The sequence below is a fragment of the Labrus bergylta genome, chromosome 8 (assembly GCF_963930695.1).
Source record: "Labrus bergylta chromosome 8, fLabBer1.1, whole genome shotgun sequence".
NCBI lineage: Eukaryota > Metazoa > Chordata > Actinopteri > Labriformes > Labridae > Labrus > Labrus bergylta.
Window position 1 is genome coordinate 4,774,849 of NC_089202.1, and position 144,179 is coordinate 4,919,027.

At 39.0% G+C, this 144,179-nt stretch overlaps 2 protein-coding genes and 1 long non-coding RNA gene across 4 annotated transcripts; 1 reads left to right on the plus strand and 2 right to left on the minus strand.

The window, feature by feature from the left end:
- Window positions 1–9,763: 9,763 nt before the first annotated feature.
- ulk4 (unc-51 like kinase 4) lies at window positions 9,764–84,523 on the plus strand. The gene is made up of 37 exons (XM_065957747.1): window positions 9,764–9,818; window positions 10,730–10,870; window positions 11,231–11,330; window positions 11,782–11,921; window positions 12,009–12,171; window positions 12,802–12,903; window positions 13,253–13,336; window positions 13,513–13,588; window positions 13,941–14,090; window positions 14,404–14,738; window positions 15,905–15,974; window positions 16,953–17,019; window positions 17,299–17,391; window positions 17,732–17,792; window positions 17,928–18,139; window positions 19,461–19,507; window positions 19,640–19,718; window positions 25,405–25,512; window positions 29,472–29,555; window positions 38,184–38,345; window positions 38,704–38,889; window positions 40,525–40,652; window positions 48,225–48,358; window positions 48,682–48,803; window positions 49,093–49,149; window positions 49,732–49,783; window positions 49,918–50,012; window positions 52,858–52,921; window positions 53,547–53,748; window positions 55,722–55,814; window positions 60,025–60,073; window positions 62,429–62,519; window positions 69,156–69,322; window positions 72,258–72,359; window positions 74,214–74,408; window positions 80,202–80,290; window positions 84,135–84,523. The coding sequence occupies exons 2-37, from the start codon at window positions 10,733–10,735 to the stop codon at window positions 84,205–84,207; spliced, it is 4,170 nt and encodes a 1,389-aa protein (XP_065813819.1). The 5' UTR covers window positions 9,764–9,818; window positions 10,730–10,732; the 3' UTR covers window positions 84,208–84,523.
- Window positions 84,524–84,960: 437 nt separating this feature from the next.
- ctnnb1 (catenin (cadherin-associated protein), beta 1) lies at window positions 84,961–97,959 on the minus strand. 2 transcript variants are annotated; one of them, XM_020633899.3, is made up of 17 exons: window positions 97,799–97,959; window positions 91,755–91,805; window positions 90,916–91,140; window positions 90,543–90,796; window positions 90,224–90,462; window positions 89,707–89,908; window positions 89,450–89,594; window positions 89,102–89,205; window positions 88,806–88,940; window positions 88,514–88,717; window positions 88,046–88,204; window positions 87,715–87,834; window positions 87,458–87,608; window positions 87,170–87,291; window positions 86,982–87,042; window positions 86,059–86,309; window positions 84,961–85,763 (listed from the first exon to the last, which is right to left on the minus strand). In XM_020633899.3, exons 2-16 carry the CDS (start codon window positions 91,765–91,767, stop codon window positions 86,095–86,097), a joined length of 2,349 nt encoding a protein of 782 aa, XP_020489555.1. In that variant the 5' UTR covers window positions 91,768–91,805; window positions 97,799–97,959; the 3' UTR covers window positions 84,961–85,763; window positions 86,059–86,094. The 2 variants fall into 2 exon arrangements, with proteins under 2 accessions (XP_020489555.1, XP_065813820.1); XM_065957748.1 differs by lacking the exon at window positions 86,059–86,309.
- Window positions 97,960–98,084: 125 nt separating this feature from the next.
- On the minus strand, window positions 98,085–112,944 carry LOC136179901 (uncharacterized). The gene is made up of 2 exons (XR_010666825.1): window positions 112,154–112,944; window positions 98,085–101,526 (listed from the first exon to the last, which is right to left on the minus strand). It is a non-coding gene; the product is annotated as an uncharacterized lncRNA (long non-coding RNA).
- Window positions 112,945–144,179: the final 31,235 nt, after the last annotated feature.

A 144,179-nucleotide genomic window follows, 5' to 3' on the forward strand; every position in this document is an offset into this window, starting at 1 on the left:
CATGAGGGGAAAATTCTGGTTCACACTCTGTTTTTGAGAGACATGCTTCAAACACACATAAGCCCAAAATACACACATGCCTAAACAGGACCTGTGGATGAGCATTCAGAGTGAGCAGACCGCTTCACAGGGAGCACTCCTGAGCTGTTGTGGATTATATTTGCCTTGCTCAAGGGCACTTCTGCAGTACTTGGGAAGTGGCACCTCCCCAGCAACCACACCAATTTGTATACTTTGGTAAATGGTAAATGGAGTGCAGCTTGTATAGCGACATATTTTTATTCTTCTGACTATCAAAGCACTGCAAGTCACACCTACCCATACAAACCTATTTACACACTGATGGCAGACGTTTGACATGTAAAGTGACCATCAGGAGTAAAAAAAATCTACCGCTGACGAATGAGCAGGAGCAACTTGGGGTTAAGTGTCTTGAAAAAGGACACATCAGACATGTGGCTGAAGGAGCTTGGTATCGTACCCCCCGACCTTCCAGTTGAGAGACTTTAGTTGTGACTGGACTTTAACCAGCAACCTTCGGTTCCCAGCCCAATGTTTTCCCACAAACACGTTCCAATATGTCTTACTGATCATCAAACACATGATTTAATTCATAAGGTTACTCTCAGGTGCCGATGTCACTCAAGCCCAAGTGAAGAGTAATATTTGTAGACACACTCATGTATGACGGCTGGCTGGTTTAGATACAGAATGTTTAAGCATCAACTTTACATGACTTAACTATTCAATATGTTCAATATGATTTCACTGAGGAGTTGTATGTTTGTCTGCAATATGTCTTTGTAAACTCCTGTCTATGTAATTGGATGTTTCTTTCAAATAGCACTGTAATTTAAGATTATTCCATTATTGATTCATTTTCAGATGTATTATTTAATGAATGGTTTATTTTACTATAAAAAGTGACTCTTTAACATGGCTGTAAAATTGAATATATTTATTTAGGGGTCACAGAGAGTGAGTTAACACCTAATCCCACACACTGTCATCATGGTTGCACTTCACATTCTGTTCATCTACTTTCTTAATTCTTTATTTCTCTTGTATTTACCTTCATTCATCTTTCTTTTCCTCGCCAGCCACCTTTTTAGACACATTTAGTCATTACCCAGTGGCTTGTGGGAAGTAGAATTGAGGTCATTCAGTTTCCATTATTTTGGAATTTGTAATGCCCAAACACTGTTGCTAATGACAACAAGCTATACTGTCCCTGCAGACACATGACAGGCTGACGTTGGTCAGAACCTGGATCCTTTGAAGCACTTCACAGTCAGTGCCCTGAATGAATGATGCAGTTATAACTGCAGTAATGCTGACCATGCGGTACTGTGTTGCCAAATTAAAGTTAAAAAGTACACGGATCAACAGTAAAATGATCTAACATGTTTAGGCCACAACAGTCCCACCCTGTACTGTACTTCAGCAGGGCTCACAATAACAGGGCTGGGCTGAGTTTGAAAGGATGTGGAGCATTTCAAAAGAGTGATCAAGAACACAATATAGCAGCAGTTGACAGTCGTTTTAGAACGTTGCAGATTTACTGATGAGTTTAACTACATCCTCTTCCTGCTGATACACAAAATACTCTTAAAAGTCCCCATGAAGCGGACCTGTGACAGTATCCAACTGCTGTGTCATAAAGTGTTTCCAAATGTAATGGGATAGAACCAACCACAAGACAGAAGGCGGGACAAGATGTTGGGATGAAGCTGATTAGATCCTCAGCTTCAACAAAGCTTTTTCATTGGTCAAAAAAGTAAACGACACTGAGCGCAGGATGAACCATCAGACATTTGAAACATTTAACAGGAAGTGTTCTACCGTTATGTAAAAACACTCAGATAATCCTGTTTGAAATATATTTGTCAGAAAAAAAGGAATATTTAAAATGGAAAATATATTTATCATTTCATGACGTCTTTAAAGACAAGTAAAAAAAAAGAGACAGGAATCATGATCTAGAAACATTTAAATAATGCACAGTGCCATCAAAACAACAAAAACTGCAGTCAGCTAAGGATATCATTTTTTTTATATATTTAGACAAAATTGTGAGTTGAAAACATCTAATGAATCAAATGAATTGTCTTAAGCTTAGCGAAGGTACACATCAGCCTCTTTAAGGACTTCCTCTTTCTGGTGGAAGTAGTCTCTGAACCAGGAAATGTGTTCCCTCTTCTGTTGGACCCAATTGTTTTTATTGAGTCCCCCAAAACACCAGTTAAGAGACAATATGTAAGAATGTCTACCCTCCCACAGATGATTTCTCAATGCATTCTGTTAATAAGTCACTCCCAACTCCCCTGCTTTAAGCTGTAACAAGCTGGACATTACAACACAGCCCACAGAGATTCATTCTCAGTCACAAAGGGAGAGTTGCACCATCTTTCAGCAACCACTCTCAAAACTCTGTCAGTACAAGCTCAGCACACTCTTTTAGTGTTCTTGACTGTTTTCACACCTTTGGATTATAATACCTGCCAACCCTCTTTTGAAGAGGCATAATAAAAATACAAATCAAGGAATTTAGGGTTCTCAAACATCAGCCTTTTCTGCTGTTCCAGTTCTGCTGTTCCAGCCAGTCAAAACTTCACTTACTCATGTGCCTCCTTCTAGCAGCTGATTTGAGAGTTTTGACCTTGCTAGAGGGGATTTCCTTACTTTCAACAGTTCATAATTAAAGGGCCATTTGACTCGGGAGTATTTCTCGTTTCATGCACTTTATTGAGTGTGTCTCTGTGTCCTGGCTAATGGAGCGGTGGCAGTCATACTGATAGAAGCGTTCACTGGTCATCTGATGAGAAGGAGGGTGTACTTAGACTGACTCAACTGGAGCTTGAACAAAGGAAACGCTGTACAGTTCACAGTTTCCTCTAAACGTTCTTTGAGACACTTCACACACTGAGGAATCTCAACCCAACTTCAGGACATACGTTATATAGAAAACTCACTTCTGTCTGGATACAGGTCAGCGCTTTAGTGATAGATGGCTGCCAATCCATGGTAACATGTAACTGCTTAGTTATTAGATACTAAGATATGCTGGCTGTAAAATATGTCCAAAGTGCTCTCAATAATGTCACCAAGGAGGGGACCACCACTGCTTTAAAATAGCCAATTAAAAATGTAATTAAAAAGGTAGAGTCAACATGAGCCTGCAGAAACGGCTTCATTAACCATTAAATAAAAGCACAAAGGTTGAGGCACTGTTTGATTAAATCATCTAAGAGGATTAAGTCTAAGTTTTTATTCCTCTTCTGAACCTATTCTATGTGAAATTCAAACTTCAAACTACATTTTTCAGATCAGGGCAGGTGGTCTACACACCATCCTGTTAATCATCAATTTCAATCAATGAGCCTGAGACTTTATACCACAGTCAGACTGTATAAAACATGGATGTATAATCTAAGTGACGTCAACCACTGTTTTCTCCAGCAGAGTTTTGAAGCCCCACGATGTCGTTTGCCATATCGGAATACCTCAAACTAACTTTCTGTCCATCTTGAAACAATAAATATGTTTATTTCTGCAGTCAAAGTTGGAATTTTAAAATGGGTATAACTGAGACTTGCGAGGCTTTTGCAGCCAGCCTCAAGCGGACACTTGAGGGACTGCAGTTTTTTTGTACGTAACATTAGATTCCTTTTTCAACACTGGAGGTTATTGCTTGTATATTTATATGTTTTGAACTCAAAACTTTTATTTTCCTGCATTTTTATACATTTTTATCCAGCAAGCAGCTGCAGTGTAAAGTACAGTAAGGGGTACAGAGTGAGGTAGATCGATCACTTACTAGCTCATTGGTATTAAATGCTGATCATATGGGCAGAAAATATATTAGCCTAATAGACCCTGTACTTTAAGCCCTGCATGTTTAGTTGGTAGCAAAGGTTGACAGAGGTTGTAAATCTGTTTGTGTCCTTTGGTCTGATTTTACAGCAGCAGTTATCTGTACATTGTTCAGAACTGTTTTTTTCCCTTTTGTAAGATCACCATGTAAGAAGGGAAAGGGGTCCTTTAAAAAGTTAAATATGAATAGGTATTTGGCGCCTATGGCACGCCATCGACGTTTTCATTTTCAAATAAGATGTCCTCTCTCATGCCTGCACATATGATAGTTTCATTTATTCAAAATCTGGGTCTTTTTTTTATTAAGTTGTTGTGGGGCTGACAATATGCCACATCACTTAAGCATCAACTAATGGACTGATCTATGTTTGTGGACCTATTGAAGCAAGGCACCATGGGAAGAGACAAAATGTAAACAAAGGGAAGTTTAAGAATAAACTTTGCATCATCTTATGAGACATCTACTGTATACTGGTGTGTCTCGACAAATTGCTCAAGTGAAAAGGAAGTAGACAAAGAACAGACTTTGAGGAGAAAATTGGCTACCACCTCCCTCCTCATTCATGTCAAAGCCTCTCACTCTGAACTCGGACAAATGTATGTCACTTCAAGAGTCTTGCGGAGAGGAAGTAAAGTTGAGATGAGGAGAAGGAAGCAGGATTTGAAATACCAATAAGTCACATGATCAGTCAAAGGAAGTTGAGACATCATTTCTGAAATCCTCTAACTTTCTTTACGTTGTGTCAGAGTTGAACAGCTCATGGCAGAAGAGTTCTGTCCTGACTGAAACGCACGATGTACTTTGTTCTTCAAGAGCAAAGAGAGGTGATGGGTGTGACAGTGCAGCTAGCTTAAACTGTTGTTAGCTGACAGACAAAAGGATCATGGAGGAAGGGAAAGATACAATGACAGAGGGAGATATAGAGGAATGTATAGGTAAAGTAGCAGTAATGTTATGAAAGGCAGCAGATTACAACTAAGAAAATAGTTATGTACACCGTTATTGTTCTTAAAGACAAAACAACCAAAAACAAAGTAGAGAGCTTAAACTATGCTTTAAAAAGCCGTACAAGGCATGAGGCTGTTGGCTAATCCTCAAGGTTGGCACAACAGAAAAAGTCTTGCTAAATCTCTCAGCCTTCAGCTCTGTTGCTTTTATAACAATGTGCAGCCTGGTAAGGGCAAACCGGTACAGTGTGAGACCTGAGGCAAAGTTTGGGGGATTTGACTTCATCCTGATCCATTTCAAAACAGGAGGTGCCAGAAAGAGGAGCTTGAGTATCTGATATCCAGTAAAAAAAAAAACAGGAACAACTGTAGTGCTTTAAGTGAACTGACTGCTACATGTGAGCTCAAGCTATCTGGCATTGATTGTAAAATAATGACATTAAAGCTCATCATACTTCTCACCCTGAAGGGTTAGGGTCACACATTATGTCACTCAGACAGCTGCATCACTTGACTTTAATAGTGAAATATAATTCTGTCACCTAAAATAGCCCATCTTGTGTGCACATCTAAAACCTTTTGATTCATTGCAATAAGATATCTAATGTAGGCTAATTAACAGTACCATATGCATGCATTTATTTATACCACATGGTATGCTATGTCATGCCCCACCAGTTATGATTTCACCAATTTTTCAACACAAATACATTTAAAGGAATGTTAACTGCGGTTTTGGAAAGACACTAAAGGCTAAAACAAATATTCAAGATTTTATTGAAAACATTTCTTCCGCTACTATAATAAAAAATGCATCAGCAGTGACAATTTTGACGACTGTTTCTAAGTTATTTCCGGACAAACTGGAGGTGCTATATATCAGAATGGCATTTCTGGTGTGCAAACTGCAGTCATGCCTTTGAAAAATGGAAAACCATGAAACAAATTGTGGTGAAATCGTATCGTGAACCCAGCATTGTGGTAAGTATGGTGAGTGGAGTGAATCATTAAATCAGTATAACTCTCAGTGAAACTCAGCAAACCGTAAATCTATGAAGTTACTCAACGATTCTTGTCGTTCAAAGACATAACTACCAATAACTGCTCCTATCATTTTACAAAGTCTGTCTGCTGAAATACTAGAACTTGCCGTACTCACTGTTGCCAATTGAGTCTCTTTTGTTCTTTAGATAAAGCCATTAAATGACACATTGTTCATACCTTAAGAATAAGACTTGATTTGGCATATTAAAGTTCTGACATCACACATTTCCACCTATAATAACTGATTTACCTGCTACAAGGTAGGCCTGGTGATATAAGCACGAGTGTGTGTGTGTGTTTGTGTGTGTTGGTCAGAGGGGTTAGATAAGTACAAACACCCCCCACATCCCATCTGTCATTCACTTTATCTGATATGTGAGCTCTCTGTTGAGGTCCAGCTTCTGTGTGATCATTCTCAGAAGTGTGTGTGCTCGCAGTGAGACGGTACACAGAGCCGTCGCTGATCATGTGCTGTTAGTTGGCAGAACCAAGTGGAACCTTTTTTAGCCTCTCAGGGCAGCCTGAGAAATCTAGTCTTCCTCAGCAGATTAGAAAAAGTCAAATCAAAATCACTGACCCCAGGCTACAGCTTTCAACCTGAAGTTATGATATGATGTTGTAGCCTCTTCAACTACAAATCCACTTCTCAGACAAGATAAATGAGGCTAATTATCTCAATTTCCTTATTTGAGATTGGTTTGAAAAGTGAAATCATACATGATCTTTTTAAAGAAGGGAACTTGCGGTATGCTAATGGATTGAACTATTTTCCTGAACTTTGCAGTTTAACAAAATAGCCTTGCAGAGATGTGCAATAGCCTACACCAAGCGATGTACAAGGGACGCATGCATGATGATTTTGCTTGTTTTACTGTGCTTGTAATCTCGACGGCATTGGAAATGAGGGAAACCTCAGTGTCTTTACAGAGAATAAATAAAGGTTTGAAATGAAATTAAACTTATTGGGTTCACAATACAATTCTATCACAGTTTTTTAGGCTGCTGTTTTCAAACTGTTGTGACATGACATTGAAGTCAACTTGAATTGGAAAGCAAAGTTCTTCAATTGAATTACTTTTTACTCTGACTTATACATTGGTTTTCCAACATATTAAAATGATCAATCTATATCCATGTAGACTGACCAGAGGAGAAATAATACACATGTAACTGGGCATTAATGACACAGTTAGAGGTGACTGTGGTGATCAGTCAGGCTGCTTATCTGTGGGGACTTTAGACCCTTTTAATGAGAGGAGGCAGATTTAATGTGAGAGGATTAGGTCTACCTAAACCTGAAATCAATCTTATTAAAACGTGCCCACAAACTCTCCAGACTGCACATTTGTCACTTCTGAGTCAGGCAAAGTGTGGCAAGAAAATAGACAAACATCAGACTATAGTCTTCTCAGAGATACACAACAAGACAAATATGAGTTTCCCTAAAGATTAGTGTAGAAAACATTTAATGTGAGTTTCAATAAACGTAATAAAGCAAGATGCACCTGCTTCAGTCATCAAAACTCATATCATATATTTACAACATCAAACTCAAACACTTACCGTTTAAGTAGAAAACTCCAACTTCCATTAAGGCGAAATAATTCCGTGTTTCTTTGTGGCGACTTGCTACACGCTATAAAACAGTGAATCCAGTGCGACAATGTAGTCGAGATCAAATGCTCCGGTGCTGCTTTAAAAGTTTGTGCCTCTTACATTCAACCTGCACGAAAAGGTTTCACAGGCCAACTTGTTGCCTTTAGAGATGGTTAAACTGAACCTCAACTTTATCTTAACCCCAGCTAACTCTTACACTCTAAACATGCGGAGAGCAGCACTACAGGAAACACAATCTGATGGGGGAGCAGATTGTCCCACAACACCGGTATCGGAATATCAAGTAAAGATTTGGCGAAAAAACAAGTCAAGTGAATGGAAGACTACAGAAAACGTGATTCTGAGCTGAGGCGAAACAGTTCCTGATAAAAAATTAAAAAAAAACCTTCAGCTGTTTTTGGCTTCCTTTGCAAGAGTGAGCGAATCGCTTGATGGAAACAATGCTGTGGAGCTGAATCAAACTCTTTGGTCAAACTACAAAAACATGAACCTACATCCGGTACGCGTGACTTCAAAATAAATTATAATACTGCGTTAAAAAAAGTTTATTTATTTTTTGTTCAAGAAGACAACTATTTGTTGCGCTTTAAAGGGTAGTTTGAATGTCCTACTTTCCTTGGTGGTGCATGGAAAGAGTAATAGTGAAGAAATAGAAGACAGATAGAAATATGACACGGCAGTGTTATGCTGAGACTGTTGGCCTTTAGATAAAATTCTACTCAAGAACATTTCTTATTTATTATTGCTGTGTTATAATCTCAAGGTGCCAATAGATCTTGTGCACAGTTAGGCTACTTAACTTGTTAATATCATTGGTAACTTATTTTGGAATTTGGACTAGACTATAGATGCAGTTTGGTAGCCTAAGTCACCATGAAAATAAGATAAGCAGACAATCAAAAAATGTATAAATAAAAGTGTCCACCATTTCACTTTATCTTAAAAAAAACAAGAAAAAGTGAGGTTTTCTGTCCTAGCACACAGATCGGAACAGGGGACATTCGAGGTATTCAGAGCCTTACAATATAGGGCTCTGGAGGTATAAGGAAGGGCTTTGCTGGTCAGCTGTTTTAAGATGAAAGGAGTACAGAAATTAATCTTCTAAATTATGTTTCATAAATCCATTCCTATTGTTTATTGATTGAGCAATCTAATTGTAGTCGAAAACCATGACACAAAGTAGGCTGCACAAAATAGTTGGATCACAAGACATTTAACCATGTTATCCAAAATGCCCACTTTTCTAAATGATATATTTTTTTCTGAAATTTAATTTACATTTAGTTGCTTTTATTTTGTAGAACATAACGCTCTCACGGAAATGGTACTCTTTGCATTTTTTGTCGGATTTGCATACAGTTTAGAAAGTTAATTTCATCCATAGACTGTAAAATATAAAGATTTTATCATTTGAAGTTTAATGTTTTGCGACATTTTAGACTGTCCTCCGTAGTCTATTCTTTCTCCATTAACTGCTCACTCTTGCCCCATTTCTCCATGCATGTTGTTTTTCTTAAGATGTAACCACATTATTTGGAGAAGTTTTCCTTCTATAATTCAACAAAAATAAATTTTTGATTAGATACGTATGATAAATGGATTGTTCATGATGAAAAAAAATAACTTTCAAAATAACAACATTATGAAATATTTTGTAACCCTTCTAAAAGGGTCTTACAGGGGCTTTCATGTGTGACAACCCAAAACAATTATCGAAATGTAACACTTTAAAGTAGTTGTAACAACTAATAACCACAAATAAATGACGTCATTGTGTGTGTGTGTGTGTGTGTGTGTGTGTGTGTGGGTGTGTGTGTGTGTGTGTGTGTGTGTGTGTGTGTGTGTGTGTGTGTGTGTGTGTGGCTAGTATGAGACGGCTTTTAATTTTTTGAACAATCAAGCATCAATTTAAGAGCTTTTTAAACTGGATAAAAAAAAAGGGATTTAATTTTTTTTTTTAAATGGAAATTACATTTTTGTGATTACTAATAATCTTGATAACGACCGTTTACATGTGCTCATCAGTGTGCCTTCTGTTGTATAGTCTTGTGTCCTAGCAACGCCGGCCGGAACATACCATTTGGAGAAAGTTAGGTAAAGGCAGAGACTCGTAAAAGTTTTGGAATAAAAACCAAAAAACATGAATTGCGCGTACATAACAAAATATATATTTTAAAAAATAGCTAAATCGTATTTCACTCAAATGATTTTAGTGAGTAGACCCAAGTTGATTTTCTTTATTCTCATGAAATTCCGACTTCCCTCTTCCAGTTGGAATGATCTGGCCCAGTACTCTTCCGCCAACAAACAGCGGCTCGTTGAAGTGAAGTTCTGAGGTAATTAATACGAAGAAATGCAAAAATATTACAAACTTTTGTGGCCGTGTTTGTAAAAACATGTAGTTTTCATGAATTGACTTGACTTTTTAGCAGTTGCAGTAACCTTCTGTCGTTCACGTAAACAAACTGCTTTATGAAGACGGTAACGTTAGCGGTTACCAGACCAAACGAGGAGCACTTTCGACAAAACACTTGAGACGATAGAAGATTTAAGTTAACTCAAAATGTTTTCTCTGTGGAAAGCCAGCGCATTTTCTATGTTCTCAGTCAATGTAACTACACAGTAGTTGTGCAAAAGTGCAAGCGTCTGCTAAAGTTGAGTTTCGTCCATGTAAGAGCTCAAACATTTTTCAGTATTTATTTTCAAGTGTATGTGTTTTAGCATTTGTGAAATCAATTCACGACAAGCTTTTCAAAACATGTTGTTCCTGTGTTATGACGCAAGTGTTGGTTAGTCAGTAACCATCCCAATATGGGATACAAAATCTGCAGGATGTAAGTGTTATGAGATGCAGTCTGTAATTATTTAATGCCATTATATAAAATTAAAGGTTTTTGGAAACAACAATATAAGATATTGCACAAACACTAACTTTCCATTTTCATCTGAAACTGTTGGAAAGGGTGTGCAATGAATGGAAATGTGACTTTTGTAGGGCACCCTTGATTCCTGTACAGTCATAGACTTGACGATACATTTGTTTTTAATGTCAAAGTATATCAGTGCTTGTTTATTCTAAAGCTAAGGTGATGATACAAATAGTATTATTCGGCTTTGGGTCTAATCATTTTCTGCTTCTTTTCCCCTATGATGTCACATACTACTCCACCTCTCCCTTTCATACATTTTGCTTATTGATTATTATTTAATGAATAATAACTTTTGGCCTCTTGTGTCCATTCCACAGTAGATGGAGAACTTCATCCTGTATGAGGAACTTGGGACGGGCAGTAGCTCCGTGGTCTATAAAGGAAGAAGAAAGGGCGATCTGAACTATGTAGCCATCCTCTGCACGGACAAAGCCAAGAGACCAGAGATCACTAACCATGTAGGACAGTGCTTAAAAAATTATAAACATATCAAGACAAGACATACTTAACATTTTTACCACATCTTAAAATAATGTAGGTGTTGAAAGTGGCCTGTTATTTCTAATTAATAGTAGTTAAATAACTACTAAGAGTTATATTGACCTGTTATACCTCCTATGCTGTTAACAGGGAAATAATCTATTTTCATTACAAAGTTATCCTTTGACATTAGACTTATGTGCCCCCCCCCCCCCCACACACACACATTCTATGAAAGTAATCTATTCAAAGTACATATAAAAGACTACTGGATTTGTCTTTTTATATTTAGTACCTGCTGTACCCACTAAATTGTGTCTTGTTTTGTTCTCTGTAAGGTACGTCTCAGTCTTGATCTGAAACATCCGAACATAGTGTCCTTCTATGAGTGGTATGAGACAAGTAACCACCTCTGGTTGGTAGTGGAGCTCTGCACAGGTCAGTTATTATTTCCGGCACTTCTAATATCAGTCAGAAACCATTAATGGAAATTATTTTGTGCTGTTTTTTTAGCCATTAACTGATGTGGAACCTGAAATGAGAAATGCATTTTTAAGCAACCTAGAACTGAATGACATCACAAATAGTTAATACTGTTACATTTTATTACAACAGATTAATGAAATTTGTTAATTTCACTTTGCACTCAGAACCTTAACAACCCAGCAGCAACTAAGTTTTAATAAATTAAGTGGTTTTAAGCTAATCTCATGCAAGGACACCCTCCTTGTCAAGTTTTCTGAGCCTAAGTTAGCGTCAAAATACCTTAAATAATTTAAAACAATGTGACAAGTTTCACGTTTTCTCTCTCATGCTCGCTCTGTTGTGTCAATCATTTCCTCATAAATGCTGATCTCTCTTTTCTCTGTTTGTCCCATTTCTCTATCAGGTGGTTCCCTGGAGTCAGTCATAATTAAAGATGAATGTCTTTCAGAAGATGTGGTGAGGAGGTTTGGATGGGACTTGGTTCAAGGACTGAAATACATCCATGAGCTAGGAATCATTTTCTCTGATTTGAATCCTGCCAAGGTTTGTGTCTTAATTCCTGTTGATACAAAACTACCTGTATAACAAAGAATATCATGTGATACAATGCTCTCCTATTGTTTCCCATAGATCCTATTGGACGGCAGTGGTATTCTGAAGTTAGGTAACTTCTGTCTGTCCAAGGGGGAAGGGCAGACACGGGAGGATTTATATGCCATGCTCTCTACTTTTGAGTGTGAAGAAGATCAAGATACCAAAGACAACTTTGACGACATGCAGAAAAGACTACAAGGTCAGATTACTACTTTATTCTGTTGGTTTGTTTGGAATTGTTGGCTGACAGTGAAGCTTAACCAAGCCAGTATAACGTGCGGTGCAATCTGTGAAGGGTTCAGTTGAATTGAGACACAGCCTACTGCTGCTGACATGTTGTTTAGCATTACATCTTTAGTTTCAATGAAGACAGAAACTGGAAAGGTCATTTATTCACATGACTGAAACATCTCAGCTAAGACAAAAACATCAGTAGTGAATATACAATCCCATCATGAACTGATGTGTCAGTGAAATGATGTCACTGAAGAGGTGCGCTTGTTTTGTGCGCCTTTAAAGCAGCAACCTTCTGTGTGGTTGTGTTTGCCACGAGATATTTTAGGTTACATCCAAAACAACTCTTAGTTTGATGACTTCATGAGGACAGACAGCAAAAGATGGAGGGGATACATTTGCTGACATGGTTGTTATATCAAAATAATTTAACACATTTTGGAGAAAGTGAATCGTGGAAACTAAGTGAAGAAGTAAATAAGTAATTTCAATCATTCATTAAATATTACCTTTTACAGTGTAATGTATACGGACCAAGGATAAGAACGCTTATTATTTTTCTAATTCCAATACATGTATGTGTTTATATTTCCAGGTTCTCCAGTTTATAGCCCTCCAGAGGTTTTGCAGGGATCAGAAACTACTAGGAGCTCTGATCTGTGGGCTCTGGGTTGCATACTCTATTACATGTACACTGGTACCTACTGTACACACACACACACACACACACACACACACACACACACACACACACACACTGGACATACTGACATTAAGAGAGAGGAGCACAGACCTTCTACTTTAAGAAGGGAAGAATAATTATGGGCAGGTGAAAGACAATTACAAAAGCGATAAGGACAGGATATGCAGTATGCGAAACGAGAACTGTGAGAAGGTCTAAATAACAACGTGAGACCAGCCAACAAATATTAAATACATGAATACCAATCTGACTGTGGGATCAGGGGAGGACATGACACATTCAAATATAACATGTGCAGTATATTGTAGTTTTTTGTGAACCTAAACATGTGTCTGTATTTCAGGTAAACCTCCTTTCTATGCTGATAGCTACACTGAACTTACCAAGATGGTTTTACTTCAGGAACCACCACCTCCCAGACCGACAGGTAATACACACACTCGCTCACATTCATGCATAAACCCACATGCTTTCACAAAGACACACAGTTTGTGATGTTACAAATGAATCTTCAAAGTTGTTTGGTAGTTTGTTGAGGACAGCTCTACCTCGCTCAAGTCGTCATTTTTGGCTTATTTATAACTTCTGTTTTGTTTTCTGCAGTGTTTTCATCCAGTCCTCCAAGTGAAGATTTCCAGAACCTTCTAAAACGCTTGCTCAACAAAAACCCAGATAAGAGGTCATGATCATGGAGACAGACGTGATGACACACACAGACACACAAACAGAATTAACAAGTCTTTTCTACTGCCACTGTAACAACTACCAGTAAACCATGTGACAGGTCTCAAGTCTTATGGTACTTTACAATTTAGTATGATAATGACAAGATAAAAAGTCCATATTATCAATTATTGAGGGCATATTGGAGCTTGATTTCTCTTGAAGTAGATTACTGTCTGAACACCGCACAGACAGTGACATTTTCTGGACTTTAATGTAGAATGTGATTTCAGATTGCTACTTCCTTTGGCATGTCAACCATAGTGTCATTTTATTGTGTTCTTATTTGTTTTTTTGTTGTTGTTTAGGATGGTCTGGCCAGAGCTGTTAGAGCATCCTTTCTGGACAGAATTACTAATGGAAGAAGAGCAGTATGTTGAAGATGAGGAGGATGTGGATGAAGAAGGGGATCAGGAGGAAAATAATGGCTTTGAGGGTGGTGGTTCTGTTAGCTTGAGGTGTGTTCATGATTATTTGTCTTTAATTTACAGTTCCTAAGGCCTATGAGTCTTTTGTTTTAGCCATTTTATGTTACATAATGACTCCGCAAGAGTCATAATGTACACATTATTTATAGATATACAGTATACAGTACGTACTTGGTGTTGTAAGTGTTGGTTAAGTCCAGTCCAGCCTCTTCTAGTCCGCTGGGTGTAGCCTTTATTTGTACAACAAACAGCATGCAGAGTTGCCAAAAAGTTTCTTGGTGCAGTTGATTCCCTTACAGCGGAATAACTTGTGTTATTGTTTGTTTTTACAATATCTTCACAGACAAACAAGGATCCCTGAACCTATCCCTCCAGGAGAGGCAGAAAAGCTTCCTAACAGCTGCTCCACCATTCCCCTGCCAACCCATAGGGTCACCAAGAAATTAATTTTGTCACAGACAACATCAACAATGAATGGACCATCAGACAGAAAGACTGATCTCCAACACTCTGAAAGACACACAACCCGTGGGACCTCAAGGAACAGCCAGGGCACAGGTGATGAGGCGGGAAAGGAGACAGAAGGAAGAGGGGAGGTTAAGACAGAAGATAACCCCAAGCTATCTGCGGGCCACTTGATGTTCCACACCCAGAAAGCCAATAAGTCATTCACACTAGGTAACACATTACCTGATGTCTGTGTTTGGTAATCATGTGTGAATGTTTTACACAGAGTGGAATATCAGAAAACTTTATACTAGTAGTTTGTTAAATGTCCTTTGAACAGTTGACCATGTGTGTGCGAGATACAGGTTAATATAAAAAGTGTTGATTGGACATTATTCACTTTTTTGCTGTATTTATGGGCTGTTATCACCAGCATAGCTTTGAGAGAGGCTGTTTCCAAGCAGCAGCACCACAAATGTCCTAATATGGTTGCAAGGACAAGCAGGATCAACAAAGGTCTCCTGCACAAACAAGGAGTATCTTATACGGTGTTTTTTTCTTTTTTACAATAACAGCTTTATATACAGTGCAGTGATCTCGTTTGAATGATAAGACACATGTTTTTTTCACATTCATATCTTTCCCAGTTTGGTATATTTGCTCCATCTTACACGTGTGTGTCCTCTAGTGAGAGACATGCAGATCTGTGAAAAATTTTAAGTAAAAAGTGATAACTTGACCCCAACAGAGAGGGGATCTGTTTGGAGAGCATTTTACTGGAATGGCTTGGTCCACTTCTCCCCTCAGAGGAAGGGTAACTGCGAGTTTGTTAAATTGTTAAATTGTTGCTAAATTGTTTGAATTTTAAATAGTCTCTCCTGGTCATCATTAACCCCATATAAGGGAATATCTTTTTAAATGGTAAATGGACTTTACTTATAGTCTTCCAACTACTTAAAGTGCTTTTACACCACATATCACACCCACCCATTCACACACTGATGGTAGTGCTGATTGCTGTGTAGTATCATCCATCAGAAGTAACTAATGCCATTCATACACCACCACTGAAGCAGCGGGAGCAATTTGGGGTTAAGGACACATCGGAGATGTTGCCCAGCTGGGGATTGAACCCTTGACCTTCTGCTTGAGAGGCGATGACTCTACCGACTGAGCCACAGCCACCCACAAACACTTTAAGAAATGTTTGTCATCCCTGCAGTAGAGTTCCTCAACTTTTAGAATAAGTGCTAAGGCACAATAAAGCAGTTCTGGCTGCACATGGCTTTGAACTCTTTACTAAGATTTTAAGACAATTTTCCTTCACCTTTTTACCTGTCAGCAAGTGTCATGATCCATCCTCAAAAATATGTTATTGTATGTTCTTTCTTCTGCAGATAATGTATCAGAACTCAGACCAAAAAGTGGAGTGGATGAGGACAACACTGAGGCCATATTTCTGCTCAGGTATTCAGTCCAGTGTATTTGCTTTCTGTACACGTCTCTGAAGCTAGACTTTGTAAGAGTTGTCACCTTTTTCCTCCAAATGCCCTTCTTGATGGCCAGTAAGATATTTCAGTATTTCAAAAACACTTAAAGTTTGACTTAATACCAACACCACAAACACACTTACAAATACTCTTCCCTAAAGTCTACAGTAAAATACAGAAGAGATAAGAAGAGTATAAAAAATCTATTTCAAGAGTGTCCTGGCCAAGAAAGGCAGCAACACAGGTGAAGTTTCCGACAAACAACTAGCAGCCATACTTACAGCCATACATAACATAAGCCACATGAACACAAGTCATAAAAGAAGTAAAACAATGAATATTCGTCAAGATCGACTACAATCATAAATAAATCAAGCAGAACATCTTCAGGTGGATGTATTTGCCTCTATTTCATTCAACATCCACTAAAAAGCACCCAGTGAGGCCAGCTCATTAAGAAGCAGCTCTTTTTGGGAGCAGCAAACTTAAACGCCTTTTTTCCCAGTTCAGTTCTGACTTTTGGAGCAGACACTAGGATAGGATCCTGAGACCATAGATTAGAAGTTCCACTTATCTTCTGACTGATGTAGGTGAGGATTGCTGTACACCTTAAAAAGATTTGTAAATAAGAATACGCCAGTGTTTAAGAACCTCAAAGCCTTATGATACACAGTGTCCAGAGAACATTTTAGTAGAGGGATGCATGTATAAGACTTCCCCATAGTCCTGTACGGACCATAGACTGTAAAGTACGGACATAAAAGTGATACAGTAGCAACATTAAATATCATTTTAGAATATGTACAAGGCTTCCATCGTATTTGCACACTGAACCTTTGCCTATACGCTGTTCCTCCAAATAAGCTACGTCATTGTCGGTCTTGTTCACATAATAACAATAATAGTTAAATGCAACTAGCAATATATTTTGATGTTGTCTTCTTTGTTTTTTAAGCTCCCGTGCCAACTTGAGTAGAAGCTGCAGTGTCTCAGGCTCTCCGAACTCGACCCCTGCACCTCAGGTCACTGCCATCATTTATTCTTGAATCTGTAAAAGAAGACCACAGCAGAGAGGAGTGATTCATGCTAATGAAATATATGAGTTACTGGTCACTTGTGACCAAAACAAATTTACTACTGCTGATTGTGTGTCCTACTTAAGACTAAAATATTTTCACTTTAAAGTCTAACTTTAAAGGCATGTTGCTCTCTGCTTCCCTCTGCTGGAGAATAAGTAAATGCTTCTCTGCTGCTGACGTTGACTCTTCTGATCCTTATCTTTTTCTTTCCCATCTTCTTAGGCCAATACTGGGACTGACATCACATCCCAGGTGAAAGCTCTTCTCCATACTGACTCTGATCTCACTGTCACCCCAATAATGGACAACCCAAAGGTACAGACATCCAGTATTGACTGAGGCTATATCAGATTACAAGGTGTTTTATGACATTAAAATGCATATATATGACATTTACACCTTTTCAGTAGTAAGAGCATTGTGAGAAGCCTTTCTTGTTTCATTTTTAGTATAACCTCCTTACACAATACAATTGTAAAAGCTTAACAGTACCAAACGAGAAAGCTTTATTTGTACATGTATGTGTGTAATTTTCATTGTAATAAAAACGATTACTTGATAACATGAAGCAGGGACATAACTACATTGAACCTGATATGAAGACGAGAGAGCTTATACTGAGGCTCATTGTGTGACTTCTTTTTCTTCTTTCCAGATTCTTAAGAGTCCTCCAGTGCGATTTGATCCCAAAACCCTTTGTGTACCGGCACATTCAGGTGTGATAAATGAGTTTTTTCTTGAGTCAATAACAAATGAGATTTTCAATTTGATGAGGAAGTGCAGAGGTTCTAGGGAGTGTATAGTCATAGGCCCCCGTCTGTTTTATAGCTGTCTTTATTCCTCCCTTCCAGTTGAGAAGCTGCAGTCTCTAAGTGATGAAGAGTGGACTGTCTTCCTCCTGCAGCTCTGCTCATCCCTTGAAGACCAGAATCTTTCTGCTCCTGCCTCCACTCCTCCTCCCCCATCCTCCACAGCCACTCGCTCCAGACTCAACCTGCTGTGCTACCTTTGCTGTGTGGCTGGGCATAAAGTTGTTGCCAACAGGCTGATTAACTCAACATTGGTAAGAAAATGTCTATTCACTTTAAATTAAGGCTGTCACATTTGTATTGTGATTAATCTCTAAAATGCAATAGTAAATCGTGAATAATCAAAATGTTGATCCCGTTTGAAATTCCATTACTTTGCCTTTTAAAATGTATCATGATTAGGCTTTTCATATGAATGTTTTTACTCTCTTAATATGAGTGTACTTTACTTGCTGTTTGAATTCAACCCTGAACCTTCTGGTAAATCGAAGGTGACAATATTGACTTAACTAAGTAAAAAGGAACTCATAACAGATCAATAACTAAATGGAAACAGCTAAAAGGAATGGTAGGAAAGTGAAATGTTTGATGTCATGAAGTGGATATTACTTTTGACTCGTCAGCTAAGCTGTCTAGAAGTTTTTTTTAAAGTGAAATGAGACATTCAAATATGCAGCAGTGTTGTGTTGTGTTTTCCATCACTGTGACCACAGGGAGACACTGCAGAGGCTTATCCATGGTGCACCTAAAGGGACAAAAGAGCAGGCAATAAAAAAAAAAAAAATCATTTCAGACCTTAATTGCATTTAACTAGTTACTGCTGATAGCCTTACTTAAAATCCCTATCGTGATAATTATGCACAATCAATGGATTTGGTCAACAAATACATTTTAAAGTTTGAGGGAATATTTTTAACGTCATCACTACCTGGGAGTGTAGCTGTCACTGTTCTATGCATAGTATATACTTCCTTAATTTTTGTGTAAACTATAAAAAAATAAATGACTGTTTATTGTGTTTGAATGTCATTTTTCTTCCTGTATGACGTTTGTTTTAACATAAAGTATTTGAGAGGGTTTGCGCACCCCATGTACAGAGGCTGTAGTCCTCAAAGCGGGCAGCCCGGGTTCGAATTCGACCTGTTGCTGCTTTCTCTTCTAACTCTATCCATTGTCTTGTCTCTCCATTAAAGGCCCAACAATCTAAAAAGAAAGAAAGTATTTGAGAATATGAATGAATTTTAGCAAAAATTTGAAATTGTGTTTTATGTTTACGCTAAAAAAACGACCTTTAAGACATATAAGTATTGATTTAATGTTGTGTAATAATACTTTGTCCATCATCCTACTGTGTCCTATTCACCCTCAGCCCTTCAGCATGATGAAGTGTTTTAATCAAGTGTTTTATTCAGAGTAAATTTGAGTAAGCTTATGTATTGTCATAAAGACTCTAGTACCCTTGTTTTGCAGTCACATATACTGTAGTAATTTTCTTACAGATGAGTTTGTTAATCTTGTAGACTTTCTTCTTTCTCTCTGTATTTGTCCCTCTTAACTCATCTCTCTGTTACGCAGCTTCCAGTACTGACCCATCAGTTACGACAAGCTCCAAACTGGGACATGTAAGTACATGGTGTTTATATACTTTCTATAAACCAGGAAGCATTATTGTATGCATTTAAAGTTTAGGATTGAAAATATACTGAACATTTTTTTTTTTGTTTAATTAAATGTGTCTTTTTTTTTTTTTACAGGAAGAGCAAGGTTCTCAGATTGATGGGTCTGCTCGCTCTGCATTGTACCCAACTTGGAGAGGAAAGTCCTGTCTCTGAGGTCTGAAACAAACACGAACAAACACACATACTACATACACATTCAGTGCTATTATTTCACTCTATTTTGTTCACTGCAAGCTCCCATTTAGTGTGGAATTTCCTCAGTCTGGACTTAAGCATATCTCTGAGTATAAAAAGAAATGAACTTTGTTTTTAACTCCAAAAAGAGGTAAATTGTAAGGTCCATATTATAGGCAAACGACATGTCAAGCGTTATGCATTCTGTAACCTTAATAAACTTTTGAAGAACCTTTAACTCGCAGTACAAGTTTGCACCACGAGGTGGCAGTAAATACGAGCACAAGCCCAAGACATGCTTAGAACAAGGAAAAAATGCACACTAAGGCATTAGTACACACAAATCCAGTGTGTAATACTACACATAGAGTGAATAGTTGCTTAAGCTTAAAATGCTAAATGTTAGGTTGTTATCCCTGCTGTTTGGAGAAATGTCACCAACATGTTTCCATAGATAACGCCATTCTCACTCTACCGGTACTAGTAATACCAGTAGTTTACCAGTAGGTGGCATTAAAAACCTACAATACAACTCTTTCACAAGAGACTGTCTCTCTCTCTTTCTCTCTCTCTCTCTATCTGTTTCTCTCTCTTTCCCATATCCACACTGTCCTCCCTCTGGTAGAATGAGTTTTAATAGTGTTCTGTTTGTAGTCATAAACTGTCTACTAATAGAGAGGCACCATTATGGGAGCTTTATTTGAAAACAATTGTATGGTAATCAGTATGGAGAGACATAAGAGTTTTTGATCTTGTCTATATTATGCCATGAAACACAACTCTAATGATTATAAAGTTAAGAGAGAATATTCCATTGACGGTAGTTGCAGTTTGTTACTGCTGAAGTTTAGATGGGACACATTAGAAAACCTTCTAGAGCCATCTTGCACGCTTGCTCTGCTTCACTCATTAACTTGCGTCACCAGCACCTTAAAAAAAATATGTCTTTCAGATTATTTTTCATTTAATGTATTTTTTATTTTGACCTCCCTGTGGAACAATGAGCTGATATTTGCCAGGAGAAGGACCATGTTGATGTTAGGGACAGAAATGGTGCTAGATGACAGCAGCAGTCAAGAAAAACTGGAGCTTTTTAATAATTATATTAACATAACTAAATTAAAAAAGGACCAAAAAAATAATTTTCTCATCAATGATGACTGTACATGTTTGATCAGGTCTACAGGAAGAGGAGGAGGACTATGTCTCGCTTAGTTGAAAAGGTTTAGCTGTTTTCAACCACATGAAGAGTTCTAGTACATGTCATGAGTATGCTAATATGACAACAGAAAGTGGTTGGTATGCATATATAATATATAATATACAGTATATACAATATGTTTGCCGATTGTTTAGAAAAACTACTTATATGTTTGTCATTTTTCATTTAAAGCTCAAACCTTTTTTTATTTTAAAGTTTATTATCTTCATGAATTTAACATTTTTGCAGCACTGCAGTTTTGGGCTGCATCAGCTTTGGCTTGGTGTACCTGTTATACTGGCTACAATTGCATTTTGAAAATACAGCTGTAATAGAATAATCATCTGTAAAGTAATAGGACAGGCTTATTTACACACAAATGTCCTGGAGACACAAAAGTTCAGACACCTGACTGCCCCGCCTCAAACACACACAGTTTTAGACAGAGGGTTGAACTTATTCAACATAAAAGCAGTTTTGGACATAAGATCTGAAGCTTCTCTAACTTAAGTGTTCCTTTAACCTTAAACAGAAACACACATTATTTTGACTGTCTCTCTCTTTCCTCCACCTTCTCTCTACTCTCCGTTGTTTCTCTTTCTGTTCGTTCACAACCATTTATTCTGAATGAAATCCGCTCTCGCTACAGGGGTTCCGACTTCACATCCGCTGCCATTCCTGGTTTGTTCTTTTCTTCTCTTCCAACACTTGTTCTGACACCTTACAGCTACTGAGTCGTCACGGCGATTTACAAAATGGCCGACAGTGGCATGGCAGTGGTTTTTCAGGGTGCTTGTTGTAAAAGACAAATGGCGGAACATTTTTTTCCGCTACAATCCTTAACATTTCTGCTGCTACCGTAGGATGACAAATTGTTAAGAAAAGGACAAAGCTGTTCGGTTGTGCCAGTGTGTCTTTGTGTTTCAGTTTGTGTCCATGGCCGCTTGTGTCTATCTATAGACTCAGCAGGGGTTCTCTCTTCTTGTGTTTTTAAGTGTACAGAGGCTTTTTCAGACGTGTTCATGTGTCACTCAGCAGGGATCCTGCGTATGAAGTTGTGTGTGTGTCTGTGCTGTTCTTGAGTGTTGATTGCGAGTGTGTGCGTGGACATGCAGATGACCATAAAACAACAGATACTTGTGTGTGTTTTTTCTCAGCAGGGGTTCTCCTGCTGCTGTCCTGCTGATTGGAGTTTCAGGGCTGGGCTTAGTTACCATGGTTACTGCTATATGCTTCCATCAAACCCCCCCCCCCCCCCCCCAAAAAAAAAAAATTGCACACACACGCACAAACACTCCTGTCTGTCTCTGTCACTGTCCCTTTCTCTTTCTTAAGTCCGTCTGTCTTTGTCCTTAACTCACTCTTTGTCCTGTCTTCAATAGAATTAAGAGAATACCATTTTATGGGTTAGTGTCACTAACATACACTTTGTGCTTTCAAAAGCAACTCAATATCATTTTCCCCTTCACTTATCTTCCCTTATAAAGTTTTCTGTGGCTTTACAGCGGTTTAGCCGGTAAAGCCTCTACTGTGTGGGACGTTTCATGACGTCTAATGCATTCTGAAGGCTCACAGCCATCTTTAGGAACACACATTCAGAGGGCATTAGCTCCAAGAAAGGAAGACACTATACTTGAAGAATTTGTGACTACCTCTTATAGGGAAAGGATTAGAGCTGAAGCAATCTGGTTTGGGGAAAATGTGAAAATTTGGTTTTAAAAAGAATCTAAACATGTAATACAGTTTGCATTCATTGTCTCATGGTCAAACAGAACGTATAGCAGTAGTATTTTCTCAGGAAGGTTTCTCAAAGCCTCCTTTGTTTTGTGTTTAGCATCTCTTAAATTAGTGTTTAACTGAATTACAAAATTGTTTAAAAAAAATACATAGATACATAGATTTGCTTAGAATATTTGAGCAGTGCATTTGTTGTCGTCTTATACTTTTTAATATCCAGATATCACATCTACCATGACATTTAAATCTATTTTATAAAATGATCTCGGGACTCCTTTGGAAGAAGACAATTTTTCTTCTGTCGTCTTTAGAAAATAGGTGGAGAGCTGGGTACCTGAAAATATATGTGTTACCTCTGACTGCAATTTTACCATACTGCTTTGTACACCCGTCTCTTCTCTCATCTTTGCAAAGACAAGACTTGTTTAAGCTTTGAGTCATTCTTTAAAGTAACTTTAAGACCCAGAACCTGTAGTTTGTATCCTTTCATTATTCATCCGGCTTTCCCAAGGGTTGTCATACAGTCACAACTCATGAGCACTATGTGTACGTGTCATACTAGTGTGTGTGTGTGTGTGTGTGCGTGTGTGTGCGTGTGTGTGCGTGCGTGTGCGCGTGTGTGCGCGTGTGCGTGCGTGCGTGCGTAAAGCCCTTTGTGTTGTGTTGGGACATTGTCTTATTCCCTGTGCCACTAGTGTTGTTTATGGTTAATGAAGTGCATATGTTTATGTTTACTTGTGTGCATTCATTTGCATTTCTTGATCTGAGAGAATGTTGAAGCTGGGACAATTAATATGTGTGTGTGTGTGTGTGTGTGTGTGTGTGTGTGTGTGTGTGTGTGTGTGTGTGTGTGTGTGTGTGTGTGTGTGTGTGTGTGTGTGTGTGTGTGTGTGTGTGTGTGTGTGTGTGTGTGTGTGTGTGTGTGTGTGTGTGTGTGTGTGTGGGGGGGGTCTTTTTGACTCTGGCTCAGTGCACAGGGCTTCCTTTCAGCAACCTCTGTGTATGGGAGCAGCTGCATGATCAACTCCAACAGGGAGAGGGAGAGAAGAATGCAGATTACAATTTTAGAAAGAAGCAAAAAAACTAAAAGCGATATTTACGACTCTTACATTATTTTTATGAAAAAGTACACTCAGTAAAAGGTGAATGTCAACATATTGGCCTCTTGTGTGCCTCAAAGTGTACTGACGATGCTCAGAGCTGCTCAGAGCTGCTCAGGATTCCAGTGGCTAACTGGTACCTCACCATGCTCATCTATGCCTCAGGTTACTCCATGGTTGTTGGGCAAAAATAACCATAAGGAATAAGTCCTCTTCAAAAAGGAAACTTAAGAGAAAGCATAACTAACATACTGTTACCACATCTCACTACACAATGAGAAAGAGAGAGAGAGCAGGTGAGAGAGACAGAGACAGGAGAGATATGTGATATACATACACAAAAGCAGAAAGAGTGAAGACAGGTCGAGAGAAAGGACAATAAGGGAAAGAGTGAGAACAGAGAGATGAAAAAAAAAAAGGTGATGAGGGAGAGATGGAGTAGAGAGGCAGAACTTGCATCAGATCATAGAAAGGAGAAGCTGGCAGTAATGCTAATGCCAGGAAGCAGCCAGCCAGGAAGCCTGAGTCTGCATATACTTAACTGTGTGTGTTTGTGTATATGACTGAGGTGATTATTTCTTGAAGTGTTTGCACGAGTTGTTGTACCTTTACACGGGCATAGTTTTTTAAATGCTCAGAATACACCTGTGTGTTTTAAAGTATAAAGGTGTGTACCATGTTTTTGTTTTGTGTGTGTTTGCATTATGGTGGCATTCAATTAGATTTTTGTTGTAGATGCCCATTCCATTTTTTTTCTGTTATTTCTTATTTACCTTTAAACCCTTTTTTTATCATTTGTTTTTATTTTCTCAACATCTTTTCTGCTTTGTTCAAACAAACATAGAAGAAAACATTCTGAATAAGAACCAGTCACAGACTTTGTTTCAAATATTTAAGGCTTAAACCTTAATCATGCAGTCAGACAATGGTCCTTTTGGTTAAACATGTTCTGCAACTCATTCCACTTGTAGGGAGCAAGGATGTGGAAGGCCGTCATCCCAATTTTCTTTTAATATAATAATCATAGAATAACCTTTGATTTTTACAGACAGGAAAGACCATTAAGCTTTTTCTTATGGTACACACTTGTGAGTACAATATTTTCTTCTATAATAAAAGGCAAAGCACAAACATAAACTTATTTTAATATAAGCTAGAGTGAGTGGTATGAGAGTACATTCTTTCTGGTTGACATATATTCACAACCACATATTTATAAGGATTGTTTATACGACTGTATCATAATTTGACAAAAGATGAAGTTGTCCTACTTTATGAGATTTTAACATTTCAATTGGTTAAATGTTATTGACAGCTTCTTGGAGAGCTGTTGATGAAGAGCTTGTAAATTATCTTATCATACAATTTGAGGTCAATCGAGCAGGCTAGTTTAAATTGGTTTATAGAATTTTGTGATTATATTTCATTTTAATTCAAAGATTCAAAATAAAAATAAAAAACAATATTGTCTTCCACATAGTGACAGAAAATGACCTTAGGTTTACCAACCATTTCTGGTAAAATAAAGACATCCACACCTATTAGACTCACATTTAATCGTAACATCGTACCAAACAACAGAAGTGGCTGTCTTGATGAATCCTTCTCCCTTTCTCCTCTCGTTCCAGGCTGTGTCCACATTAACAGAGCTTCTGAGAGAGAACCTGAGAAACAGTAAAGTAAAGCAGTTTCTGCTGCCACCACTGGGGGAGTTCCTTTATCTCATCACTTCTCAGGTACAGTATGCATAACTGAAGCCAGTAGCAAGGAAGAGATAGTAAGGGCTACTGCGGTTAAGTGATCCAAAATAATCATATAATTCATTCCAGACACAAAGTTTCACACTGTATATGATCTGGTTTGCATTTATTTTAAAAACAGTGATGGCAGTAGGTCTGTAGAGTATTTTCCTCCTCTCCTACAGTTTAAGTGGTAGTACAAAAGAAGGGATGGTCTGAGACATGTGATAAAGGTTTCCTATCCTAATTCTTATATTTCTGATAATTTGATTATTACAAGTCTTTGACCTCTGAATGATGTGAGACCCAAAAACGGATTCAGTATTCAGATTTGAATGGATACAAAACCAGAACTACCACTGCTATTGTTGTGAACATATGAACCAACAATCATTTCAAGGTCTCCACATTTCGTTATGTATGAATGTCCTTTAAGGTCACACAATTTTAATGAGCAATATAAAATACATATATTTTTTGTTATTTTCAAATATGTTTCAGTTATTTATTAGCTCAGTCGACTTGTTTTTATTATTCTATTTAGGGTTTTGAATTTAGCATTTTGCTTTGAAGATTGGGTTTGTGTGTTTGGATGAAGATTTCTGAAACAAAAACAAAACAGCCTCTTAAAAATGTATTGACTGCATGCTGTTCCTGTTGTATTTTTCAGCTATGAAATGTAAGGTTGTGGAGCTATTTCTTCTGGAGAAAAAGACTTATATTGGGACCTAAATGTTACTTTAAATGTACACCTACTTGTTTCTCCGGCACAATTTGTCTTTCTGTTTTACTTCTTATTAAAAAAGCACAGCCCTCCCTCTAGTGCTCCTTCAGAAGCTCAGTCGCTCAAACTTATGGACACACAATGCTAGTTTAAGGACTCTAATCAACATACTGCCGAACAGAAAACTTAGGCAGCTGTTTAATTACGTGCATAATGTGCAGACACCGTGCATCAGTCACAGTATAGAAACGTCACTCCCCCTCCTATTGGCTCGAGCTGAATCCTTAGGAGAATATCCCGCAGCGTTCTCACATCAGTTCACTAGGACTTTCTGTGGAAAAAATACTATAGGGGTCTGGCCTGAGAAACTCCGGGTGAAGTCATATACAGCTCCTCCTGGAAATATCCGGAGCTTTTCAGAAGATTTCTGCAAACTGTGAAAGCCCTAATAGACTGTTGCTCATTTTGTGTTTGCTTTGCGAAATGATGTGCAAACACCACTTAATATTAACTTTCCCATTCATTGTATTCATTTAGTACCTTACACCTCAGAACTCTTAGAAAGCCCTGAAGGGAAAGCTTTTTAAATGTGGAAGGTCATAATGAAAACAACTTTCTCTACACTAACTCTGAAGTGAGTAAAGTGGAATGACTGCTTTCTTTAGTGGTTATGAGTCAAAATGAAGAGAGAAAGATCAAATGTTTTCTTATTACTTCGGTGAGAAAGATCATACCAGAGTGAAAAGAACAAAACTGAGTGCCCTGCCATTAGGTAATGGAGTTTAAATTTACATGCTGACTAAATTGAATTGAAAGCGAATTGACCCCCAGACCTGAAAATTACAAGAGAGAGAGAGAGAGAGAGTGGAAGGGCCCTCGTTTGACTCCATTAGAAAAGGTGATCCCAATTTATTTCTGGTTAACCTCAATCTAGCCGGCCGAGTAGATTAAGTGTAAGATTTGTATTTACATGACTGATGGATAACCTTCAAAAATCAATCACCTTGCCTGATTACACGTAATACTCTCCTGAAGCCATGGAAAATCTCATCATTGCCTGGAGAAGCTCTTAATAAATTGACTTTTCAGCTCTTGCAAGAGAGAGTTCTTTTCCTCTGAGGCCAGAGAGTGCTTACCAAAAAATAACACGATAATTAACTGATTCTTTCTCCTCCCTCAGAAGTCAGGGGTAGCTAATTTAACAGCACAAGGGTCAATATTTGTCAGTAACAGTAAAACAAATACACAAAGCTTTATTAAATATTTTAAATGTCTTTCTTTCTTTAACAGTTTAGCATGCCTCTCATAACCTTTTAAAGAACCGCAGGAGTAGATTTGGTTTTAATTTTACGGAGGTTTCATGAAGACAAAGTGTAGTCTCAAACAGTAGCCTATTATACAGTTTGAAGACCATAAAGAAGTTCTGGCCTCTCCTTTCTTTCCTTACTACATAGAAATCACAGGGTATGTTTTTATTCAGAGGGCTCATCAAACTAACAGTTTGCTCTCAGGTTTATCTAAAAAGTCTGAATAATATTATAACTTTACAGGAAGCTGTAAATGAAGCACAGAAGAGCTCACTTTGCTTGTGTTGTAATGTCCCTGTTCCTGCTGTTATTTTGAGAATATATTTTGAAATGGGCTTTCACTTGTTTGTAGTCATTATAGCAGACATTCTCTGCCTCACTCTTTAATATATAGCTATATATAGCTATATATATAATCTTTACACACATTGGCTGCTATAATAAAGACATTTATATCAAATTTTCCTTCAAACTGTTTTTTCATGTAAAGAAATAGTAAGGACAAGTTTGATATTGGTAGGACTGTGAATGTCCTCCTGTTTGATGTAGTTATTTGATTGTTGCTGAGTCTTCTAAACTCCCCCCTCTGGACAGACAAGTTTACTCAAGGGTGGGTTTCCTGTTCAGTGTCTCTAGTTAGGTACATATAACTAGCACCAATACAAACACCACGGTAACACAATGCTTTATAGGACCTCTAACTATGGTTTTAAATGTTGAAATGAAAAGTGAACTGACTATTAAATATGACATAGTTGGGTACAGTGAAGATGTTTTCTAAAATAGTTGATGACTACAGAAAACATCACTACATTCCCAGAGGCATCATGCAGCTCATGTTGTTGAAACCCTTCATCCATCAACATCACTGGTAGTTAAAAATGTAATTTCAAGCAGTTCTAATGAAAAGCCTGAGCACAAAGTGTGATTTCCTTCTGTCTAAATCAGGTGGAATCACTTTGTCCGTTTAATTGCAGGAGAAACTGTTTTTCAAAATGTGGAAAAGCCATTTAAGTGTCCCCTGATAAAATCATCTGCTCTGCTGCTCTCTTCTTCTGCAGCACCAGTCAATGACAACGATTAGCTGCAGCCTCCAGAGCTGACTTTATGCTCAAGGTTAGCTGTAGCCTAGAGCCTCAAAAAGTAGCAGTAGAATTGGTTAGTGTTTCAACGAAATGAAATCAAATATTAATTGAAATAATTTGACTTTTGTGGACTGTAAGGCTGTGCTTGTGTAACAGTGTGTACTGTATCAAGTCGTAACAATAAGTTCACATGTTTATTATAATCAAAGGAGTAACTGAACTGTCAAAAATACAAGTTACTGACGCCTTTTGTAAACAACCATTTAAGTAACTTCAAATATCTGTCAATTCAAGCAATCACCTTTGTCTTTGGGAAATATTGATGGACAGTTTCAACATTTTTTAAACATTCTTGGACATTCATTCAACTTGGATTAAAAGAGAATGTGTTATCTTCTTATTGCTGAGAGATTTATTAACGAGGTGAATTTATAACAATGCTTGTTCATCTCCTTTTTGCAACCTTTGATTCCATTGAGAAGTGTGATACACATGAAATGAGAAACTCAAACTAATAAATTAAACAGAAATACTATTTAATATATATTTGAATTGATAAAACAAACAGTTGATTTTAGTTTGTTTTGAAATCATGTTCATACATCGGCATGGTAACCAAGTAATGAAGATGTCATGGCTCCTTATTGCCCTTCTCCTTCTTCACTTGGCCCTTTCTTGCCCTTTTCCTCACTGCTCCCTTCATGTATCTCCTCCACCTTATCTCTTTGCCTTCCTCTTCCTCCTGCTCTGCTCTTCATCTGCCCCTACCCCCCCAATATGTACCCCCCCCCTTTCTCTTCTCACCCCTATCTCCCTTTCTTTGCTATGTCTCTCTATCAGGAGGAGAAGAGAGGCTCCCCAGAGGGACTATGGTTCGTTCCCGCTGCCGCCTACACTGGCTTAATGAGGAGCCTGCGGGAAGGGGTGAGTGTCTCTGTGTATGTCTGCGTGTGTCTGTTTTTGTGTCTGTGCCTGTGTAGCTGTGACTAAGTCTCTCTTACTGTGTGTGCTTGCAAGTGTGTGTGTATGTGTGTGCCTGCAAGTTAGTGTGTGTATGTGTGTGTGTGTGGCAGGGGATCCCTGTGAACAGTAATGATGAGGCAGCTATGGGGGCCTAAAGCGTTGTTTTGCCAGCTGCAAGTCAAGGGCATGCAGAGCAGCCACACACATGCATGCACACACACTTTTTACCTGCATCAAACACAACCCTTTACTGCTCAGCAGCCTGACCTCAGCAGCAATTAGGACCCTCCAGACACGAGCGTACAGTAGATGGAGCACAAATACAAGCAAAAATATGAATATCGCTCTTCTTTCTGCTGGCTTTCTCACTTTGTTTGTTTCCTCTCTGTATTTATAATTAATTACACGTCCCTTATCACCAAAAATATATGACATGACCATGGAGGGTTCAAATGTGAACAAAAATGACAAACGTCATTTTTGTCAATTATCTACTGGTGATTAGAAATGGACTGGGTCTCAGTAAGATACGCTGTTTTCTCCGTTATTCACTGGAGACATTGTACCGGGCTGACATAGCAGGGTTTGAAATTGGGTCCACTTTTTGAACCAAAAATGAGCTTGTTACTGCATCCAGTTGAGCCAGTGCCCACATATCCCATGATAAACAATAATTATAGTGTTCTTTGTAGTTGCCCCTTTTTTTTAGCTGCTAAATATGCACAATTTTGGGCGGTGAGACTGAAATATAAAGTGAAGAAGAAGTGGGAGCGAAGCACATGGGTGGATGCTGTTTTGTCTCCCACAGTTAGAGGGGGTCTCACTGTGGTTCAGAATGAATATAGATGAAACTCTGGCCTGCACTTGTCAGCTAGTACCTACTGTTGCTTCATTACCACTGGGAGTGTAAGGAGGTGGGGGCAGATGAACAGAGGAGGGGTGTGTGTGACAGGAGCATGGTGAGGGGTTGTGGGGAGGAGAGGGGAGGTTGACTTATTTATCATTATTGAGCTGTGAGAGTAGGCTGACTGAAGCACACACACACACACATACACAGCCTTAGGGACCAGACACTCATTGCCAGACCCTGCCTCCCTCTCTTTCCAACTCTCCTTCTCACCCTCCTCTTTCCCTTCTCTCCCCTCTATCGCTCTCTCTTTGACTAGCTGTTTTTCCTGTGGATGAACGAGTGGATTTGCTATTTTATTACTGAGCTGTCTATATCGTCTAACTTTGTCTCATGGGCATTACACTTCCTGGAGTTAACAAAGCGGTCGCACAGCAAGCTGTACTTCCAAACCAGCCTTACGACTGTACTAGTAAAATTTAAAATATAATTTCTAATAAAGTAATTTAAAAAATGTAGCTAATATTTTTGTAGACATAAAGAAAATAAATCTTGTCCAAGCCAGTTTTAGGGCTTGGTAGCCTTTTTCACAATCCGTTTGCCATCAAATCAGTGCTATCATTGGATTTTCTGCTAGAAAAAGTTTTGAGATTGAAGTAGATGGTACAGTGTTTCTATTGAATACACTATGAATGAATGAATGAAACCTTTATTGCCCCTAGGGGAATTTGTCTTGTGTCACTTCAACTAGTAGAGGTTTTCAGCCTGCAACTTGGCTGATAATGCTGGCTAATGCTAATCTGAAGTTTATCATTCTAGTACCAAGCTTGTCTGTCACCACAACTTAAGCACTTGACCTCCAGCTAGTTACTTTATCACCAAACTCCAGCAACACCCTTTAACAAGGGTGTACAAATGAATTTCACTGTGCCACTTTTTGCTATGAGCGTGCCTTCACTCATTATACATGAACAGCTGTGATAAGCTTCTCGAAGGGCAACTAATATTCTGCTTCCAACACACCCGTTATTGAGATTTTTTCACTGGTTGACTACTCCACTTCTTCTCAAAACAAATTACACACTCTTGCATTGATACATTGTCCAAGCAGATACAGGTTCATCATGTTATTTTAGCCCATCACAGATATCTCTGTCAGTATACTAACTACTCTGTGAGACAGACAGACATTCTGTTTGACTACCTATCTGTCTATCTGTCTGAGAGTGAAAGGGGCAAAGAAATTACATCTATTGTCATAATGAGAATTATTTTGAAAATGATGTCAAATTGTATGACAAATAGCCCAAGCCTCAAGGCTGTGTGTACTGACAGTCCCATTTAGAAGTAACACCCTAATGTGTTCTGTTATACAACGCTCTATTAATGTTCATCTTTGTTTGTTTAACAAAAGCAAAACAATGTCACGATAGTGTACGTCAACAAAATTAAAGCAAGCCAAAATAAAATACTTGTCGTATATAAAGTTGACACCTAGCAAAGCAGAGCGCCTCATGTGCTTTTTTTATCACTTGAAGTACTTGTGCATGGATAAAAAGAAGACCGTACCTACTCTCCTAAATATGACGACATAAAGGGGGAAGTCCATGAAGAATTGTGCAGCATTCAACACATCTAAACATTCACCAATACTAGTGCTTATAGCCACACTTTCAGTGCAAGAATTGTAATGTTCAGAGAGTTGATGCTAACTGACACACAGGTTTAAGAGATATCAGACGTAAACTCACCAGTGATAATAGACTGTAAATATTATGGTGATGAAGGGAAAGTCTATAAATAGATTATAATCAGGGGTTAAACATGTCAAAAGAGTTTAATTCCGGATGATGTCCTGTCCAAGCCCAGCTCATCAGATGCAAAATTGTGTAAGTGTGCTTTGCACTATAATAGTATATTACTAACAACATATCATATTTGAAATTGACATTAAGAGGGAGAAGATAGTGCTTGTGATGCTCAATTCATTGTGCTACCAGCAACCATAGGCTGTTAACTTCAGTTCACTGCAACAGACACAAACACTTGTTGTACTGTTAGCTTAACCTGACAAATTGTTTATTTCTTTGATAATGAAATTATGAAAAATTAGTAGAATTTTGATCCTTTAATCTAATAAAATATCAATCTTTTCTATTCTTGGTTAATTCTTTCAGTGGCGTCTCCAATATGTAGTCATGCCTTTGTTATGTAGTGTTTTCTGGAGAGGACGATTGTCTTCCAATGTGCTATATGTAAATGCAGTGCCACACACTGTTTGTTGCATGACAGCATTGAGATAGAGCGCCAAGACCCTGTCTAATGCGCTCCAGGCAGTGTGTTTTTGATGTGTTTCCTGACCCCCTGGATCACCCCAGCCCCCTCCGCTGCTGTTGAGAGTTTTCCTGATTTACAAGTAAAGCACTAGAGAGGAATAGAGATCATTGTGCTCGACGTAGGGGTCGACTTGGGGCTGTGCAGAGCCAAAGAGTGCATGGTGGTTTTACCACTGGAGAGGGGGATAGTGGGGGATGGCAGGGAGTGACAGAGAGGAAGAGAGAGAATGATCAGTGTGCTGGGAGGGGGGAGAGAATATGGCAGGGAGTCAGATATGGAAAGAGAGAGTTGTACTTGGAGAGGGGGATTGGATGGCATGTAGTGAAAGGCAGGTTTCCAGGCCAAACTCAAGCTGCAGGAAATTATTTATGAGCCTGAACAAGATGATGCTTCTGCTGCCTATGATGAAAAATCTGTGTGTGTGTGTGTGTGTGTGTGTGTGTGTGTGTGTGTGTGTGTGTGTGTGTGTGTGTGTGTGTGTGTGTGTGTGTGTGTGTGTGTGTGTGTGTGTGTGTGTGTGTGTGAGTGTGTGAGTGTGTGAGTGTGTGTGTGAGTGGGTGTGAACAGTATTACAGTGATAGAAGCCAGGGGGCAGAAGGCAGAAATCCCCCTTTCACACACACACACACACACACACACACATTCAGGCACACGGTAGTGGTGAACCTATTAATGATTTATCACTATCTTCCACAAAGGAGAGGAGAACAGAGGGGACTCTACAAGATGGTCATGGGGTCTTACCCTTGTGTCTCTAACATACCGTGACCCCTCCATGTGCATGTAGACACAAACACATAACAAATACTCATGCCCAGTGTGCAATCCAAAATGACTGTGATTTATTAATTTTAACTTTTACCTGTACACTGCACCTCTACTTGTTGCTCTTTTCTGCTGCTTTATTCACGTGTCTCTTTCTTTATGTCCCACTGTCTGTCTGTTAACCAGTTAATTAGACAGTCCGTCTCTCTCTCTTTGAGTCTGTCTGTTAGTGGTCTTAGATGTGCTGTGTGAGGCTGATAGATGGTGTCTGTGTATCTGCCATAAGGGCTCATTCAAAACCAGGTGCACTGGCTTCTAAAGGACTTTAATTACAGAGGGAAACCACATCAGACATGTGAACACATGCATTTGTGCACACACAGGCACTCACACAAATCCTGCTTCAAGATCAAGTGATGTAGTTTTTTGTGATGTGCCTTTTTTTCTGTTTGAGACTCAGAGGCCAGGTGCAGACATGTTTGGATATAAAACTAATCTACTGATCAACACTTGAAGACAGGATTTTATTGTTCCATATCTTCACAGCCTTGTGACTCTTTCATCTGAAAGCTGAGGTTTTTCCAACTCTTTTTAGCGAGGAGCTCAGAGGGCATAAATTTGATCTGTCAGCCTTCTCCTAAAGAAAAAAGAAGATTTTCAATTTTTTTCCACTTTGTCCTGTTGACGCTTGAGAAAACAAATTAAGAAAATCCTGTTAAAACTGGAAAACATCAGTAGGATGAAATCAAGAAAACTAGGTGCTGTTTTTTTCCCACAGCAAATACCAATTTAGAATCCAGATTATCAAAACAAGGTTTTTGGTCTTAAGGTTCCTACCCAGAAGCATGAAGTAAGGATGTATGAGAGAGGGTATATCATTTAATTAGATCTACAAAAATCTAGAAGGCTAAACCTTTCGCTCAAAATCTACCAGATGTTAGTCCCTGAATCCTTGGATTCATAATTATGTCTTAATTTGGTCTAATTGGTTGACCAACTCTCAGCTCCCAAACATTATTGTATTGTGATAATGTTTTTTTTTTAAACTTATATTCTTAGTTTTTAATTGTGTCATGTTAAGTTACATATCTTTGATCATTTACTTTTAGATCTGAACATTTTTTTGTGTGTTAAGATAAAACAGTTTTGGATTTTATTTTAGCATAATTATCCTATCCTATATATTTGGTTTATCATTTCAAAATGAAAGGTTGAAGTGCAACACAGATTATAATATAGTAATTGTGTTTCTTGGATGAACTTTCTTTTTCTCATATTGGCTGAAATTGTAAGAAGAGCATACTTTTTCCTATCCCTGACGCCTCCATTTTTCTGTTATCGTCACAATGATTGACTCTATATCCTGAGCTACTTGTTTCTCACTACATGTAAGGAAATCTCCCTCACCCATCTCTCTCTCTCTCTCTCTCTCTCTCTCTCTCTCTCTCTCTCTCTCTCTCTCTCTGTCTTTCTTTAATTCTTGCCCTCTTTTGCTTTCTCTGTGTAGTCCCTGGCAGGGCTACAGTCTATTAAACACACAGACAGTGGGTGCTCCCCCGTGGGCTCATTAGTGAGCTGGCCCACACAGCATGGGGAATGCTGGAACAGACCACTCTACTGATTCCCAGAGGGGTGCCGGAGGATTCATTACGTTGTCTTGCTACGTTGTCCCTTGGTGTTGAATGCACAATAAGATGTCTTATATTGGATTAATAGATAAGCTATTCAAGCAGTTAGGATTTGAATGCCCATATGGCATTGAATATAAAGTGTGCTTGATTTTAAAATAAAATGTTAAATAGCCAGGAATCATACAAAGCCTGGCCATTGATGCATTGTAAAATGTCAGAGATAAAGTACATTAATGTTTTAATTAGAGAATCGAGATTTTCTCAATTCATAGGTTTGCTTTGGTTTTGACATACTAAGATGTTTGTTAGAACAGTAGGGACATTATGCTGTTAGTACACTGGGAGCATTTTAAGATAGATAGGATCTCTGTAAATTCTATAGTGATATATATATATATATATATATATATATACAGTACTGTGCAAAAGTTTTAGGCAGGTGTGAAAAAATGCTGTAAACTAAGAATGCTTTCAAAAATATAAATAATGATTGTTTATTTTTATCAATTTACAAAATGCAAAGTGAGCGAGGAGGCTTAAAACTGGGTGAGGAACAGCCAAACTCTGCTACCAAGGTGAGGTTGTGGAAGACAGTTTCATGTCAGGTCATACACTATGGCAAGACTGAGCACAGCAACAAGACACAAGGTAGTTATACTGCATCAGCAAGGTCTCTCCCAGACAAATATTTCAAAGCAGACTGGTGTTTCAGGATGTGCTGTTCAAGCTCTTTTGAAAAAGCACAAAGAAACGGGCAGCGTTGAGGATCGTAGACGCAGTGGTCGGCCAAGGAAACTTTGTGCAGCAGATGAAAAACACATCAAGCTTATTTCCCTTCGAAATCGGAAGGTGTCCAGCAGTGCCATCAGCTCTGAACTGGCAGAAACCAGTGGGACCCAGGCACACCCATCTACTGTCCGGAGAAGTCTAGCCAGAAGTGGTCTTCATGGAAGAGTTGCCGCCAAAAAGCCATACCTCCGACATGGAAACAAGGCCAAGCGACTCAACTATGCACAAAAACATAAGAACTGGGGTGCAGAAAAATGGCAGCAGGTGCTCTGGACCCACAGAGCCCTGATTTCAACATCATCGAGTGTGTCTGGGATTACATGAAGAGACAGAAGGATTTGAGGAAGCCTACATCCACAGAAGATCTGTGGTTAGTTCTCCAAAATGTTTGGAACAACCTACCAGCCAAGTTCCTTCAAAAATGGTGTGCAAGTGTACCTAGAAGAATTGATGCTGTCTTGAAGGCAAAGGGTGGTCACACCAAATATTGATTTGATTTAGATTTATCTTCTGTTCATTCACTGCATTTTGTAAATTGATGAAAATAAACTATTAACACTTCCATTTTTTAAAGCATTATTAGTTTACAGCATTTTTTCATACCTGCCTAAAACTTTTTCACAGTACTGTGTGTGTGTGTGTGTGTGTGTGTGTGTGTGTGTGTGTGTGTGTGTGTGTGTGTGTGTGTGTGTGTGTGTGTGTGTGTGTGTGTGTGTGTGTGTGTGTGTGTGTGTGTGTGTATATATATATATCCAGTAACATAATCTACATCTACTGTTAGGATACTGCAATAGTGTTGGAGACCTTGAGGAGCAGGATCATATGGCACTTCAGAATCGATCTATATTTAGTTTAAACTGTACTTTTTACTGTGCCCACAAATGAACAGAAGAAAACCTTATCACCTAAAACTTTCTAAACATCTTGGTCCATTATCAATGACATGTGACAAACAATAGTTAAGTAAGTGAATCATTTTATTTCATGTTGACTGCACCACCTCTAGAATGAGCATTATAAATGGTCTCTGAAAAATTAATGTTTCAGCTGTTACTATGAACCGTCACCACAAAATACAGTTAACTCCATCTATGAAAGTCTCCATTGTATCTTGTATCAGGGGATAGTAGAGTCTGCGTGATGTAACACAGTGAAACACAATAATAACCTGACAGAGGCAATCACTTCTCTTCTACTTCCTGTCTTTCTCCACAATGACTTTCCTAGAAAAAACTCATTTCCTCAGCCGCAGAGATTTCATTAGCCAGGCCCTATTGTCTGAACTAAATAACTATTCACTCTGGCAAAGGTGTGGGTACATACAGTATACACACAAACACTTGCACACAAGCACACACATACAGGCTTACCCTCTCTCTCATTTTGTATTGAGGGGATGTTGAGAGCTGATCTAATTGTCAGGTTGTGATTGTGTTGGCTCTTTGTTCATTTCTGCCTTGTGGTTTGTGACATTTTCAGTAATCGAGTTCTAAGTGTGAAACTTGACAATGAACCAGGAAATGTGTTGCACAAAATAGCATTATATTTTATATAGAGCACTTTGATATGTTTTACTTTAAGGATGCATGTGCACATACACACTCAAGTACAACATCTAATGTTTGCTATATTTGTGCACATAAAAAAGATATCCAACCCTTGGTGGTTTTAATGTTACTTATTTGTACTGGTCCTGTGGATTAGTATAAGAGGCTTTTCAGCAAATACTGTAGAAAGACCTTGTAGTCCTGTGGTCTGTGTGATCTATTTGCATGGTTATTACAATGAAGGTCCTTTGGGTCAATGTCTAGGTGTTGGCATTAAGGATTTAAAGCTGGCAGGTTTTTCACACTTCCATGGTCTACAATAATCCTAAAGGACAATTCTTCAATGAACACTTGCCTAAGGTCTCAGAGGAACAGGATAATCACATGTCGCATCATTTGAACATATCCTATGCAAATAATTTTATGTTGTGAAATGTAATGTTTTTATTTGTTGGGTTGTACCAATTTTTACTTTTTAACCGGTGAACTCCTCAATTTTTGTAACACTTGTTTCTTATTTTTCAGTGGAGAGAAATCTTGGCTTTTGAAAAGTTTTATGACTCGTTTTCAATATCAACTAAAATCAACCATAGTTAAAAATTCAAAATGTTTTCACCTGGTTGGTTATTTTCTAAATGGATCTGTTCTAAAGTGTTGAGTGTGTGTCTTACAGGATGACTCCATAGTTCATCACATGGCTGCTAAAGCCATAGAGAACATCTCCGCCTCCATCTCTGGCCCCTCCCACCCCCTGGTTACCCCAGAGATAGGCTCCGCCCTCTGGTACCTGTTTACTCACTCCACTGTGGAGGCTGTCAGAGTCACTGCCATTTCTGTAAGTTAGCATGCATGCAGACACACGTTCACACACAGTCATGTGTACAAGTAAATCATGTGCATACCATCTCAATGTGGTCTAAAAAGCCAAACAGATATCTAGCATGCTTAGGCTGGCAAAACTATGGTGGTTAACTGTAGAACATATTATTATATAATAGCTATATAAGCTACGTGTACATTTTTTTGAAAGAACCCCAAATTTATTGTCATCTATGGTTTGAATTTACAAATGCATTAGTAGATCATTTGTAACTCCATGATATATTCCCTAGGACAGTCACTTTCTCCTTTTGTTAAGGCACTAATTTAAAATCAAGGGCAAATGCAACATATTTTTCTGTTTATGTCTCCAGTCTCTTTCTAGGCTAACCCGGGTGGTCCCAGCAGTCTTCTTGGCAGTGATTGACACATGTGGCCCTGCAGCTATTTTGGAGGGTGTAGGTGGAGCAGGGGCCAGGGTGCAGCAACATCTTCTCACTGCTATGGCTAGTGCCCTCCTAACCTCACGCATCCATACGCACCGTGTCACACAGAGCAAGGTAAGTGTATAGTGATGTGCAAAAGAATTTCATATTATCTTGAAAAATGTTAACACAAAAATATACAGAATTCATATTGCACCAGGAAAAAAACATTGTTGAAATGTTATATTTTATTCAAATTGCAACAGAGCAATTCCACTGAAGGTCTGGGTGTTTATATAAACACTGGGAAGAGATGAATTTTGGAGAGTTTGATTAGTAAAATCCACTTATGGTGAGGTTTATACACAGTCACCAAGAGATGAATACACAATGACATGAAGAACAAGTGAAACTAGCTCTATTTTCTTAAAAAAACGTTATTTTGTGCTTCCTCTCTCTTTGTGTCTCTCACGTTTTTTCTCTCTTTCGCTCTTTCTTTCTTCCATACAGTTCATGAACTAATGCTGAACTGTGCATGAACTAATTTGTCAGGAATTATTACTTAATTTTTCATAAGACATTGAGTGTGCATGCAACGTGCTAATCTTGGTAATGCAGAGGAGGCTAAAATTGATTTGAAGGTTTTTAAGTTGGAGCCTGGCATTGGTAATTGACTCTGAACTGAATTTATTTGCATTGAGCATTTCCAATTTAACAGCAGAATACAAACTTAGTACTTCAACTCTGTTCTAATTATACACTGATATGCATTCACCTCCCTCCTCCCCCCCCCCACACTCTCTCCCCTGGCACAAAGACAGACAGTCCAAGAGTTTGTTTGCACAGAACTCTGTCTGTTTGTGTGTATGTGTGTGTGTATGTTTGTGCGCATGCATCTGAGAGTGAGTGTGTGTGTGCATGAAAATACGCTAATTTGTAGAGTGTGTCAGTATCTGGGCTAATTGGCTGAATGAATGTGCTGCAGCCTTCTACTTTCAGCAAAGCATTATGGGTAGTGGGGAGGGACTTATCAGCTAGACACACACTACTGGGCTTTGAAATTAATTAACTTTCTCTGTCTCCCCATACACACTCAAGCATGCACATTATTTCACATTAAGTCACACACACACACAGCCAGCGTGTGTATGGTGTTGGTGATAATGATAATGGTAATGAATGTTGGCCAGTCATAATTTTTCCAAACCGTTGCTTCTGCTGAGTTTATACTGAGTGAATGAACTGTATGTCTAAAGTAGCTGTGGGCATACAAGTTTGTTTTGGGTGTGTGTGTGTGTGTGTGTGTGTGTGTGTGTGTGTGTGTGTGTGTGTGTGTGTGTGTGTGTGTGTGTGTGTGTGTGTGTGTGTGTGTGTGTGTGTGTGTGTGTGTGTGTGTGTTATGTGATAATGTGAAGTCTGAGCTGATTAACTTTAAGCCAGTTTGTTGTCGCAGTGACAGAAAATTATTTTTTTTCCTGGACACCTTAGGCCATATGTTAAACTGAATAATTTCATATTCATTTGAATACATTACATGGATATACTGCTGTAATATCTTTTGATGAGATAAACTTTGAACATAGCGCTGTATGTGGTAGACAAACATTTTCTCTCTTCGTGCTACTTATCAAGCTGCTACTTAGTAGTGGTAAAGTCTGTTCCACATAGCTGGCTTGTATTTAAATCGTGAAACATTCTTTACAACAGCAGACACACTCACACCCAGTGAGGATCTTTTACTTTATTCATGTGTGTCTTTGTGTCTTGTAGGAGTTGTTGTTGAAGGTGCTACGCTGTCTAGAGAGTCCATCGACGATAACGAGAGCCAAAACACTCCTCCTGCTACTGCTACTAATAAAGGACAACACACACATACTGCAGTACTGCTGTCAACACAGGTAAATACTCATTCACACCAACACACACAGGGTGTACACAGGGCTGCACATGCACTCACACACACAGACAAGGGGTGCGTTCGAATTGTCCCTCCTATCTCCTTTCACTATCCACTTTACCTTAACCCCGGGGAAACGTCATGAGGTTAAGGAAAGATGTTAGGAGAATTCATAAAGGACTTAGGGAAAGGCGATCTCGTTGCTCTGACAATCCGACCACATTTCCACTAGGCCACGTCATTAAATGCGACGGGCTGGCGGAGGTTAATGACGTGGGTCTGCCGTGTTGAAACTACAATGTTCAGAAAATGGACTACAAAAAACGCATCTAAAAAACTTTCCCCTGTGCTTTCTTACCAGTGAAATAATCCTAATTACCACAAGGATTGAAATAAAAGCAATATAGACTACCAGGCTACAAGTAAGAAAAGTGAAACCATCACCTTCCTGTCCACTCAGAAATCAACATCAAAATAAATATGATTGTATGAAATTAATTGTTACATTTATGCAAGACAAGAATGTACAACTGAAGAAATGCACAAAACATTCTGAATTGAATGAAATATGTTGAATAAAACATCATCTGGCTCAAAATGTCTCTGATCCCTTTTTACCTGAAAGACAGGGTGATGTTTTCTATGGTGATTATAATCTGATTATATGGCTTTGCATAATATCTCAAGAACCTTAATCAAGGCAAGGGTTTCAGCATCTGTGACTGAAGGAAAGTTTAACGTTATTTATGATATTGCTTACAGCGGCCAAAACACTCAAAGTGGATAAACAACGAATGCAAACTGAGCATAGGCTGCAATAAAAGTTAAACTCACTTTGATCATTTCACGACATCAGCATAACGTTCATAGTTCGCCGACGGGTTAAAGATAGTTGAAAGTTGTTCAAGGCATATTATTGCAATGGTAACTTTCATGATCTCCCTTTTCGGTCATCGTTAATGTTCGTGAAAGGTTGGATGCGCGAGTCGCTTTAAATGTTGCGGCCGCAAGGAATTGTGGGGCGTCATATCTCATTTCCTTTGGTAAAGGATGGTCCAGTGTATCCTATGCTAAAGGAGGTTATAAAGGAAGCACTGACCCACCTTTCCTTAACTTTTAGAGAATTCGAACGGCTCTGATCATGGCCGCCGCTTAAATGCTTCCGGGGTTAAGGTAAAGTGGATAGTGAAAGGAGATAGGAGGGACAATTCGAACTCACCCAAGGCCTCTCTCTCACTGACATCTTCTTTTATCATCCTGTAAGACATAATATGCAAGATGTCACCCAGCCAGCACTAGAAAGTTGGCCACATTTAGTAACTTCCTTGTCTGAATGTGGATACATGGAAATTGACCATCTCTTAGGTCCAGTGGTCATTTTGTCACCATGTTTTCTTTGGAGGAAGCTTCAAGTCTCAAGTGTTATATCAGTTTGTTAATTAAAGAGCTTAGTATGTGACAGTGCATTAATTTGCTCAATCAAATGTAATACTCCAATACTGTGATAAAATACTGTTACTGGAAAAAACAAAAAAAAGTACAGTGATATTGATCTGAGGTCATATGGTACCTGATGAGGTCGTCCATCTCTACTTATAACTCTACTCAGTCTGTTGGGTTGCGGGCGAATTAGTTTCTGTTGATTCTCGTGTTCTCCTACCCTGTTACACCAAACCATCAAGGATGCTGTAGTGTGTGTGGGTGGAATAAAACAAAATATGTATGTAACTACAGTTCTATGAATCCTGGTCTAGCTATACCAACAAAGTCACGTGTGATCCCTGATGACCCAGACTGGACTATATCTTCCGGTGTCATCAGAGGATCCGTTCCACAATCTTCTTGCGAGACGCGACGATTACGAGTGACCAGAAGCTCTGGCGATCATCCAGGATTCATAGAACCGTAGTTACATGCGTAACTTATGTTCTATTTCATCCTTCCTGACACCCCTCTCAGGGCTGCCTGATATGCCTGGTTGATCACATCCACAATCCAGTAGGACAACCGCTGCTTGAAGAGAGCACAACCTCTCTTAGGACCACCATGACAGACAAATAATTGGTCTGTTGGTCTGAGGGTCGAACCTTCCACCAACAGTAATGGCTGATCATGGTTTGACCTTGACAGAACCTTAGGCACAAATGGGGTCTTTGGCCACAATGTGACCTATGAGTCATCTGGGCTCCACTTCAGACATGGAGGATCTACAGATCTTCCATACAGCTCCCCCACTAGCTTCGCTGTAGTAATGGCGAGGAGGAAGCTGGTGCTCAATTGGTTTGTGGTGGAAGAAGTCTCATAGTTCCCCTTCCAAAAGAGGGAAACCAACATGTGGCACCCAACAGTGCTGTTTTCTACCCAAACTTGTCCAGAGGAAATGGCAGCTACATAAACCCTCAGGGTAGAGAGGGAACGGCCAGAATCTAAGAGGGATTGCAAGAACTCGAAGATGGATGGCACATAGCAGTGCTCAGTGTCCACATTCCTGGCTAAACACCAGGCCGAAAAGCTGACACCTGTTCTCATACTGAATGCGGGTGGATGGCGCCCTGGCGTTTGACACATTCCTGCAAACAGATCAAGCAATCTATCAGCAGTGGAATCGGGCCCTGCAGTCGCCCATCTGGGACAGGAAGTCAGTCCTGTCTGGGAGGCGGCATTGCTGTGACAAAGTCGGCACAGCAGTGGAAACCACGTCCTCCCCGGCCAAAAGGGGGCCACCAGGAGCAGCCTGGTGTACTAGTTTTTGATACCCATCCCTAGCTGAAAAAGTTGATGGCATGGTACAACATCTGTCCGTTTCAGAGCTTTTCATTTTTACAAGGTAGATTGTTGCTCGCTCCAATACTTCATTGCACAGTATTCAATTAAACCTGAAAACACTGTTTAAATGTAAAAATGATTTGTGCCTTACAGTTTCAGGTTGTTTCTGAGTTACAGGAAATACACAGGTGCCCTCTATACTGTACTTCCACCTAGCGGCTAATCATATCTGAGCTTGCTTATACTATCCCGAAGCTCTGTTTACTCCTGTTCACACTAAAATGCAAGACTGGTTTGTTAAGATGTATAAACACTGGAGAGGATTTTGGAAAAGCTCTTATTTTAGGTTTGCAAAATCAGCATCTTGATTTTCACATGTAACTGACATAGTATCCAAATGTTGTACAGTAAACCAAAACATTTGGCCAAACTTGTCTTTGTAGTCTTTGTAGGGTGTTTCAAAGCATATATTTCACATTCTTTTATAGCACTCAGAGACCGTTTCCCTTTCAACTCATTAGCTGTTATTTAAAGCTGACTCTTGAAGGGAGACTTCCTTCACAAAAATGCTGCACTGAAGGCACTTGTACTCTGTATAACCTTTGTGTTAACTAGCACAGCAGCCCAGGGAATGATAATATAAACGTATGCACCCTGGACATTTAGTTCAGATTATGCTGCTCTATGTTGTAACTTTACTGGAACTTCAAGTGGTTCATTAGCTGGTTGTCCTGAGTTTCACCCCAGACAAACTTGAATTGCATCTGTGAATGTGCATAGCCCACATGCTCAGTTGCATATGCATGATGTATATACATATGAACACAACCAGTTCCCCTGGTAATTTATAGCCAGTTGGTAATTCAGTTGAAAAAGATGCCCTAGATTACTGACATATGGATCCAAACGCTGTTCATTTCACTCTATCTCTCACTGTTTCTCCCTCTCATTCTCTCTCTCTCAGTCTGAGCACTGTTTATTTTATATCGTTGTTAGGCATTATACATGTGAGCTGCCACATTACATTTTTAATAAAAGAGTAAGGACAAGTAAATTACATACAGACTAAGTGACACAACCAAACACCTGCAATTTGTTTCAACATTTTATCTACCAAAAAAATAAAGTGCTAGCCTGAAGATATGTCTTTATGACCTGTTATGGACAGAAGCAGAAAAACTTTAATTGACATCTGCTGGGAGCTCTTATGGCAACAGAAATAATTTCACATTTTGCCAAGATTTTTATTTTGATGAACATGATTAAATTAGCTGTGTTCTTGATTTAACCTACATTAGTAATACATAACAGTAATAAGGTTATACTGAATATCTGAAAGTATCTTTATAGATTTCATTTTGCATTATAAATTGATAAACTCGTATATCTTACAATTCCATGCACAAAGGAGATAAAGAGGGGTTTGCTGTAAATAATTTAAACAAATTGGTTATTCATTTTTTCAGGAAATCTTATAAAAATAAAATAAAAAAAGTTATTTTTTTATATTTTATGTGGCATTTTTTCCCTCATTGGATAGGATGGTTTAGAGAGCCAGGAAATATTTGGAGGAGAGAGTGGGAGATGACATTAATCAAACAGTAGCCCTTTTTTCAGGCCGCCATCACGTCTCTGTACATTCATATTGATTGAAGGCAAAATGTCACGTCCTGCATCTCCCTCTATCCCATTTTTCAAGCCCTGCACAGTTTGGCAGATGGCTGTTCATCATGAGTCTGATTTTGCCTAAGATTTCTGCCTCTAGAGGGAAGTTTTTTCCTTCCACTGTAACTACTCCTGATGGATTAATGTAGAGTCTTTGTAGATAACAATGAGTAAGCTCTTTTAGCTGCTTTTTGTAAAGTCTCTTGAGATAGAATTGATAATGAATTGACGCTATACAAATAAATATTGATAGATTGAAATATCGCGGCTTGAAACGGCAGTCTGTATAGGGTTGTGGTCAGGGTCAGGAGCGGAAACTGCGACTAATGAGGTTGGGGCGCCTGCTGTACCACCTGAGCTACAGTGAGCAAAAAATCATTTGAATCTAAAAGTTTTTAATAAGCATTAAGTACTGTGTGTCTGTCATATACTGGTGAATGTCTGCATCACTTTCTTCTGCATTATCTGCCTAAAAACAAAACCATGAAGAACTACTACTGAAGTGAAACCCTGTGTCATTCTTGATGATCTCGTGTTATACTGTATTTGTGTTCTAATATTTAGATATAAGAATTACTCCATTCCTGAAAGTCTCAAAACATCCTCATTTTTTACATGAAACTAAAACAGATACAAGTTATTTTTGCTTCTCTTTTTCTTTGCCTATCCATCTCTGTCTCTATTTACACACACACACTCTGTTCTCAGACTTGCTCTCCCTCTTTTCACTGTGTTAGAGCTGTCAGAGATGACCTGCCTGTCTCTCTCCCACCGAGCACTCGGCATGATTCAACCACACACACACACACACACACACAGACAGAAACACGTCTTTCCCTCAGTCCTGCTCTCACCTAGGCACGTTGTGTTTAATTAGCTCCTCAGTGGCATGAAAATATGTGTGTTAGCGGGTGTGTGTTTTTGTCAGTATAGGGGATAACTTTCACGGGCCTCAGTGAGGAAGTGTTAAAATTGCCATTGGGAGTGGAGTGTGATGGCTTTCAACATACGCAGACACACGCAGAGCTGGCCACTTGTAGGTCAGTTGTGTGTGAGTGCTTTGTGAGTGTCCCACTGTGAGTGACAGAGAGGTGGCAAGTTTGTCTCTCTTTATTTAGCAATCAGGAACAAAATAGCTGCAAGACTAACAGAAGAACACACAGGCAGAAGTCTAGCAAGAAGACAAATGAGCAGACAGACAGAGCGAAAGGCAGGCAAAGAAAGACATAAATGTTTAAAAAAAGATATACTTATAGGCATTTTGTATTGGAAAAACATTGCTTTGTTTCCAGGGCTAGTGAAGTCAAAAGACAATGTTGACTTTGTTTTGTTGAAAACTGTTTTATGTTTAAAGCAAATGAAAGGGTCACTCCAACAACCCATTCATTTCTAAAACATACTACCTTGTCTTGATTGATAGGGTCAAAAACATACACCGGTTTATTATTGCTTTTCAAAGTCTATTGATGTTAAAGTTTCATTTACATAAGACATTGTGTACAGAATGATTCAAGCAATAAACACTGTAAGAGCTCATGGGATAATAATAATGTCTGGCAGTTGGTGGGATTGAAAGCTGGTCCATTGGTCAACCTCTCTGGTCTCTGTATTCTTATTTTCTTGTGTTCGTAAATTGAAAGCGCCCACCTAAAATACAAGGTTGTGGAGATGCCTATGGGAGGGCCAAAGATGGCACCAGCGGAGCACCGGCTCCTGATGGAGAAACTGCAACTCTGATTACCCTTTAACGGTCTATCACTATCTTCAGATTTCTCACTGTTGATGACCAGATGCCAAAACACACTTTGTCACGTTACATTCATCCCCCAGCTGTTACTCTTGTTTGCACTATTCGAGATAACTTAAGCAGTAAGCACACTTTTATTTGTATAACGCTAATTCATAACAAATGTTTTCTCCAGACACTGTACAAAAAGACCTTACTCATTGTTTTTATATTATTAAAGAGCAGGTAAAAAGACCTTACTCATTGTTTTTATATTATTAAAGAGCAGGTAAAAAGACCTTACTCATTGTTTTTATATTATTAAAGAGCAGGTAAAAAGACCTTACTCATTGCTATATTACAAAGACCCAACGTTAATCCATCACAGTACTAATGAACATTCAGCAGGGTATGGACTGGAGTTTCTTGCAAGATGTGCTGGTTGAACTTGATAGCTTTTAAAATATTCATGCAGCGGACCTTCAAGGAACTTGTGACCATGGTCTCAACATTTTAATGTTTTGCTGCCTTATCAGTTGAAATCCCTTTTTCCTCCATATTTTTTTTCTCAACTACAAGTTGTTATCATTAGTTTCAGTGTTAAATGTTGATCCAATAGTATTTCTTTTGTAATTTAAATACATCTACAATAACAAGAAGGTCATACTGGATTCATGGTTTTAGCAAAACTTGACTTTGCTCTTCACTATATTTACAACAGTACATAAAGTACAATTTTAGTTTTCTTTAATGCAATGAATCCCTAATAAAGTAACACCCGAGTGCACAATTCCATGTAACTGTAAACTCTACAAGCTCATCTTTTATGCAGCTTTATAAGGAGAACATGCTGCATTAGTAATCCTCCACTGCCTCTGCACCACTGCCACTCTTAAGCTTAGAATCAATATTTGTTAACTAATATGACCTCTCAGAATCTCTCTGCATGTGTCTGAATACTTATTAATGTGTGTGTGTTTGTGTGTGTGTGTGTGTGTGTGTGTTTGTGTGTGTGTGTGTTACACATGTGGGGCTGTTTATGTGTCAGTTATATCAGTTAGCAGGGTAACCTTTCTGCTCCGCACTGAATTTGTGAACAACATTTTATTGATTACTGTTCAATACAAGAAGTCTGACGGGAAAAATGTTGTTCAAACTTAGAGCTGCTCAATCTGTTTATCTCATCCCTTTTTATGCATCCCGTTAAAATTGTACAGCTCATTGAGGAAAATCATCTTATTAATAGTTCTTGCATCATTTCATCATGTAGTCATTGAGTTGCAAATGTGAGCAGTAGAAATGATCCTAAAACACTACAAGCAGTCAACAGGAAACAACACCATGCATCCTTAATGTATGAATGTACAATTACTGTGAACAAATGTTGTGAAACGCAATACATGTCTTTCTTTCCAGACTTGTAATGTACCTTGAGAGAGACCTGCGTAAAGCCACACCCCTCAGAGAGAACCATGGTCAATCCGGATATCTTTCTCAGTGTCTGGATTTACTGACTGTATATCTGATAAGCTCTGCACCACTAATACTGGGTAAATACAGATAAACACACACACACACACACACACACACACACACACACATACACACACACCTCAACGCTGTCATTCTCATCTGTAACAACATTTGAGATTCTATTTGCATATTTCTGATTCTGTACAAACATGAATGGAATATCAAATTTTAAAAAATTATGTGTTTCTGTAAAATATGGTGAAAATACAATTCTTGTTGTTTTTGCATTTGAACAGTTTCTAGGTGTAATGAAATGTATATTTATGTTACAGAGGGTTACTCCATAGCACATACTCTCATCCCTTCTTTGTGTCCCCTTGTCTCATATGCTCTCCTCTAGAGGACGTCTTGTGTGCATTACAAGGTGTGATTGGGAGGAGACACCCATCCACAGCTCAGAGTAGACAGCTTAAACACACTCTGCCAACAATGTCTGTTGTGCTTGAACTTGTTTCATCACAGGTACGTTTATTGATTTTATTGTCCTGCAAGGTTATTCACAATGTGTGTAAACCTGCTAATATAAACAGGATATGTAATGTTGTTAGGTTAGGTTTGACCTTAGTGTAGGTCCGGGTACCCGTCTGGACAACTGTCTCGACGCTGTGACACTGTTTGTCATTTAAGTGTGTGTATAACATTTTTGCCGGAGAAAGAATTCCACGTGTGTTAAAGCTCTTAATCTTTTTCATCACTTTCTGTGTCCTCATCACCTCTCCTTCTATTTGACTGACTCTCTGTCTCTTCACAGGTCTTTAGAGCTCAAATTGTATCTGAAGATTTTCTTGCTAAAACTGGATCGCTCCTGGTATGTGTTCAGTTATTACAGTCATGTTCTTCAACATTTAAAATAGCTTAATTATTTTGTTTGACAAGGACACTCAGTGCTTTGACAGAAACATTACAGAGGATCATTAGAAGAAGATTGTTTATTTATTTAATCAGTATTATCTCAACATTTCTGACAACGTGTTGTAGAGTTGCATATCCAGTGGTACCAGAATTCAAAGCAGCTGCCTGGATTCACATATTCTTCTATATTCTTGTTTATAATATATTATTTATTTTTTACTTTTCCTCCCATTCCTTGAACATTGGCTGTCAATGGTGGGGGGGTCATGTGTTGATAATGATAGTGTACTGTATGTTTGACCGCTTTTAATGCCAAAAACCAGTAAATGTATTTTAAAAAAGACATGTTTAATTGTATAGTCTTATCTGAAAAACTAACCGAAAAGACTATACCGATGTCTTTCTCACGCCTTTAAATGAAGGCAGAGAGATATACATGATAGAGATATCCATTCAAAAAATCATAAAAACACACAGTGGTCATGACATGTCTGAAAAATTATAAGTAAATGTGTCTTTTTCATCCTTTCTCACACAGAATTACATCACCTCTATTGAGTCAAATGAAATTAATCTGACCATTGCTTTAGGTACGTTACTTCTTACAAAGATTTTATTTGAGCAGAGATTTGTTTAAACATGTTGAATAAAACAGTACAGTATCAAAACAATAACAGTATTACAGATTGTTGTAATAGTTGTTTGATTCTTGATTCCCTGTTAGGTGCAGCAGTATGTGAGGAGTTGATCAGGACTTCTCTGTCCATAGTTGAAGTCCTGAGTCAGCACCATGCTCTCATCACTCCACAGCACAATGTCGTAAGTGTGCATACAAATTATTATGTTACCGACTTCCTGTCTGTCTTACTGTGCGTCCGTCTAATACAGAACTATCCCAATGTATGTTTGTGTCTGTTTAAGTCTCTTACTGACTGACTGATGGATGGACTGCTATTTCCACTTTGCTCTTTCCATCATATGTATTTGTTTTATATTCAGTGTTTGTCTTCCAGTCTGCTAAACTTGTCTATTAGTGGTCCGAGGACAGAGGGTGAACTTGAGCGCTATTAGGAAAGACACTAATCAACTATTGGACCAACAAAGACTCATCTGGTTGTTGTGTGTGTGTCTCTGTGTCTCTATGTGTACGTGTTCGTACCAGGAGGATGGTGAGATTGTGTTTAATGACTATTGACATACGGGAGTGAAGAGCAGCAGGAAGCAGACAGGACAGAGGGAGAAAAAAGAAGAGAAATGAGGAATAGCAGAGAGGAGCAAAGAGGGAGCTTGCTGCTGCTGATAGTCAATAACACAGGAAGACACTTTAATTACCACCAGCCAGCTCAGATTAACTTTTATTGCCTGTTTGACAAGGACACACACTCGTAATTTACATCTCATCATCATTGTAGCAAAGTAAAGTTTTCCTTTAGTTTAACTTCAAAACCCTCTTTTATTTTCACACAGTCCCTTTCACAATATAAAATAAATCTTATTAATTCATTAATTCATTAATTCATTAATTCATTAATTTACATTTTAGCCATGTTAGCGTTACCTTGGTCAACTTATTATTGATTGGAAGAAATTCACAGAGATTTGAAGTTCATTAAGGTCTTTCATTGACCTGTGATATTGAAAAACAATTAAAACACTCTCTAACTCTTTAGTCACCATGATGTACTAAGATATTGAAGCCCCACTGTTTTGGTGTTATTAATAAAGTTAATATTACTCTAGAATCAAAACCATGAGCTATGAACCTCTAACGATGGAATGCATTCATCATCTTGGTACTTTTTTTTTTGTCAAACTTGCTTTGACATTGCTTCAGTGAGAGTTTGTGATCTAAAAAAGTAATTCATAACAGCTTACAGTGTATGAGACCCAGAGATTCATGGATATCCAATAGTATCGGTCACTAGCTGAATCTGGTGATCTCCTTGTGTGATGAATGAGCCTCCATACTATGACTACAAACAAACCTGCAGGTATGTGTTTATAATAAACATGGTCCATGTTATTTTATTTTATAGGGACATCTAAGAGCAGGATGAAATCTGAATAATTGTTCATGCAGCCATGCAGGGCAGTTCTTTACTTTTTTTATTTAGAGAGAAAGACCAAATGTTAAATCTAATTAAAAAAAAATAGCTTTAGGGGCACAGGGAGAATAGTACTTAGTATCCGGTACAGAGGATACAGTCGTAAAAACATATTGAATGCCTGACTCGTTGTAACACTTACATCACTAAATAACATTTCAAACTATGAAGCTAATTCCTCATAAAAAAATCATTGTGTTGGCAGATAGGGACAATTTCCAGGGTCTGCTGCACCTCTGCATTATCCAAGCATTATAATGCAGAATTATATAGTATATATACTTATATATAATATATATATACTTATATATTATATATATACTTATATATACTTATAAGTTTATATATATATATATATATATATATATTTAGCATCTCTGCATCCAGAAGCTACATGCTAATAGTCTACTTGCTGTGGAAAAAATAATGTACAGTGGCTTCAGCATAGCAGGGATACCGGGGAAATGTATTTTCTTTTGCATTTCGTCATCAACAATGTCCACATGAGGTGTGTTTGGTCGTTTACTCGAGGAAAAAGAGCAAACGTTTGCAGCTTTTGCCTCTGACTTGTAAAAATTGAAAGAGGTAAAATATTAAGCATACACAACATGATACATTTTTAACATTTTATATACTTCTTTGTTTCTATTGCTGTAAAGCAAAGTGGTGAAAACTGTTCCGTTATAAGAGGATTTCCAACAATGAACAAACACGTCAGCCATGGTTCACAGTTTATGTAAATTGCACCGAGCCTTTCTCCATGCGCACACACTCTGCCTAGCCTTTTGAAGGTTGTGATATTAATACAAAACCATTAAGTGGTGGACAACATCCTTTGTAGTTTCCTTTCTCTGGCTTTCAATGTAATGACCTCACACACTCGCTCAGCATTAGTGTTGTTTCTATGGCAATATTAGTAATCATGCAAATTCATGCAATTTAGATTCATGCCTAAAAAGGGGCTTTGACAGTTGTAGTACATTTGTTTGTGTGTGTGTTTGATCAAAGAGATCATTCAACAGTGCATTTCCATAGTAATTTGATCCTCTGATACTGGTCTGTGTGGTTGATGTCTCCTGAATTAATATAGTACAGTGTCTTCTGTTTACTTTAATGGAATATGTATCCTGTTTTTACATTGTCTGAATATCAAGTTGTGCACTTTGTTCCTCTGTTAAGAGAAAAGGAAAGACCACACTGAGCTATTCTTAATAATCTTATGTTAAATAGTGAAACTGAATACAAACTTCTACGTATAAAAGCCATTCATTCATTTTTACAGATACCAAATGTAGCTCGTTTTTACATTAAAGTTATTTTTGGAACAGAGACATAATGTACAGATTTAACTGAATGCACATTAAAACAACTTCAAGCTGACCCGTGGTACAATAGGTCATTCTTGTCTAATAAATGCACTTAATAAAACAAATATTTGACTGTAATACCCTGTGAATAGCTCTACTTGAGTAGGTTATCAGTCTTTTTAGAGAAGCCTTATAAAAGACAATACAGTGTCGTACTTTCTTTTTTTAAGTGTCTATGTTTGTCTCTTAAAGGTTGTAGATGCCATTCTGCCTCCTCTGACGACGCTGGCTTTCAGCAGAAACGGTGAGAAAGATGGTGGGTCTTTTTTGAAAGAAGGAAAAGAGAACAAGACAGAGGAGATGTGGAAAGAGAAGCAAATGTCAGAGTGAGGCAGGAGAGTGGAGAGCGAGCAGAACAGAGGAAATGGCAGATAGGAAAGAGCTGATGAGAAGAGCGCAGCTGGGGACCTTCATTCTTTCCACTTGTTTTCAGTGTTATAAAACAAATCCAGATACTGTGCATACAAGCAGAAAATAGGATAGTAAGATGAAACACTGATAATAGATAAAGATAAAATATACCAAATCAATAACACGATTAAAGACTTGCTTTATCCAGTTAATAATATTATGGTGTAATGGGTGTTGAGCTAATAATTGTTTTTGGAGCCAGTACATGAATGTTGTCTTAGCTTTGAGCTCTAATGACTTCATTAAAGGAAATGCTGAAATATATCAAGTAAAGTCATAACCATGTGATATTATGAAGTTCTTCAATACCAATATCCGGTGTAAGTCCCCTTGGAAGCAAATGCAAGTAGAAGATCTATTACCCAGTGTGTGCAGGCATGAAAGCTGCTACTGAATGCTACTATATTATTAAGCCTTAACACTTGTGTACACGATATGAAAACTCTCCCTCTTCTGTCTGTGTGTTCCAGTGGAATGGTCAGTGTTTGTTTTGAGGGTCCTGTCCGAGCTCAGTCTTGTCCTGCTGGTCCAGGAAAGTGATGGAGGTGAGGAAGACGAGGGGATGGACATAAAGAAGCAGGGAGGAGAGAAAGGACGAAGGGCAGCAGAAGGAGAAAATGGAAGCTCTCGTAATCAGATGTTGACTCTCATCAATAAGTCTCTGATTCAAAGGTTTGTCTGGCGGCTTGAGAGCGTTTCTGTTTTCAACTTTTAGTTTTTGTTTCTTCAGAAGAAGAACTGCTCTACTTATTGTGCCAATGGTATTGTTGTTATTATTTCTAAGTATTACACCAACCTTTCCCCCCTCTGAGGTACAACCTTGTCTTTTGTGTAAGTTCCCCACTATATATACGCTCTAATACAACCTGAACAGTGACACAGTATTAGAGCCTGTACAGCTGGAGAAGTGGCTACTAGTTCCATAAGACATTTGATGAAAAAAAATTTGAAGATGAAATTCACAAAGCACGCGCAAAGGGTGAAATGCACGCAAACTTCACTGCCAAGTACAAAGTGTACAAGATGCGCCTGCCTCGTTTGCGTCTATGTAAATAAGGGAATAATAAAACCTGAAACAGTTTCCCCTCCTGGCTCATCATCTTTATGTGGGAAAAAACAGCTCTGTTCAGAGTAGAGGTGCAGACGGTTTTTCTCCACATTAATACGCAAAACAAGAGTAAACTGCCCGGAGCAGGACAACTTTGAGGGCAATTCATGGTGCTAGTGGGCGCAATCCATTCTTAGTAGATCTGGCCCTAATTGGGTTTGTAACTAAGACACATTCATTTAAAATAGAATCAAAGTCAAGAAGTTTTAACTGTTTATCAAACAAAAGACTGAAAATAACCCAGTACAAAGTAGGGCTGGGTGATATGGTCCAAAACTTGTATCTCAATATTTTTTTAGCTGAATGGCGATATATTCTTTTATTTACAGTAAGTTGTACATGAAAAATAAACTACCTGTTTGTGAAAGTAAAAAGTAATATAATTAAATAAAAATGTTAAAATAAATACAAAATCGTCCTTTTCTGCATAACAAAATAAACACAGTTGTGTGTTTTGTTATTCATTCATATTTTTGAGTTTGGCTCAGAGAGGGAGAGAGAAGGAGCAGGGTGAAGAGGGACAGATAGAAATTAGAAAAAGGTGAACCAGCAGCTCTACAGATAATGTGATTTTAATGCAACATAAACTATATCGATGTTAACGATATTGTCTTGTCATCTTGTTTGAAAATATATCGATATATCTTAAAAACTCAATATATTTCCCAGCCCTAATACAAAGCAAAAAAAATGACTTGACTCTACAACTGTGACGGTCAACAGAAAATATCTATCCCCACTCACCCTCTTTTACACCCTCTTTTTTAACACAAGTCAAATACATTTTCCCTCCTATATGAAGTTTTTTTTTTGGCTTTACGGAGGTAAGGCTCTGATTTCCTGAAATAAAAACTATTATTCAACAATCATCTATTCTTGAACAATCTGTAATGTTTTGCCACAGGAGATCGTTTTCTATGGATTCTAGTGATATAAGGATGATTTATTGTTACCTCTACTACTTTAAAATGGTACTATATATTGAAGTATTCTGAGTCTTGCGTTGTGCTTCTTTGGGTCCATGTCATATCCTTGTGCTTGTTAGATACAGCTCACTGACAGGCATGTTGCAATCTACGTAGACAGACAATTTAAGTGACATTTACATCATTCTTAGTAACAAAGGTATAAAAAAACACATTGACATCTAAGGATTGTTTTTCTTGGTTTCCTCCATAATATATGGATCCATAATGTCTCTTCCTATAGCATTATTGTTTCTATCTCCGTTTCTAAAATGTTCTTCTCTTCATGGTTGCTTCATCGTCACCTTTTGTTCAACTTCAACCCCCATTTCCCCTCCATACTCTCCCGTCTTCTTCCCCCATTGGCTCCAAAATGTGTCTTCTCTGCTCTTCCACCCATATTTTCTTTTCTCTCCTTCCCCTATTTAAACTGTAGTTCTCCCCTCCCCCTCTTCTCCACCCCTCTCTGCAGATCTGTTCCAGTTTACACCCTGTTACTAATGATCAGAACAGTACATCAATTATTAACACTACCAAAGCCAAATGTTGTACTCTTGCATGTTTGTGTCTAGGTATGAGCCTCTTCTTCGAGCTGCAGAGGCCGTTCCGCTCTACGCACTCAAACTGCTGCTATCGCTGACTGAACACAGCGGACAGATGTGCAGGTAATGTACACACTCGATCAGATACTCACCTGAATTACACATGGAGACAGCAAAGCACTGTTGAGGTCTCAAATTAATGATTTTACTAAACCTTTCCAAACCAAGTTTACTAATCACAATTTGATGAAGTTAATACGAAATAATTCTATTGAATAATAAATGAACCCACCTCCCACCTTCTGTATTCCAACCTCATAGTAACTGAAATTGAATGTGGACAGTACATATCTTGTCTCCGTTTGTCTCTTGGTCTTAAATCAAGTACACACTTTGGTATTGTTTTATAGTCCTGGCAGGCAGACACCAAACTGCACACATTTAAGCGCTCTATGTGTAGTGTGGCAGCACTGTGGAACACCATGAATGTTTTTTAAAACCACATGCAAAAACACACTATTTGCAGGGATGTTTTCCCCCCACTGTATCACTCACGAATACACACTGTTGAATATTTATTTATTGATGGTGTTGGTGCACATTGAGAGCTAACAGCATCACCAGCTCAGCTGCTGCTTATCTACATTCAGCTACACCTTTTTCAACCCTCTTAAAGCTGCGCTTTTCTAAATGTGTAATCAGTTTAGTGGCAGGCACAAGAAGCTGTATCAGCTAAGACAAGTAAAGACTTGACATGCTGGGTGGATATATCTTAATACACTTGATACCTCTAAAGTTCTTACAAACTGTACTGCCCATTCTTCAAATATTAAGACATTTAAAAATGTGCTTGATTCATAGAAGAATTTACAACTGCATTATGTGAAAAATTAACAATTCAGGAATTTAAAAGATGTTTTGTTGTACAGCCAGTTTGTTGATCCTTTTTCTTACCATGAGTAGACTCACCTGTGTATGTGTACATATGTGTGTGTGGGGTGTACATGCCTGTCTGATGTTTGCGTGTTTGACAGATGTGTTCTGACAGCAGCTGTCAGTAAGTCTTAATTGTCTGGTTATCTGTGTTCTCCTCTCAGCTGCAGACAGAGACAGAAAAGTGAGGGAAAAAAGAGGCGACAGTGTAAAAGGAATAGAAAGAATAGAAAATGGATGGAGGGAAGAAAGGAGGAAGGGGCTCGGCCGGGAAATTGAGTTAGATTGATGTAGGAAAATTGACCTTTGAAAGGAGAGAAAGTCTGGACAAAGGTTGGTGTGCTTGGACAGAAAGGATAACATAATAATCACAGAGGCTGCATGAATCAGCGTGCATCTTCTCAAAACGTAGGCAAAAACAGAATTTATCCTGTTTTTCACTCAGGATCACTTTCTGTCCATTAATCCGTCATTTGGCAGATGCACAGAAATGGGCAAATTAAGCTCATCTCAAATTCAACATTTAACCTTTCATTAATCAATACTAATGATTTGTTTAAAAATAATCATCATAATAAACCTTCTGCTGTGTTTTCCCCTTCGCACTTCCCTACTCTATTTATTTTATCTTCTTGAGCAATACTAACTCGACATACCTCTTATCACAAATATCCCCCTCTCTCCAGCTCCGTCCACCCCTCCCTCAGTTCAGAGTTCACCCTCGTTGCTGAACACGCCCCTGTTACTCTTATCAGTTCTATTACTCCCTCTCGTCTCCATCCTTCTCCTCCTCCACCTCTCCTCATCCCCCTCTTCCCTTGACACAAGTAGCGTGACGTGAACTTTTCAAATTGGTGTCAGCACTCTTCTCTCTACATCTCTTTTTTTTCCCTCTCCTTTCTTTTCCTCTGACATTATTAACAATATTTTACGTTTTTTTTCCCCCGTCTCCTTTGATCTCTTTCTCTCACCATCTCTAATTTATTAACATTAGTCCACAGTCCTCTCTTTTTCTATGTCCTCTCTCCACAACTCTCCCTCCATCACTGTGGATATACAATCAGAAATTAAATTGCCTGGGTCTTGGTTAGATAAGTGTGGCTATGAAGCCAGCCGAGCGGTAATTAGATGGTAAATTGGGGACATTAACGTTGGGAAGGCAGCCTGCTGTTTCTCTCTGCATTATCACAGCCCAGACACACCTTCAAACAACTACATTTACTGTGACCTTTAGCCAAAGAACCTCATGCAGTGTGGTACATGTGTGCGCTCAAGTATCAGTATTTGAATGTTGTTAGACGTGTCTGTCAGCCACATGTGTGTGAATGTGCTCTAATACGTTAACGCATGCAGTACTTATCAACCTCGTGTCAGGTAGTATTTTCTTTTAAGTTGAACTAGTTTGGATGGGCAGAATAATCTCTTATCTTAAACAGTTCATTTCTCAATTCCTCCGTAAGGTTTTTTTTTTTTTCACTCGTTGAAACTTCAACACATACTCCTTGTTGCAAAAACCAATTCACCATCTAATTACTGAAGCCTTTTGGAAAACAAAGTGAGTTTTCACACAATAATATTCTGTTATTATATGTACACAGTCTGACCTACTCTTATTTAAACACTTGTGAATAACTTTCTAGTACCTTGCAATATACCGAAGATATTCCACTAAAACATTCAAATCATGAATTTTTGTGTGATGTTAAATGTAATTTTTTCTTCAAAAATAACAAAGTCAATGACGGCCTTTTAAAAAATGAATCCCAGAGTATGCTTCTAATATGACGGCTGAATTAGATGACGAGCAGAGCAGAGGTTTAATCAAGCTTATTAGTTTAAAATCTAATGTGATACAAGGCTTATGCTGATGATGTATGACATGCAGTGAGGGTCATCTCATCTGTGTAGTATTATAGGCAGTCTGTTGTGTCCTGGTTTGTCTGATGTCTGCTGCTGTGTGCTGCTGAGTTTATTGAAGTATGGCTGCCAGTTTAAAGGTGTTCCAGTTTATCATGTCGTGCTGGCCTGGCCTGTCCTCTCTTCTCACAGACTGTCGCCTACCTAATGGGAGGCCATCCATCACCACAGCAAACATAAACACCCACATGACACACTCAGACACACAAAAACACAGACACATTTAACCCTTTATAAAAGAACCAGACTGTGTAGAGGAACAAATATACAGTACTTTATGATAAGAGGATCAAATAGCCAATAAAAGGGAACTACAGAATTATAGGAAGTGTCTACAGTGCCATGTTTCTTTAAGTAATTTGCTCATATGAAAAATGATATACAGTATATATATCTTGTTTTGACACAATTGAAAGCTGATTGATCAGCAGATTTGTTGGTGCTTGTTACCACTCTTGTTACCACTCTTTTCACAATTCAGTTAAAAAAAAATCAAATATACGGCATTAATATTTTTAAAAACATACTTTCAACCTGAGGTCATAAATGAATTGGAAAAACTCATTCAAGGAGACATTTATAACATATTACTCAAAAGAATGGTGAAATGTAACAATTTGAATGTTGAAGCAGGTTGGTTGCATGAAAATATTGTTTTGAGTGTTTGGGCAGTTTTCTTTTCATATGGTGATGGTTCTGAGGATTGTCACATCATTATTATAATATGGTTACCAAAACATATCACTAACTTCACTGCAGAACAGTCTAAACACATCTTGTTCAAACACAGGTTTGTGTTCCTGCTGGATGAACTTTACGTCATGATTAATATAAAGACAATTTTTTTTAATCAGCAGACAGGTTTTGTTTCCTTTGACATAGTCACACCAATCTGACTTTAGCTGGCGTTGTTCCATAACATTCAGAATGCTTTCTTGATTTCTGATGCAAACAGACACAAATGCATACACAAGTTCATTATGTGTCCATGTCAGAATATGAACAACTGTTTTGATACATCACCTTCATAGAAGTTGGTTGCAAATGTGAATTCATCCACATCACTCCTTTCCTTGTTTTCAGCTGTTTCTCCACTCCTCTGTCCATCTCCGCAACAATATTTCCCCCTTTCTTAATCCTCTACTTCATTTCTCCTCCAAATGTTATCTTCCCTTACCTCGTCTTCTCATTAACTGTCATCTCCTCCTTTCGTGTCCTTCCCTTTCCTCTCTCACCTTGTCTCGCTTCATCTGTTCCCATCATGTCTTCTCTTTTCTCCTCTCTTCAATTCCACTGGTACCAAGCAGGAGTTGTTGTAGCGGAACTCTAACCTTAATGAAGATGAAAAAGCCTGGTGTATGTGCATGCAGGCGTGTGTGTGAATGCGTGAACAGGCCGGTGAATTGCCTCTAAATTAAATTAATTTCTCACCCTGGTCCCTCTACCTTTTGCTTCAATGTGTATTTTTCTTCTTCCTTTTCAGGTTGATCAAACACAGCAGGATCCTACCAACAGTCCTTCAACTCATCATGGTTAGAAACCAATCTCATTTAATCAATGAATCACTTTTTTACTCAGCCAATCGGAAAGGTGCTTGTTTTTTTCTGTCACTCAGGGAATCAGTCAATCTGCTAAACAGTCTTACAATCAGTTAATCAAACTCTGGTATCACAATTTGTATTGTTTCATGGCATTACTGCTAGATTTTATTACAGCTCAGTAACAACCTTCCTCTCCCTCGCTCCATGTAGCCCTCCTCCATGTATTCATGTAAATGAGTCTGAGTGGTGTTGACCTATTAGAGGGCTGCTGTAATTGACTGGCAGGTCAGCCTTAGAGAGGATGGAGGGTTAATAGAGTGGGAATATGGACTCCACTATTAAGATCTTACATAAACACACAGCGCTAGTCTGTTATCAGCCGAGCATAACAACGTTTTCAGTAAACAATTTATTTCACCTGACCCTTTTTGCATATACACTATCTAATGAACACTGATACAGCACAATCTGTTTTCAGCAAATAAACTCACTTGTGCTGCAGAAAACAATTTAGGGTTTTTACCATTCACACACACACACACACACACACACACACACACACACACACACACACACACACACTAAATAATCAGTGTTCTGCTTGGCTGCCTGTCCAGCCCCGACTAGCTGATGCAGAATGTTAAACACTGCTTTCCACACGGCCTGATTAACTCCTCTCCTGATTGTTTACTCCTGTCTGAACCGCTCATGTAAGGATCCATTAGTGCAGTCTGTATTGCTCACGTTTGGATTGATTTATGCTGCCTGAAACACTGTGATCTGGATTGATTTCACCTGTCACTGGTGATCACACTTGTCATGGAGAAACTCACTTAATTGTATTTGTCTAGATGATGAAGTGGTTCTGCTTCAGACATGAAAGGACTTCAGAAAGCTGGCTGGACCATGGTTCTTTATGGGTTTGTTTTTGTGGATCAGGAGGCCGTAGAGTTTACAGAGAGGGCTGTAGTCAAATACTTTTTGCAGAACTTGAGAGGTGTATTTTGTAGATACAAATAAATGTTGAATCCTTTAAAGTGCAGGACAGTAAGTCACTACGTTCATTTTTGTTTGCCTTCCCTCGTTGTTCTTTGTAAGGTGGTTTTGCATTCTGTGATGTACGTAGTAGTCCTTTCACAGCTTATTAGTCCATAAAGATCAAAATAGATTATCTTTGTCATTCGTTGTAACTGACGGGCAGGTTGTCCTAGGTGCAAATTGATGTCATTGTCTTAGCCTCAGGCTCCTGCACATGATGAGCAGCAGGCAGGCTTATCAGCACGTACACAGATCACACTGATGCGCACAGAGCCCGCAGGCAGAGCTGGTGTATCTCAGAGAGGATCAAATAGTGAAATGAGGGCAGGAGGGAGAGGAGATGTGAATAACTGTTGGAGGAAGGAGAGACAGATTTGTAGGGAGGAGAAAGTGAAGAGGTAGAAACAAAGGGAAAGAAAGCCAAGGAGGGGAAGGGGAGGAGGAGGAAAGTTCAGACTGCAGCTTTGCTACTTGTTTGTGTATGCAGCTAACCTATTATCACAGGTCATCATGACAGCATCTTTAAATATACAGAATTAATTCAGTCTCATGCTCAACATTGTGTCCTCCTAATAACCATTTTTACCGTAAATTGAGCATATTATTCCTTCTCAAAAGGAACATCAACATCTTTTCTATCTCAGAAATAGCTGTATTTCCGAGCTTCATTAACACATGTCATTTATACACAATACCCAAACATTATATTTAATAACAACACAGATACTATTAACACTGACAAAATTAAGTCTTTAAATATGGGAAAGTTGCTTACCATTATATAAAGTAACTTCACAAATACTCAGGAGTAACCACAAGACATGCTGTAGACAAATTAGTACTAAGTCCAGTAAGTGAAATGACAAGAACGTTTGTCTTCTCTAGTGTTGCCAGCCGTATGGTGTCCAGTCAACAGTTTCACATATGTGTGACAAACAGGACTGACAGAAAGGATCTAGTGGAGGGATAGCAGTAGCAGTCTGTTTGCACCTTCTGTCCTGTCATTTGAGCGTCTTGACAAAGTTTAGGAGATGAACTGGCACCTCTCAGCCACTCATCCAAACTCAGTACCGTGGTTCCTTCTGTATTGGTAATGACATATTCTAAATTTAGATGTGGGTTGATATGTAAGTGCTGGCGTTTTGTGTTGTGAGTGTAATGTCTGATGGAAACACGACAATATATTATCAACCTCAAGTGATAACAATTAGTTAGATGTTAGATGAGAAAATGTAAACCAATTTCACATGAAGTACAAGTTGTTGTAAGCTGACCAGTAATCTAATTGTCTTTTCTTACCTTCTGTAGGCAAACAGCAGTAATGTTAACAGTGGACTGGTCCAGAATGCAGTTGCCTTGCTGTGTAATCTCAGTGGAGTGGAGCCACTATACCAACAAGGTACAGTATGTCGGTTTATAGTACACCTAATATGTGTGCAATAACCTCAGGTGCAATAAGAGATGTAGAAAGTAGAGACAAGAAAACATATTTATATTTTCATTTCATTGTACAGTGTTCCCCTTGTTATTTTTGTTGTATTATATCTTTACTTTAATACAGTGTATAACTTCTGTACAGTTTATTTTAATTTACTTAGCTGTTACTACAACTTATTTTTACTTTTCTACTCTTCTTTTCTTATAATGATATTCTATTTTATATATAATTTTAACTTTTTGTAGAAGCTGACTCAGGGAGAAACGCAAGAATTCCAATGTACCTGTACTGTCCTGTACCTGTGAAAATGGCAATAAACATCTATTCTATTCTATTCTATATGGAGAGAGGGAAGACTGAACCTGTCTCTGCTTTAAAAGATAAACAAACCTCTGGTTATGTCATTCTTCCCCAGTCACTAGTACAATTATTACTGAATGACAACATAGAGGCCCTGCTGTCAATAACCCCACTACTCAGCGCTCATGTATCACGTACCCACTCCACCAGCATTAGTAATTGTCATGTTACTTGTTGACATCTTGTTTTCCTCAACCTACTGTCATGCTGCAGATTTGTGCTTATTCCGGTCAATAACCTTGACTCTGTGTGTATATGTGTATGTGTATGTGTTTGTGTGTGAATGAGGCAAAGGCAATCTTTTTGTACTTTATAGTGAAACTCAGAAAATCAATAATATTAGAATTGCCTGTCAATTGCTATTGATTGCAGTGAATCCTGAGGGGGAAGTCAAATTTGAGGTTTATGTCTTGGAGTGAGAACACTTTTTCGAAGTTGGGTCGGTTAAGGTCCATTAAAGAGCAAGTTTGGGATTTAGCGTTTTAATAAAAAGCAATGACTAGCAAGGCAAAGATGATTATACACATAGGGATGCAGCTTTAGTCTAGAATTGGATAATGAATGTAGTAAATTACTAATGTTTGGAAAAACACATTCACAAACATTGTTGGCTGTGTGTGTGTGTGTGTGTGTGTGTGTGTGTGTGTGTGTGTGTGTGTGTGTGTGTGTGTGTGTGTGTGTGTGTGTGTGTGTGTGTGTGTGTGTGTGTGTGTGTGTGTGTGTGTGTGTGTGTGTGTGTGTGTGTTTTAGCCCAGAACTGTAATTGCAGCTCATGAATCTATTTATATCTCGTTTTTAATTTATCTCTCTTTCTGTTACTGTCTTCCACTTGTCTCTCATTCTGTTCGTTCTCCACCTGCCTCCCCAAAACCTCTGCCACCTCTTCCTCTCTCTATTTCATTGGGTCAGCAGTGCAGCAGTTCAGTAGTCAGCATCATTATCGACCAATCAGCTCTCCTCTCAACAAGAAAACGTCAACCTAGCACTAAACTGCCTGAGCAATTAATGCTATCTCCTCTCCTCTCCTCTCCTCTCCTCTCCTCTCCTCTCCTCTCCTCTCCTCTCCTCTCCTCTCCTCTCCTCTCCTCCCATCTCCTCTCCTCTCCTCTCCTCTCCTCTCTTACTCTTTTCTATTTTTACTTTATCCATCCCCTTACCCCTACTTTCCAATCTACTCAGCTTCATAATTTCCGCTCTCTCTCCTCCTTTCTTGTTTCCATTTTTACCTTTTTCCCTATCCTCTATTTTGGGTCCCTCTCCTATCTCCCCCTCTCCTCTTTCTTCCATCTTTTAGTTGTGGTTCACTCCAGATCAGTGTTGCGATGGCAAGAAAGAAGGGAGAGGAAACTGAGCAGAGAAGAGGAATAGGGAGGAAGTGTGTATAATTGGCTTTTTTAAGGTGTGACAGAGAGAGAAGGGGAGGGGTGGCTTGTGAGCATGTATGTGTGTGTGTTTGTGTAACTGTGTGTGTTAGGATGCAATGAAATAGACAGCGAAGAAGAGCAAAGTAGGGAGATGTTTTTTTGTGCTTGTGCTGCTTATTTGTGTGTGTATGCATTAGACTGAGAGGAGTGTGTGTATATGAAGGGGGTCGGATGCAGAAGCATCCAGTGTGTGTTTGTGAGTGTGTGTGTGTGTGTGTGTACATATATATATATGCGTGTGTAAGAGAGAGAGAGAGGAGATGAGGTTTATAATTGGGCAGATTTGCCTCCGACTGAGATAATACCCCCTGGGGAATGAAGACAGAGGGAGCAGAGAGAGAGAAAGGCAGAGATAGGATTCAGAACAGAACAACAGAAAGAAGAAAATGGCTAAAAAAGCATGAGAGAGAAAAGAGGGGGAAGAGATGATAAGAAATTAAAGAATAAACGAGAGGTAAAAGGGATAGCAGAGAGGTGACAGAGATGAAGAATGGGATACATAGAGAGATAGAATTTGGATAGGGGGACTGAGATGGAGGGATGAGTTGATAGTAGACTAAATGTGAGGTTGACTTGTAGGGGGGGGATAACTTAAGTGTCAGACATTTGCTGGAAAAAAGGATAATATCAGTGTATGGCTCAGTTTTAATTTGTTAACATGTAGCAGACTAATGTAGGGACTCATGGCTATAATCTGATTATATAAGGATGTGAAGCCCAGAGCTTTTCTACTGAGAATTAATTTGAGACTCATTTTGTTGGTACACTGACAAGCAGGCTGTGTGATTTGATAAGGAAATGGACACATCTAGAGCATGCAGAGCAGCCAAAGTTCTCACCAACATTTTAGAAGAGTTTGCATCCTGAGCAGCTCCTGACTACAGTTTTGACAAGGTGTCACTTGATTTAAGCATTGTTATCCTTTCATTAATTAAAGAAGTCTTCAGGGTACCCAAATGTCTTCAGAATCCTAACTGGTCTTTGCTCTCTGAGTTTGATCAGCCACCAATCCTTGTTATTTCTCTTGACCTTCTGTGACAAGTTCAGAAGAATCTTAGATACTTGCCTCTGCTCTACTTACTGCCACTGTGTAACTTGCATTTATACATTGTTTCTTGAAATTCAGTTCAGGTTCAATTCCCCAAATGATGTCTTCAAAAAAATGATAATTGTGCTTTGTCCATATGTGTCCGATCAATAAGAATGCCTCCTGGCGTAATTTATACCACTAAGCTCTGTTTTCTATGTTAATATTTACATATTAGCAAGCATCCAAGAGGTCATTGGATTTACAGCTTCATACAATGGTACTCAGTCATTCCCTTTTTACAGTAAATGTGAGATGTATTGTATTTAGACAGTATACCAGCCCACAGTGCCTACATGCTACAGGAGGCATAGCTCTGCTTCATCCCCTTACTTAGAGCCCAAAATACTGCTGAGTATACAGTCAGCAAAAAAACTCTATAATGTATCCTTTCTATAACATCCCCTGATCTCATCTTTTGGGATGCCATTTTTGCTGTTCATCGCTTGTTTGCAGCAAAGAAAGGTTGGTAGTTAAAGTGTAATCACAGTGAGCAGGAACATCCACAACAGGAAAACAGAGACGACTCTGATGTCTACAGAACAGCCACATTAGTTCATTTATAGGGTTTTTCTGGTATGTATTTTTTTAAGCAGAGTGTTAATTTATGAGACACTGTTAGGTTGGTAGCTGTGCTCCTGTAGAGTCAGTCAGGTTTTAACTAGACTAATACACAAATGCTTCAAACTGAGTGCTCTTCAGAATACAGTAATGGCCACTTCTGTGAGTCATAGGTTGGGACCAAAAAAAACTAGCCCAGCAGCTACCAGTTAAAGCTCAGAGGATTACATCCTCATGTAGGGAAATGAACTTTGCTTTTAGTTATTTAATAAGCACATAGATTGACCTTATCATGCTTCACTGCATCCTTGAAAGAGACTTACTCTGATGCCTCACACATTACTGTTGACAATCAGATTATTGAACTGTTTACAAACTTCATTTTCATAAACTAATACATAAATAATGTGATCAGTGGAGATCTGCTGACTTCATTTCTACTTTGCTCAGACAGTAATGCTCTGAGCCATCTCTCCTGTTGAATCCCAATAGTACTCATTTTGCACTGGTGTATAAATAGACTATAGTGAAAGCATTGTACAATGACTATTTTTAACCTAAAGTCTTAAAGTAGAATGGAACACATTAGTTTTCAATCAAAAAGTCTTCATCAAGTCTTAAAATGGGCAAAACAGTGAGCAGTAACAAGTATAAAACTGTCTCGTTAGCGTTGACTTGAATAAATTGCTTGAAATAATCGAGATATTCTTCTGTACCTGTGAGTCTCATGCAGTAACATACATGCACAGAGCTCCATGATACCATAAACACGTAGTGTCCACAGTATGAATCCAAACCACACCATGGAGTCACATCACGATAATAATGGATTACACTGTACGCCCTTTTATTTTTAGTAATACTCTTACCCTATTTGAGACAGACAATGGTCTTAGTTATCTGTAACTAATCAGCAGTGGTTATAGTTCTGATCCTTGTTCAAACCATGTATCTGTAATGACTGCAGCAAGAACTGTGTTAGTGCAACACCAGGCAGATATCCAGAGCCCTGGTTCTATTGTTTTATTTTGTTTTTAAATAACATGTTCTTTTTGTTTGCTGCTTTAATCACTTTTTTAATTATTTTCCATGGAACTTTATGGTAACAGTTGGAAAATCATGACCGGTTCAATGGCAACAGAAAGAATGAAGTGCTTAAAAAGCCTGCAAGAAGTTGAATTTAATAAACAATGGTACTAAATGTGCCTTTACTTATTCCTTTGTCCTGTTGACATTTTCTTCATGTAGACGTTGTCTTTGTCTCTGATGCCCATTTCAAATCAATGCATATATGCATAAACTATAGTTTCACAATGCAGAATCATTTTCACCATTTTTTAAGGGTTATGTGCTGTAACATTTGCAAATACCGTTATTATGTCAATAGTCATTGTAGAATTTGTTAAGATTGTCAGCATTCAAATATGAGTATTTGCCTTTTTGCTGCTGTGTTGTAGCCATAGACTGTAAATATTAGCAGATTATCACAACAGACAGCTAGTCAGAAAAACCAGGACTTGTTAAGCGTTACATTTAGATCTTAATGGTTCAGATTATCACCTGTTACAACCACAAAATCACTTCTCGCCTGGCTCACCGTCTGTCTCAACATATTAACACACTGCTCTAAATTATGTGCCCTCTGTGCCATAAATGCTCTAAATGCTTAAGTTAACAAACAGATATATTTGATGTTTGATTACAGGTAGTTCTGCAGCTACCCCGTTGATGGGTCAGTAAATAACAGTAAAGTATAGGGAAAGAATTAGAAACTTTTCTTCAATCGTCATTGTGATGTGGTTCAGATGGCTGTGTGTAGTGAAGCCAGTTCTTCCTCACAGATAACCACATAATAATAGCATTAACATAAACATGAGCTTCTATCTAGAGCAGAGTGTTCATCTGAGCAGGACTGCACTGTCGGATCACATTAACATTAGAAGAGCTTTTTTGACTGAGCAGTCCAGAGCAGAGCGGTCCATTTACTTAATTATGAGGCAGCTTGACAAAGTAACAGTACATCACCCTGACAGCAGGCTAACTTAACAGCTTTCTAGTGTCTGCAGCGTTGCTCCTCCACTTACAAAAATAAACACACTCACATCGTCTACATTCTAAATAAAGATCTATTGGAATAGAAAATAACACTGGGTGTGTTTTCCCCCAGCTACAACTTATTTGATTCAGTTGTTACTTAACTGCTACATTTTTGTGCATAGAAATGAAGTATAACTTTGGACTTGCTGATTGGCACGATGTACATTTATTCGATACATATGTATGTCATGTCAGAACAGAACTGATGTAGTCTTAACTTACACAGATGTGTGATCGGAACGCCTCAGGGACAGAAGCCCACCAATGCTAACTACACAGATGGAGCTGCAAAATGTAGAGTATCTTCTGTGTCATGTTAAATTTAACAAGCAAAGGAACATGGTTTTGCACTTTTGTAGGAGCTTTTTATTCATGGCTGTGCAAGGGTTAGCAGCCTTACAATGTTCTACATGGGTGGTTTTCTGGGGAGCGATAAAGGGAGGTGTGAGGGAAGTGAAAGAGATATTAAGAGCAGAACAGAGTATATATATAGATGAGCATCTACAATGAGTTATATTGTGTTGTTCCACCAACTCGGTGGACTAGGAGTTGATGCTGTCATTGTCACAGATTAATTCAACACCCCAGCTTCAAAGTCTGATGAATAGTCAATTGTCAAATTCAGCCATTTTCCTCTGGTGGGCCAATTGGTGACAATGAAATGCTTAGCAGCTTTGGAGGGAGCGCCCCTCATCCTCTTTGGGGGGTATTGATCCAGGACAGAATCCAGCTAGAGCCTGCAGCTACAGACTTTAACTCCAGTGGAGCTCAGGTGTTTTATACCTCTGAAATACAAGTAGAAAAGAGAGTAATGAGTAGTTGTTTAGAATGTAGAACTGGTTTCATTGATTAGTTAAAACACAACATACATTGGGGGCTTATATGAATTAATGTCAGTTAATGCCACTTAAAGTGCTTCATGTCTTGTATGTGAATTTTGTAAACATGAGCATGTGGTCATCTTTCATTTTGATGTACTCACCTTAAGATATAATGTTCTTATTTGTATTTAATGGAACAAGCATCCAGAAATCCACTGATTTATTGAATGGATATTCCACTGTGCAGGCCTAGTAGAGATGGTGGTGAGCACCCTTTCGGAAGCAGCTCTAGTCCACCTGGATGGAGAGGGACAATCTGGGAGGAAGGTCAGCCATCTTGTGTTGCAAGCCCTGCTGGAACTGCTCCACAACATCCTAAAACACACTTCTGTTGTTGTCCGCTCTGCACTGCAGGTATGAAGACTCAAACAAGTCTGATGGGAACTGGAATATTAGATTGTATTGTTTATTATTTAACCTTTATTTTGCCAGGTTCCAATCGCAGCAATCAAATCTGAATAGTACATGTAAAACACAAGTGATAGATCAGTTAAAACATTTTTCACTAAAAGTTTAAACATTCAGATTGTAGGTTGCTCCAAGCAAACGGTGCAGAAAACCCTAAAACTTCTTTCCGACTTTGGGAATGACAAACTGCACCGTGTCCATCAAGCAGAGGTTTTGAGTCCGTCCTTCAAGTTTCAAAGATAGGAAAGTTAGTTTCGATTTTTGCCTAAAATGGCTTTATACGTGGAGATATACCAGTGCTTTACTTTAAGCAGTCTTACTTTACTTACTTACTTTAAATTAACTTTAGAATATGAAGTACATTTGTGAGTAAGTAAACAACAGTTTGTAATACATCTTAGAGCATCATGATACACACTGTCCAGCATATGGAGACTTTCAGCCGAGGTAGTCATGCACAACCAATGTCCAGGTTGAAAAGCTAATTCTGAAGTACAAAAACCTGCAGTTCCTCACTCCTTCTGGCCTGACTGACATGTGGTCGTGGTGAAGCTTTTTTTCAGGAGGCTTTAACCCCTTTGAGAGAGCATTTCCAATATGGCCTCCGCCATTGACCAATGGTTCACTAACCAATGGTCGGCATTACTGAAGCTTTGTCCATGTTTATTAGTGCTAAGGTGCTAATGTTTTTGCTCTACTCGGACGGAGCCAGTGGCTGCATTCCAAATATGGTAAAAGAGGCGGGACATTTCCGAGAACTGTGCTGAGCAACTGACCAATAACGACAGAGCGGATCAGCAGACCAATCAGAGCAGACTTGGCACCTTGGCACACGTGGGGTCTAACAGTGTGGGCTCAGCAGAGCGTAGCTGACGGACTCAGAGCGGAGAGGGAGCAAGGAGGAGCAGTACATGAAAACAGACTTTCGGACTTTAGCTATTGTGAACGTACAAAAGTAGATACATAGATTAAATATACGAACCCCAAAAAGGGCAGAATATGGGCTCTTTAAGTAAAACAGCTTTTAGTAACCCACTGAATGTGCTCCCTGAAAGAAAAGCTGTCAACATTTAAAAAACTTCATAATTAATGCACTGCCCCTAATGCACAGTCTGTAAGCTACCTTTGATCAATGAATGAGATCACACATTGCACTGAAAAACATGAAACCTAGCCTTCAGCTTTATCTTTCATTTCTTCCATGTTTAAGCAGTGTATTTTAAAGTATAGCCCAGTGACATAGCTTAGGGAAGGTCGATAGCAGTTGCTACGAGTTGCTACCACACTGACCGTTTTATAGGGTGCTGTAAGAAAAGAAAAAAAGGAAACAAAACATGATCTTTGAGCCTCCAACAAACACATGCAAGCCTCCACAACTCTTTGTTAGGCATATTAGCATTTCATCGACTAATAGACTAATACTTATTGATAAGGCTACTAAATATCCATTAGTTGTATCAAAAAGTAATGAGAAGTTAAAATGGAACCACGTTCAGCTTCAGCAGTCAAGGCTGTGGAGAAAAGCTTGGCATTGGCCATCTGTAACTAACTATATTTTGATATTCTTTAAATGGTTGTTAGCCATGTGTCATGTGTTTTGCTGCATCATGTTTGGTAAGTTCATATATACGGCTGCATTCCCCACATTGATTCACCATTATTTACCAGGTCCATCTCTGTTGAGCACAGATTCACAAGTCAACTCCCTCAAAATGTTGCCCTTGCATCATGTCCCTAAAGGTGTGTGTATGTGTGTGTGCTTGAATGAATATATGTGTGTATGTGAGTATCCATTGATGTGTGCAGTGGAAGCTAGCAGGTTTAAGCAACCGCAATATTGAAGCTGTGGACTCAGGAGAAAGTGGATAAGGTCCTGAGTCCATGACACACACACATACACACGCACATACACACGCACACACTTACAGGCATACACAGAGGGACCTGTCTGGCTATGTCCCTGCGGCCTCATTATCACCACTGGCTTTGTCCTCAGCTTGCCTCCATACACACAGACACACTCACACACCGACATAGGCTCACTATACACATACACACAAGCCCCCATCTCCCCATAGTGTGCACCCCAGCCCAACGCATACATATTAATGCCTGGACAGGGGGGTCAGGGGGAGCAGAAGGGAGGCCGGGTAGAAAACTGGGTGGAAAAGAGAAGGACAGACGAGGGAAAGAGAAGGATGGAGAGATTAGAAGGACAGACAGAGACAGAAACTGGAGCGAGCAGAATGTGCAGCGGAAATCAATTCTGTGAGAAATGCAAAGCTCATTAAAAAGAAAACTTCAGCCCAAACCAAATTCATTTGGGTAATAAGGTCTGATAAAGGACGGAGGACGTGACTAGAGCGCTCTCCCCAAACTATTACTCCATTGGTCAAGGGAGAGAGAGTCAGAGATTATATATATCCTACAGAAGAAAAAAAATGGAAGGAGAGAGGGAGCAGAACAGAGAAGAAATGACTTTGGATGAGAGGGAGAGAAAATATGTGCCAGTATTAATCACATTATTGCAGCACTAATTGGCCTGAAGTTCTACTGTAGGCATGAACTGAACTAAAATAAGCCAAAGTGAGAGACAGAGGTGCTAATGAAGGAGTGTCTTAATGAGTTAAAAAAAAACGACTGGATGCGACACATACACAAAAGTGTTCAACCTGTTCAAATAACGACTTCCTCTCTTAGTCTATGAATCGGTGTGTCTCTCTCTGTCTGTCTCAGTTTGACAGAATCTGTCCTGGCAGGTCTCTGGATCCATCATTATTGACTGTCAAATCTGTATAAATGATTTAGCACCTGTGTGTGTGTGTATGTCTGTGTGTCTGTGTGTCTGTGTTTGTGTGTGTGCATGTGTGTGAGTGTATAGAGCCAGAGGCTATCTTGTCCAGCAGTGGAGATGGAGGCAGCAGAGAAGCTGCTCCTAGAGAACCGACCCCTGAGCCAACTCAGCACACTCCTCATCCGCATGGTGAGACCAACACTCACACAGCCTGTGTGTGTGTGTGTGTGTGTGTGTGTGTGTGTGTGTGTGTGTGTGTGTGTGTGTGTGTGTGTGTGTGTGTGTGTGTGTGTGTGTGCGTGCCTGCGTTAATGCTTTGCTTGCATACATACATAAATATTTTTTGTTGCCCCTGCATGTATGCTTGTGTACTTTATGTCTTAATGTATGTAGGACAAACTGTGTATATGTGCTTATTTAGGTGAGGAAGTGTTTTTGTGTGTGCGTGTCTATTACAGAAAGAGAGAGAGAGAGGAAGGAGAAAACATTTATTTGTTACTTTATATTTTGCAAAGAGCATGTAAAACGTACACTGCTCAAATAAAATAAAGGTACTTTTATTTCTCACATTATATCACAAAGTCAGTTAAACTTCAGGGAAATCCACCGGTCCATTTAGGAGGCACAAGTGATTGTGAATAGAAATCAGTCGCTTTGCTTCAAATGAAATTTACAACAGGTGACATGGAGAGGCAAAAGCAAGACAGCCCCCAAAAAAGAGAAATAGTTGTGCATGTTGTGACCACAGACAAGTTTTATCTCCTTATCCTTCCTGACTGATTCTTCTCCAGTTTTGTGTTCTGCTAATGTCCCTGGTTACTAAGAGCAGAATGTTCATAAGAAAGTGCTTGTCTGTTTTAGTGAATATGATTATTCTGGTTTACCGAAGTAATTATAATAAAGTTATTGCAAATATTAATCCCACAAAATCTGCAGAAAAGGCTCTTATTTCTGCAAAAGCCCACGCAGAAAGTGATGCAATCTGACAAAGGGGAAGATAAGAACGGGTACAATGATGGCTTCTCCACTCAGGGAAATGTTATCTCAACAGCCAGTCATACAACACACCTACTGGCACTAATACGTCTTCTGAGAATCATTTAATATCTGAAATTATTATGACTGAATATTGTTTGATTTAAAAAAAATATTTTGATGCAAAACTACAGCTTTTGTCTGCACTCAGAATCTCACAATAGTTGACTCAAATACTTTTATTTTTGTGTCACAATCTAGATAAGTTGCTGTTTAATGATGGACTATGTCTCTTGTCTTCTTTCTTCACATTGTAACATGTAAGATAAAAATGTATCAGAACAAAACTGAGACTTGTCAAGAGTTGGAGAAGAGAAGGATTGGGGACTCTTGTTTGTTGAAGGAATAAAATAGAGATGAGAGGATAGAATGAGACTCATAGGCAATGGGAATCGAGGGGAACGATGGTGCTGTGAGGCATCATGGGAAGTTGAGGATTTAAAGGAGAGGGGTTAGGAAAGTGGGAGGAGAAGAAGAGGAGGTCTCAAGGGACACAATAGAGGTTTTTACTTATACTTGACACATTGAGTGTTGGGTGGGCGTCTGTGTGGGGTTGTGTATGAGAGGGTTAAGAGGGCAGCTGACACACCCCCAGCCTCGAGGCAGCCCCTTTGCCCCATGGGAGATTAGTGCAATAGAGACGGCAGAAGCGTCAGTATGATCCCTGAATATTAAAACGGTAAAACTTGTTTCTGTCAAGAAAATACATTTATGAGGAGTAGTGGGCTTTTTATTGATGCATTGTTAGTTCTATTCATTCAGCACATTAAGTTAATTCATTTGGCAGTGATTATATTAAGCATTTTATCTACTTTTATTTTTATTATTTAAACAAGATTTTATGCTTACAAGTCATATTAAATTTATACATTTTGCACATAATGTTTTTATTATTAATTTTCAAACTCATATGTTGGAGTATGAATTTATTGTTTTATTCACTTCATGTTCATTTATGATAAGTACTGTAAGTACTGCCTTCTATTAAGTGACCTTCTCCTCTTGTAGCTGTCCACTGAGAACCAGGAGGTGTGGGATGAGTCTCTTCAGTGTCTGTACCTTCTGATCCAGCTGTATGGTGGAGAGGATCATGACTGCTTGTCACCGTCCTGTTTGCAGAACTTTTCACTTGAGCTGCGCGCACGCATGCACACAGAGACCCCGAGAATCCAACGCACAACACTTAGAATCATCAAACGACTGGTAAGTGTCATGTTGTATGTGTATGTGTGTGTCTGTGTCTATTTTTATTTCAGGGGTTTAAATATTGACCCCTAAAATACAAACACTGCCTACTGAAGCTCTGGAATAATACAAACAGAATCAGTACAGAGGATCATACTCACAGAGACAGGCCTGCTGGGCTGCTATTCTGAAAAAAAGAGTGAAGTTTCACCAGAACCAGACTGACAGAGGGATAGAGACAGTCAGGGAGAAAAAGTGTTGGTTTGTACCTGCCTGTCATTCTCAGTTTCAGTGTCTGTCCAACAGTGTCTGATTGTTAAATTTGGAGATGATTTGTAGTAAAGGACGAAGATGTCTTACTCATATGAGAGAGCACACTGCAGAATTGTAGGATTAAGTGTAGCTTTTACCTCCCAAGCGCACAAAGTAACATTAGCTACATGACGTCAGGTGGACAAGCTGAAGCAGCTGCAGCTCACATATCGCAGGTTTTTTACAAGAGGAGGATTTTTTAAAGACACTCAACAGTTTAATTTTGCTGCAACAAATCATCCTCTACAGGTAGAAATGTAGATAAAGGAGTGCTGTTATCTGGCTGAAAATTTGAACTGGCCGCCCATTCACTTAAATGAAAAGACAGAGAATTTCAAACAACACATGTCCGATGCATCATACAGCTTAACTCTCTGAGGAGATAAATTCAAGTTTCTGCTGCAGAAAATTTGCACCCAGTGATTTTCTAAAAACTTAAAACAAGGAGTTAGGTTGCCAAAATGTAACAACACTTTAGTTGTAAAGGTGTCATAGTTAAATAACCTATTCAAAAAGTACAATATTGTTCTGTTTAAAATCAACCCAGGGCTTTGCAGAATAGTCCAGTAACAACTTGGGATGGTCAGCGGGGTCCAGTGATGTAAAAAGTCAAACTGAACAGTTTAGAAAGAGGTTGATTCAGACCTCTATGAACTTTTTACACTGTATTTCTAATTCTAATTTTTGACTTGGCTGTGGGGGTATGGTTAGAATAGTTTCTACACATATAACGAGGTCAGACATCACCTTGAGCTCATAATGTCTGACAGAAGGCTGTTCCTGAAAGCTACCTCATGAGTGAGTGAGTGTGTGTGTGTATTATTTATATTTTGACTAATTAGTTCCACCCACCTGAACCACCAAGACAAAACTCAACACTCGTCACACAAACACTCATAGTTCTTCCTCTTTTTTGTAGAAAAATGTATCCCCTTGTAAAACTCCCTCATTACTCTGTGTGCCAACAGCTATAGCACCACTGAGATGTGTATTCGCTGTCCTGCACACCACCCTGAGCGACACTCACTAAACAGTGTGTGTGTGTGTGTGTGTGTGTGTGTGTGTGTGTGTGTGTGTGTGTGTGTGTGTGTGTGTGTGTGTGCGCGCATGTGCGTGTGTGTGTTTCACGCTATTTATGTGTGCCTAAACAGATGAGTCACTAAGCAGCTCAAGGCTGGGAACAGAAATAATTTATTTCCCGGAAGAAGTAAAAAAAAACATCTCCCACCTTTTCTCACTCAACTTCTTGCTCATTAGAATTGAATTGTTTGAGTAAAGTACCTTTGATGTACTGCGTAAATACTTCCCCCTAATATCGTGCCTATATATTCTAATAAAGTCCAGTATCTAAAGTTTTAGAGGAAAACTGAAACAGATGCTTATAGCTGCTTGCTAACTTAACAATCATCCATCAGTATGCAGAGAGCAATGCACACCTTTGAAAGAATGCATCAGACGTTCATTATCCTCAAATCCAAAACATTTTCACACATACAGAAACACAATGAGTCACACACTCGCTCTCAAACACACTCCTACACACTCAGACAAGTGCCTGCCCTTTAACAAAGGCTTTTTAATTATCTTTCATTGATTTCTCGGCTCTGCTAATCTCAATCAAAGATCCTGCTAATAGCTTGGAAACTGCAAAGGAGGTGAGAGGGGGATTGAATCAAGTCTGAGTTACTGAAATGTTCGACTCTTTTCAACATACACAACTCTGAAAGACTTAAAGGGGCTGCTAATAAGATGAAAAGAAGGTGTCGAGGAAAAAAAAAGATGTATTCTTTCTTTTAAGGCAGTTTTATTTACAGGTGTTTAATGTTTTTTTGTAACTCTTGTATTATAGAATTGTGTTCAGATTAACCTTTTAGCACCATCCACAAATTAAACTGTACTGTCATCTTGTCTAGAAGATATTATGTTTATTATTATTTTGTATTTTTCTATAATTCACACACTAACCTGGTTATTATAAGCAAGCTTCCTTGTCTCATCTCCAGAGGACAAAATGTCTCAGCGCCGTCTTCAAAATGTCAAAAGATATTATATCCAATTATTGTAACCTTTTACATGTTTGAGCCGGAAACACTTCAATCCGTCATGCACCACTCAATGATGAGAAAAAGGGCAGCTCTGACAAGCTGGACAATATCACTGACATAATCTGACTCTTTCTTAAAGTGCAGCAAAACCAGGATGACAAGAAACATGTAAACACCACCCCAATGGAGACCTTTTGTTTGTGTGGGTCAATGTGAGAGTCTGAAACCACATTCAGATTTTATACTTTCTTTGTAACCTTGAAAATAATAAGAAGAAGAAGAAGAAGAAAGTTTTGGATACAAAATCATTAAAAAAGAGCATGTTATGACATATGAAGAAAATATATGGACGATATTTAGGTCAGCAAAATGTAATCAAGTTTGTGACGTGTGCCGACGTGACTACTCAGGTCGGGTTTCTTTGACTTTGGACTTTGGATTTTATAAAATCACACACTCATATAACACTGGATCTGAATTCAACATACTCTGTTACCCTAGTGTCAAGTTCTGTGTGTTTTTGTGACCACAACTCTGCCCAAACTTGAAAAACTGCTTGATCAACTGCTGAAGGATGCAAAGGACAACTCAATTCTTCTCATTCTTTGATTTTTATTTTCTTGAAGATGGTTTTGGGTTTGATGGTTTCAATGGATGTAAACAGAATGATGGAATATGAGGAAATCGAACAGGTTGATAACCTTCAAGATAAACAGAAAAGACATGCATTAGTCTCAAATAAATTCTAATAAACATTTTCTCTCAAAGTTTTCCTAAAGAATACATTTTTACCGTTACTTGGTTCTCAAACAAACAAAGTTTCAACAAAATACATAAGCTTAAATTAGCATAACCAAAATTGTCCAACTTAAACTGCATTTTACTCACTAACTCAACCAAACAGTCATGGAGAAGCATAACAAACAGATGTATGTTTGGAATGCAAATGAAAAGGTTGGCTAATGCAACCATTTGTCTTGATTCATGCTGGTTGTGATGTTGTGATGTTGTTTCAGTGATGTTGTGATGTTGTTTCTTATTGTGATTTTCAGACCAGATTCAATCCCTCCTGTGGACAGGTGTTCATTAAAAAACAGAAAAACCTAAAGCGAGGGACTGTGGTGTGTCTGTGATGCTGTGAGAGACATTGTGCTGCATCGTTTAGGTTCACTGCTTGGACTCAAGAATCACAGAAAATAAAACAATAATTTATATATAAATCATCACATTAATCCTATCATATAAGTCAGATCTCTAAAATGAAGAAGTAGTAAGTGACTAGTGGTGTTGGACTTCATCCCTTATTATATGATGTATTACATTCCTTTTTGTTTTTTACTCCATATCTATATTATGCCGTATGTACGTACTATTCTTTCATTCACTATTGTCAGGTAACCCACACATTCTGATTCCATGAAGCCTGTTAAGCGTTTGTAGCTGTTTCCTGGGAGGTTTGCGGCACACCTCTGCACAACTTTGCCTGTTTCTAGATTGCTTGAGAGTTATGTTGAGATAATATTTCTGACATGGCAAACTCATCTTCAGAAACCAAAAGGTGATGTCACTGAGACTACATCCATGTTTTATACAATCTTTGGAGGCAACAACCCCTCATGCATCATTAAGGACATTTTTGTCCATTTGGGCACAAATCTGAAACTCAATCTGGCCATAATTTTGGCTGTATTAGTGCATATGGCCCAAAAAAACTGCTATAAAAGTAGTACAGATTCATATTTTTTTCTGCTCTTTTCTGCATAAATCTCTTAGACAACTTCAGCCCTGCATAAAACTACCAAACATTAAATCATTTTGAGGATTTTAACCCTTTAAATCCAGTTTGCTTACTTGATGTCATTGTGTATGGAAAAAAAAACCACACAAAAATGAGTTATTTTCCATTAAACAGATGTTAGGGGGAGGGTTACAAATGTTATTTTCTGTCTGTCTGTCTTCTCTCTCCGTCTATGTGTCTCTCTCTCCTCTAACTTTGAATCAGTACTACAGAGTGTTGCTCATAGAGATAAGAAGAGGGGAGAATGAAGGGGGAGGACGAGGACGAGGTGGAGAGCAGGGATGATAAGTAGGTGTATGTGTTTAGTAGATGGTTGGAAGGAACATGTAAATGTCCCATCACCATTATGGGGAAGTCAATAGCATGGGTGTGTTTTGGCTGGAAAGTAACTCTGTCTCCTCCTAACCTTGTTTCCTAGCAACAACAATGCTGTGTCACCCCAGAGACAGAGGTGATGATGTCACCAAAGATCAGAGAGAGTACATTGACTGTACTCATGTGCAGGTCCACTCAGTCACACATGCACAAAAACACGCATGAATAAAACTAACTCACACACCGGACACTAACTTAACACTGTTTTTATTATTCACAACAAACTGAATACAGTGTGTACACGCACACACAGACACACATACTCATCAGTCTGTGGAGCAGTTGTTGCTGTGTGGGTGTGGAGCTCAAATGTGATGGTTAGGGGAGACATGTCGGGACAGGATCTATTCTTACTGTATTTTCTGAAGGTACTGGGTAAAAAAGACATTTATATTTGCTGCCCTCTTTACTTGGTAACTAATGACAGAAATACCTATAATTTAATGTGCTGGTTTCCCTGGATGTGTTTCAAGTGATTTGATATGACTCAGGGGCAGGTTCATCTGGAATGTATCATAGTAATGACCCTTATATTAAATTGTGTTTATTGGCTGCTCTTTGTTCCTCATAAAATGTGTTAGCTGTGCTACTGCCTGCCTTTGTCCAGGACACTCCTGGAGTTCTTTGTACCTGGTCAAATAATGGTAACATTTAAAAAATAAATACATTGAGGAAATGCAGAGAGAAGACAGATTCATCTTTAGCTAACAGTGCTTTACAAGATTAACACTAGAATAAGAAAAAAACCTGTGAGCACTACTGGGAGTGCCAGGATCAAATACAAAATCTGTACAACAAAAGAAAAGAAAATAGAGGTGTGTGTGCGTGCGTGCGTGCGTGCGTGCGTGCGTGCGTGCGTGCGTGCGTGTGTATGTGTGTGTGCAAATTAACCCTTTGATCAATGTTCTTTGTACTGACATTGACAAATGAGTGTGATGTCACTGCAGTTGGTGGTGGTAAATTTCAAATTGATTCAGTGACAACAACACGTGTCAGTGACTCTTAATGTTGTGGTCATAACACTAGGATCAAGAATGTGAAAATTATTTTTTCTGAGGCAGACATGTATTGTGAGTGGGTGTCTTGTTATTGATTATTAAAGCTGTACATTGGTTAGAGCGGCTTGTCTTTGTCCCTTATTTTATCAGTACAAAAAATAACTCATAAATCTTGGACTCATTTTAGCATTTCCTTTGTTAAGTATTAACTTTGGTTTGGGGGGGTAGGTGAATGTGGTATGCCTCCCTCACTCTGTTCAGCATGTCTCCCTCTGTCCTTCAGGTGCAGACTACTGAGCGATCTGATTGGTTTGAATGTCCAGAAGGGGCGGAGCTCATCAGTCTGCTGAGGGATATAACTACATCCAACAGGTTTGTGTTTTTTTTAATGTCACTCTATGTATGTATGTATGTATGTATGTATGTATGTATGTGTGTGTATGTTAGGAACACTTGGCATATATTCAGCTGTTCATTGCAGTACATGCACAGCAAGGCAGTCTTTTCTCTGTCAGCAGTGTACATGCATTTCTGCAAAGTTTGAAAGAAAATATGCATAAGCAAAATCATCATCTTTTTTAATGAAAAGAAAAATCTGAAATATAGTGCATGTGTGCACCTGTATCTTTAAATCTTACTCTTTCATGAGTATGTGTGTTCCCTCTTTTAGATAAGAGCATTTTTTCTGTGGTGACCAGGATTTGTTTGATCTCTAGTTGTATGAGACAAAGAGACCTGTCGCACACACACCGAGTGCACACACACAAACACAAACAGACGAGTACACACAAATAATAGCTTTCACCCGCTCTATATACAAACTCTCCCAATCACACACACACACACACACACACACACACACACACACACACACACACACACATCCTGTAAGATCAATAATAAAGGTGTCTTGTTGTCCTGCTATAGAGGCCTCTCCTACTCTCCTCTCCCCCTCTTTTCTCCTTGGTCGCCCCTTTTCATCCACTTTTGTCACCCTCCATACAGATTTCTCCTCCTCTCTCTCCCTCCAATCTCTTTTCCTTATCCTCATCTCACTTTCTTTTCCACCTCTTTCTTTCTGTCTCCCACTTTTCCTCTACTCTTCTCTCCTCTCCTCACTCTAGTCTCCTCTCTCTCCTCTCCCTCTCCAGCAGATGAAAGCAGAGATCAGCACTAGCCTTTGAAGTGGCAGAGACTGGCACACACCCACTGGTTTAGCGGCAGGAGGAGGGGAGCAGAGGTTTTAGGAGAAAGGGCAGGAGATGAAAGGAGTTATGAGGAGAGAGAAGAGGAGTAAAAAGAAGGGGCGGGGGGGGGGGGGGGGGGGTCTAATTGTGAGGAAGAGATGAGTTGGGCCAGAGAGAGGAGACGGAAGGAAAGTGGGTAGGAGAGAGGAGGTCTGTGCTGATATCCTAAAATGATGTCATTCAGCCTTCACCATGGCAACCTGAGGAATGCCTTTTTAAAACCTGATGCCTGACGAGTGTAGGAGGAGGGAGGAGCTTCACTCATAGACCTCCATACTGAAGAAAGGCCTTGAGGCCCAAAACCTGATCTGTGTTCAGTCAAACATGAAGCCATCAGCACTTCAGCCCACTTACGTCTGCTCAGACAACAAAGAGAGCTCAGAAAACTACAAGGACTCGTCACTCAGCTACATTTTAAGAAGGATTTTTTTACCCCAGATTTATACGCTTACATTAACAACTTAAACTGTACAGAGAGAGTTAGGACGCTGAGTGCTGCTTAACAAAAACATAGCCCTCTGTTTGTGGTTTTTAAACTTATGTGATGACACACTGTAAAGGGAGTTCAGCAGTTTCTACGGAACATCTTTGAAGATACCCAAATACCTCTAAAATACTATGAATTCTGATTAGTAGGTAGAAAGCCACTTGAGTTTGTAGGAGTGCAAATGCATTTCATTCAGTAGTCTTTAATTCCATCCATTCAAAAGACACATTTAGTGCATGAGTAGATAAAGAACTAAATGAAGCTCAGCTCGGTTTGTGAATCAGACAATAAAAAAAACGTTTTGGGAACAGGTCATCTCATGCATGTGCAGCTACACTCTCTGACGTGGCTTCTCAAATCCATTCTTGCCTCTGAAGTTGCTGTTTAGACAGTTTGCATTCAGTACATGCACAGTGAATTAAAGCTATTGTTATAGCTATAGAGTTGATTTATTGACAGAAGTATTAGAGTACTGATGAACAAATTACAGAAAAGGAAGCCTTGGCTTGATACCTGAAAAGTTGACCATCGCTCCCAGAGGCATGTTTCATCTTATTGGCCAAACGATGGGGCTCCATATGAGAAGTGAAACGATCGCATGCTGATCTCAGATCATGGCATGTGTTTATAAAATGTATTTTATCATTTGCATTTTTGTACCACATGTAAATTTTTTGTTGAAATATCTGACCTCACCTGGTCAGATATTTAGTCCTCTTACTGTATTTCTGTTCATGTAAGGTCAGACAAACATGTTCGCTGAGAGCAGATCATGGTCCAAGTATTGAGGACAGTGTTTTACAGAGATGACGATAAATCCACGGGGCAATCCTACTGTGTGTCTGTGGGAGGAAGAAACCCGAGTGAGGAGTCTGCTTCTCTGTTAAGTTCTGGCTCCATCTCACAAAGTACACAGTCTGTTTGTGTGAGGCTGGCACGGTCCTGTAATGGCCGTTAACTGTCATCTAAAACTAGTCTTTCATTTTCAGCTATCCTCCACTCCAGCTGCTGGGTGTAAAGAATGTAAAGTTTCCTCCTGAAACTTTTATGGACTCAATTTATGCTCCTCAAATTTACAAACTTTCAAGGTTTTCTCAGGCCTCCGGGAGCTGTGTTAATTAGCTTAATTATGGAAGTTTTAATCAAGTAAGAGGGTGGACTTCTGTCGGCCTGGCTGTCAGGCTGCCCTCAAAGACAGCTGGGAGGAAGAGAGGAGGGGAGGAGGGAGATAAGAGAGGAAGGTAGGAGAGGAGACACAGCCTGTAGGGTCCGAGCAGACTGGATGCTTTAACAGACAGAATTAAATACATGTTTGTATGCTAGTATAAAATATAGTTTTGTATTTTGGCAATGGTTAATAAGAGTTTCATTTTTCAGTAAATATAAAGACTCAAATGATTTTTCATGAAGCCAGCTTTACACAGGCCTGTATGATGAAAATATCATGATGATACCATATGTAAACAAAGTCTGAATCTACCCCACTATAATGTTTGTATTTAAGTACAACAGTGTTAGAATGCCTTATAATGGCATAGCAATTTGACTATCGCCGTGTCAACAGCATAAAGAAGAAATGAATAAAAAAACAACATAAGAAATGAAATGTTTGGAGAACAGGGCTGCAGGGCTTTTATCCATTCAGTACGTTTAGCACCATGCTGCATGAACACAGCTGCTCCAGAGCTCTCAGCTGCCACACTTAGAAATAACCTCAATATGTTTGACTGTCACTCTGAACAGCCAGGCCCCCTGAAAAAACAACTCCTTCAGTAGATTACACTCCTCATCCTCTTTACAATGTAAGGCGACAGCTTCAGCTGGCACAAACAACAAGTGGCTCAATTTAGTGTCCACATTTTGACCAATTTTCTATTAAGAAGTGAGCCGTGATGACTTTCACAATATCACTTTATACTTCAAACCAACTAGAACAAAAAAATACAAACTCAAGTAAACAGAGAGTTGCTTACCATGCAGTTTGTCACTGAGACCTTTAACAGTGGGCTTATCAGTAGACCAGCTTGTTGTTGTCATCCAGCATGTTAGGCACATATTTAATAAAAACTAAAAATAGATTTCACTGGGAAAGCTGCACATCAACTAGTGTGTTAGTGCTTTAAATATGTTGAAGGACTGGTTTTTATTTGTGATCAGGAGTCCAGATAGTACCGTAGTAATAGTTGAGTTAGAAGGCAGTGGTCACCTTGTTGAATACATTAGAAGTTCCCAAAATAATAAAAGATGCATTTGTATTCACTCTGTGTTTTAAAGTAGGAACTAAGCAAGAAGAATGTGAGAGAAATACAGAATTGTATCAAATTCAGTAAAAAGTGATTATATTTCCATTTGCACCATTTTGGAGAGATGTTATTTGGAGGCTCAATAATCAGGCAAACAGAGTTCCCAAACATTTGCTCTTTGAAACCTGAAGTGAAATAACAGTTTACATTACTTTTTTTTCTCTCTCTCTCTCTTTTAGTTGTCATGTTGATGTTGTTCCGCTTGCTGCTGAAATCCTCCACCTCTGTCCACCTCCGTCCTCTGGATCCTAAAGCTTCTCAACTTCAAATGTTCAAGAAACTGTTTTTTCAATACATGTCAGTTTTGAAATAAATTGTAATTAGTTATTTGCAGATTCTATTGATTCATTTAATTCTATTATTAATTGTACTGGATGTGAACACATCAATGTTCTGTCATGTTTTCTTCATATGAATCAGTTTGAGCTGTTCCAGAGACTGACACCTCACAGCATTGACACACGAGTAGATGTGATTCTGTGGTGAGTGCTCACTTCAGGCCTCTTTATGACTCAACAGATTTACAAATTGGATCAGTGACAGAAATAAATATTGTTGGGTCACTTAAATAATTTGACAGCTCAATCATAGCATCCATGCAGTGTCCATCCGAGCACACAGTATTACAGCCCGAGAGTTAATTCAGGCTGTCACAGAGCAGACTGCTTGAGTCATCTTTACACTAGACCATTAATAAAAACCATCATGCACCATTGGACTTTAATTCATGAGTCTGACATCTTATATATCTTCATATGTGACATAATCACAGAGTTTTAAATTACTACAATGGTCTCTGCTTTTATATAACCATCACTCACTGCGAACCGTCTGTTATCAGGACTTCTGATGCCCACAGATAAGGATTAGCATAGGAAGTATAGAGGAGCCGTCTGCATGAAAACAGTTGTGATGAGGCTTGGTTAAGTATTTAGAAATTAAGTGTAAATCAAAACTCAGTTCATGTTGGAAAGGTGTAAGTGAAATAATAAAGAGTCATCCAGGTGAAATGACAGTCCATTTTATTGTTTCAGAACACAGCAGGCTACAGCAACCAGCTCGTCACGCTACCCCCTCCCTTAAGTAACAGCAGACCAATAAGATCCCTTCTCCACCTGGTCCTTCTACAGCCACACCCCTCCAGCTAGGTCAGCTACACCCCCTTTGGAACAGCAGAGACACATCAGTGTCCACCTTTAAAGCAAGAAAATAGCTTGATATTTGGACCATGATTTCCAATTCATGTTTTTTTTATACAAAAGCTACACAATGTTACACTTGATCATCAGAATACAGTTCAACTGATTAACTTTAGTGTTTGGACACCATTTAAAATGTGATCAGATTCTTTATTTTAATGGAGCATTACCACTAAAAAAAAAAACTCAACACTACCAGAGACTTAAAATACAAGGGACTGCAAAAACAAGAGATGAGTATAATAATTCAGAAAAATGAAAATAAAAAGCAAGCTAAAATCAGTTGGTACCATTACAGACTTGAGGAAAACAGAATAAAAAAAGTATAACAACCAAAAAAAGTAAGAATGTTAAACAAAATACATAAAGGGAATTTCAAAAATATTAACTGTTGAGATCAGAATCCATGTGTTATGTCAGGATTTAAAATCAGCCCTCTTCCAGGCTGAGAGACCAGAACCGCATTTCAATCTAGTTTGTCCCAATGGAGTTCCCATAGACAGGAAACTCTGCTTGTTGTTGTTGAGTCGTCTTCAGGCACTTTCTGAAACCCCGCCTCCTCCATATGGGCGAATCACGATGCAGGTTCATCCAGATCACATGATACAGCTGCAATGGAAGGAAATAAAGAGAAAAACAGGGAGGTGAGAGGAAGGAGACAGGACACAGGCGTTGTTTAAGACCACACACACAGAGCAAACGCAGAGCAACATCACACACCACATCACACAGCTTTGTAATTAGGAGCAGTCTGAACATGCAGCAGCCACAGTGAGTAAACCCATCCCTCCCCCTCCCCAACATTTAATCCAGACAGAAAACCTCTACAGTCTGCACCTATTTCTACATCTGGTCCTCTGTTCTAACAGCTAACACATGACCCCTGCGTGTGAAGGATTCTTACCTAGTAGAAAGTGTAGTGTAATGATGGTCTTGGTATTTACAAGTCGGTATCAAACCAGGCCAGTTGGTTGGAGTCACCCGGTGGCAGGCCCTCTATCAGTTCCTGGGCATGTCCCAGGTCAGGCAGACCCTCTACAGGAGGGTAGTCCTGGCCAGGGTGGTGGACCCCACCTAGATCGTGGTCCATCATGGGCTCCATACCCATCGGGTCCCCTCCGTAACCCCCTGAGTGGAAGGAACGGTAGCTGGGGTCTGGTTGTGGACGGAGTAGGTGAAGGAGAGGCGGGGGAAGCAGAGCAGTTGTTAGAAGCATGTTAACAAACCAAGCGGTCACACAGTAGTACGATCATTCAAACACAACACAGCACACTGTCCAGCCTCCAGCACACTCTGCGCTCTGTGAGTCGAGGTGCGTTTAGCTGACACCTGGAGTTTCACTCTTGTTGTGTCTGATTTATCTACAAATTCAAGAGTTGGTTTTTATTTGGCAATTAAAGCAGTTAGTGCTGGAGGAACAGAAAATGGTCAGGCCCTCAGCCTACTGATCAGTACACAGTCCAAAGGTCCTGCAGTGTTGGGTTTCCTCCGATCTCAGTCTTCAATAAAAAGTATGAATGCCCTCCACAAATGACTCAAGTTTTTATGAGCAGTAACAAAGATGGAGAAATGGGGCTTAGACATTGGACTGTGACAGATCTGTTGTGTCTACTTGAGGGGAGGCAATGGAGGCCCATGTTATCAGGAAAAAAACACAACAGGAGGGACACAACCACCTAGAAGTGAGACTATATGCCAATTAGTGAAAGAAAAATCAACTAAAACTATTTTTGGTGCAGCCTTCCTGTTTAACTTCTTCATCGCCTCCTGCGTTTTTCCCTGGGAGCCCCCCCCCACCCCAACCCAAGCCAGCCAGAGGTCACCTACCTTCCTGTCTGTAGCCTAGAGGCTCTCCCTGAGCTCCAATGTCCAAACCTAGGTCTCCAGTCTGCAGAGAAACACACAGAAGAGAGGCCTTTATTTACACCTCAGAATGCACAAGCAACCTGACTTCTATGAAAATAGACTGGTAAGTCATTTAAAAAACACATGGTTGAATTTAAAGAGCTTTATACCTCGTTCCAGGCCATTGGTTCTGTCCTGAAGAGCGAGCTAGTGAGTTCTACTGAGAGGCGTTTCTTGTAGTCCTGGGGTTTGTCCTCTGACATACGGAACAAAACTGCAGCAGCGTAGGTGGCTAAAGAGGGGGACAGATGACAGGTGAGTCAATAAACAACCTCTCTCACAGATCACAAAAATCTAATCCCTACATTAGTTACGTTGGTGGTTGTATCTAATCATAAGTACTGGCTTTCCCGAAATCGACACTGCTGCATTATTCAAATTAAGGGTTGTGAACATACCAACTCCTTCGTTGCGGCTGTGTAGCAGCTCTGTGAGAGGGGCCGTGGCTCCCTCAGCCTCAATGGCCTCAGCAGCTTCTTTGTCCTGGGCCAGCTCACATAGGACTCCCGCTGCCACACGCTGGATGTTCTCAATGGGAGAATACAACAGCTGCACACACAAACACAAACAGAATTACATTCAATAATTCTTCAGATTCACAGTGCTGACTCATGAACGCAGCAAGCAGTAACACATATCTGAAGTTGGTTTTTACCTGTACAAACAGTGGAATGGTGTTGAGTCCTCTGATGACTATTCTATTGTGCACGTCTCTGGCGAGGATGTGAAGTGCTCCTGTACAGCCCTCCACAATCTCTTCCATACGAACTCCCTCCTGATATAAAAAAAAAAAGCTCAGTTGAGTTTAAATGTGTGGAGCCGTCAAGAACCTTTCCAAAATAAACATGTAGTGAGTGGGTTCAATTATTGATCTCTGGGTTCTCCTGGGTTGAAGGATAGCAGGGCAATACTGAGCTGCACACATCCCATTAACTGTATCACAATGTGGTTTGTTGAGGTCTTTGTGTGTGTGTGTCTGTACCTACCACAAACTGCTGCTGTGTGCCTCCCATGCTGGTGCGTCTCTGTGTGTCTTGGTGTGCTCTGACCAGCAGCTGAACCAGTCTGGGGATGGCTCCCTGCTCCCTCAGAGGAGCGTGGTTTGCAGGGCATAGAGCCAGGTTACGGATGAGGCCAACAGTAGCCTGATGAAGAAACATTTCAACTTCAGTCAGTAAAATGTGATCAAGAAAAAAAGCTTCAAGTTATTTTCTGAGTTGCATACACAGTTCTTTTTTTAAATTACATAATGTATTTATTATTTTCATTTGAAAAGTTAACTTGTTACCAATGGCCCCATTTGTAATTTGGAACAAGCTTTTTTTTCTATTCTGCAACAGTAAGACCAGAACTCAACAAATGCTTTTTTACATGTCCATCAATAAACATTACAATACACTAGAGGCCAGGACTCAGACACATTCTGCTTCTACATTGTATACATGCGTCTGTACCTTAATGAGTGGCCAGTGTGATGGCGGGTGCAGTAATTTGACGACAACAGGCAGTCCGTAGTGCAGTCTGACTGCATTCTGTGCCATCTCAGCGTCCTGGTGTCTGGATGTGAGGTGACGAAGAGCACAAATAGCCGGTTCTGTGATGTCTTCTCTGTCTCCAGCCCGCAGCACCGTGCGAACCAACGCCTCAATTCCTCCAACCTACAGAGAGATGAATCACAGATTAATGGAAACACCAGATATTTAGTTTTAGTTTGAGAGTACATGAAGTGTATATGTGGGTGCTCACCTGGCAGACCATCATCTTGTTCTTGTAGTTGTTGCAGGTCAGGTTAGACAGGATGCCAGCAGCACATGTCACCACATTAATGTCATCACTGCCAAGCAGCTGGACAAGAGTTCCTAACAGACCCTCCATGCCCTCCTGCAGAGAAACACAGAGGAGAGGAATAAAGGAAAGGTGAGCACACAATATAAAAGGGCATTGTGAATGTTTAGTGCTCAGATGAAGTGGGAACTATTAGGTCATTTATCATCACCTTTCCTTACATATTTTAACAAGAGAAAAGGGGAAATTCTTATCACCTGTTTGGTGGCAGCATCTGATAAGTTCCTGAGAGTCCAGAGACAGTTCTGGACCAGTCTCTGGCTGGGGTCTGTAAGGTGGAGTCCAAGAGCTTGCATGCCTCCTAAACAAAACAACAAAGATGGAGAATTTGTGATTTATCGTACATAAGTCCCAACACCACAACACATTTCATATTTGAACTGTTAACTGAAGAACTGTATTTTCTGATTGTTCGTGTGCTCGTTGTACATGCGTTTAAATCAAGAAGGAATACAAATCCTCAATGCATACACAGCTTGTTTACAATGATTGTAATAATATAAGCTCATGTTGCCATCTCTGTAATGTTAGAATAGTAAACATACCAGCTTCTACGATGGCCGGCTTGTTACTGGAGCAGACCGACAGAACTTTGAGGACTCTACTCGTGGTCCAGAGCAGTTTCTCATAGGTGTAAGTCCTCATGATGTTGACCAACGCCTGGGGGCCACCACTGGCCAGTATTATTAACTACAAGGAAAGAAAAACAAAACATGTGAGGTAATGTCCCGAGGGCCAATGTCGAATCTCTTTAAGAAGTAACTTTTACCATCTGACCTCACTCCTCCCCCTAACCTCTTACCTTGCTCTCCTGGTTTCCGTAGGCCAGAATCTGGAGGCAGTCGGTGGTGATGGCCAGGAATTTGACATTGGTTTTGTTGAGCAGAGCAACCATTTTCTGTAGACCCCCGGCTAAACGGACGGCCATCTTGGCTCCTTCCTGGTGCAGGAGGAGGTTGTGGAGTGTGGTGATGGCGTAGAAGAGGACAGAGTCCACTGGTGAACTGAAGAACAAACAGAGGCTTATTAGATTACTGCTCCTCTAGAAAATAACCACAATTGGATATAAGATTAGTTTCTCTGAGCTCCATCCTCAAATATCCTCTGCCTTTGATGAGTTTAAAGTCAATTAAAAAAAAGGTATGTTTCTCTTGTGGTGGGTAACATTTTATTAATAAGAGAGTAACAATGAAAATGATGATTCTGCTTTTTTGTAATGGATAACTGTACCACATCAAAAAGAGGAAATTAATGATAAAAAAAGCCCCTGAATCAAGTACACCCCCCCCCCCCCCACACACACACACACATCCACATACCCCAGCATTTTAACAAGGGCTGGTATTCCTCCAGACTTAAAAATAGCCAGCAGGCCCTCTCTGTGGTGGGACAGGTTGTGGAGTGTCCCTGCGGTGCAGCGAGCTGTCTCCACATCGTTTGTGTTCTGCATGGTCCTCACGATAGCAGACACCATCTGAGGGGAGCGCATGATGGCGTGGCGAGAAGCTTCTTTTTTTGAAAGTTGGTGGACCATCACGGCCGCTTTGTTTACAACAACCTGTGGAAAATGGACACGTGTTAGTTCAGAAGAAAAGAAAATGGAATACAAACTTAGACAAGCGTTTCATGGATAGTCACCTGGTCTTCATCATTGAGAAGTTTGGTGAGTTCTGGTATGGCTCTGGTTGCCAGCTCAGCGTCGTCTTGGTAATTAATTAGATTGACCACGGCGTGTTTGAGCATTTGCGAGGGCTCTGCCAGCCTCTGGACATTGGTTGGGTTTGCTGCGTCATACTGTGTCGAGGGGATCTGCATGCCCTCCTCAAGAGTCTCTGGAAACATTGCTGCACGCACCCGCTGTGCACGCGTCATGGCGTACTGACCATCTATGTCTACAAGAGACAGACGCAGGTTGTTTGGTTTTACACTTTGGTATGCAAGCTGCTTATTTTGGAAAGTGTCAAATATTTGATCTTGTTCAAAACAATTAATTATAGGCAATTTGACCAACCTTGCACTGTTTCCTGGGCGAAGTTCTGGTTGAAGCCCTGCTCCCACTCATACATGACCTGGTTGTCCACATCGTCTTCTTCAGGGTTGCCCTTCCCGCTGAGAGAGGGGGCGGTTGTGGTGGCTCCTGAGTGGATGCCTGAATCCAGGTAAGACTGTTGCTGCCAGTGACTGACTGCAGCCTTACGGTCTGGCTCCATGGCCATGTCCAGCTCCATCAGATCAGCTGGAAAGAGAAAACGATTTAAGGAAGGAAGAAAAGGAAGCAAGGAAAAAAGCAGCTAGAAGCAGTCTTTAATGTTGTCTCAGAATCCACAATTATTTGTGTCAAAATATATGTAAAAACTTTTGACTGCTGGGTGGCAGTCCTGTCGCACTGGTCCCAGGTTCAACTCCTGGTCCCGATGTGTTTTAGTCCATGTCTCTTCCTGTATTTCTTTGTACTCTCAAAGCAGTCCTAACTCAAAAGGCAAAAAGCCCACAAGTAATTAAAAAACCACAAGCCTTTGAATGTTGTCATTTCTACATTGTTCATTGAAGTTGGCATTGTTCTATGTTCTATGAGCGGGACCGGAACAGATAGATTTTTTTATCTGCTTTTCATGCTGTTGTTTTAACCCATTTTCTTCCATGTGTGATGCATTGAGGGGATCTGGTTCTCCAAATTCAAATCAATAACAATTTCACTTTGCTGTAATGAGAACAAATCTGCAGAATGGAAAGGGTCGTTTTAAACTGCAGCAAAGTTTAACACATTGTTGAAAAGTCCAAATCATTAGATCAATGCCTGTAAAGCAGGAGTATGTGTGACACACGGTAAACTTCAAACAGTTAACTCACCTTGGGAAGCCATGTTCCTTTCTCAAACTGCGGCCAACACAGCTTCCTGATCTGTAACAACAAAAAGGAAAATTAAATTAGTAAGTCTCACCCTCCATTGTTCCTGCCCTCTACTGCTTACTTTGAGTCCTCTTTCCTTCACTTAAACATCAGGTAGGTGTGTGTGTGTGTGTGTGTGTATATATATATATATATATATATAAAAAAAAACACAAATGGACCAAAGCAGAAAACTAGAAATTAATGGCAGAATTAGTTTGAGAGAAAATGTCAAGCGCCTGCTTTCCTTTCCTACCCCCTCCCACTCTTGGATTTCCTCCTCTGTTGAAGCTAGGCGTTCACACACACAAAGCCACCATTAAGTGTAGCAGCTAGCAACTATTTAGGTGAGGAAGGACGGGGGAAGTGGAGAACTGGGTGGAGAGAAAAGGATGAGGGAGGAGGGCATAGACATTCCTGAGCTGGCTTTGAAGCTGAACCCACACTCTGCAGGAAAATAAACACAGGCTATGGCAGGAGGGGTAGAGCAAGGGAGAGGGGATTAATTCAGAGAAAAACAAGGAAATTTAGACAGAGGAGTTTTCAATTCATAGTCAGAGATAAATGTTAAGACAGTAACAACCCAAAGCAGGAAATTGGAAAAATGTAAAAGAAAATCCCAGCTAAAAAGAGACAGTAAACAGGAGTTGTTTATCCACAGATTCAGAAATCCTTTTGTCAAACCCTTTCCAAATAAATCTGTGGTTAGTCCTTAATGAATTCTGAAGTGAAGTACAGACTAAATCCCTTTCACTTACAGCACACCAGTCTGGACATGTTTAAATACTAGTGAGGCTTACCAGAGGAAAAGAAGAGTCATGGTTTCATTCATACCTTACTCGTGATAGCAGAGGTGACTAACAACCCACTAACCCTCATCAAAAAGCACTAGACTAAGTTCAAACCACAGACCTGCAGACACATCACTGGTACCAAAATGATCTACATTACACATGAAATATACCAAACTACACATTGTTTATGCTTTCCTCTGGCCTTCATTTGACATCCGCAACAAGTAAATAGTTCAAGTGTAAATATGACTCCAGCCTTGTGTTGGTAAACTCTAAACAAATACCAAACAAGGTTACTTTTCATTTGTACACAGTCAATGTGTTAGATTCAAATTCAGAACAGACACTTCTTTGCTGCGAGGCTCGATCCAACAGGTGTGAGGCTTTGTCACTGAAGTAAGGTCAGATGTAGCAACAAGGGGAGGTTTGATGTCGATGACAGAAATATAAAAAAATGACCACGAGAATTATCATTTGATTTATCTTGTATCTGTAAGATTTTTGAAAAGGGCGCACTGCGTTTTGAGGGTAATGACATTATTTTGATTTTGGAGGTTGTGAAGGATGAAACAAAATGTGAAATCACCTCTTGTCAGTGAAATAGCCAATTAACTTAGAAAGACTGCATGAAACACAGAGTTGTGCCAGACAAATCATTAATTCAGCCACAGATGTAGAGTTCATATTAAGTAAGGTTCTAAGCAACGGGCATAAGGTAATTCTTCTCTTTTAAGCAGCTGTGTGTAACTTTTGCCTCACATACTAACCAGAGACATTACTTCAAAACTGAATCGTCAAAAGTAACATTTATTTCATAAGGCTGTGTCAATGTGTCCATGTGAATCTCTGCACTGTTCCTCTAGAGAAACCTACTTATTTGTTTTTGCTGCTTAGAGAAACCAGTCAGCCATGTTTTCAACTCTCAAAAGGTTTCTTTTGCTTTCCTATTTCTTTGCCAAGCTACGAGCTGCACAGAGTGTGGCTTGTCTGAGTCAGATCGACTCTGCAGTCACTCTTAGGTGTTTTTCAATTTCATGTACAAATACAGCATATTTATGGAAGATGGAAATAGATTTAAATTTAATGAAATTGTAAAAAAAAAAAAAAGAGAGCAATGGGCAGACATTGTGTGAGCCTGTGAATATGTTGGAGTATTTAGAGATTCTAAACTTTTGCTCTGGATTACTTCCTCCTCTGGCACCCACAATGCCCCAGCTCAGCTTTGTCATTAAAGCTCAATCTTGAGTCAGGCTCCAAGACTGCGGCTCCTAACCACAAAGGCACCAACAGAAATTTACTGTTCACACACCATCTTCCAACATTTGCAGGCCTGCCCTCGCATAACCTAGCCCTGCCCTAATGGGAGCCACATGCCCCATACAAAATGCTTTGTACCATACAAAGCAGCAAAATCAAACATTCAATCAAAGCACACACTGGAACCATTTATCATTTGCTCTTGTGGAAAATGTAGGCTGTTCATCTGGCTTTGAAAACTGAGCCAATGATCGGTTTTTGATGGGCAAACAGGCGAAGTCTGGTCTCCAATTGAGGCACACAAATGATAGTTTTTCAATACAGTCAGACTCTGACCGTTAAAACAAAAAAAATACATTTTGGTGAAAGTTCCTGGATGACAGGACCCGGCCTGGCCACAACAAGCTCAAAGACAGGTTTCTTTGAAGCCCCATATGTAGAGCTGTGCAGAGTCCATCTAAAAGCCTTAACTGTAACCAGGTGACTAATGAACGACCAACAGTCATGACAAAACAGTCAGAGTTAGATAGCTCTCCTGGCTGGGGTATATGGTGAGTTGAGGTATATGCAACAGAAGGAAGTCACGATATTTATACAAAGCAATATATAAAACATTTTATTCTCTTTACACCCTTGTGTAAATGGAGATGGAGATGTTTTGTGCCTGGGCACAGACTCACAGTTAAGTACAACCACAGGACTGTATAGTCCCAGGACAAAACTCAAATGACAGGATAACTGTTCCAGCATGAAGCAGGAAGGCCAAGAATAGAGAGCTTCAGCCTGCTTTCAACAAAGTCAAGAAAAACATTCACTTCATATCGAGAAGGGCAGTTAGAAAATATTTATTAAATACCACAATGTGGTACTGTCTCAATTATCAAAAGCACGGTATGGACGAAGATTATTATTGTATTTCACCAGTGAAAGCACAAAAAGTGGTTTGATGATGGATGTAAAGAGGACTGTTTAAAATACACATGTAATTCTGTTGAAAAGAAACCCCTGTATTCTTTCATGTTATACATGCTGGGGGTTTTCTTGATACTACACTTAATAGTTCAAATTAGTTAGAAAGTTATTTATTGCCCAGATTGTTGTGTTGCGATAAACTGAACTATCAACCAAAATAATTACACGTAACACCTTGTAAATAAATGGACTCAAGAGATCGCTGGAGATCATGCATATAGTAAATGATAAATGGACTTGAGCTTGTATAGAATCTTCTGCCTACTCAAAGTGCTTTTACACCACATGTCACACTTACTCATTCACACACTGATGGTAGAGATGGCTATGTAAAGTAACTAATCCCATTCATACACATGCATACGCTGCCAATGAAGCAGCGGGAATAATTAAGGGTTGAGTGTGTTGCCCAAGGACACATCAGACATGTTGCTGTAGGAGCTGGGGATCAAACCCCCAACCTTCCGGTTGAGACCGCCGACGCATAGTTTAAGTGCCAAAGTTTAACCAATTATCTAAAACACACCAGCAGCTAGCTGAGCATGTGGGGAAGTAATCTGAATAGGAGAAATCGTGCTTCTGAACGCACCTTCTGGCTGAAGGGCTCTCTGCAAAATGACTATCTTCTCTTTCCTATTTAATGTGGCTGAAAAAAAGACAAAATAATTGTGGAAAATTATATCTATTTATAATTACAATTTGAATGAACTAAAAATGAACTCTCAAACCTGTTTCCTCTCTATGAAAGAGAGAAAATAGCCCTCTGTCATCAAATTTGAGCAAGCTGAGACTCGAGGTTTACCACATGTAGCAACGACAAAGTTTCTTGTTGCCATTTCAAAAAAGCAGCATTTTCGAGGATGAAACATTTCTTTTAAACAGCATTTTAGTCTTCAACTGCAGACATTTGTTGTCTAGTTTTTAAAGTCTCTTCTCAAAACACTTTGCCACAAAATGAATTGATAAGAGGAAATGTGCAGTGATTGAGTTGGGGGTTGTATTGATAATAAGACTTCAAAAGAGCTAAATCCATCTCAGACTCTAGCACAGCCGAGTTCCTCTCAAGTGAAAAAACACAGAGTTCAATACATCCATATGAGTAAATGACCCAAACAAGCTGCATTATTGGCCCCAGCAGTGAGACGGGAGCTGCCACAGCTTTCAGTGCTTGCCACATAATGTGCAGGGTCAGCAGCACTCACTGCTGGCTGCCAACAAAACAATGAGCTCAATGCCTGCAGCCGCTGCAGTGTTTGCTCCATCTCCACTGCAAAATGATGGGTGCCCACCGAGACACAGGACGCTCCAGGAAACCCCCAGCAACTTTTATTTTTATCAATCTAAAAATATATGGACGTAAAGCTTATTCAAGACGTATTCTCGAAAAATCAAAGAACCATATATTTTTAACTTATTTGTCGTCTTAACCTTTATTAAACAAATATCTTCATTACCTTGTAACATGGGACAATTGATTAAATAAGAAAACGTCATTTTGTAATAATATAAATTACCATCACCATGATGTATTAGCGTGGATATAAAAAAAAAAAGAAAATCCTGTTCATGTGGACTCAAGATACCACAGTAGAGGTTCTCGGCATCCGTTTTTCAGGTAAATGATTTCATAACAAACCACTACCGGTCTCAGAGGAAACCTACACCTACGCTTCCTTTAAAACATTTTAATGCACAAAGAACATTTTGCTGACGATGTTTGTTACGAATAAGAAATTCTACATCAAACAGAGAGCCAATGAATATGCAGCGATTTCTGGGACATGAAACACCAGACTGGTTAAACTAATTTAGTTTTTATTTTTAACAAAATCCAGGAGCACTCAAGTCTGTTCAAAAAAAAAACTGATGAACTGCAAAGCTTTGAAAACTAAAAAATATAAAAAGTCAACATCATCCTCCCCCAATCTCTCCATTTCATACGGAAACATAATTCCAATGACACTAAAATGTAATCAGAGATGTGGAAAAACATCTAAAAAATCCCTCCACCACGTCTTCTATAACTTCTCCAGCTGAACCATCATTTCTCCTTTTTCCTCCATCTTCATGAAGGTCGGCGCAAAGCAGCGAGTAATTCAACTTTAACCCCGTGGCTCCCCCAAACACAGCTCTGGGTGTGCTAAAGTACTGTATGAAATAGTAAACATAGGAAATAACACTTAATAAAATGTAAAAGAGACCAACAACACACACTAGACAACAGTGCTGCTCCCCCTCCCTGTTCCCCAGAGCTGCTTGTTGGCCCCGACTTTCTTGACTCAGATTTCACGCTGTGGCTCCTCCTCGTCTTCCTCTCCAAGCAAAACGACTGGGAGGATATTTAGGTCTTTGTTTAAATGGACTGTTGTAAAACACGCTCTCACTGGCCTTAAAATACAATAAAAAACCATCATAAGTCAAAGTTTAGTGCGGTTCTGTTATCAACTCACTTTACTGTCCTTTAAAGTTTCTATCAACCTTTAACGAAGTTGCAGCTAAACTTCGGACTGATTGTTTTCGTGGCCCTTCATGGTTGTCTTGGTTTAACTTTTCTTTAATCGCTTTGACTTTTCAACATAAACCTACGATGTCGTGCGTAAATATTTATCCAATAACACGAATATGTTCAATTAAACCAGCTGCAAACACGGGCGAGCAGAATGAGTCAGACTGGTGGTATGTGGCCAGCTGTGAGTCCGTCCGCTGCATAAAGCTAACATTACTTGGTAAATACGGTCTATATAACCCAAACACAGGATGTGCTATTATAAATTAAATGAATGTAGCGTTTAAAATGCGTATTTTCCCACTAAACGGCGACAGACTCATCCCAATTATCTGCCATGAAGGCAGCTGCGGCGGCGGCGGCGGCAGCATCCCCGGTCGGCCCGCACACTACCAGCGGATCCATTCTTGCTGTCATTCAGGTCATAAAAGAGGGACAAACTAGGTGAAGCCAATAGTTTAAATGTTGAAGCCTACCCCAGTTAACACAGAAAGTCCGTCCACTCGGATCCCGGTGAGTAAAAACCACTCAGAAATGTAAAAGTCGAGGAATATGTGAGGACGAGTGTAGCCGGGAGCCCTCGTCCACTCCCTCCGTTAGTCAGTGAATGTTGACTTGGCCGGAACAGCAGAGACTGAAAAATGTAAGATGGCGGCTCTTTTATATAGACCGTAGAACACCTCTAGCAGTCACATATCCTGCCGTGCGCTACAATAAAATAGACACAAACATCTGAATAAAAGTCACAAACTCACCAATCTCACGAGTCGATGCGTGCATTTTATTAATCTCGAAATGACACACATTGGATGGGATTTTTAAATGTATTTTTAGAACAAAAATCAGGCATAAATCATTGTCTACATCATGAGTATGAATACACAATTGAATGAAGTTCCGGCGGACTAGAAAGGGGAAATCCGATTCCTTTCCCCATTTTACACTTATTGAAGTTAGGAAAAAGACTATATAGCATATATATATATATATATATATATATAGGCCTATATATTTCTACCTATTCAGAGTGAGCGTTTCAAAAGAAAAAGGGCACTAGTATCCCCTAACCCAAGAGAAGGAACAAATACAATCACTTGTTTAAAAGCAAGTTACTCCACAATAATGGACATAAACACTGATCTGAAACATGGAAAGTCAATTCCAAGCAACAAAATGTTATTTTAATTTGAGCTTGTACATACTCTATGTATTTGCAATTTAAAAATCTAGGCAATCAAATGTTAAATTACACAATAAACCTTGCAAACATAAAAAGTTTAACCGAACACAGATTATTGTTATAATAGTAAAGTGGAAGTAAATAAACACAGGGAATGAAATTGCATGCAAGTAAATTATTCATTAACCATTAGCCTTTATTAAGCCGAACTTTGTCATTACAAGGAATGAAGCTAAAGTCAGTCTTCAGGTTTAGGCACTAATGCATTTTTTTTAAATGAAGGAATGGATGAATTAATGAGTCATGCAGACTTGTCTGTTTCCAACATGAAGTGTTTTGATTTATACTGAATCTCACAAGCTAATAGTCAAGGAAGTGCGTCATCACCGTTTTATAATGGGAAAGAATCTGAGTTCAAGCAATTGTGACACAGGCTTTATTGATGAAACATCGCACACATTAAAGAAGGGGTAATTATTTAGAAGTATACAGAATGAGATTCATGTTTCTCAAGTCCTAAAGTCCAGATTCACTTGATGTGTGATCTACTGGCACAGCTGAGTGAACAGTGTGATCTGCACTTCATCATAAGATCACAGTGTTGGCTATTCATTCTCTGATGACTTTCAGCAACTTTCTATGGCTCAACAAAAGCTAGAGGATGGATACATATAGATTTATATACATTGCAGATCCTTAATAATTAGGCCCCTTAATCTCTCTGTTATGAAAGATGGTGGCAGGTAATGTGATACCCACACACTGTCCCTTCATTCAACAGCTAACAATATCCTGGGAAACAAAGGTAAAATCCTCTCTTGTCATCTGCCTGCAGGCTGTTTCATTCACCATTATTTACAGTATGTGGGTGGAAGAGGTGACTGAAAGCCAAACTCTAATTCAAAACAGTCAGTGCAGCAGTCCCAGGATGGGACAAACATGAATTATATCAACACAGTAAGTATGCACAATATGTGAGCACACTACCTAGAATGTGTCCACCCTGTGTCATAAGATTGCAACATGGAAAATTACCGTAACTGAGCATGATAGATTTGATTTTTGAATGGCTTTCAAACCACGGTGAGAATTACTGCTGTCAGTCAGTGAGATATACAGCCGTGGTTTGTGAAGTCGAATGGCGCGGCTCATGCAGTCACGTGATTTCACAGGAACATGCTGGTATAACCAGGCAGGTATGAAATCACAGCACAGTGAGTAACTCCAGAAAACAGGAAAACATCATATTCTGGGTTGCATTTTGTGTGATTATTAACATATATCAGTCCAAAGGTAAAGTGTTAGTGTGATGAAAAGGTCCAATGACCAATAACTCGATGGATTCTTCTAAAAATTGTTTAAATATGACGTGTTTTTTTCCTCTTTCAAATTGGCACTTGTTCTCCTACACGTCCCTTTATTTCCTCAACATTAAACACTAAAGCCAGTAGTTGTGGGTGCAAATATTAGGAAAAGGATTCTACATTAAATACATTTTAAAATATCATTGTAGATTTGATTTCTAAACAGAAAGAAAGATAGAAAGTAACGCTTAGTTAAGATGGTAACCCTTAAATCAGTTCATCATAAAGACAATCTCTTTAAAAAATAGAGTGTAAAAATAATTTTCTGAATAATAAAAGTGTTCCCACATAAACTGATAAATAAAACTTCAGTTAACTGAATAAGGAAAGTAAGATTAACAAAACTATTCTGATCATAGATGTTTATATCATGATTTATACCTAATGTAAGTATTAAAGAAGAATGCTTTTCATATTTTCATGTATGAATATTGTACATTTTGTATTGTTGCACTGAACTGTGGACCAGAGCTGTTAACCCATCCTGAATCATTGTGTTTCTCTCCACGGTTTATGAAAACATCTCTGTGATGTATTTATTATAATATTATTATTTATCATACAATTCCCTCACATGTAGCTCAATCCCAGTGATAACATGATGTCCTTTTTCAATGATGACATCAGGAGATGACTGTTTCTTTAAGAGCGGTTGCAGTGAAGTATTAATCAGACCAGACTGTAAACTTTCTGCTGTGGTAAATTGATCAAGACTATGAACTGAAGGTTCAAATTCTTTTTTACTGTGACTTCAAACTATCCTCAAGTCTAAACTGTGATATGTGGAAATGATTCTCCAAACTCTCAATGCATCAAGTTTATCTAAGATCTCACTGAAAGCAGCATCTTATTTTGAATAAAGATTTTCTGATAATAAGAAAACAGATCACATTCATGCATTTTTATTAAAACCACATGCACTGCTTATTTGTGTGTGAAATGCAACGTCAAGTGAATCCACATTCAGCCCAATATAAGGATAAAGCAGTTTATTAGCCTTTAAGTGAGGAGGTCTCAGGTAATGTAACATGGATTTTTAAAAGTATGTTTAGTTTTTTAAGCATACATCAAGTGAACGGGGAAACATGCAGAAACTTCATCAGTCCTGTTGGGTTGAAAAGATTTTATTTCTAACACATAATAAAGTGGTTTATTGGGAAACGACAGAGGCCCAGCAACAGTGTATTTTTTACATAGAGGGAAACATTAATGGAACATTATGAAATGACTTTCATAAGGTTTTGGAGAAAGTATGTGTGTACTCACATTAATTTTATCCTTTCATTATGGAGTTAGTTTAAGTACATTTGAGAGAACGTGATGTTTAACCCAATGTGGGTCAAATTCAATCCTCTCTATTCTGGTCTATCAGCAGAAAACACTCAGCTGTAGGACACGTGAGGTTAAACATCCAATTTTAGTTTGATCCCAGAGAAATCCCGCCAAAGATTAATCCACGTTCCCTGTGAAACGGCCCTTCAGCCAACAGGCTGGGGGAAAAAAAACACAGACTGTTCTGTTCCCAAACATGCTGTGGCTCTCCAATGACCTGGTGTTGCACCACTTCAGGGAGCCCACACGGCACTCGTTCTTCCAGCTGGAGAGGCCGTTTCAAGCTCCACCGAGGCGTGCGAGGAGTTCACTGGATGACAATTCACACCTGCAATTTATTGATAAATGCAGATTGGTATAAACATGGAGACAGCACTTTTCTAGATGAAACATAATGTGACTTTAAAGATTAATTTGCACAAATATGGTGTCAGATATAAAGCAAATTTGAGACGTACAACAATATATTCACAGTCTATGGGTACAACAGATAGGTTTCAATAAATATTTGTTCTAAGTAGTCAGAAAAAATGTGACTAAAGCTCACAATGCAGGAAATATCTCGACAAGTACGAGTATACAACAATTGAATTTGCTGATGATATTTAGCTGCTATCCAACATCATGTACTGCTCCAATCCAGGGTCACTTCACTTTAAGTAAGAGCTTACAGTATAAATCTCTTCACTGATAAAAACGAACCCTTCATCTTTTAAAATGAATGACGCTGGTAAAAAAAAAAAAAAAAAACATTCCCATAATAAAACTGTCAGGTTTATATTATTAACAAAATATCCCTGTAGCCTTTGACCAAATAAACGTCCCCCTTCACTGTTTTTCTTGTGTGCATCCAAAACAAACCTAAACTGACTGTTTTTCTGTTACACTCATCTGGCTCACTGTAAAGCATGTTTGTGAGGAAACTGCAGACGTGAGTACAGGTGTGTATGTGACTTCTACTCACACTGAACAGTGGGCGAGCCCATAATAACACAGAGCCCATGCAGGACAACAGAAATAACAAACACAAGTGCTTAAAAACAGGGGTTTTGTCTCTCAAGGTGTCGGCCACCCTGGGGGTTAATATTCCCAAGGCACATTATTTTCATATGTGTTTATGTACAATCTCATGTGTTTGTTTGCATTAACATATACATGTGCAATGCTCCTTATACTGAATATTTTCATTAACATGCCTCTATCTGTAAATGCATTTATTTCCTATTAGATGTGTGCATGCTTGATGTTAAAATAGGACTGAGTAGGCAGGGCACCTCATGATGAGGATTGTTTTCTTTTACAAGAATAAACGTACAAAAGCCAATATGTGTATGCATGTTTACCTTTAATGTAAATAATATCTTTTTGTCAAACTTTCTGTGTTCATTTAATGAAGAAGTCGATGTGTTTGCTGTTGTGCAGCAGCCGCTCTTGTTGAGAAACAGAGACTGCAGAACAAATCCCAAAATCCCAAGAGAGCGAAACTCCACACACACACATGCACTAGGCCAAGGCCTGAGGGGTGTGGCTCCTTTCTCTAACTGTGAAAGAAAGGGGCAGGACAGAGCTATAGATAGGGGCAGACAAAACAAACACCCCCTCACACAGGGACACACACACACGACAGCAGCGCAGGTCAGGGAGGCGCAAAAGACAGAGCCACATTGTAGGAATGTTTGTTTGGGACTGAAGCTCTCATGAAGAGGGTTGTGACTTATGGCCTTCTTGACTCTCACACAGTCTTCAAACCAAACAAGTAATGACATCTGAAGAAACTGTAGAGCTGCAGACGCCTCAATGTGTTTACAGTGTCAAAACGTATACTGCATTTATTTGAATGTATAATCCACCACTTGAGTTGTGTACGTAAGATTTCAGTGATAAAGATAGAAAAATGAGGCCTGCAATGATCTGCAGAACATGGATGAATTAGCTTTAAAATCAACTACCAAGAAGCCCTACTCTTGATGTCTATACTTTTTTGTAGTTTGCTATATACTGCATATTTCAGCGTCGTCTGGATTTCTTTTTACACATGACACGCAAACATTGCATCACCGTGGAATATAACACATTTTTAGGGCCAAAAACATGACCAGAACACAGTGTAAACCAGAAAGGGACTTTAATCAAAACCCTGCATTAACCTGTTAGGTGTCACTTTTCAAAGTTGCTTGGTTGTAATCCAGCGTGTGAAGAGGAGGAAACAGAAATCCCATCCTTGAAGAAGGTGAGAGGAGGACACTGCAGGGACTAGATATTTGACTCAGACTACAGTGGGATTATGAGGATTGGGCAGTATAAGCCGATATAGGAAACAATGTGCAGGAGAAGTGAATTGGGGCTATAATGAAATATATAGGAAGCCATGACGGAGAGGTTTTTTTTTTTGTCGCCTAAAACTGTTGAGAGAAGCTGAACAGAAAGGAAGCTGTGGTGCTGAACTAATACAGGAATCCCATTTGATCGCAGAGCCGAGTGGGATTTATTGTTGTCCACACTCGACATCAAAAGAACTCTTTACTCATTTTAAAGAAAAGCCTGCATGGCATTTCACCTGCCCTCCATGAATCCTGCATTATTACAACAATAGGCACGGCTCAGTCTCTGCATCCAAACTGCATTAGTCGTTGCCATGGTAAAAAGTCCTCCAACCCGCATCCATCCTGCGCAGACAGACAGACAACACTCATACCAATTTCTGCTGGAGGAAATTGAGGGTCTGAGAGTCAGAAACAGCTGAAACCCAATGACATCCATTCACAGTAACAGGGAGCAGCTGTGTGATGTGCGATCACTGAGATCTACCTGTACATTCATGCTGAGATTCCCACTGTTACTGCAGAGCAACAACATGGCGACTCAAACCAGAAGACAGACAGAGGAAGGCCACTGATTGTGTTCACAGCTGTCTCCAGCTTTATCACTCTTAACAGTACCTGCACCAGTCTGTTTGTTTGATCATTTCTCTGTTTTTCTTAAACAGAAGACAGACAGAGAGGAAGGCCGTGCTCTGGATTTCAATCAACATGACACTGGGAGTACGATGCTGGCGCACTAAGCTACCACACTGCTCCCTGATACTTCATTACATCTCATGATGTCATGTTGAAATTAAACTCCACATGCAGAGATATTTTAGCTGAAGGGTTTAAAGCTTCTAAAAGTCATTTATCAGCTGGATTATCGTCAACAGCTGCTCATTAGAGCCAGTCACATCTGGATTTATGTGCCATTTATGTCACATACACAGCATGTCCCAATGACTGTTGTTATTATTTCCATATCATAATGAACTATAAAATAATAACAACAAGCTATGATAGAGTGTGAATGTTAGCTTGATTTGAAATAACACTAGAGGATATAATTTCAAGTAGTGATTCAGTGATTTTACAGATGAAATGGCTGATGTGTGTTTTTTTTTTTAGTTTTATTATCTATTAAGAATTAGTTATGTAGCCAGTACTAAGATAACCTGTTCTGCACGTTAAAGCAGTTTTTGGATGGACTGAATGTGGGGAAAAAAAAATGTCAAATGTAAAAAGAAACTCATTGACTTCATTATTGTGCATTCTTGTCATCGTGTATTCTTGTGAAGATAAGTGATTTATTTCATTTCACCAGATAACCACAGCTGAATCGTTCATCATCCTTTTCAACAACTGAAGAAACATGTGAGTAGAGAACATCCTCACAAAACAATAAAACACTCCTTTTTTTTAATTTTTTTTTTTACAAATAAATAAATGATTTATAAATCAAATTAATATAATAAACATACAAACAACTGAAGCAAGTAAATATAATATTATTTTATCAGAGAGAGAGTCTGCTTGTAAAAATCTAGATATGAACATATTGGCAGATAGAAATCCTTCGCTGGGGAGTACATTGATTACATTTTAATCATTTGATGAACCGTAATCAAGGATATATTACCAAGTATTGAAAGATTATAGTTTGGTTAGCCTCTGAAATTTCAAGAAACAAAACACACATAAACAACTGTATCAGGTTTATCTCAAATCATCTCTCCGCAGTGTGAGACGACATCAGGCACGGCTGGCTCCAGTTCACCTTCACTTGAATCAATTTACGAAGCCAATTTGCTTCCAAACGTTCCAATACGGAGAAGGATAAGGTTGTTAGATCCATCGTATTAAAACTGAATACGCTATCATTAGCAAATCAATTGCAGTTTCTATTCACATTGTGTCGACGCCCTCCCCCTCCCTCACAAAGCCTGGCTCACCGACACCGACCTTAAAGTGACGGGAGAACGCCTTTTCTTGTACAAACTATTTGGAATTGTCCTTTAAACTTCTTTTCTTGCTTCAAAGCAGCTTATGGACAACAATGTCAAGTTGGCCCATAGACGACCTCTAGCATGACTGATCCTCTGTAGGTCGGCTTCACTATGTGTGTGTGTGTGTGTGTGTGTGTGTGTGTGTGTGAGAGAGAGAGAGAGAGTGTGTTCATAATGCAGGAAAAGCCTGACATGGACAGAAAAAAAAAAGTTTAAAAAAAAGAGTATTGTGGATTCTACACCTCTTTTTAAAAGGCTGCAGCATAGACACACACACACACAGTCACACACAGTCTCTCACACACACACACACACACACACACACACACACACACACACACACACACACACGGCAACCCTTTTCTGTTTACATAGACGGTTGGACATGAATAGCAGCCCGTAGCACAGGCCTCAATCAAAGCTAACAGGACTGAATGGAGCTGATAGATTGAATGGTGAGGAGAAGACGCTCCTTTTTAAATGGTAAAAGATAATTTGGCTTAACACACAGAAGTCTGAATGCTATCATAGACTCTGTGCACCTTCAAGCTAAGCTCTTAATCTACAACTCATTCACTGCTATTGCAGCAAGACAAACAGAAGCGGGTGTTGTTTATGTTCCTGTTGATGACTCGAGAAAAAGGAGGAGACAAGAAAGACAAACACAGGTGGAAAGTTGGATTATACCAATTACCTTCTGTTTGACTGTTTACAAAGGCGTTCTATATTTCAATTTATTTAAAATGTGATGATCCACTAAACAAAAATGTGAGGAAGGCCAAAAGTAAAAATCATCTAAATGATCAGTGAGTCTACCCTTTTAATCATCCATCCAGAAAGTGACTTTATTCTCTCTGATTGAGTGTACGTTCAAATAATAATTAAGTGCTGAAGTTTGATTTAAGATGCATGAAGATGTATCACGCAGTTCATTATTTCATTAGTACGAGAACAGAGGAACTACGATTTAAAACACGGACATTAACTACAGAATTGGCCATCACACTCGGCATTTAGCAGCTTGGTTCTGAAATGATTTTCAAAAGAAATAAAAACAGAGAAAAGCTGAGAAATAGAGAGAAATAAGAATAACAAATCCTGCTGTTTGACTCGATGTGACTTCAAGGCCATGAAAGCAAAGCACCATTATCTAACTCACAGTACTTCACAAACTACAGAAATCTTATCAGGTCTATTGTAGGCAGGGTTAAGTGTGTACGTATAGAGGTATATATATATATATATATATATATATCACCTGTAGAGATAACAATAATGAAGCATGCTTATAAATCTGAAAGATGTATTTATTATCTGTTGAGATTAGAAACACGCAGCGTACTGATAAATATAAAAGACGCTTCACTTAAAATGACTTGAATCTCTGTGAACAGTCTGATCAAAAGCTGAAGAATATGTTGTCTTCATAGCATGGTGTCAATGTGGCTCTCTGGTTGTTAATATATCAAGAGTAGAACAATAACCCAGCGAAATAAACACAGACGTAAACAATAAGCCAGGCCACAAGATGAACTATTTAACCTTTTGACTTTTCACCTCATGTTTTGATTGGATCATGTGATCAAATCATCGTGCAGATAATATCCACTCCACCAGTGTCTTCAAACATCTGGGACTATTTTTAAGATAGAAACTTAATTAATTCAAGAGATGAAACTATCAACAGTTTGAAGTGTTTGCTCAGTGTCTGATTTATAGAAAAGAATACAAGGCATGTCACATTTGACACATTATTGTACATTGTATATGACTGAAGAAATAACACTTTTCTGCAATTAAAACTTTAAAATAAGAACAAGAACAACTCGTACTTCAACATTCAAAATGGATAAATCAACTGTAACGCTTTTAAGATGTTAAGCCACCTGAAATCCAGAGGGGGAGCTACGTTGTTCAGACAAGTGAAGTATAATAATTACTATTTATTTGTTTACATTGTCTAAACAATTGGAGATGAATGCCCGAGCTAACACACCTATGAAATAAAAACGATCAAAACTACATAAATCACTTGTGATCCATTCTTAGCATCTATATGTTTTATTATTAAAGCATGTTTAAGTTACATGATCTGTTGTTGTAACCCCTGATCAGAAAAGGGTTTGATTTCTGTTGTTGATTCTTTAATTTGTTGTAATAGAAATGTTTTTTTCACCTGACATTTAGTGGATTAAAAATGATATGACATTGAGATAAATTATGTGAATAAACTGGCATGATTTCTGAGAGTTATTGGTTCGTGTATGTGATGGACAGTAGAATGGGGTTTTCTTGTACGTAATACGAGATGAATTAAATGTTTATGGGTTTAAACACTGTCCTATGATATCTTTGTCAAAAATGTACAATGTACAGGATTTTTTTCTTTTTAGTTTTTGTTGATCCGAGATTTTAAATCTTCATTATATTTGTAATCATGTTTTATAAATCTAAACCATTGCAAAGTAAGAATTCACAAGATTTGACGATATCCATGTCATTTTAAAATGTATGCAGTGCTCTATTTTAATCATTGCATGCTGTATTGTATTGAAGGCCTCATTGAACTGAACTGTAAAAAAGGCCGTATTTTAGTTTAAATCTTTTTTTTTAATAATTGTAGATAACAATGAAAATTGTACCCTTGCAGCTGACCCTAAGCAGAAACACTCTGGAAACTTTAATTGAATAAAAAGAATGTAAATACGTGAGATCTGATTCTGCCAATTTTCATGCTTTTTACAAAAAAGATTACACAACAATTTTCCACAAACTCCACCCCACAATTGTGACAAAAAGTCTGAGAAAACAAATCAGTATCGTCTGAAAATTGGAGGTGACAGGGGCGACACAAGCTTGTAAACAACGGTTCTGGTTGCCACTTTGGCTGTGTCTAACTGACCGCGTCGTTAATCCACTTAAGACACAGCAGACAGCAGATCTTCTCCTCACATTCCTCACAATATTCCACTTTAAACATTTAGTTTTTTCGGGGTTTTCCTGCTTTTATAAAATCATGACTTTTGAGGTGGAGTGAGGGAAACTGTTTTCTGATGTGCCTACATTAAAGGAAAAATGCATCTGTGGGTCATCAGTACTTCGCCGTGGTCGATGTAATTTTTCACGGTGTCTTCTCCCTCGCTCTTCTCTCTCTCCTCTGTATTACCTTAACAAAAGCCCAACACACACACACACACACACACACACACACAGATCCACTCCACCAGTGTGACAGACAGGGAGACAAAATGGCTGAATACTGATGGAGGAGCTGCGTGTTCCTTTATGTGTCGACTAATCAGCCAGCACTAACATGTGTCAACACTACACTCGCACTCTGCTCAGAATGGGGATATTGTCCTGCAGACAGAAGGAAAAACCAACACTCTTTCGATGTCCAGACAACAAACCAGGAACAAAAAAAAATAAAGCTTTAGTCATTGTTAGAATAATCTGTGACAAATGTCCCAACAATTACTCTCAAAAAGCAAATATACTTCTTGGAAATCAAACGAATGAAATGAGATTTTAGGAATCTCATAACAAAATGATTCTTCATATTCTGTGTTTTCATCGGAGCTATGGAGGTTCTGTTAAAACAGCGGAGGACTGGCCGACGGCTACCTTTTGAAGCCTTCTGCAGCAGCACTGATATCCTCCACCACACATAAACATACTTTCATGAGTGGCCTGTCTTCAGTAGTGTTGCATTTCTGAAATAATAAGAGACAGTTGATATTGCCCTCAAATGCATCAATAATATTCTTTGAATTTGGCCTGAGTGCAGATCACTGATAATAAAGACAAATAGATACTTATTATTCTAAAGTACAGGGAATACTGTTTTATTTATTTTAACAAGACAAAATTGTTGTCTTCAACCACAATCGAGTTTCCTTATGATCACATCAAAAAGGTAATTTAGAGTTAAAATAGAAAAATATAGGGGGGACTGCCAGAGTGGAAAGACAATAAACTGATAGAGATGGGACTATTATTATTTGGAGCATTTTTGATAAAAAAATAAAAATAAAAAAAAAGCAAAGATGATTTCACATGTAACATTTCAGCCACACTGAGTTTCAGTGAATCTTTTTGTGAGCAGGTGCATTTTCTTTTTTTTTTGTATGAGTCAAGCCTTTTCACTCAACCATTGTGCATAAAAATACTGCATGAGGACGGAGAGCGAGAGCAGGAGGAAAAGAGGTGGAGAGATAATGAACCTGAGTCTGCTACTGCTATAGGCAATCAGGAACTAACCTTGTGAATAATCAAGGCTTGGCAGGCTCGAGAGGGAGAGGGGGTGAGAGAGGAACAGAAAGAGAGAGAGAGAGTGAATATAGCACCAGTCTCTAATCCTATCAGTCCGGTCCATGGTCTGTTTATGTGTGTGTGTGTGTATGTGTGAGTATGTGTGTGTGTGTGTGAGAGGGTTGTTTCTTTAGGACGGCTCCCACTGCGGGCAGAGAAAAGCAACCTGGAATCAAAGCCTAAATGCATCTGTGTTTGTGTTTATCACACAATGGCAAACCTTCTCTCACGGAGGCCTTCTATACATCTGAATCATTCTCTCCGGCTCTGTGCCTTTCTCTGCCTCGCCATGCATTTCTAGGGTTTTATTTTATGCCGTGTGTGTTACATATCGATGGTTTCCCCTTGAAACGGCTTTCTTTTTAGGTGCTGCATCACTGTCAACTGCATAAAATGACTGTCAGGCTTGTGCATTAAACTGCTGTGCTGGCTTTAGAAAAAGGGTTAGAGGGAAATGCTTATTGTATTTGGATGTGTAACAGTGTTGTGACATTGCTGTATGTTTTTTTTTTTTTTTGAGGTGGGCCAATTTGGATAAGCTGGCTTTAAAATGAAAATGACAGAGTGAACTGATGCTCAACTAAATGTATTATAAGTTAATCATTATACATGATTAACAGCTCTTATGCCACCTCTTTTTTATACCAAAATAAGGGACATTTAAAAAAAAGAATTGAGAGAAAAATATTCGTTATATTGTAAGTTTGAGCATGTGGTATTTGTTTCACAAAGGGCCGTGGTATAAGAATGTATCATATTGTAATGTTGTCTGTTATTCTGCATATATCTGGTGTGTGTGTGAGTCTGTGTGTGTTTTCCCAGTCTAGAAACAACAGAGCTACTTGCCATTCTATTTTTCGAGATACCTCAACATGCTTTGTGTGTAAGTGTGTATATACACTATGTGTGTGTGCATGGGGCCACACAAACAACAGCTGATGCTATGGACAGGTGGACAGAAGGTCACCCTCCCCCACTATTGTGCATGTACAAGTTTTAACACATACCTAGTATGTGTTAGCATCGTTGTTTGGACTCACACATTTCACATACTAAGCTTACAAAGCCTGTGCAGAAGTAGTCAATGTAATTAATACATTGTTCCTTATTAACACACACACACACACACACACACACACACACACACACATGCTTACGCCCTCCTGACTCAGGTACAAATAATCAGACATACGCACAACAATGAAAAACACCACACAAACCACTCCAGTAAAAGAATGGCATGACAGAAATCAATAGAACAACAAAGGCGAATAGAAACAGAAATGACAAATCCGTGTCTCCTGTCTTACGAAGCCGTCCGCTAAAAGCATATTTCTCACCCTCCATCTTACAGCTGGCTGGTCGACAGGCAGACAAAGAGACACTACCGCAGTGTGAAAATATACTGACGTAGCTGGCTTCTCTGTGGCTCACATTCAGCCTGTGTGTGTTTGTGTGTGTGTGAGACGATTTCAATGCTTAATGGCTCAAAATAATACACACGCTATGATTTTGTTGTGTCTGTATGTTGCAGAAGGTTCGTCTTATTTGACTTGTGGCATACACAAAGTTAGCCTACATAAATGGTCAATGTATTTTTATTAACGCAGTCTGTGTTCTTTATATGCTTTGTCGGTAGTTTCTCTGTTTTTGTGTCTGTTTTACAGGTCGAGTGAGACGGACAGGTTCTCGCTGTATTAATCTGAATTCTCAGCATTTCAACGCTCGCTCTTCTTTCCTCCCCCTTCTCGCTCTCTACCTCTCTTCTCCTCTCTTGTCCCCTCCCCTCCTGTCCTCTCCTCTCCTAAGATTATTCTACAATGCTGGTGTAAATAAAATTGCAGAGCTAGAATTTAAATGACAGTCTTTTCTTTCCTACTGTCTGGTTAAACACGCAGAAGAAAACTAAAAACACTGCCTCTTCGGAGGGGAACAATACATTTATAAAGAATATATTCAGACATGCACATAAAACCTCCACAAGACCTACTGTTAATAATGATGCTATTAATAATACATAACAACAATACCTTTACAAGATACCGTATAAGCCTTTAGATTCAGCTTTTTATGAGACCCAATGATTTCATTGATTCACTTTGTGTTCGCTCTTTCTTCATGTCTGACATTGCTAATGATCTGTTACATGATAGAGTAGCCACTAATACTGATAAACGTTCCCCCAGCACCAATAGATTTGACACACAACATCAAAAATGTAAGAAATGATCCTGATATAGTTCATCCATTGTTGCATTAGAATACTTGAGTCCTTAGTTAAGTACACACAACTCAAATCCCAAAGATGTTTTAAATGTATGGTGCAGATGCTCACCTGTTTCAGGAAGTTGCTAGCAGGTGTGTGGTTGATGGAGGCCTGCAGAGGCCCAAGCCTCCATTTCTATTTCACACAGATAAAAAAAAGAGGAAAAGACATCAGCTAACTGTTGAAATCCACTCCAAGTCAGCTAAGGTAAGAGAAAAATCAAATAAAGCTAACTGTACAATAAATGTTTTAAAAAAGTCACCCATTTTGGTCTGGGATGAAATTAAAAAAGTTACACAGAGTAGACACAGAGAGAGGAGATAAAGTAATGTATCTAAAGAGAGTGAAGAGACGTGCTAGCACCTCACTGATCAACTTTCAACTTTAAAAACAGGAGCAACAGATGCACTGGTGGTGTATTGTCGAGGGTATTAGGGTGAGGGACACCCCAGAATCTCCCCCGCCGAGTGTATGCATTTGTTTGTGTGTGAGAGTGTGACAGCAGGGAGCAGCTCAGCGCAGGACGCTACACGCAGCAAGGGGCCATTAGACATGGTGGGGTGACCCACATAAAAGACACAGACACACACAAAAACACACACTCACACTCACACAGACAAAACCTTGAAAGTTTCCTTTTTGCGGCCAATGTGCCATGATAACCATAAAGCGGGCATTCTTTAGCATTGGGTTTAGCATAGCTATTGTCACATGGTTCCCCTGTGCAGGATTTGGTCAGCAACGGCTGCTCCAATAAGCCTCAATATATTCTGTGCAATTACAACAAACCCTTTTCATTAATGAAGAACATTCTTTCTGTGTGTCCTGCTGTACTTCAAATGCTGTGATACCATCTGTGTATTAGACGTAATTATGCTTTACTTCTGTCTGTCAGTCAGTCTGACTGACACAGTCACATGGCGCTTTCACACTTGCAAGAAACTACCAAAAACTTCCTGAGAATTTTCACCCTGATTTTACCTGCTATCATTCTGAGTAGATCCAAATGGGGAGGGTTCTGACAGTGCACACCATGTCAGATATAATGCCAATACTATAAAAGATGGAACTTTAAAGGAAGGCTTTCCTTGCTGCTGCTGCCAAGTGCTGGCTCATGATCGATTTATACTGGTCTCTGTAAATAATATTACTAAGAGCAAGGTCTGGACCCACTCTACTGTACAGTGTCCAGGGATACGTTTGTTGTGATCTGGAGCTATATACACTGATTCCATAAGTATTTACCAAACAGTTGTAGTACCACAAATAATACCTCCAATGCTACTGATGTTAATGATAGCACATGAACAAAACGTCCATGTTTGCCACAAACCATGGGTGGAAGATCTGCTTATGTTTAAACAGCCATGACATTTTTTAAATAGGTCTGTTTTCTTTTTGTAAGTTGAGTCTATTTGTCATAGCACATAATTACATGCATTTTATTCCATGAGGGTAATTTAGAAGTGCTTCAGACATATCACTTTGTGCCAACAAGCTGATAGACACGTGTCCTCGTATGGATATATCGATGGAAGTAACAGCTCATGCATACACAGCATGTGGCCAATTATTAATTTGACTTAGTTGAGGCAGCATCAGATTCGACAGTAGCTCTGACACAATGTTGTGTTCTCTAATAAATCTTGAGCCATGTCTTTTTTCTCTCAGATAATTACAATTTGGCTGCACAGCTCCTCTTCCTCACTGTGCCTCACAGCAGACAGATTGGTGAGTTGGTGAGTTGGCCTGCAGTTCTGAAACTCTCCTTCTTTCATTATCCTTATCTCGCCGTATCTCTCTCTCCTGCCCCCACAACTCAAACACACACACACACACACACACACACACACACACATATACATTGCCAGAGGGATTTGCAGCAGCTACGCAGAGCATGTGTGTGTGTGTGTCTTCACAGCAGGGAGTTGCCAATTACAGCAGTGATTAAAACCCAGTACTGTGAAAAGAGAGAGCGAGAGAGAAGGAAAGAGAGGGAGAGAGAGGGAGGGAGGAACGGAAAAAAAAAAAGGAAAGGAGTACATAGAGTCAGACAGACAGACAGAGCTACAATGAAACAGGACAGAAATGTGTTTCAACACAGGCAGCCTGCTCCATAAATGCTACAGAATTGCAGGCCTAGTTGTCTTTTGTGGCCAGTCTGAATTAAAAGTTCAGTAAATGGGCTGGCCTTTCTTTTTTTTACCCAAATAAAATCCCAGTAAAACTGATAGAAATTAGCCTAAATACTAAAAGCAGTAGAAAACCAGATGGTTATAACAAAATTATATTTCCTCAGAAATGATGTCAACTGAATGCCACAAAAGCTAAACCAGCCAACAACACACATTTTGAATGTGACGCTTAGAAGAGAGAGAACGGCATGACATGAATATGATGTGAAATTACAGCTCTCATGTTGAAACTCTACTTCCCTCTCTTAGCAGGTCTCCTCATCAGCCTTGAGAAAATAAGTTTGGCATGGCTCATGACAGGCTCAAATCTTTGACAAAACATCAGGAGAAGACGTGAATGATGAGAAAATAAAGAGAACGAGGCAATATGACAAACAAGGGAATGACATCAATTCACCTGCACATTCACAGGACACTTTGATTGCTGAGCTGTTTCACTGTTTGCATTAAGATGCTGAGGAAGCTGCATCTGTGAGTTTATAAACTGTTTTCCTTCACCACATAATCTATCGCCTGTGGCTGCGAGCAGAGGGGAGGTGTGTAGGTGCAAATGAGTGAAGACGGTTGAGGTGAGAAGGAATGAAGAGGAAACGATTTAAATATAATATATATGTGAAAGGGTAGAGTGAAAGTGAAGAAGAGCATGAGCAGAGGCAGAGGTAGTATTATGCTTCAGTTATTACAGGTGCTTAAAAAGGTGTATCATGGTAAATGTAGAAATAAACATCAATATATCACTATGTGTAAGCCTATTCCAGTGTTCTTGAGTTTTATTAGTATCAATATTAGACATTTTTACACACGTTCCAAACCTGGCGCCTTATTCATTACCAGTGGGAATAGTAGAGTGAGGCTTTTCTAACCAATATCACAGGGATATGTCAAGAGTTGGAGCTGGTTTACACAGAGTGACAGAGATGACTTTTAGTTTCTTCCATCTTTTTAAATCTCTTGGTCTCAGCTCGTGTTGTTGGGTTTTTGTGTTGCCTGGGTTTTTATAATGGTTCTTGTGATGGTCGGGTTATATATATATCTGTTGGGTATCATGCACTTTGGGTTCTTTTCTGTTGAATTGTATTTAATTATTTTTAGTATTTTGCATTTGTTATGTTCTTGCTGTTGTTTATGTTCTTCTGTGTTTGGTTTAGTTTGCTTTGTTCTTGTTTTTGTTGTTTGTCAAAGCACTTTGTAAACCTGTGTTTTTAAAAGGTGCTATATAAATAAAGTTATTATTATTATTATTATTTATCTGTGTTGTTAAAACTAAAGTGGCAAATTCTACTCCAAACATTCCTGCTGCCAGCTAAACAACCTCTGAACATTGCGGTGTAACATTGGCAGATGCTGGTAACTTAAATAGAAGTCATCTCTGCTCAGGGTTGGAAGGATACAAATCCTACATTTTTACAGCGATGTGCTGCGTTTGTGTTGTGTCAGATTTACCATAAACACGAGCTCCCTGCTGGGAGAAAACATATATGTCAGCCTCCTGGAGACGTGATATTAGGTGAGCGTACAAATCCCTTAGAATAACAAATTAAAAACCTGTGTTGCCATAAAACCATGTAATCTACTATTGTTTGAATATAGTGTATGGTGAATTCCAGATTGACAACAAAAACCTCTGTTCAATACAGAACAAGTTTTAAATACAGTATTAAACCTACTGTATAGTTTTTTTTTTACTAGTATTGAAGCCGACTGAATTTAAAAAGGATGTTCCTACGCTTCTATAAGTGTTTAACTGCTGCCACTGGAATCAGGCCAAGGGATCAGAATCAGATAAGGTGATGTACAACAGATCTGAAGTGCCTATTTTCCATTGAAAGATTTACATTGAGTTCTAAGTTTGACAGTTTAAAGACGGCAGAGAAATGTTTTTGTACGAGAATACTATTTACTCATTATGATCAGAAAGGAGACACAACATGCTGTTATGGGTCGCTGAGATCAACACAAAGTGAAGGATCCTCCAACAGGTGACACATAAGGTTAACACACACTTCCTGGTCACACGAAGTGTCTTCCTGAAACACAGTGAGTCATCATTTATTTTCAGCACGCCTTCATCGTATTTATGAGTTTGTATTTGGAAGATTTTAGGGATGGAGCAGTTGCTTGACCCTGAACGTGGAGCTTTTAGTCCTTCAAGTGAAGTAAAAAAAACAAAAAACATGAAACTGAAAGACAAAGGCTCTGGTTATGACTGTCTGAGTGAAAACATACTCGTCGTATTCAGTGTCAAATTCAAATGCAACAGCAGGCCTATAGCAAAAGGAAGGATGGAAATGGTTCTTTAAAACATTTTCAATACAAATGTGATATTTTGTCCCTCAAAGCTGAATTAAAATTCCTTGATATATTTTATCCATCATATCGAAAGCCAGGCCGCTTCTTTCTAATGACGCCAGTGGACAGTTTGATGTTTGTGTGTGTTTGTGTGTGTGTGTCTGCAGTGAGGCAGGTGAGTGAGCTATCTGCAGTGCTCACACACTCACCCCCTGCTGTGTTTAATCAATACCATTCTGAATTTCAACCTTCACATGTGCATGGACAGATGCACTCACACACACACACACACACACACACACACACACACACACACACACACACACACACACACACACACACACACACACACACACACACACACACACACACACACCTTGCTATCTTTCTCTGATACACCAAGGGAATACCAAGTATGAGTAACTTCTCATTCCTTCTTGGTGTATAAACAGAGCGCACACACACTAACACACATAAAGGGTGAACGTGTGGGTTATTTGTGTGCTTTGCCTTTTATGTGTATGTGTGTGTCCATAACGGGCGGGGCTAATTAATTCTAGTCCATCTTGTCCACTGGGAGAGTGTGATATCAAGATTGAGCACGAGTTGTGAGTTTGTGTGTGTGTGTGTGTGTGTGTGTGTGTGTGTGTGTGTGTGTGTGTGTGTGTGTGTGTGTGTGTGTGTGTGTGGTGTGTGTGTGTGTGTGTGTGTGTGTGTGAGTGTGTGTGTGTGTGTGTGGTGTGTGAGTGTGTGTGTGTGTGTGTGTGTGTGTGTGTGTGTGTGTGGTGTGTGTGTGTGTGTGTGTGTGTGTGAGTGTATTGGAAAGCTTCTCAAGAGGATTGAGAGCAGCAACAAGATCGATTCAAGTTCACCAAGGATGGATGGGGGGGGGGGGGGTAAATGAGAGTATAAGAAAGACAATAACAAAATAATAACATTGTTTCACCCTCATAATGTTTAAAATCTTGTGTTAATCCAGTCTTTTCACATTTAATTGTTTGTGTTATCTTGATTATTTCATTTTCATATGTTTTTGTTGAACAGACATTTAGAGACCACAATCAAGAAAAGTAGCTCGCTCTTTATAGAGTAGCTTTGTTTGACTAGCTGGAGCCCTTTTTCCGGAAAAAGGTTCAACAAACACTGAGTCTAATCCTGAACTCTGAGTTGATTTGCCCTCAGATGGGGAACTCTGAGTTTCCCCTCATTTCAGGGTTAACAGACCGAGGGGTTGCACTTAACCTGCTCTCTAACTCGTGCCCCTGAAGGTAAAACACTTTGTTTGAAGTCACATGGCAGTCGTTTCTTAATTCACCCTTTCCTCCAACATATTCTCATCCATTCTTGGGACAGAAATTACGTAGGTTTTGTCGAGAACTCTGAGGGACTTAATTGAATAAACAAAACTTCAATGAAAGTTGCTGATGGTTAGTCTAATTTTGGAATACAAATAAAGCAATAAAGATAAAGATTAGAATTCTTTTGGTTTTTCTATTTTTAAGTTCCTTGAAAGTAAGAGTACTGGTGTTTCATAGCCTTTTACTTCTTTATTCTACTTCTCTTTATCGTTTTTGAACCAAACCACAATTCATATTCACCATACAAGTTAACTTCAACTTTCAACTTCAACTTTCAACTTTATTGACCCCGAGGGGAAATTTGTTTCGCAGCCATGTGAGAGCAATATGAAAAAAATAAAAATAAAAAAACATATAGAAACACAGGCACATAGACTCAGAAAATAGAAACAACAAACACCGTGTACGACATTAAATAAGCCTTCATAAATACAAGAGTTCATCAGGTAACAACAGGAAACTGAGAATATATAAAAAGATCCATAAAACCAGAATAAAAAAAACAGAATAAAAACCCACTGTCAGTCATCAGGGTCATCATTGGAGTTTAGTTCCTTGTATGTGTAAATATTCTTAGCAATAAAAACTCAATTCTGATTGTGACTCTGAGGTTCATAGGACTCAGAGGTCATTGTGAGTTGTGTTCAATGAAGAGTAGTTTTCAGTAGTTCTACTTGGAGGATTTTTCTGGCTATTTGTACAGAGTCAGAGCAAGTATCACAAGACAGTTAGGGAGGAGGGGGAACACCAAGGAGGAAGTAAATGCTTACCACTACTTATGCTTCCTCTTGTCTGTTTGTTTTTATTTTAGGGTTGTGGTTTATTATCTTCTAGGGCTTTGATGGATGTTTTTGGTTTGAAAATATTTTATATGTCATATTGTTTTTTTTATACTGTTGTTAAGTTGTTAATTGTCATTTTTAAAAGACTGTTGCCTCCACTGTTTTTTCTGTAGGCGCGTTTAGCAGTGAATCAGCATACAACAAAATATGTTTTACAACAATAGAAAATATAAATGCACTAGTTTCAGTTTCACAATAAGTTAACACAGCTAATAAAACCAAGACTTTAAAACAGTAAAATGCATGCAAATGCTAAATGTAAGTGCATGTACTAAATAAACCTGTAGTATAGATGTGCATGTAGATAAACCTGTTTAAATAAAATGTTACTCTCTTTATTAAGTTATTTTTTTTATCATTTGTTTTATTTTATTGTAATGTATGTGCTTTACTGTTGGCTTAAGCTAATATTGCTGAAGATGGAGTTAAAATTATGACATGACTATCCAGATATTATTAGAAAGCAGTGGGTTGCAATCAATTAAGATGCCTACAAAAAATCCTGGGGGGAGCAGAGTAGAGAGGTGTGTAGTTTGTGAGAATAAATCTGACTCACAATCTATTTACAAACTGCTTCCAAGCCTCTCCATCCCAGCCCTGCTTTCTATTTGTACTGTGCAAAAATAACTGGAGTTTGACAAATCAGGAAATGGGTCGCTCGGAGATGGGAGATAATTAAGGAGAATACCGAACTGGTGGTTTTAACCAGTCACACTTTTCCTCTCCGTTCCCTGCTCCCTCTCTCGTTCAGGGCTTTTTCTGTCCCTCCTGTTACCTTGCTCCCCCCCCAATACACACACACACCCCTGCAGCCCACCACACACACACACACACACACACACACCTAGCACATGCACATTCCCAAGCACACACACACCCACACACACACACACACACACATACATACACACACACACTCTCTCTACAACCACCACCAACCAGCTCCCCTGCTGTGAGAGCAAACACTCATCGCACATGATCACCATGACGATATGGAAATATGAATTATGCATAAAGGCAGCCCTGCCTCGGCTGTGGGTACAAAGCTGTGTGGGTGATATTCTACGTTCAAATGATACGGGAAATATCCCCTTAGTATTAATAATAAAATAATCTATTCCAACGCATTATGCTCTGCTTTATTACTGTTTCATACATTTGTGCTTTATCAGGTGTTCTACACTTTGAAACACCTACATACACTGAACTTGGAATTATTAACAAATCTAATCCAAAAAAACATTTTAGCGTTGTGTTATTTATTGTGAAATGAAAGATTAAACATTATATTCCTATTTCAGCCCTTATCACAGGTACACAGATGGAATTCCAGTTTGGCCCTTTCATAAACTCTTACAGCAAAGGGGCAAATGTAATTATGATTTGCTGACTTTGCTTTTCTTAATATTCCTCATTGTGTCACTCCCAAGGTCACACTGCAATTAAACAGCCTCACAGAGACAAGGCATAGGCATGCGTTAATATAATACAAAGTCACTATGCCGTCCATTGTTTATTAAATTGAGTCCAAAATTGTATTACAGGCAGTCATTTCATCAGCTCTGTATTCAAGGGATCCTGTCAGTGTGACAGCTCTGCATCTTAACCCTGGCAAGAGCATCCATCTAACACACTGGCTATTATTAGATGTTTCCCTAATACAAATTTGACATTGAGATTATTGAAGTAGCAACAGATCCAGTGTTGACAGCCAGACAAAAAAAGTGTCTGGCTGTATTTTGCAGAGAAATAAAGCAGTCACTGAAAGTGAAAGTAAGACTGAAGAGGCCCAGAGAGGCTCTAACACATGAGGAATCTGGACTGTATGACAGGCTAGGTTAAACAAAGATGACTGGAAGGTTATATTATGGCCTCATTAAGTTTCTATATAATAATATGTATTAGGTGACCCAATGGGTAGAGCAGTATGTGAGACAACATTGTATAAATAAATGTCTGTATCACACAATGACTTAACAAAAGCTGTTGTGTTTGATTTGGCAGCATCCAGCCATGCTTTAATGGTATAAAGTAAATCACATTGAATTTTGGCTGATGCTAACATTCCCATCCCAGGCCCCCCTGGAGGCAGAGAAAAATGACCATAATACTCTGAAAATATCTGTGCTTATGAAACAAAGGGAAATTAATATTTTCTGCTTGGCTCTAATTAATTCCTATATTCAAATATGAGTAATGATATTTCAAACGATTTTATAATATTTCGTGTCACTGTCGTCAAGCAAATATTATACAAATGTTTTGCAGCTTGTGATACTTTTTCAAAAGTTGAAAGATCAATAATGAAGCCCTGCTGACATTTTTGTCTCAGTCATTTTCCCGCAGTTCTCCAGTTCTACTTTGAATGAGAGTAAACTTTGAAATTTTAAAAAGCTACAGCCATCTGGAAAACGGTTTTCCTGAATGTGAATTTATCTACTATAAGCTGAACAGTCTATCACCCCTTGACATTTACAAACTGCCTCACTGCACCATCATATCTATGTGGCTGAGAACATAGGACATTTAAAGAGAGATGCACAGCTGTACATGGCTGACAGGTAACGGTTGACGATGGATTATAACACTACAGTATGGTCATACCTTCAAAATTATTGTCCTGTGGAAAAAAAAATCTGAAATCTGTGTTAAAGATTTTCAGAGTAATTGATGCTGCTTGAAAATAGATGGCTGGAAAACACAAGTCATTTCACAGTAAACGACACAATACCTATCACATAATGATAAAGAGCCATCGGTCTGCTATAAAATAAATGCTGTTTTGTGCAGCTAGTGGATGTTGATGGGCGATGCTATAGGCCAACACTGTGGTTATAAAAAAAACATTTGAATCATATCTGTTCCATTTTTTTTCTTTATATGGTGTTATTTACAGGATGCTAAAGGTGGTCAACCTGTATATTCTATTCATTAAAAACATAGTTTAAGTTAATAAAAACAGTTTTGATGTTGAAATATTTTCCACTCTGATCACTGTTTTGTGCCATAGATCACAATAGATTTTTTTTTTACAGTAAATATTTAAACTGAGAAATAATGAAAACACGTTGCTGTAATGGCCTACATTTTATGCAACAAATCAGAATGTATTTGGCATTTCCAGTTGCTTTTCTGCATGTGTTTGTGTATAAATGTGTGGCAGTACCTTTTATTTGAAGCTCTTGGGCCTTATTTTTATACGTTACCAGGATGAGTCCACCTAATTATCTACTCTGTGGCAGAGTTTTACCTGCACACTAACCAGAGATGACAGGAGTGTGTGTGTTGTGCTCATGTGTCATTTGGGTAGGTGCAATGGCGCTGACGGTTTGGTAACTGTCTGCTGACACCTCCTCTGTGTGTAAGAACCATCTCTCGCACTGCATTATTTAAAGGTAGAGCAGGAGACGCAGACGGGAGGGGAGGGTGAGGGGACCAAAAGAGAGAACGGGAGGGAGAGAAATTCAGGTATCCTTCAACAACATACCTTTACGATGTGTCTGAGTTATAAACCACTGCAAAACTTGGCTAATTACAGCGTGCTCGCTACCCTCCCATCCCTCCCTCTGTCAGTCTTTCTTCATTTTCCCTGTGCTCCCTCCTCATTCCCTTCTACTGTTTCTATTCCACCACATCCTCATCTCCTCTCTCTCCCCTCCCTCCCTCCCTGCCTCACTCTCTTCCTGCTAACAACTTGCGAGAATATGATTAGCACAGTGGAGAGCTGAGAGCCACAGTTTGCAAGCGTGACACACACACACCCATGCATGCACGCACACACAGGCTATACTTTCAAATAGCACAGTCCTGAGGAAGGAAAGACATGGGGGAGGGGGAAAAGGTGAGACAGAAACACAGGGTGTGACTACAATAATACCAGGGCAGCACAGCGACTCAGTGGTTAGCTAATTCAGTACATTTCAATGTGCTGTTTGCATGATCCCACCTAGTGTTCACCCAAGTTTTCTCCCACAGCCAAAACATACACATTGCAGGAGGAATGGAGAGTCTTACTGGCCTACTACAATTCAACTGGCCATCAGCTTTCAGAGTTTCGTCGTGCTGTGAAAGACTCTCCTCCCTGCCCCCCTCCGCTGTGAAAATGAAAAGGAATAAGCTTTTAAGTCACTTAACATAATAATTCACCAAATGTGAAGAGAAATCTGTTATGCAGCAAAACCTGAAGAGTTAGACATTTTGGAGATAATGAAGGGGACAAAAATGCTATTCATGTTTTTTTTTTTCCTCTGCAGTAAATGCTTAATATGAAAATTAAAAAAGTGCAAGAATATTTCGTCACGACTTCTTGGTTTTGCTTTTTTTTTTTAGGACTCCGCCTTAAATACTGTGAAAGTAGCTCTAGCCATCATTCATTGGTTTGCACTCATGCTGTGTTCTCGCAGTTCTCCTCACATAACCCCTTCCATATTTAAATTTGAGCAGGGGAACATTGTGAGCACAACTCCCATCTCCATCTCATCACACAATGCAGCAAAAATAAGAGCAACACAAACAATGATACAATACATAGGAGACTTTCAAAGGTATACCCTCCCCACAAGGAAGAAGCACTAAACTATGAGTGATTGAAAATAGACCAGAAATGTAATCAACAGATCAGTGACTGCTGAGACTGATAGTAAATCAGAAACTTACTGGAGGTCTGCTAATGCTGATATTGAATATATTGCAAAGCAAAAGTCAGAAACAGTAGGAGAAATTAAAGAAAACAATTACTGACAATCACAATTTTTAACCAATGATGCAATCACAGGTCATAACTTCAATGCAACTTTTGCGAGAGTCTGTTTTTAGTTGCATCTTTAAAAGAAGAGCATTTTCTAAATAAAAGAAAAGAAAAGAAAAAAGAACACAAAGACTGGCAGGGAGTGAAGGGAAGAAACTTTGAGATTTTGAGATTGAGGGGATGAAGAAAAGGAAGAGGGGGAGGAGGGGGGGTGGGGGAGCGCAGTGGTTTTAGGCTGATGTGAAAGCCAGCAGGTCACATAGGTTCCCTTTGAATTAAGAACAAACCACAAACAGAGAATGTCTACTCCAAAAGGCTGAAAGACTGATTATAATGGCTGCCTGTTTCAATCTCATCTCGTCAGCTTCGCAGCACTGCTTCTTAAGAGTCCTGTGACTATTGGGCTAACATGTGGGAAGGCCTACCATTTACAATAACAATTTAGGCATTTAGCTGACGCAGTCATCTAAAGGGACCAACAATAAAGGCAGCTTTAGAAAAGGCTATGGTATCTGTGAATCCTGTGATCCTTAGAGGCCTAAAGAGCAAGACTGATGCTACAATAAGATGAACTCCAGAACAGGTGCAGTAAAAAGAAAACTATGCATGTCTCATGAATATAAAAGAACCAAACGGATCTGTTTAAACACCGTGATAATACAGCTGCTTAATTTTAACTTCAAATAAAATGACCCTAAATAGTGCAGCCAGGATAGAGTAGTCTGATAGCACAGATTAGCAGTGTCCTGTTCTGTGTTCTTATATTATTTCATATCATAAATACCTTTTTTTATTCATATTTCCCATTTATAACCACAGATAGGATGTAAACAAAACAACATGAACATATGAACATTGGGTAGTTCACAAACTCGTATACAACCTCCATTTTTCTAAAACAAGAAATAAGAGAATAATGTCATGTTCCATGGTCAGGTTTCTTTAATATAGAGTACTTGTTTTAATTATGAGCTCCATCTTTAAACATCACGAACACAACCAGTTTTCAATTTCAGTTGTCAATGCCTGAAAAATATTCTTTGCACTAGAATCTCAGTCAAAACTGATATTGTTCTGCTTATTAAAACAGATGTTGGCCTGTGTGTGTGTGTGTGTTGTGATTATTATTAAGTTTAAAATTATAAGTATATGCAGTATATTTATATGCACCCCCCTACACACACACACACACACACACACACACCAGTAAACACCATGCAGAAATGACTTCTGCTTTTTTTTACCACATGAGGAACATGACATTTTTTCCATCAAATTCCACAGAATGTACCAAGTAGCATGTCACTGCATCTCAATAATACTAGCATCAGAACTGCAAATACATTTCTAGGCAAAATGACTCAAGTATAGAAAAAGAGTATTTAGATTTTCTCTGTTTGGACGTCATCAGTATCATTCACCTGTTCGCTGGCAGTAACACATTGTGCCGGAACTAATGTTTAACCAACTTTAAATCTGACATGATTGGACAGAGGAAGTTTTTTGTCTCCTCCCTTTTTTTCACCGTATACAACTAGGGGACCTGATGATATTGTTTCTACTTAAGTTTCCAATTTACTGGCACTTGAGACATGATAGTAGATTGACAGAAACAATGGAAACACAGCGATCCAAGCTAGATTAAAGTATCATTGTATTTGATGGTTTATTTTAACTTTTCTGCCGTCAGAAATCTAATCCAGATGTTTATCAAAACACTACAAGAGTATTGATAAAATCTCTTGAGTGTAAAAAGGAACATCTTAAGGGAAACTGTTCTAACGAGCTACATAATTACTTTGTGACCAAAACTTCATATCTAACAAACTATCATTTTTCAGCATCGCTCTAAAAATTTTAACAAAAATCCATGCAACTCACTGCCCTCCACACTGCATAAAAACGCAAATTAAATAGATGTTTTCACAGTGTGATAAATATAATATTTATCATACCTCTTGTATTAATGTATTTAAAATGCACTATAGCTTGTTTTATTGCTGATTTTGTAAATATATGAAATAATAAAGCACAGCGAAAAATTCAAATATAAAATCTATTTCAGATGTATCAGTCACATTAAATCATTCACAGTAACTTTTAACAATCACAGACAAATATTTTAGCAGGAACCACGCATTTCTGCAAAGAAGACAGCAGTGAAAACATCAGAACAGAGAGGAAGAAACCAAACAGAGCAGGTACTCACTCAGATAGATGCAGGAATAACCCCAAAATACATCACTAAAATGCACAAGTCTGTCTACTATCCTGTCAGGGTGCACGCTCGTTGCCTTGGCCCTGGCTTGGCGTTATTTGTGAGCCAAAACCTTAAAGAACAAGAAGCTTTCTCTGTGCCTAAACCTGCCGACAGACAGGGGGCTTTGAAGGCCCCCAACCGAGCTCGGCTCAGAGCTTTGAAGCCAATTGAAAACTCTGCTTTATGGGACGAAATGAAAGTGAGGAAGAGAGGAAAGTTATAAAAAGCAGAGAAACATTGAACACTGTTACTTCTCTTTTTCTGCCTATTTGGAGCAGTCTGATGATTAATTGCAGGCTCTTTGTCGCTTTATATGTGAGATTTGTGCACGATGTCAGAATACTGAGACAGTGCAGTTTGTGTGTGTTTGATTTATAAATGTAGACACATTAAAACAACTGAACAGTGAGTAGTCATTTTTGTCATTGAGTCTTGTTTCTCTATTTAAAGGTAACACACTGAATCTGTACCTGTTGTGCAAAAACTGTTAAAGCAGTAATATTTAACATTTAGCAGGCACTTATCAAAGTTCATATGTATTTTTTTTCTGATAATGAACTGTATGTAATATGCATCATTCTCACTGGTGAAAATGAGCTTGCATCAGAATGTATATAATAATTACAGGAAACTTATAAAAAAGAAGGGAAATACTGGTGTGCATCCAGCTGGTGCCATTTCTGTTATTTCTGTCAAATTTGACCAATGAAAATCTTCCTGCAGCCCATGTTTTCACAATTAAATGTACATTATTAAATAGTGCAAAATGTAAATCAGTCAGAAGGCCACATAGTATATGTCTGGCCTTCACAATGGGTCACTGAAAACATACATCTTATCTGTCCAACAAGATTTTTCATTTGCTTTGTCAGGATGAATGCCTTATAATTGTATGGATCAGTTATTATTTCCCTTTTTTATGTTGTTGGAGTCATTCTATAATTAATCATTATTTTCTATTAATAATTCAGATATCAATTTGCTGAAGAGTACACATCAGAGTAAAGATTTATATTTTCTTAATGATGAAAACTAATTTTATATGTAATTTATCTTTAAAGCCTGTTGATTTCAGGGCACTTTTGCACCGATGATATGACATTTATCAATCTTAAACTTACACACTATGGTTGGATTCCTTGAATAATACAAAAAAAAGTTGTATGGTAATAATGATGTGGATGTGTAACAGACTGAGTAAACAATGTCTTCATTAAGAGGAAACCTTACTTTTTGTTTTCGTTACCTTGAAATCTGAAATGAAACTCTGAAAGACAACCCATGAAACATCACAGCCACGTTGCGTTTTATGTTCTCTAGACTAATTAATTATCTGACGGAGCAGATAACACCAATCTCAACCGAAGCCTGTACATTTTCTGGATGAAGTTTCAAATACACATCTGCGATCAGATCAATAGCTCTGGACTTTCAGCGAATCATTTATCACTTTCTCCATCACACTTGGAGAAAGAAGATGCACACATACCATCTCCAGCAGACAAAACAGTGGACACGACTCTGTGATGTCCTGACTCATTCTGCTCCTCTCCTCTCCAAAGCCTTGGGGCCAGTGCAATGGGACCCAAAACCAACATGCACATAATAGGGCCTTGTTGGAGCAGCCTTAATGTTTCTAATGTTATGTAAATGAGGATGGAAGAGGGCAGGAAAGGAGAAGAGAGGAGCAGTGCGGAGGTGGAGGCAGTGGGAGTGTTTGTGTGTCCGAGGAGGCTGCTAAGCTCCCATTACCAGGGGATTAGGCAAATGCTGCCGTTGTATCGATGCTGGTTCGACAGCGAACCGCCAACCCTAATCCCCTCCTCTCTTCTCCTTCCGACAACGCCTCGTCAACGCCTCCTCTCCTCCTTGCTATATAGCCCCCCCCCCACCCCCCACTCCCAACCCAAAAATCTGCAGAGAACTTTCCGGATCCAACTTTTAAACGCTCTTCTCTGGTTTCTCAGTCATGCATGTACACTCATTCTCACACAAATGCAAAAAACACAGATGCTGCTAGAATGACTTGGTTCACAGCCAGTATAAATTTGTCTGTTCATTGATTTCTCCAACATGTGGTGTGAGGGTGTTTGTGTGTGTGAGAAGTGATCAATATTGAAAGCCAGAGTGCCTTTCTGGTTTGTCTGTGATGCATTTGCCTCGAGCCTCACAGTGCAACTATGACCTACTGGCTTCTGAACGCAGCAGCTCTTCAGTTCACAGCTCCTCAGACTTTGGGCTGGGGACGAGAAACTGGTATCTGGATGCTGCACATCGCTCCCTGGACACACTGGTGGCTCCTTGAAAGGGATTCTTGAGACATCTTTCTGCTTCATCTCCCTGCAGTGAGAAGACGGGATATCATTATGTTCTATTTGTAAGCAACCAGCCTCCTGTAAACTCCTGTGTTATGTGTTTTTTTAATATGATTAGATATAGAATGCAGAAACAACAGGTTCAAAATGTACGTTTTCACTGTTTTATTACCATAGATGTAAAGTAAGAATGATTAAATTACCTCTAACGAATGTGGTCACGGTTCTGCAATAGGGTTTTATGTGGAAATGAAATAATAAAGTGCAAGATATCTACATGTTTAAGATGTCAAAAAACAACAACAATATAAAGAACAAATGCAACATATTATCACTTAACAACTCAACACTGCTCAGCTGAAGAATGTCATCAAGAAGTGAAGAAGCTATTCTGAGACAAACCAGCTGTGTGATGTGATATAATATGTGATATAATGTGTGTGTGTGTGTGTGTGTGTGTGTGTGTGTCTGTATATGGTGACACAGTTGCAGGCAGTACTTGGAATACTCAATTATCACATTAGCACATCCAGGGAGAAGCCGAAAGGCTACACACACATGCCTCTGCACACACACACACACACACACACACACACGCACATACATACACTTCAACGCACACCCACACGCACTGACGCACACACGCCACCCCCACATATCTCTGCAACTGCAGGCCCCCTGCTGAGAAGCTCAAACATGCCAGCTGAGGGAGGGGACTGTTGGTGGTTGTGTTCTGAGATGGAGGAAGAGGGGAGGGCTGTCGGGGCTGTGGAGAAGCTTGAGGCTGCTGAGTGACTTTGAGACCAAGGTTAACCACAAACTGCCCATTCTGTTGTGCTATAGGTCGTGTTCAGACTGAACAGCACTGCGTCACAGAGAGCAGCCTCCTCATATATTTCAATGAGACCACTGCTTGATCTTAGGTGGTGTGATGATGCACATTGCTTCTACAAAATAGTTGGTCTCATTACACTGCCACATTGTTGGACTAACTTCATAGATACACTACTTACTTTCAAAGGGCTAATTGTTATATTTTGTAAAGATCTGGTGGCCATAGCTAAAGTTCACATACTCATACTCATACACAATAGCACATGGAACAATACTTAGGACCAGATCCTCTAAGATGTGATCTCCCGAATAGCAACATCAGTATTTTTTTTGCTTCCAGGTTCACCTATTAGCTCACAAATCAAACAATCCACAAACAAGTTCATAGTTGGCAAATTGTTTCCTTCCATGCATGTACTTAAGTATTTAAAAAAAAAACTTTTTCAGCTATCACAACATAAACTGTGTCTCCTCATCCATCCAAAAATATGTGATTCTCGCTCTAGCACCTGTGCGAGGCCCCTAAGGGGACAAGGGTGGAAGGAAGTATAAAAAAATGCGCAGCTGACTATCTTGTGCTTACGAGATAGTTTCATGTGCGCACCAGAATATGCACATGCAATATTTTCTTGTAATCACCATAAGTAACTTATTCACAGACAACACCTTCTCATACCCATGAGATACTTTCTCTTGATACGCACCAGAAACGTATTTCTCATTTTTTTTCTGCTGATGTCCCCTTATGTTGACACATCTGTCTTTTTTTTCCTCTCGGCTTTCTTCTACACATTTATTTAGTTTGACCTTGGGGTCAAAGCCCAGCGGGTGAACTGTGGAGAATGCGCAGAAAGTCTAGCTCAGTCTTGTGCTGATTGAGGTGTTTACATTTACATGCGAGAATAAATCCACTCTCAACAGGATTATCTAGGTGTGTTTGCCGGACTCAGAGAAATTTGACCACCATTTCAGTTGTATCAACATGTTTGAATGTATTTCAGGAGTCAAGTTTGAGTCAGACTAACACAACAAATCATTTTTCAACATAAAACATACTGTAAACATACGTAAACATACTGAGTGTGATTGAGGTATTAAAAGCGAGAGTAAGTACAAGCATAAAAAGTAGCAACAAAAATGTTTTAACTGATAAGATCAGGATGACAAATTCACAATCACAAAACCCGCTTTCTTCAATTTCAAAATTCAACACTTGATTTACAATGAACATTTTAGTTCTTGATCACGAAAAAGTCTATTTTTATTACTTCCTATTGAAACATCACATTCATGGCAATCAGAGGTTTTTATTCAGTGCTTGAAATTCCTCTGAGATTGAAAATGACAGCTGCTGAAATATTTGACACAAATAGGCTTCTGGATGCTGTTTGCTGTTTGACTGTTCAAGGAGCCCTAGTGATGGTTCCGTTATTGTGAATCACACAAGTTGAAATGCACCAGATGACAAAAGAATCACAAGATTGTACTATTTTAAGTGAATAACTTTAATTATAAAAATCATCTCCTTTAGGATTTGAAGAAATTTGTCATTTTCCCAGAAGGACTGATGTCATCAATTAGACTATATTTATTTCAGTAAACATTGTCCCTTTTTGTAGCTACCGGAAATGTTGCTGACCACAGCAAGTATTTAGAGACAGAAGGACCCTGCTTCTGATAAGTAACAATACTTTCTTGAAAAAAATGTGGGGAAAAAAATAGGTGGGTAATGTTGGTAATTCTTTTGTGTAGTTGTTCTTTGAAAAAAAGCACTATGCAACAGGGAAGAGGAAAAAGGAAAATAATTTTGATAGACAGCAACCCCCAGAAAATGCAGCAGCAGGTGAGGCACTGACAAAAAGCTTGTTGAAATAAAACCGTTTACCTTCATAAATGTGAGTGTCTTTGTTCAAAAAGGGCTCATCTCTTCTACTTTCATGTTAATAGGAGATTAAGATGGTTCTTAGTTAAAAGTCATTCAGATGTGAATATTACAGAAGAAGATTTCTGACAACACAGCAAGTAGTTTTACACCCACATAATATGCCTAAAACATGTTTACAGTTTCTCCTCACTGTTTCCACGTTTGTAAGAAGACAATAACACATTATCTTGGTTTAAAGATTGTGCATTACTGCTCACTGTCAGTTTGGCCCAGTGTCAGCTGATACGCTGTGAGAGGTGTGTCTATTTAAAGACTAGTGGTCTGCCACTGAGAAGACCCATTACTAACTTGAAAAAAATCTGTATGTGTGTGTGTGTGTGTGTGTGTGTGTGTGTGTGTGTGTGTGTGTGTGTGTGTGTGTGTGTGTGTGTGTATGTGTACTTTGTGTGTCTCAGCTGAGGTGTTGGTATGAAACTTTGACTCCACTGGTATGTGGTGAGGGTGAAGCTTACAGTGATGGTTACAGACAGAGAGACGTTATGAGCAGACAGGACTGCATGTTAAGGTAGTTATTCATTCCAGAAACATATTTTTTTTTAAATGCCATGATGTCAGGATTTTCATGGTCTGTAGATGACTTTTTTGTTTGTCTGAGTTTCAGCTTCCCCTCGCTCACTTTGTTTTTTCTTGAAACAATTTAAAAATAAAATCTGCCTTGACACTGGGCTTATCTTTTACGAGTTTATAGTGAGTTATTAAACTCTTTCTTCAAAGGAATCTCTTGCCTCTTCTTAACTTTAAAAACTGTCCACCCCAAATTTTCACTGAACAGCAGTGTGAAATACAGTTTTTCTTTATGCGTACTTACAGTACCCACTTCCTCAAAAAACTTGGTGTAATATACTTTTGTCATGTAGGGATTTTTCAACCACTGTAGTCCCAAAAACACATACACGACCCAATATAGGCCTGATGTGGTACATTTTGATGGTTATTTTTAAGGGTCGTTGATAATATTCATGCTAGCACAAAACATGTCAGCTCAACAAAACAAGCCCTCGTTAACATTAAATACACCTGTGTTTCTCCAGCCTCTGCTAACAAGCTACAAAATGAGTTAGCAATTTTCCAACTATCCTCTGACTCCCCTAAGTAGTGTATCTAAAGAGAAAACTTACTTAAAACATGAACTATGTGTCTAAAACAGCATATAAATCATGTTGTACACATTTCATTAGCCTTATCACCAAACTAGAAAAGGGGAAAGTACATAGTTTAGCTTAAGACATATGTTTGCTATATTTAACAAAAGTATCACAGTGTGGTTTTCTCTTTTTATTAAGCTCAAATGTTTGGACACACTATTATATTTACTTATATTTAACTTTCAATGTAATAATTACTTTAAGTATTCAATGTGTGTGTCAAAATTATAATAGGAGTCTGATATAAACCGTTGTTGTCCTCCAGCTGAGTATTGCTTCATGATGGGCTAAAAGCTAGCTATAACTAAAGCTGATATTAGCTAACAAGTCAGCAAAAGTTGGCCAACTTCATTTAGTTCATACGTAAGGTAAAAAGAGAAAGGAACTTACCTAGCTATTTTCTTTGGGACATTTCTTGTTCCCTTCTTGATTGTTATCCTACTGCTTAATCCACTGATATTTTCTATGTTGAACTTCTATGTTGAACTTCCTGTGATTTTGATGGTTATTTTTAAGGGTTGTTGGTAATATTCATATTGGCACAAACACGTCATCTCATTGAAAAAAAATCCCTCATTAACGTTTACCAATTAAGATACACCTGTGTTTCTCCAGCCTCTGCCAACAAACTCCAAATGTTGTGTTAGCAATTCTCCAATTATCCTCTGACTCACCAAGGCATTAGCTTTAGCATTAGTGTGTCTACTTAAAATAATGAATTAAAATCAGCATTTAAATCATGTTTTGAGAATGGGAAGAGCACAATGCAGTGTTTTATGATAGTTTACTAATTCCATTAGCCTTGTCACCAAAGGGGAAAGCAAGTATAGTTTAGTTTAGCTTCAAAAATGTCTAATGCTAAACATTTAACAGCTAGCAGTTTGTTAGAAAGTGAAATAGTCACAGTGTAGTTTTCTCTTTTTTATTAAGCTCACACTTTTGGACACACTATTACATTTACTTATATTTAACTTCCAATGTTATAATTCCTGAAAGTATTCCCTTTCTGGGTGGTAAAACTGTTTTTGTCCCCCAGCTCAGTATTGCTCAATGACAGGCTAATAGCTATAGCTACTTACTAAAGCTTATGAGCTAACCCACAAAATGTTTTTTAGATTATAGGCTATGTCGGGTAAAAAGAGAAACAAACACACCTTCCTCTTTTCTTTTGGACCTTTCTTGTTGCCTTAGTGATTTTTAGACTACTGCTTAATCCACTGATATTTCCAAGGTTGAATTAGGCTATGAAATGGCTTTCTTTATTGAGAAAGGAAGTTAACCTCAGCTCTCATTGTCCCTTCAATATAAAAGCATGGATAGTGAACACAGTTATCATTTTCTTCTTTTTGATTAATCATCATAATCTAAGACGTTCAAAAATTCTTTCTAGCCTAGAGGTCATGTTGCGCGCCCCATGTATGGAGGCTATATTCCACATTACAGGGGCCGTGTGTTCAAAAACGACCTTGGCCCTTACCTTCATGTCATCCCCCATCGTCTCCTCCCAACATTTCCTGTCTCTCTTCAGCAGTCCAAACTAATAAAGGCAAAAGGCCAAACATATAACTTAAAAAATTGATACAAGCATCAAACGAATGCTTATTTAATCAAGCCTACTGTATGCAAGTGTTAGTTTAACAAACACAATCCTTGTAACATCATAAATGAGCCCTCAGGTCCACTGAAACAAGACATGAGTAATTGTTTTCTTGTTGTTTATGTCAGCGAACTGGAGTTAAAGGAACAACTAAATAACACTTACATTCATTGTTCTGTGAAAAAAAATGTAAATTTGGTTACATTAAATAGTTGTTACAGTAAAAACATTGGCCTATACTTTATACAAACTTGAACAGATTATAACCAGGTACTATAAATACAGTAGTGTAAGTATATAGTCATAGTTTTCAGTCTTTTAAGTTTCTGGTTAAAATATTATTATGTTACTTTTAAATTGTATTGCATGGTCACTTCTTGGTAACTCCTCTAGTTCGTTGTTTTGTGGTTTGTATTTAATGTATTTCCCCATCATGATATTTAAAGTATTGACTTTAAAAAAATCCTATTTAAAACTTACTGGCTGCATGGTGTGTTGTTTGCAAACATAAACCAACCAGATTTTATAAACCACTATTACATAATGAGTCTGTTGCTGTTCTGAAGTTTTTTGCTCCTAAGGGTTCAAGGGTTGATGAATGCTGTTATAAATACGGATATTTGCAGCAGTCCTTTTCATTACTTCTCTCACTGTGTCCTCAGAGCAAAGAGAAAGCGGCAGATTTGTATCATCTATAAACTTTATTGCCATGTGTATTTCTTTTATATATATTGATCAATTTTAATGGACTTTCAGTTTTTTATTTATGAGTGTAATGTTTTTGCTGTCCACTTTTCCAATGGGCTTATAAATCACAGCAGGACAAATGAGGCCATTCAATTGGATGTTGGCCAATAGGAGCTGAACGCTATACCTTAAGGCTGTGATGCTTCTCCATGTGTGTCCAACTTTGATTATGTCGGTTTAAACCTGTGTGTATGTAGGCTGATTTCATGGTATCTTATAGACAGATAAGATATGAGAATCACAGAGGGGGAAATACATTAAGCTAAGGAGGAGAGGGTTGTTCTTTTGGACTAACAGTCAAAAAAATATAGTATGTTTTTTACAGAGGACTTTTTTTATTACATGTTAGAGTGTGGTCATTACATTCCTGAATGTTCACACATTCACACATTACAGTCACACAGTAATTCTCTCCTGTCTTTTAAATAACTTTTTAATACAAATGCAGAACAGCCTGGGGGGGTGAACAAGCAATTAAACATCAGTAGGAGAAATAGAGGTCCTCTAAACAAGGTAATTGCAGGGATCTGCAAATAAGAAAGAGTGAGGTGTATTTTGACAACACTTGAAACTATTTCTGCATGATGATTGATCTCCGGACAACACTGAGATTAGAGTAATTTGCTTGTAAGCGTATACTGTTTTCCAGCCAAACTTGAAGGCATAGTGAAAGAATATTTCTTCTACAACTGACCCTCAAAATGCTACAATTCTGTTTAATCTTCACTTCATTCTCACTGATAAATCTTGTGCCACAGGTTGCTAACCGATCTCTAACCTTGATCTTGATAAAGATTACTCAGTAAAGTTTTCTTTTGTCTTACAAATAAATCACAAACTTGAGAAGCAAAAGGTGAAAAGTCTAGTTTTTAAAAGATAAGAACTATTAGCCAGACAGGCAAATAGAGTAGTTTTTGCAGTGGACATTTTTGGTCACAAATTATAACACCATATTTCTCATCATCAAAAACAAAAAAATGACAAACACAGTATTATTTTGTCCCTATCAAACACATGTTACCAAAGGATTTAAAAAGGTTAACTAGCAAAACATGTGTTATATCTGCCTACATAATGAATATAGTATGTACGGTAACTCATAAGGTTTGTTTGTCTGCTTTTTGCTTGTTTTTCTCCAAAGAACCTCATTATACATTCAGCTCTCGGCCAGTCTATACTCTGGCTCATGTCCATCTTACTTTCTGTCTCCTCACCTAACAGCTGATGCAATTAACTCTCCACAGATTCCTCGTGCCAACTGAGACCATGGCAGGGACACCTGAGTGTGTGTGAGAGCGTCAGGTGTGGAAGGGCAGGCCTGGCCAAACCAGGATGATAGAATCTGACTTAATTGGAGAGTGAGGAAAATGTGTATGTGTGTTTGGGTGTGTGTGTGGTCAAGCGAATGTAAAGAGATAACCTTTAGTCTTGGCATGGCCTGCAAAACAGAAGAGCAGGGTCAGGTGTGTTACTCCCGCATAGCTGACTAACCTGGCCGCGATTGTGTGCGAGTCAGCTGTGGCAGCTGACCTGAGAATTTAGGGATTAGCATGGATTAATCTGGGAAACTTCCCAATACAGCATGGGGCTGAAAGATGATGGCAAAACGGCAGGTCAGAGCTTCTCAGTCAGTCGATGAAATCTGATAACAACCATATTCTGTTTGTTTCTGTAAGTGTGTGGCTGCTTGAGGCTCAACAGATGAATCATGCTTCCACTGAACGCCGACTACATGGCTGCTGCATGACGCTGTATGTGGGCCCTCCAGAGTTTGCACCACAACGCAGTGATTGATCAAAAGTGTTGCCTGCAGTAATGCTGTGTACATGTGTGTCTCTGACAGGCTGCAGTCCCTGTATGTAAGATAACAGCCTTTTTGTTCCTCTCTCTGTTTAGCTGCCCAGTTTGCAACCTGCAGCTCTGTTGCTTTCTCTCTTTATCTCTCCTTTTATTTCTCTCTCTCTCTCTCTGACACACAAAATAAAATCCCACTCATGTTTTCCTCTTTTCATAACAAATATTCCTGAACTTAATTTTCATTCTGCAAAACAAGCAGCACCAATAAACAAAATGCATCACCAGCAATGACATGTTTGGAACATCATGGTCTTTATCTTTAAACTTCAGCCCACTCACATGTGTATTTGTCAGTGTGTAAGTAAATATGTGTGTATTTCTGCAAATAAGTGTGTAGTTGTGCGTGTACTAAATCCTCAATAATCTGACCGTACTCTCTATGTTACTTTAATCTGGATTGACACAGAAACTCAAGAGACAATCCACCCTGAAACTCTGGGTGATGATGGCTTTTATATTCCTCACTGTTAGTCATGTATGATGATATGAGATCTCTCTTAAGGAGGAATCAAGTATTCTTAATAAATGAAATGCAACATATATTAATAATAATCACACAAACATAAGATGTTTTTTTAGTATCCAGATGCAGTATGCGAACAAATGCCAGATCCACAATATGCCACAAATACCTTGATTTGTACTTATTCAGGAAAAATCCACAATATGCTTCAGACTTGTCTTCTTGCGTACTATTTCCCAAGATGCAAAGCGTCAAGTCAGAGATCGAAAAGACAGAGACATCTATCTTAACATGGTAAATAATCACAATCAGACCAGAGCACACAAAGAAACCGCCAATTATATTTTTTGTAATTAATATTTTTTGTAATTAATTTTTATAATTATATTATTCTTAAAATTAAAAATGAATCACTTATCAGGATTTATTTAAGAGCGTAAATGGATGCCACACTATAGCGGTGTTTGCTATCAGCTGGGCTGTTGTTACTTCTGCAAACCAAGACCGTAAACCAGCTTCCAGTACATACTGTATACTGCGTTGGAAAGTGGTTTTTAATAGGCGGTCTTGAAAACTGGCATAGTAAATGCAGTGTGTTGATTTGAATTAGTATTTCCAGTGTATTAGCTTTGCACAGTGGGTTTCAGTGGATGTGCATGCTGGTGCATTCTTTTACATGCACATATAATAACAGAACCTGTTAATAAACCAGAAAATATACTGCAGACCAACTTGGGAAAATTATAAAGCGAACAAAATTGCAAGTTCCTGAGAGTTTGATCACATGAAATGGAAAAGTTATATTTCTTGAACTAAGGGGCATGTCATGTGCTTCCAGCTTGTAATTTATTAGAACGATAAGATGTTGTAATCATCAGTAAACCACAACCAATTTTTTCTGCATCAACATTTTGCTCTTCTCTCCAGCCTTGTCTGATTAGCTGTTTGGTGGAGAAGGCACAACTGAGCAAAACACAAGCCTTCCAGCAGCAGTAACTCAGTCTGTAGGGACTGGGATTTGGAACCGGAAGAACACAGCTTTGAGGGTTGTAGCAGACCAGGTTTGGATATTGGACTTGTAGCTGGAGAGGAGTAGTTTACTTCCTGAGTACTGCTGAGGTGTCCTCATACAGCACTGAACCCCAACTGCTCAGGTGCACTTTGCAATAGGTTCTGCTTGTGCATGTCCATCACATGCACAAGCAGAACCTATAGCACTAACGATAACCACAAGGTTTGCCCCGTAAGGGCTGTGTATTCCAGTTTTACACAAGAAGTTTTTCTAGCTTTATTCAAAAAAATGTCTGGCTCTATGTGAAAGCTGAAAGTGCTGTGCATTGACCCTTTCCAACTTAGATCTTTTTACACAACTTTGTGTCATAAAATCCATCAGCTAGGCCACTGAACTCTCAGAGAGGACAATGTGATATGTTTCTCCTTTCTTCAATGCTCTCCCAGAGACACAGGTGCAAATTGAGAGCTAGTGTTTGTTCTTTCTGTGCGTACATACGTATATATATATGGGAGCTGGGGGGCTGCTATGGGAGAGAGTGGCACAGGTGGCACAGAGCCCCAACAGTGCCGAGGGCATCAGATCGGCATGTGGCGCACAGCCAACCGCAAACAACATATGCCAAGGGGGAGGGGAGAGCGAGAGAGGGAGAGAGAGAAAGAGAGAGAAAGAGAGGGAGAGAGGGAGAGAGAGTGAGAGAGAGAGAGAGAGAGAGAAAGAGAGAAAGAGAGGGAGAGAGAGCGAGAGAGAGAGAGAGACAGTGAAAGAGAGAAAGAGAGGGAGAGAGAGTGAGAGAGAGAGAGAGAGAGAGAAAGAGAGCGAGAGAGAGAGAGAGAGAGAGAGAGAGAGAGAAAGAGAGAAAGAGAGGGAGAGAGAGTGAGAGAGAGAGAGAGAAAGAGAGCGAGAGAGAGAGAGAGAGAGAGAGAGAGAGAAAGAGAGAAAGAGAGGGAGAGAGAGTGAGAGAGAGAGAGAGAGTGAAAGAGAGAAAGAGAGGGAGAGAGAGGGAGAGAGAGAGAGTGAGAGAGTGAAAGAGAGAAAGAGAGAAAGAGAGGGAGAGAGAGTGAGAGAGAGAGAGAGGGAGTGAAAGAGAGAAAGAGAGGGAGAGCGAGCGAGATAGAGGGTGTTTATCTTATTACCACATGGGTCCACAGGTCTCCTGTCTGGCACCATATGCTGTCAGCATGTCTGTCTACCTGTCTGCCGGCCTGTCTTCCTGTCTGTCTGCCAAAGAAACAAAGTGCTGTCAATGGTCAAACTGTCGCTGCCAAGATGATGGCGTGTGATACAACTGGGGCATCCTCTGCCTAAGACCTGAAACAGAGGCAAGCACACAAACTATGTACACAACACACACACAAGCAGACTGACACCCTAGTGTACACACAGATGCCCACATGTGCGCAATGCCAGCTTGTGTCATTATCATATTCATCAATTATGTAAACACTTATGTGAACAGTGTAGTTAGACACATACACACAAGTACACACACACATTCCCCTCAACACATGCATTTTAATAAACTGCCGTGGGGCTAGACATGACCTCAGCATTGCCTCTGCACACAAAAAACACAAACACACACACGCACACGCACACACACACACACACACACACACACACACACACACACACACACACACGCACACGCACACACACACACACACAGGTGTTTAACAGTGCATAGCTGAGGGGGACGTGTGTTTGTGTTTGGATACAGAGGAGGTTTCTTACTGTGTGTAGTGTATCTGTAAGTGTACGTGTTTGTGAGGAATATCTATAACAATCAGGAGAGTGTGTATATGCTTCTATATGAATGTGTGAGTATTTGCCTCAAAACGGAATCTTTCACATGACAAATATTTGATGTAAAGCATAGGAAATAGTACTATTTTGTTAAAATAACATTTCCTGCTCACTACTCTTGTTAAGCATCACCAATCTATTAAAAAATCGCAACGTTTTGGTCCCTCTGAACTCAAATTTAACAAAGGATTTTTTCTTTTCAAGTAATAATTTGTCGCCCTATGCACATACCTTATGAGACAGTTGGATGTGCGACCACCTCCTTAAAAATTGTTAAAATAAAATTTAAATTAATTTTGACAGCTACAACTTGACAAGGATAACCAATGAGATAACACAGCAACCGAGTTGAACTGAAGGACGGTTTGTGTCTTATCTATCAGAGATAATAAAAAAAATGTATTCCTAAATGTGTCAGCCTTGGGTCTCTGTTAAGGTCTGACTTTGACATCAACCTTAACAATGCATTGTGTCCTTTCTGAAAGAATAATTGAATACTATTTGTAGAAAACTGATTGACTGAAAGGATGGATGGGCGGACAGATGGAACACTTAATTATTTTTTCATTCATTAGGTTAAATAGGGAACTACAGGCTTCTTCAGGTTTCTTTAATATTAACTTTCTTCAAGGTGAATACCTGTTCATATCTATCAAAACACTTTTACTTAGTTCACACAGGCCATAAACCAACTTCAATTTCTGCACTTAAATATCATGCTTACTCCTCCCTACTCTGCCATGACAGTGAATAGAGATTTTTAACAGACATGTTTTAATTTTTGTTAATAGTATTTAGTATTTTAAACTGGTAAATGATACGGGACAGAAACCACAAGGATTCCAATAAGCCACACTGCAAAAAAAAAAAAAAGGAGCACCATCACAGTGAGCCTTTTTTTGCACTTATGCTAAAACAAAGCGAAAACAAAGCGGATGAAAAGTTATCCACCAAAAATAAGAACCATCCAACCATGTACTGTACATACCATTTACATACCTTACCTTACTTCAAATTGTATTTTTTTTCCTTAAAGTTTACTTTTCTGCGGGAGCTTCTGCAGAAGGCCACCGTCAAGAGAACATGAAACAAATTGCTGAGCATGCATATTTAATTTGTTTGTCAGGTCTGGTTTGGAGTGGGTGGAGTATCAGGAGAGGATTTGTCAGTTTCATTAACACACACACACACACACACACACACACACACACACACACACACACACACACACACACACACACACACACACACACACACACACACACACACTCCTAAACACACCTTACTGACAGCTCTGTTGTGATGGGCGTGCAGGTGGATGTGCAGGAGGGAGCGAGAGACAGACAGTGAACAGAGTGGAGTGATAACACTGGATGGAGAGAAAGTAAACTAAGACAGAAACCCCAACAATACGAGTTGAAATTAATTCATGCTGTCACGAGGACTTCGGTGATGACAGATCATGCTGGTGAAGGAGGATAATTATGGTTTTTCACTATTGCATAAACAGTTGCTGAAACTAGGGCCCTGTTTGTCAAAATTCCACACACAAAAACATGTTCATAAAAAATACAAAACGTCTTACATCTCTGGCAAACACAAAAACACTCTATTCAAAACTATATAACCTCTTTAAAAAATGAAATTTGTGCTTTAAAATTGTGCACATAATTACAAAATACAAAGATCTCTGCACCGCCAAATGCACACAGCTATGCTAAATCTGAACCTCTGTGAACATCTCTGCTTTTCTCATGATATTTTCTCAGTAGAAAAACATTATCACTATGTGTTCGGCCATTTCATTTGAAGCATTCGGTAAATATGAACACGAATGTATTAGTGAAACAAAATCACTGAAGTTAAGTTAAGTTTAGTTACTGAAATGCAAGGGAAAGAAGCGTCAAGCTTACCTGGGGTAATCATGCTTGAGGGACGCTTGCAGCTGAGCGATTGAGGCGACATCGCACGCCGAACTGAGGCAAAATGAAGAGGTGCGAGGTTAACATTAAGTACATTTGTATTGCGGTGTGCTTTGTGTTGATGCTTTACAGTTTGATTGCATTTTGTACATATTGTATTTATAGGCTGTGCTGGGGTGATACCAGTTGAATAAAGTTGGGGGAAAAGTGTATGTGGTGCGGCAGGATTGGTACGTGTTTTATTTATTTAGGTGATTTGTAAACATTCGTTTTGTTATATTGGTTTTGCTTGAAGTGGTGACTGTGAGGATGACATTTTTTTTTTGGGGGGCTTTTTGTGCCTTTTTTAATTGAGAGACAGGACAGTGGATAGAGTTGGAAATCAGGGAGAGAGAGTGGGGAGTGACATGCGGGAAAGGCGCCACAGGTGGGATTCGAACCTGGTGGAATGGAGTTGAATTTAAACGTATGCCACTGCTTTTAGTATTGTGTGTGTGAATGTACGTTCGTAAGCCGACTCCCCATTAAAGACGGCATGAACCGATTTGTGACTTAAGAATAAGGTTACCTATTGACAAACTTATGTTAGGCGTGTGCAGAAGTGTTTGTTGCAGGGAGGGGCTGCATGACTTTATTACATATTAATACATTTTCTCCTGCTGTCTTTAATTTTTAAAGCGTATCACTCACTGTCAATCTTTTTGAAAGTGTAAATAAAGGCCCTTCTGGTCGGTGTGCTGAAAATCACCTTGTCTTAGCAATACGATGGCAGCAGTGACAGGCATTAAAAACAACTATATAAAAACGAGTCAACATTTCCAGGTGATGGTCTTGGTTTCTTTTGTAGGTCATATAAAAGCATGAGTATTCACGTCATTCTGTTTCATTACCAGCAGGAAAACGCTCACATCAGCTTTAATGCTTTATCAAAAATATCACCCTAAAATGAAGAATCAGAATAAGCTCAATAAAAAAATCTTCTCACACACTTTATAAATGGATTGAAAGCCAAAACACAATAAGAGGGTGAATCTAGTCATCAGACATAACTTTAAAAAGAAAACAAAGCTGGAGCTCAGATTTATGGCCTCTGCAGCTAAACTCAAGTGCAACAACCCAACAAAGACCATCCTTATGCAGTTACTGTCTATAGGCAGGGTATTATATCAAGCTGTGTTCTGAGGTTCATATAACTATTACACCTGTAAATGTATGACAGAGGCCAACCACAGATGAAGCATGCTTCTGAACTGTTGATTCCTTGAGGAGCTCCATGTGAGGACACAAATGTGGTAATCACTTGAGCTGCATACTGTATTTAATGGCCCCCAGTATGAAGTCCATGTAATATTAGAGTGAGCTAAAGTGTTTATAGAGTTGATAATTGTTTACAGCATTCACTGCGAGTCAGTGGGTGTGTTGATGACTTACCTCATATAGCAGTGTGAGTAGTGTAGTTCAGTCTGACAACTCGTGTTTGTAATGGTTTGAAATTTGCCACAGCAGAACAAAGTTTGTGTTTGGCATCTAGGCTCTGACCTTTATTTTAGATGCAGTGATTGAGGAGTGATTCAATGATATCTTAAACCCTCTAGTTGGAGCCTGGAGGTGGATGCTGGGGTGGTGGTGTGGCTGAAAGTTTAAGCACAGGACTTATACAGCTTAAATACTCCACTAAATGGATAGGATACGTGTATAGGTGATTGTGAGAATGACTAATGTTCGTTATGAGATCGTTGCAACTCCAATTGTTTGCCTGCAATGGCTCATAGGTGTCGCTTGATTTGCTTCATAATCTTTTTGCTTGGCTATTTAATGCTTTCCACTCTTTCATTTCTATTCAGGAAGTGTCAAAATCCAGGTAGTAGTGATATTTCTGCAAAAGAAGTTATCAATACCAACAAGGCCCCTCCCTTATCTTTAATTTCTCTGCAGTGAAATTACCCCACGTTTAAACCATTTACTTAAACGTGGACCTAGTATCAGTGACGTCACCCATTAGTTTCTGAAGAGCAGTTTTGAAGCCCAACAATAGTGGACATCTAACCTTTGATCGGGCAAAGAGGTGGAGCTGAGGTAGACCTTAAGCCCCCTGGCCAAGAGCTACAACACACCCAATGGAGCAACTCCCAAAGGTATGCAGATGTATGCATAGTCTTAGCCTTCATAAAATCAACACATGAGTTATAAAATAAATCCCTGAGTACAGTTTTAACCAAAAAAGAAATAAGCTATTTAAACTAAAATAATTATTGAACCATGCTTTAAATAGGCAAATTTCTGCTGTAGAAATGGATATTGGCTCTAATGGGGATTCCCCGGCTATCACAGCCGACACTGGGGTTGCCAATTGGTCTCGTTACTGTTACCAAACAGATTAAGAATGAGTCGGCATGCACCATGTCCCACTGTGAGCTAAATATGAGAAGTATAAATCACAATGTCCTGGTTTCATATGCAGAAAAAACAGCTGAAGGCCCCACACTTGGCCTAAGAGGGCTGAATCTGACATCTATGAAAGCATGTTTCCCAGAGACCAGTATAGAGGAGCAAACTACAAATTTAACCACAAATATGCTCATTCCTTCATTTATTAAAAAAATTATATTTGCAAAACTCAGAGACTTGAAAAGCTTTTTCTGTGACCTCATCACAGCTAAAAGCCTGTCAGTGATGCAGAAATCGGTGGGCAAGACCAGAGAGGAAAACACCATTACAGGTTAAATAGGGTGCTTTCAATGGGCTGCATCTATTCCAAATA

Bases quoted from the DNA above. Each gene is read 5' to 3' on its own strand.
- ulk4 (XM_065957747.1), top strand. From the start codon at position 10,733: ATGGAGAACTTCATCCTGTATGAGGAACTTGGGACGGGCAGTAGCTCC. The intron at 12,172-12,801 runs GTCAGATTACTA...TTATATTTCCAG, and splicing joins CATGCAGAAAAGACTACAAG to GTTCTCCAGTTTATAGCCCT. The intron at 18,140-19,460 runs GTAAGAAAATGT...TCTGTTACGCAG, and splicing joins GGCTGATTAACTCAACATTG to CTTCCAGTACTGACCCATCA.
- ctnnb1 (XM_020633899.3), bottom strand. The intron at 89,595-89,706 runs GTAAGAGGTTAG...CTTTCCTTGTAG, and splicing joins ACGGAAACCAGGAGAGCAAG to TTAATAATACTGGCCAGTGG. The intron at 87,835-88,045 runs GTAGGTACAGAC...TTTTTATATCAG, and splicing joins GCACACAGCAGCAGTTTGTG to GAGGGAGTTCGTATGGAAGA.